The 144179-nt window shown below is 44.4% G+C and overlaps 2 protein-coding genes and 2 pseudogenes across 10 annotated transcripts; 2 read left to right on the top strand and 2 right to left on the bottom strand.

Annotated features, from left to right (window-relative positions):
• Positions 1 to 9378: 9378 nt before the first annotated feature.
• NOCT (nocturnin) lies at positions 9379 to 27023 on the top strand (the record flags this gene model as incomplete). Its single annotated transcript, XM_080697090.1, has 3 exons — positions 9379 to 9565; positions 24723 to 24992; positions 26188 to 27023. The coding sequence occupies 3 exons, from the start codon at positions 9379 to 9381 to the stop codon at positions 27021 to 27023; spliced, it is 1293 nt and encodes a 430-aa protein (XP_080553216.1).
• An 11859-nt stretch (positions 27024 to 38882) lies between these two features.
• On the bottom strand, positions 38883 to 100481 carry ELF2 (E74 like ETS transcription factor 2; the record flags this gene model as incomplete). 7 transcript variants are annotated; one of them, XM_080696974.1, is made up of 8 exons in its annotated part: positions 38883 to 39507; positions 40187 to 40537; positions 41461 to 41653; positions 46654 to 46740; positions 49264 to 49401; positions 50791 to 50904; positions 94102 to 94267; positions 100410 to 100481. In XM_080696974.1, the coding sequence occupies 8 exons, from the start codon at positions 100479 to 100481 to the stop codon at positions 38883 to 38885; spliced, it is 1746 nt and encodes a 581-aa protein (XP_080553100.1). The 7 variants fall into 7 exon arrangements, with proteins under 7 accessions (XP_080553100.1, XP_080553099.1, XP_080553101.1 ...); XM_080696973.1 differs by having other exon boundaries at positions 49264 to 49437; XM_080696975.1 differs by lacking the exon at positions 46654 to 46740 and having other exon boundaries at positions 49264 to 49437.
• On the bottom strand, positions 86578 to 87472 carry LOC308264324 (small ribosomal subunit protein uS2-like; annotated as a pseudogene). Its single transcript has one exon. The product of its transcript is annotated as a small ribosomal subunit protein uS2-like (transcript).
• A 31122-nt stretch (positions 100482 to 131603) lies between the features above and the next one.
• On the top strand, positions 131604 to 132043 carry LOC308264697 (small ribosomal subunit protein uS10-like; annotated as a pseudogene). Its single transcript has one exon. The product of its transcript is annotated as a small ribosomal subunit protein uS10-like (transcript).
• The last annotated feature ends 12136 nt before the right edge of the window (positions 132044 to 144179 follow it).

The following is a 144179-nucleotide window of genomic DNA, read 5'->3' on the forward strand; positions in this document are numbered from 1 at the left end:
ATTGTTTTGAGTTAATATTTGTATATGGTGTTAAGTAAAGGTCCAATTTTATTTTTTTAAATAATTAAATAAATAAAAAAGACTTAAAAATTAGGACTAGGGGTGTAGCTTGGAGGCGCAATGCCCCTGGGATCCATCCCCGGTACCAAAAAAAATAGGGATGGGTTGTATCTTGGAGGTAGATGCCCCTGGGTTCCGTTACCGTGGTTCAGCAAAACTGTACCAGTGTGAGATGTAGCCACAAGTTCTTATTCTTAGCTATCTTAGAAAAGAATAGCCAGAACTCTTTTTTTTCTGTAATCTTAATCAATTTTATTATTACAAAGGCAGAAAGAAAGATAGGACAAGAAGCACTACACTCGAAGAGGTGGTGTAATAGGGTAACTTGAAAATAAGTTCCTGAAGTTTTTAGATATAGAACAATTTTTATAAAGAATTTTATCTCGCATCTTTGCTTAACCAATCATCTTTTTTACCCTACTAGATCCACCCCTTTTCTCAGGGCAATTCTTTTGATGTGGAGATTCACTATCTCACATCTTGTGTGACCAAAAGTCTTCTTTCTATAGGTGTAAGCTCAAATCTTTAAGACCTCAAAATGTTTTACTTCAATGATCAGGGATTATCAAAGTAAGGAATCTCTTGAAGGCTTGTGCCATCTGGGAGTATAGCCCGGAGGTAGAAAGCCCCTGGGTTCCACCTCTATACCACCAAATAAATAAATAAATAAATAAATAAAGCCGGGCGTGGTGGCGCACGCTTGTAATCCCCGCGCTTGGGAGGTGGAGACAGGAGGATTGCGCTGGTTCCCAGCCAGCCTCGCTGGCTTAAGAGACCCTGTTTCCACATAAAAAAAAAAGTTAAAAAAATAGGTCTGGGAGTGTAGCCCGTGGGAGTGTATCCCAGAGGTAGAAGGGCTTCCAGGAATCCCAGTACCACCAATAAATAAATAAACAAACAAACAAACAAACAATAAAATATAGGGCAGGGGATGTAGCTCGGAAGTTAAATGCCCCTGGGTTCCATCCCCAGACCTGCCCCAAAAAAAAAAAAAATTAGTTCATAAAATGATGGTGACTGTTCCTACCTCATAGGATAGCTATAGTAGTTGAGTGAGTTAATGAGAACAATCCTTGGCACCTTATGAATTCTCTGTAAATGCTGCTATTACCACAGCAACCAAAGACTGTATTTTTCTCTTTAATGTCACCTGAAGGAGAAAACCAAGGTCAGCAACACTGCCCCAAGGCCCAGCAGCTGAGCATTCCCACCCTGTGGCTGCCAGCCCAAAGCCTTGAACTTTCCTCTATAGTCTGTTTCCTGGGAGGCTAGAACTGGTTCTCAAGTGTTAAAACAGTAAACAAAACCTTAGGAGATGGTTATTGGGCAGGTTCCAAGGCATAGTTGACTCTAACTTGTTCCTCTACAATCTACAATCATCAGACTCTAAATTACACAAATGAGTTCTAGAACCATTTTTGTTCAGGATCAAATTAGGGCCCAATTCATGATAACTGAACCTTGTAACCACCAGGCAGCCACAAGACAGCCTCAAACTGCAAGCGACATCACTGCCTCAGGAAGCAGGAGGAAAGGCATTGTTGCTGACTGAGGGCCGCTACTGCGGGCTGAGCGCTATATTGTGTTATTTATTCTCCCAGCAAGGGAGGTACTGGCTGCCCCATTTTTCAGATGAGAAAAAGATCAGACAGGTTATGTGATTCCTCCAAAGGTCAGACAGATAGTCGGTGTCAGAAACAGCACAGAACACAGATCTGTCTGGCTCCAGGCCTTAATGAATTGAATCCATAAACACTTGGCACCTCCCCATGACATCCTCTCAAACCCTTTGCTTGAATACTAGCTCAGAGCCCAGCTTCGTGGCACACGCTTGTAATCCCAGCACTGGGGAGGCTACGACAGGAGGATCATACAGGTTCAAAGCCAGCCTCAGCTACTTAGTGAGGCTCTCAGCAACTTAGTGAGAGAACCTGGTTCCAAATAAAGTATTAAATAGGTCTTGGAGTATAGCCCAGAAGTAGAAAAGCCCCTGGGTTCCACCCCCAGTACCACAAAAAAAAAAAAAAAAAAAAAAAAAAATATATATATATATATATATATATATATATATATATATATATATATATATATATATATACTAGCTCAGAGTCTGGTGTAATCTGGTGTAATGGTGCCCACCTTTTATCCCACTTTAGGAGTCTGAGACAGGAGGGTCACAGGTTCAAGGCCAGCCTCAGGTTCTGTTTCCAGATAAAAGAATAAAATAGGACTGGGCATCGTGGCACACGCTTGTAATCCCAGCCAAAATAACAATAATAATAATGAATATAAAATAGGGTTGAGGGTATAGCTTGGAGATAAAAATGCTCCTGGGTTCAGCTCTCAGCACCAAAATAAATAAAAATACCAGCCCAAGCTTAGTGTCTATAGAGCAGCAAGGGGTTGGCTTCCTTCAGAGTTTTAGGGGAAAAATAGAGAGGACTCTTGTACCAATACTGGGAATGGCCTAGGAAGATTTGAGAAAGCTATGATTATTAATATATTTCAAAAATTGGGTGAGGGGCAAATCTGTGCAAGGACTTGGTTTCTACCTAAAAGCAGGCAACTATTCCAATGTAAATTAACCTAGCTAAAGGTGATTAACAAGTCCATAGGAGAGGAGAACTAGGCCTTTCTCTATCTAAAGACAGATCAAAATTATTGTTACGAATTGGGAGAATATGGTTTGGGGAAACTGTTCCCCAGGGACCCCTGCGAGGGTCCCGGATACACTTTCCCCCAACCCATAACAAAAGCCAAAAACGACCAAAATAGAAAATTACCGCGGGTTCTTGTCCTAAGCTAAGAATAAATATGCATAGCTTGGAAAGTTGCTGAAGATTTAAAGAAGTTTATTAGAAAGATAGAAATACAGAAAATAGAAATACAGCCCCATGCCAAAATGGCATGAGGTGGTGATTCGAAATGAATACACCAAAGGAATTACACGTGGACCGGACTTTTTATACCCATGACCTCCATCTTGTTTACGTAATTCTGATGTAGTGAACGTCCCTGTAAGGTACCTCCCCTTACCCTGTAAGGTACCTCCCTCAATAAGGTGTGGCGAGGTGTCTACTTTCATGAAGGTCGACCCCTCCTACCATCCTAGCTGGCTTATCATGTAGATCTGTCTTTAGATAAAGGCCTAGTTCTCCTCTCCTATTGACTTGCTAATTACATGTAGCTAAATCAATCTAAGTTTCAGTAGCTGTTTGCTTCCTGACCAAAGCCAAGCCTTTCTCTCTCCAGGTCTGCCGCCATTTTGACACAATTATTTTTGAAATATATTAATAATCAGAGCTTTTGAAACCAACACCTTATGCAAAACTAGCCAGAGAATGGGAGCCACCCAATACCTTTCTTAGAAGACAGCTTGTGTGGGACTTGGTAATAGTCATGAGAAAATAAGACAATTCTGTAAGGATCTTCACTGGCATGGCAGAAAAGAATTGCAGCACACACCTGTCAGAGAAAAAGACAGAGGTTTTATTTAGGAAAGTGAGAAATATGAGGGGAAGGCAGGATATCTTAAGAGGTGGAGAGCTTCCCAGCAAGAGGGCCTTTGGGGCTTTTTCAATTCTTTTATAGAACCCCTATAAGGGGTTGGGGTTACACACTGAAGGTCTGACTTTTTTGTTTGTTTGTTTTTTTGGTGGTGGTACTGGGGATTGAACCCAGGAGTGTTCTACCTCTGAGCTACACCCCCAGACCTATTTTTTTTTTTTTTTTTTGTGGGTCTGGGGGTGGAACCCAGGGGCATTTGACCTCCGAGCTACACCACCTGTCCTATTTTTTATTCTTTATTTTGAAACCTGGTTTCACTGAGTTGCGGAGGGCCTCACTAAGTAGCTGAGGCTGTCTGCACACCGTGATCCTCTTGAGGAGATAGAAAGGAAATAGGCAGATAGGGAAAAGGCCTTGGTAGAAAAAAGCTAATTTCCTGAGTTTCCTGAGGGGCGACAAATGCCTGAAACTCCAAAGGCTCAGAGATAAGAAGGCCAGAGCTTCACAAAGCCATCCTGAGTTTCCTAATCAACAAACCCACCCAGCAAGTCTGGCATTCCTGAAAGGAGACCCTACAAAGAACTTGCAAATGTCCTATGCAAATTCTCCTTGGAGTCACCACAACCACAAACGGACTTGCAAGCAGTCAGGCATCAGCCAGTCAGATGGCAAAAGCGGGTCACTTTCCCGCTCAGGACTCCCTCCCCTTTTGGGGAGCTGTTCTCTCTCTCGCAGGTCGTGTAGGCCCTGAGAGAAGGCAGAGTGCATCTGAGGGCACGTGGCTCGGGCGACTCTCGAGTAGTGACCTGAAGGCCTCTGCTGGACATCATGGCTGACCAGGCCCCTAGGGGTGACCTGTACCTCTTTTCTGGCAGATTGCGTGGACTCTGGGAGAAAGTAGTTTGCAACTGATGGGCACTTGGCTCGGGCGACACTCGGGTAGTGACCCTGAAGGCAGCTACTGGACCCCGGAGTTCCGACCGCCCCTATGGGGTGTTCGGCCACTTTTCTCTATTCCCTTCTGGCAGATCGTGCGGACTCCGGAAGAAAGCAGCCTGTACCTGAAGGCAATTGGCTTGGGCTACTCTCAAGTATTGTCCTGAAGGCAGCTGCTGGACCCAGAGTTCCAGACCCTTTGGGGGTGTTCAGCCACCCTTGCCCCATTCCCTGCTGCTTCCAATAAACCTTTTACTCCCCTTCCTGAGGTCTGCGGGTGTCATTCTTCGCTCTCAGTAGACAAGAACTCGCCGGGGTTTTCTCGCAAGAAAACCCCCGTTTCACTCTCAGCCTCACAAATGCTGGGATTACAAGCGTGTGCCACCATGCCCGGCTCCCAGCCCTGGGATGGAACCCAGGGACATTCTACCTCCGAGCTACACTACATCCTCGGCCTTATTTTTAATTCTTTATTTTGAAATAGGGTCTCATGAGTTGCAAAGGGCCTAAGTAGCTGAGGCTGTCAGTGAACTGCGATCCTACTGTCTCAGCCTCCAAAATCCTGGGCCAGCCCTATATTTTATCCTTTATTTTGAAACAAGGCCTCACTATGTACCTGAGGTTGTCCTGGAACCTGTGACCCTCCTGTCTTACCCTCTCAAGTATGGGGATTATAAGGATGCGCCACCACGCCCATCTCCCAACTCTATTTTTTATTCTTATTTATTTATTTATTTATTTTACTTTTTTGTGGGTCTGGGGATGGAACCCAGGGGCATTTGACCTCCGAGCTACACCCCCTGCCCTATTTTTTATTCTTTATTTTGAAACCGGGTCTCACTGAGTTGCAGAGGGCCTCACTAAGTAGCTGAGGCTGTCCCCTCAAACCACAACAAAACCCAAAAAAAACCCAGAAAAACCGTGGGTTCTTATCCTAAGCTAAGGGTAAATATACATTAGCCAGGATTCTTGCTGAAGATTTAAAGAAGTTTATTAAAAAGATAGAAATACAGCCGGGCGTGGTGGCGCACGCTTGTCATCCCCGCACTTGGGAGGCAGAGACAGGAGGATCGCGCAGGTTCGAAGCCAGCCGCACGCTGGCTTAGGAGACCCTGTTTCCAAACAAAAATGTAAAAGTAGGTCTGGGAGTGTAGCCCAGAGGAAGAAGGGCTTCCAGGAACCCCAGTACCACCAAAAAAAAAAAAAAAAAGATAGAAATACAGAAGATAGTTACAGCCCCATGCCATTGGCATGAGGGGGGGCTCCATTGAATGCCCCACCAAAGATACAAGTGGGCAGACTCCCATGAGCTCCGTCTTGTTTATGTAATTCTGCCGTAGTCCCCTTATTTCCCTGCCAAGGTGGAGCCCAGGTGTCCTTTCAGCCTAGGTCTCTTTTCACTAAGGTCATGATCAAAGGCCTTGCGACCCCCCCCCATCCTAGCTAGATTATCTAATCATGTAGATCTGCATTTAGTAAGAGGAAACCCTAGCTCCCCTCTCCTATGACTTGTTAATTACTTTAATCTAAGTCAGTTTACATTGGAATAATTGCCTGCTTTTAGGCAGAAACCAAGTCCTTTCACAGATTTTTGAAATATAATAATCAGAGCTTTCTCAAATCTTCCTAGGCCATTCCCAATAATGGTACACAAATAAAATATAAAATAGGTCTGGGAGTGTAGCCTGGAGGTAGAAAAGCCCCTGGGTTCCAAGCCCAGTACCACAAAAAAAAAAAAAAAAAAAGAAAGAAAAGAAGCCAGGCGTGGTGGCGCACGCTTGTAATCCCAGCATTCGGGAGGCTGAGACTGGAGGATCTCGGTTTGCGGACAGCCTCAGCTACTTAGTGAGGCCCTCTGCAACTCAGTGAGACCCGGTTTCAAAATAAAGAATAAAAAATAGGGCAGAGGGTGTAGCTCGGAGGTAGAATGCCCCTGGGTTCCATCCCCAAACCCACAAAAAAAAAAAAAAAAAAGAAAAGGCGCGCGCGCGTGTGTGTGTGTGTGTGTGTGTGTGTGTGTGTGTGTGCGCACGCGTGTTGGTGGCGAATGGACCCGGGGCCCAGGTGCACGCTCAGAACTCTACAACTACCCACTCAACCTTGTGTGGTAGGACCACCAGAGAAGACCACCCAGACTCTCTTTAAGCCAAATAGAAAGTCTTTATTAGTCATCCCGCAACTACACTATCCTGAGTGCGGCCCCAGACCAGTTTCTCAGGGCTTTATTTATTTATTTACTGCAGTACTGGGGATTGAGCCCAAGGGCATTTTACCTCTGAGGTCACCCCCAGCCCTATTTTTTTATTCTTTTTTTATTTTTTATTTTATTTTTTATTTTTGCAGGTCGGGGGGTGGAACCCATGGCATTCATCCTCAGAGCTACACTCCCTGCCCTATTTTTTATTCTTTATTTTGAGACAGGGTCTCACTGAATTGCAAAGAGCCTCACTAAATTGCTGAGGCTGTCCTTGAACCTCGATCCTCCTTTCTCAGCCTCCCAAATGCTGGGGTTATAAGCTGGTGCCACCACACCCGTCTCAGAGCTCTTTTTATACAACAAAATCACAAGCTCAGGAGTGTAAGAGTTTAGGTTCCCACAAAATGGACAATCCACATTTTTTTTTCAGAGGGTGTGCAAGTCAAGTGGAAAATACAGAAGCCAGGAGCAGCACGTGCAGGAGCTCAACACCCATGCCTGTCCCTTCTATTGTCCACCGTTTGATTGTTTAAGGGTAGAAAGTTCCTAGCAGCCTTTGGTTTTCTGCAGGTGCAAACTAGGCGGGAGGTACAGAAGCCAAACAGGCAGTTATGCGTGACTAGCCAGGTACCTGGTGACAAACATTTGCGTCTTGGGTCACCTAGGGTAACATCTTGGGTCACCTAGGGTAACATCTTGGGTCACCTAGGGTAACATCGCGGCAGTACTGAAGCTAAGGCCTAGGCTCACTTTATCATTTTATCACACTTGAATGAATTTTGTTTTGTTTTGTGGTACTGGAGATGGAACTCAGGGACGTTCTACCTCTGACTACACCCCCAGCCTGACTTTTTTTGGGGGGGGTTCTAGGGATGGAACTCAGGGTCCATCCATTCTTTTCCTATCCCATCAACCTAGTACAAGCTTACAAAATCTCTCTCTCTCTCTCTCTCTCTCTCTCTCTCTCTCTCTCTCTCTCTCTCTCTCTGTTTTCTTTTGGCAGTCCTGGGGATGGAACCCAGGAACATTCTACCTCCAAGCTACACCCTAGCCCGATTTTTTTGTGGGGGTCTATGGATGGAACTCAGGGGCATTCGACCTCCGAGCTACACGATACATGCCCTATTTTTTATTCTTTATTTTGAAGCAGGGTCTCACTGAGTTGCAGAGGGCATCACTAAGTAACTGAGGCTGTCCCAAACCGCAATCCTCAGGTCTCAGCCTCCCAAATGCTGGGATTACCAGCGAGCGCCACCAGGCCCGGCTTCCCCAGCACGATTTTTATTTCTTTCTTTTTTTTTTTTTTTTAAAAAAAAAACAGGATCTCACTGAGCTGCAAAGGGCCTCACTAAGTAGTAGCTGAGGCTGGCCGGGAACCGTGATCCTCCTGTCTCAGCCTCCCAAATGCTGGGATTACAAGCGTGGGCTACCAGGGCCGGCTCAGAAGTGAGATCTAATTCCTAAGGCATTGGGAGAGCGAAGCAGTCCTCCCCCTCACTCTCCTCTGGTCCTGGTTAGTCATTTCCTGCCCATCCACCTGAGATACTTTTCCATCCATTGTCTTCCTGTCCCAACAACCTAGTACAAGCGTAAATATCTCTTATCTAGTCTCTGTTCTCCTGCCTTTTCACGGACCAAAAAAACGTGAGATCCAAAGAAAAACTCCCTTGGCTGTTCACAAAGCCAGCGCTCACCACCGACTACTAAATTAAGTCTAGTTAGTATAATCTCTGTCTGCCCCCCCCCCCAAAAAAATCAGGTCCTTTGCTTCCATCTAACGAACCTGGGGTGTTTTCCAAATAGACCTAGGGCTTTTCTATTTCTTTGCTCTCTTCTTGTACAATTTACCCCCCTACACATACACACACACGTAATTCCAGACCTCCACTTCACCGCCCATCTGTAATATCAACCCTTGTACAGATCGCGAGGCTGCTGCGGCCTCTAGCACCAATCTCCTACACTGATTTTAAGCTATTTGTCCTGCTTTGGGGTCTAATTTCTCTTATCCCTTCAGCCTCCATTGCCCGAGTAGGACACCCTGGAGGAAAAGGAAACTGTCGCAGTTGCCGACGCCCTCGCCTGCACTCGGGTAAAGTTTAATTTGGTCTCTTAACATGAACACAGCCGGAGAAACCTCCTCCTGCACGCGCGGAGGTGCCTTCCACCGGGACACACACGTGTCCTGAGCCGGCCCGGCGCCTCCTCGGGAGCCCCGCCCTCTCGGGGGCCACGCCCCTCTCGGAGCCACGCCTCCGGACGCTTCCATTGCAGCCCGGAGGGGGGGCGGTGGTTTACTTAAAAGCGTTCCCGCGGGTGCCGGCTACTCCGGCGCTCCTTGGCCACAGCCTGCACCCCGCTTGGCAGTGCAAGTCCCCGAGTCCAGGTGCGGCAGGGTGCCCCGGCCTGGCCGCCGCGGAGCCATCGCGCCCGGCCCGCGCCCCCTCCGCTCCCGCGTGGTCGCGCCCGCTTTGTGGGCGCCCGGGCCTCCGGCTCTCGCCGGCTCCCGGCAGCCAGTGTCGCCTCCGCCGCCGCCGGCCTCGCGCCGCTGCCGCCGCCGCCCGGCCTCCCCAGGCCCCGGTCCTCCGCCCGGCCCCGGCCCCGGCCCCCAGCCGCGGCCTCCCCCGCCGCTCTCCCCGCGCGCAGCGGCCGCGGCCGAGGTGGCGGCGGCGCCCGGCATGTTGCAGAGCCCGCGGCGGCTCTGCTCCGCCCTGCTGCACAGGGACGCCCCCGGCCTGCGCCCCCGGCCCGCGCCCGCCCCGCGGCCCCCGGCCCGCGCGCCCCCGAGCCCCGCCGGCCCCCGGCCCGCGCGCCCCCGCCTGCTGGCGGCCGCCCCGGGCGCGGCGAGAGCGGGCCCCCCGACAGGTGAGTGCCCGGAGGGGGGGGCTGCCACACTTTATGGTGTGTGTGTGTGTGTGTGTGTGTGCGTGCGTGCGTGTGTGTGTGTGTGTGTGTGTGTGTGTGTGTGTGTGTGTGTGCTGGAGAGGGAGCCCAGAGCCGTTTTATACACTGTTGATCGCAATATTTAATGGGCATTTTCATCCTTAAGAGAATCTAAAATGACCCCTGGTGTAATCATGTGGCTTGCATAGCCTAGATGTTCTGAATATTCTTAGAGTCGTGTTAATAGTAGCACGTTGGCTTGTTTGACATTTATTGGATTTATTTTATTTATTTATTTTGCCTTACTGGGGATGATACCCAGGGGCATTTTACCTCCAAGCCATACACCCAGTCCTACTTTTATTATTCTTTATTTTGAAACAAAGTCTCACTGATTGGAGAGAGGCTCACTAAGTAGCTGAGGCTGTCCGCGAACCGCAGTCCTCCGGTCTCAGCCTCCCAAATGCTGGGATTACTAGCGTGCGCCACCACACCCGAGCTCCCAGCCCGATTTTTTTATTCTTTCTTTTTTGCGGTACTGAAGATGGAACCCAGGAGCATTCTACCTCCGAGCTACACCCCCAGCCCTATTTTTTATTCTTTATTTTGAAACAGGGTCTCACTGAGTTACAAAGGGCATTACTAAGTAGTAGCCGAGGCTGTCGGAGAACTGAGATCCTTCTGTCTCCCTCCATCTCCCGAATACTGATTACAATCCTGAGCCATCACCCCGGCTCTGGATTTATATTTTGTGTGTGAGCCTTCCAATCTTTTTTTTTTCTTTTTTGGTGGCACTGGGGATGGAACCCTAGGGTGATCTGCTTCCAAGCTACACCTACAATCGTTTTTGTTTGAAACAAGGTCTTCCAGAATTGCCTGAGGAGTTGCTTGAGATGCTCCTGTCCCAGCCTCCCAAGTAACTGGGATTTTAGGCCTGCACCACCAGGTTGGGCTGGAGCCTTCCACTCAAACATTTTATCATTTTTTGTGCTGGATACCTGGGTCAGGATCTTGTAAAACTGATGTCTTCCATTCACTAGAGCATCCTCCGTCCCCACTACTGTTAAACCTAGGGATGATCCCCCACGGAGCATCCCCAGCCCTTATTTTGAGCTGGTTGCACCAAGCTGCCCAGGTTGGTCTTGTACTTGTGATCCTCCTGGCTTAGCCTCCCAAGTACTCGCATTGTGGCTTTCTGTAAAAGAAGTAATCTGAATGTGTTTGAAGCCAAGACTTTATTTTATTTTATTTATTTATTTTTTATTTTTTATTTTTTATTTTTTGGTACTGGGGGTAGAACCCAGGGGCTTTCTTCCTTCAGGCTATACTCCCAGACCTATTTTCTATTTTATTTGGAAACAGGGTCTCACTGAGTTACTGAGAGCCTCACTAAATAGCTGAGGCTGGCTTCGAACCTGTGCGATCCTCCTGTCTCAGCCTCCCAAGTGCAGGGATTACAAGCGTGCGCCACCACGCCCGGCTTCAAGACTTTAAATTCTAATCACATCATTGATGTGTACAGACCAGATGGTTATATTTCAAAGTTAGAGTGTTAACTTGGTTACTGGAAACTCTCAACACAAAATTCTTGCCGGTTGCCCTCCAAAGTGTGTGGGGGGGCACTGGGGGTTAGACCCAGGAGCGTTCTTCTCTGAGCTATACCCCAGCCCAGCCCTATTTTATTTCTTATTGAGAAGTAGGGTCTCACTAAGTTGCTGAGGCTGGTTGTGACCTGGGGTCCTCCTGTCTCTGCCTCCAACCACACACTACAAGTGAGGGCCACCACACCAGCTGTATTCTTTAGAAAGCGTGGATTCCCAAAAGTCGAACATGGTTGTTTTTTTTCCCCTCCTCCAAGTCTTAAAAATTTAGCACACGTAAAATAACTGTTAGGGTCTGTACCACCTAATACTGTGTTTCCGAAATTTTCAAGAACGTAGTTAGGTTTGACGTTGAGAAATTAGAAGAAAACCAGCTGGTATCTCAAGTTCCTGCCCATATTGACCAATTTCCTCAAAAGTCCTTCGGAGGAGCAGCGTTGGTCTAGTGGGTACGTTTTCGGATTGCAGGTACCTTGTAAACACAACTGTGTTAACAGGAGTACCCGATTAGACTGGATGGAGCTTTTGGAATGCGAGGCTTCCGACACAGGATTATGAACTTTGAAGAGGTTGATTGAAACCCCTTGGTTTTTACAAATGAATAAATTGAAACACTTGGAACAGGGTAGCCCAGTGGTTAGGGCATAGATTTAAACATTCAAAGCAAACTGTGTTTGGTCCCCAGCAGCAAGAATTAAAAAAAGAATAAAGGATTTTTCTAGCACTGTTGTTGTTAAGTATTGTAGAAAGTTACTACAAAGTCTAGGCAGTTTTCTTGTTTCCCCCAGTTTTAGCCTTGGCAAGGTGTGTTGTCCTAAATACTGGGATTATAAATACTAAGATTACAAATTTGTACACCCACACCCGGCCCTAGTCTTTCATAAAGGATTTTTATTGGCCAGAGAGAGATGAGATTTGCAAAAGGAAGGACTGTGTAATGAATTTAAGCGCACATTTTGTTACAGCTAAGAATTTGCAGATGGCCCAGGGGTGCTGGAGACGGGGAAGTCCCTTTCAGCTGTGGGGATCCTGTTTTTCAGGCTTCAGGAAGCAGGTGGCTTTTGAGCAGGGCCTTGTAGGCTGTTTAGGATGGGAAGAGAATATAAAACCTTTTACCCTTGGAAAGGTGTGAGGTATGGTTGAGGGTGGGTGAGAATTAGAACATTAGAGTTTTTCTGTTTTGTTTTGTTTGCGATAACTGGGGATGGAACCCAGGGGCATCCTATCTCCGAGCTACAGCCCCATTTTTTATTTTTTATTCTTTTTTTGGAAACAGAGTTTTAGGCTGTCTGAGAACCAGTCTCCTGTCTCAGCCTCCCAAATGCTGGGATTACAAGTGTGTGATCGCTCGGTCCTTAGAGTACATTTAAAAAATGCAAATCCTAGCCAGACGTGGTGGTGCGTGCTTGTAATCCTAGTACTTGGGAAACTGAGACAGGAGGATCACAGGTTGGTAGACAGCCTCAGCTACTTAGTGAGGCCCTCCGTAACTTAGTGAGACCCTGTTTCAAAATAAAGAATAAAAAATTGAGCAGGGGGTGTAGCTTGGAGGTAGAATGCCCCTGGGTTCCATCCCAAGTACAAATAAATAAATAAAATACAGATTCTAGCATTCCCCTGTAGATCTATTAAATCAAAACTGTGACTGGTGGGCTCCAGATAACACATTACTAAACCAATTAACAGTAATAAAGCTCCAGATGATTCTTTCTCTTCATGGTGCTGGCGGTTGAACCCAGCACTACATGGGCTTAATCGCCATTGAACCTCCTGTAAGCTTGAGCAGGTGATTAAGTGCCCCAAAGCTGGGACATCTGTTCCATCTGCAAGATGGGCCTTAAAGAGCAAAGATAACACCCCCTAAAGAGGCAGCGGTTGCCATGGCCAGGAGTCCTGTTGGCTACAAATGCTGTCGTCCAGGTCTGTCCGCAGATAACGAGGAAGCTGGATCCCTGCTCTTCACCACTGGAACATGATGCTTATTTTTCTTGGTACAATTTTAAACGCAAATACCAGCTGGGTTGAGGAGGTGGCTTTATTTGGGGAGGACCATTAGCTGTGTGAGTAAGCTGCTTATGAGAGAGGAGGAATGGAGAAGCCTGTAATCATCCCCTCCACGGCGTTCACTGCTGTCCTCGGAGCGCGGAGGTACCATTTCCCTGTGGCATTCACGGGTAACAGTCGAGCCACAGTGGAGTGTAGGGGTGTTCTGAGTTAACAGCCATGGCCAGAATCCTGTTCAACCTGCAACTTTACTTCTTTTTTTTTTTTTTTTTTTTTTTGCGGGTTTGGGGTGGAACCCAGGGACGTTGGATCTCCAACCTATATCCCCTGCCCTATTTTCACTAAGTTACGGAGGACCTAAGTGGCTGAGGCTGTCTGCAAAGCGTGATCCTCCAGTCTCAGCCTCCAAGCGTGCGCCACCATGCCTGGCAACCCTCAACATTCACAAAGCATTGCACTCTGCTTGCTCTATTTTTTTGTACTGGGAATGTAACCCAGGGGCCTTCTACGTCAGGGCTACACTCCCAGACCCATTTTATATTTTATTTGGAAACAGGGTCTCAAACCAGCTGAGGCTGGCTTCAAACCTGCGCGATCCTCCTGTCTCAGCCTCCCAAGCACAGGGATTACAAACGTGCGCCACCACGCCCGGCTTCTGCTTCCTTTTAATAACCAGACTTTACCTAGAAAAAATAAATTAGACCGTTGATAGCTGTGTAGCCACAAATTTTTTGAACAGCAGCACACTTTCTGAAAGGCCAAATAATACACTGTACCACGTAAGTAATTAATTGTAGCAGGAATTAAGAATTTGTCAGGGAAAAAAAAAACCTTTGAGTGGGTGGAAGGAGTACACTTTGGAGAAGAGGGTGCCTGGAAGGTGATAGATGTGGGAGCGGTGGAGAATGTCCTGGGAAGAGAGGTTCTTCCAGAATCATCAGGATGTTCACGATTGCGGTCCGGCCAACCTCAGCTACTTAGCGAGGCCCTTTGCGACTCAGTGAGACCCTGTTTCATAAAGAATAAAAAAATAGGACTAGGGGTATAGCTCGGAGGTAAAAGGCCCCAAGGTTCCATTCCCAGTACTGCAAAAAACAAAATCCAGATTTCTGAGCCAGGCATGATGGTGCCTACCTGTAACCTTAGTACTGGGCAGGCTGAGAAAGGAGGACCACAAGGCCAGCCTGCGAAACTCAGTGAGAACCCCCAGTACCGCGCACACAACACTTTTGTTTTTTTTCAACTGTGCTTTCTGCTAATTTCTTGAAGTCTGGTAAATTGTTTAAGAAGCACCTCTAAGCCGGGCGTGGTGGCGCACGCTTGTAATCCCAGCATTCGGGAGGCTGAGACCTGGAGGATCACGGTTCGCGGACAGCCTCAGCTACTTAGTGAGGCCCTCTGCAACTCAGTGAGACCCGGTTTCAAAATAAAGAATAAAAAATAGGGCAGGGGGTGTAGCCCGTAGGTCAAATGCCCCTGGGTTTCATCCCCAGACCCGCAAAAAAAAAAAAAAAAAAAAAAAAAAAAAGAAGCACCTCTAACGATTCTGGCAAGTCTGAGAATCTGTGGAGAGGATTCTACAAAAGTGCTAAGAGCTTTGAGCTTGAGGTTCAAGGCAATTCAGGGGACACCTGAGCAAGAACAAAAGCAGGGGTGTCTGGTGCTAGGGATTGAGCCCGGGGGAGTCTGCCTATGAGCCTTACCCTCAGCCCTGTTTTTATTAATTAATTAATTTGTTTATTTATTTATTTTGAGGTATTGGACTGGAACCCAGGGGCATTCTACCTCCAGGCTACACCCCTGGCCCTATTTTTATTTATTCTGATACAGGGTCTCACTGAGTTGCAAAGGGCCTCACTCACTAAGTAGCTGAGGCTGCCCTCAAACCTGCAGTCCTCCTGCCTCAGTCTCCCAGGTACTGGTATTACAGGCACGAGCCACCACACCTGGCTACAAAAGCAGATTTTAAGAAAGGAGAGGAATTGGCTTATTTAGGAAAGTTCACTGAGGCAGCTAGCCAGCATTGCCACGGAAGTTATCTGATTTTACAGTGTGGAGGGTGGGCGGGCGGGCGGATGAATAAAACTGGGGGAGTTTTGACGTTCACCAAAAGAAGCCAGGCCGTTCTCTTCTTGTGTCTTGGAGGCGACTCACCGGATGGGTATGTGTTGGTAGGAGTCACTGCTGACTGATCGGGATTTACTCTTGATAGCAACTTACGCAGCGGCTGTCATAGTGGAGGGTGGTGTGTATTGGTGTCGGGACCCTGGGAAACCTACTAGCACTTTTGGGAGGAGCTAAGGTATTTTGGATTTTTGGTTCCTGGAATGGGAAGCTGGGGGGATGAGCCTCTTCCCACAGACAGAAGGAACAGGCCAAGCGAAAACACTGGCTGTCTCGCCTGGCTCTGGTGAGCTCAGAAGGCAGGGGTTCCCTGGGGAACACTAGGGGCATCTGATACTGAGTGCCTCTAACCATTTCCCCCTCCTTCCGCTTATCAGCATGCCAAGGCCCCACTCTGGCCTTCTGAATTTTATATTTCCCAAGTGGAGCTGAGGCGTGCGATTCTGCCACTCAGCCCACGTAGGGACTGGAGAGGGCACAGCCTGCTATGCGTGGACAGCTGCTATAGCTTGTCGATGCGCTGAGTATCATACTTCTGAAAGGTAGAGCTGGTATTGGATTGTGCCGTGTTGTACAAAATGAAATTTTAAAATTTTTTTAGTTTGAGTTTTTGGGCTTGGTGATTGAACCCAGGGGTTTCTATCTAGAAGCTACATCCAGGGTCTCACAGACCTGCAGAGGGCCTCACTAAGGAGCTGAGGCTGTCTGCGAACCGCGATCCCTCCTGTCTCAGCCCCCCAAATGCTGGGGTTACAAGCGTGCGCCACCACACCCAGGTCCCTAGTCCTTTTTCTTTTGAAACAGTCTAAGTTACTGTGTGCTATCCTTGAACCTGCTATCCTCCTGTCTCAACCTCCCAAGTAAGGGGATTGCAGGTTTGCTCCACTCTTAGAATTTAAGTAGTATGAGAAGTCCATGAAAATAAATGCCTAAACCTACAGCAAGAATTGTCCCGGTGTGATGTCTGGGAAACCTGCTAGTCTTCGGTCGTGGTGCAGCCTTTGTGTGTATGGTGCTGGGGATTGAGCCAGAGGCATTCTGCCGTCACGCTAGATTTTATTTCTTGTTTGATTGTATTTCTCATTTGGAAACAGGGTCTCACTAGGTTGCCGAGAGTCTCACTACTGGCTGAGTTTGTCTTCAAACCCGTGGTCCTCCTGTCTCCGCCTCCCAAGTTCAGGGCTTACTGCGTGCGACACCACGCCTGGCTGATGCGTCCTTAGCTGGTGTCTTCCCAGCCTTCCTTCAAATCAGTTTTTCTCTCTCTCTTTCAGAGCCTTGAGCATGCCCTTTTAATTTGGAGACACCGGGCCTTGCTAAGTTGCCCAGGTTGGCCTTGAACTTGCTATTCCTCCTCTCCCGGTCTCCTGGGAGTAGCAGGGGCTACAGACCCACACCACCTTGATCAGTGACTCCTGTTTGTTTAGGGAGGGAAGCAGGATTGGGCAGAGCGTTCTTTGAGCTTCCAGTATTTGGGCACGTCTGTCTCTTTGGCAGATTTCTAGCAATACCTTGGATATCATCTTTTTCTTTTCTCCTGTCTGTTTTGCTTTTGAATGTTCACGATCATTCAGAATCTGCTGAAGGCAAAAATGTCTTTCAGATCTTGTAGGCCAACTCGATTTGCTGAAATTTATTTCCAGAACTAATTTCTTTCAGATGGTGTTGGAATTATTTGGAAATACTTTTGAATTTTATTTGGAAATAAGTTAGTAACTTTATGTCTTTTTTTTCCCCTTCAAAGCATACACATTCCCATAATGAAAATCTTTTCCTCCAAACTTTAAGTATTGTATGGATTGTCTTTAGAAGCTTGCAACATTTTCTTACCTTTGGTGTCCAAAGTTTCATGGGGAGCTGAGCACGGTGGTCCATGCTTGTAATCCCAGTACTTGGGAGGCTGAGACTGGAGGATCACAGGTTCGAGGACAGCCTCAGCAGGTAATAAGACTCACCACCTAGTGAGACCCTCTTTCAAAATAAAAGAAATAGGGCTGGCTGTGTAGCTCAAAGGTAGAATGCTTCTGGGCTCAATCCCAGTGCCCCCACACTCACACACAAAGTTTCCTGGAGAACTGGGCATGGCAATGCCACATGCTTGTAGTACTTGGGAGGCTGAGACTGGAGGATTGCAGGTTCGAGTACAGTCTCAACAAGTAGTGAGACTCATTAACCGTCAGGAAACGTATCAGTCCTTGGATGGTTTTAGCTATAATATTGTCTCTTGTTATGTTCTGTAACTCCTATTTGTTAGCTAACTTATGGGTTCAATCCCAATATCTCTTTTAATGTCTTTCTATTTCACAAGATTTTCCGTCATTTTAAGTTCTAGTCATTACCTAGTTCTCCCATTGCCCCATTTTCCCTAGAAACCGAGGTTTGTGACTGTAGTAGTGGCTCGACTGTAAGTAGATGTCTGCCTGTTCCTCCTTCCGCCCGCTGTATAGAGGAGAGGCTGGTGGAGGGTGGGCAGCCGGGCCCCCTTGCAGAACGCAGGGGGCGCATCCTGGAGACGCGGCCTTTGCCAGAGGAAGGAGGGCTTGCTTCTGTGCTCTCCAGTGTAGCCTCTCCCCTCCCTGTTTACAAATCCTTGGGAGCCTGCCTCTCCGGGCCCGCCACCCGCTCCTGGAGCCAGCTCTGGCTCCACCGGCAGGCGAGAGCCACCTTCCCACTGTGTCTGGGAGGGGAAGGCCCTGACCTCGGCTGTTTCGAGGAACAGACTGGCCCAACAGTGGCCCGGCCTCGCCTGCCTTTCTCCCGCAGACTCTGCTTGCGGTTTCCCCAGGTCACCCTTGCAAAGACCCGCCATTTACCTTTGGCTTGAACCGCATCTTCGTCCATCTGGTGCCTCTGAGGATTCAAACCCGCTTCTGTCTTCCTGCAATTCCTCCGAGTTGTTGCCTCCTTCATAGCATCCTTTGTTTTCTTTTTTTTTTTTTTTTTTTTTTCTTTTTTGGGTGGTGGCTTTGGGGTTCCTGGAAGCCCTTCTACCTCTGGGCTACACTCCCAGACCTATTTTATAATTTTTTTTAAATTTGGAAACGGGGTCTCTTAAGCCAGCGAGTCTGGCTCCGAATCAGCACGATCTTCCTGTCGCTGCCTCACAAGCGTAGGGATTACAAACGTGCGCTACCACGCCCGGCTTAACTCGACTTAACTCTTTACTTTGAAAGAAGGCCTCACTCACAAAGTAGCTGAGGCTGGCAGAGAATCCATGATCCTCCTGTCTCAGCCTCCCATAGAGTGTGCTGCCATGTCTGGCTACTTTTTGTGTGTGTGTGTGTGTGTGTGGTACTGGGGATGAAACCCAGGGGCATTTTACCTCAGAGCTACACTCCCAGCCCAATTTTTTAGTCTTTTTATTTTTGAAACAGGGTCTCACTAAGTAGCTGAGGCTGTCCACGAACTGAGATCCTCTGGTCTCGGCCTCCTGAATGCTGGGATTACAAGCATGCGCCATCATGCCCAGCTTGGCTACTTTTTTATTTTGAAAAAAGATCTCACTTAAGTTGTTGAGACTTGCTGAGTTGCTGGGGCTGGCCTTAAACCTGGTACTTACTGTTCCAGCCTCCCAAGTACCAGAGCTGTGTGCTGCACCAGGATTCTTTTTCTTTAGAAATACTTGTTTTTGTTTTTGTTTTTGTTGGTGCTGGGGTTTGAACCCAGGGGAGTTATACCTCTGAGCCACACCTCCAGCCCTATTTTGTTTAATTTTTTTTAGTTTGAAACAGTATCTCACTATGTTGCTGCATTGTCAAGCTGTCCTGGAACCATCCTGTCTCAGCATGCTGGGACTACAAGCATGCGCCACTATGCCCAGCTAGAGGTATTTTCTAAATAAGACCATTGTGACTGAAGGTACAGCTCATCTTTTCTGGAAAACACGTTGGCGTTCTTGTCCAGTCCCGCCACTGTTGCCTGGCAGAGAAAGGTCTCTGGCTGTGTCTAGGTGCTCGTATTTTTAGAGCCCCGCTAGGTTGGGAGTCGCGACCTTCACTTGATAGCCCTGGTAAGGGCGCGGCGTGACACTGCCTCGTACACTGTGTGCTGTACCAGTGTGCCCGCTGTAATAGCGTGACGTAGTCAGCAGATGGAGGGAGGAGGTGGAACTTGACCTCTGTTCCCAGCGTGCAGAATGGGCTGCTGCCTGTGCCCCGCCGCCCCTCCCGCGCAGATGCCAGCCCTGCTGTGGATGCTGACCAAGCAGCCAACCAAGGTGCAGGCAGTGTTCTGCAGGGTCGGAGCTGTGCAGTCTCTTACCTTCAGCCTCCAGGTGTGTAAACAGTGAATAGAACCCTGGTTTGCAGGGTTGTTAGAAAGAATAGTGAGACACAGATGTTAATAGGTTGGCACATCCAGAAAGCAAGTGGTATCATTAAACAGAACGGAGCCAGGTGTGGTGGCCACACACTTGTCGTCCCAGCATCTGGGAGGCTGAGACAGGAGGATCGCAGCTCACAGACAGCCTTAGCTACTACTTACTTAGTGAGGCCCTGTGCAACTCAGTGAGACCCTGTTTCAAAATAAAAAATGAAAAATAGGGCTGGGAGTGCAGCTCGGAGGTAGAATGCCTCTGGGGTCCATCCCCAGTACTGCCAACAAAAGACATAATAGAGGGACAGACATGGCACTTAGGGCATGCTGGCCCGTCTAGCTTAACTCAGTCTTCACACTAACCAAACGAAGTAAGTGTAGGTTACAGTTAGCCCCAAACAAAACTGAAGCCAGAAAGTTGTCTAAGATCCTGTCAGTACAAGGGAAGGCAGGGATTTGAAACGGGGCAGCCTCACTGGCGACCATGCACTTAAGGTCCGCTGGCCTCTGGACACATGCGGCCCAGTGCACGGCTCCTCGCTCCCGCTGTCTGTCACTGACAGTGACGCAGTAGCGGCTCAGGCTCAGGCCCAGGCCCGGGACTTGAGGCTGAAACGGGAATCCAGGGTTTGAAGCCAGCCGGGGCAGCTTACCAAGACCCTGTTTCCAAATAAAAAAATAAAATTGGTCTGGAGGTGTAGTTTGGAGGTATAATGCACCGGGCTTCAATCCCCAGCAAAACACACACACACACACACACACACACACACACACACACACACACACAGAGATTTTGAAACTAGTTCAGGCCTTGCACCAGAAATAGCTTAATGCTGGCACAAAGTGCACAGTGTCTAGGTCTGGAGTCGCGTCCTACAAGCCCAGGCTCATCCTGGTGCTCACTTACTGGGTCAGACTGCACTGTTTGAGATTTTTCTAGCTGATAGGTGCACACCCCAGCGTCCCCAAACTACAGGAAAACAGGGTTGTGTTTAATGGAAGGCACATCGTTAAAACTTCTGAGACTCCGTGTCCTCATCTGTGAAGCGTGTTCACAGTCTCTGGAAGTTTCTGAGAGGTGACTCCAGCCAGTGAAAGGCTGGCTATGGCGGGAAGGAGCCAGCCGGCGAGCAGCGATCCCCTCCAGTGTCTGACAGGTTTCCGGGGCACTCTTCCATCATTGGCCACCCTTTTGAAATTGTTTTTAAAAATTAATAGGAATCTTATTTTATTTATTTTGCTGTGCTGGTGAAGGAGCCCCGAGCCACTGAGCCGCATCCCCACCCCTGTTACCATTTTGTAATGCACCAGAGAGGGTCCTAGGGAACACTGCAAGTGGGGAGGTCCAGGCCCTGCCCCGGCGAAACGTATTCCTGAGTGTTATTACTCAAGACACCCACTAGAATGTCAATCGGCTGCCTAGACGAGCCGTCTCGCTCCTGAGGTGGTTCAACATACGGCCAGCAGAGGGCAGCCGCGGCCCGCCGTCCAGGGTCGGTGTCGGGTATTGGTTCTTGGGGTTGCTGAGCCAAGGTCGATCAGCTTCCGCTTGTGTTCCCAAGAGCCTGGCCTTTGCTTATTTGGCTTCTGGTGGTTGTTTTGCTGAGTCACCTTTTCAGGCCCCTGAGCCCAAACTAATTCTGAGAAAAATTATTCACATCACAGGCTAAATGGTTTGGACAAAGCCTAGAACAAGCAGTTCTTGGTACCTAGAGAAGTATTATGTGGACAGATGTTTCCATGCTTACTTCACGCTGTGAGGACTGCTTGGTGGGAGGCTCGGTCAGTTTGGGTCTGGGCATCGTGATTAATGATGTGCAAAGGTTTCATTGAATCCAATCATTTCCTCATGGTCTGCACGCAGGTGAATTTGTTATCTTAGATGATTGAGAGCTGTGTAGTAAATAGTTGGGGTTTTTTTTGTTTTGTTTTGCGGTACTAGGGACAGAACGCAGGGGCATTCTACCCACAGCCTTTTTTTTTTAAGTTCTTTATTTTAAAACAGGATCTCACTGGGCTGCAGAGGGCCTAAGTAGCTGAGGCTGGCCACAAACTGCAATCCTCCTGTCTCAGCCTCCCAATGCTGGGATTACAAGTGTGTGCCACCACACTCATCTCTATTTAGATGTCTCTATTTAGTCCTTTAGAGGGTACACCTTTATTCAAATAGTTTATCGCACATAGGCTTGTTATTGTGGTGCTAGGGATTGAACCCAGGGTGCTCTACCTCCAAGCTACACACAACCCCATTTTATTTATTTATTTATTTATTTATTTATTTATTTATTTTTTGCAACAGCGTCTGGCTAGGTTGCTGGGTCTTGCTATGTAGCTAAGGTTGGCCTCAAACCCGTGATTGTCCTGTCTCCGTCTCACACGTACTAGACTTACAGGCATGATGCTCAGCTGGTCTTCTGTCTTCAAGGGTGGATAACACTGAACTCTTAGGGGCATATAGTGCAGTGAGAAGCAGAGACACCCGTGCGTACAAAGCACTAGGGAGAACCAGGCACAGAGGCTGGACGGGCTGAAGCCCAAGCCCCAGAGATGAAGGGGAGGCTTCAGGAGGCTCCTGGACCAGGTGGCAGTCCAGGCCAGACCAGGAGCACAGTGGTGACAGTGGCGCCGGCGGGGAGGGGTCAGCAAGGCTGGGGAGAACCAGGAGACTGAGAGCCACTCTGCCCCCCGCCCCCCGCTGCATCCCGGGGTCCTGCTGCTGAGAAGGGTCTGCCCTGTACACGGTTCTCCTGCTCCCAGGGCAGCCACCTCAAGGAGAGGAAACTACCCCAACTGTGCTTACCCCAAATAAAAGCCAGCACTGCTTCAGATTGGTAGAGTAACCCAGCATGCTTCGCCCTTTTCTGACCCACTGAAAAATATCTACTCTGTAATGCTCCAGAAGGAAGAATTACAGTCGTCCAGGTAGTTGAGTCTTAAAGCGAAGCATATTTATGTATTTTTCTACAGCATCATGAATGGGTAATTATCATTAAAAGGCCTCCAGCCTGACTGTAATCCTAGTGCTGAAGAGGCTAGGTGGAAGGATCACAGGTTTGAGGACAGCCTCAACAACTGAGACTCAGCAACTTAGCAAGACCTTGTTTCAAATTAAAAAAAAAAAAAATTTAAGGCTTGGGAGTATAATTCAGGTAGAATACCCCTAGGTTCAATCCTCAGCACGAAACACACATCCACACGCACGCCCACAACCAAACTCCTTTTCTCCTGATATTCAGACTATTGTAATTTTTTCCCCTTAGAACAGACTTACAACTTTTGAAACACAGAGATGAAGTCATACAAACATTTTTATAGACAAGGAAAAGAAACCTCGAAACAATTTCTGTCATCACCCTAACAGTCTAAATTTAGCTAAAAACAAATCTTACTTGGTTTACCAAGAGCTGTAGGCATTTTCTAAAGTACTCAAGAACAGCTCAAATATATAAACTTAGGAGGGAACATAAAACTAACATCAGCTCATTCTCCAGCACAGAGCTCTTCTAAAATGCCATGTCTGCAGGGAAAGATGTTTGTTGGAACTGTCTGGGGCCACCTCACTGGCCAGGCGGCTCTCAGTCTGCCTCCGAGGGGGCCGGGGTGTTGGTAGGAGCGCCCGGCTAGGCCGAGAAGCCCTGAGGGGTCCCGGCCAGCTCCTGTCCTCCTGAACCTTGAACCTGCTGGTGTTAAGTGCTTCGGGAGCAGCTCGTCTTTCTGCTAAAGTTCATCCCTTACTTCCTTTGTTTTTTTTGGGTGCTGGAGATTGAACCCGAGTCCTATTTTATTTTGAAGCAGGGTCTTGCTCTGTTGATGTGAATCTCACTACTTTTTGAGCCTGTCCTATTTTTTATTTTTTTGTGGGTCTAGGGATGGAACCCAGGGGCATTTGACCTCCAAGCTACACCCCCTACCCTACACCCCCTACCCTATTTTTATTTATTTATTTATTTATTTTGGTGGTACTGGGGTTCCTGGAAGCCCCTCTACCTCCGGGTTACACTCCCAGACCTATTTTATATTTTTGGAAACAGGGTCTCTTAAGCCTGCGCTGCTGGCTTCAAACCTGTGCGATCCTCCTGTCTCCACCTCCCAAGCGCGGGGATTACAAGCGTGCACCACGCCCGGCATTCTTTATTTTTTAAACAGGGTCTCACTAAGTTGCAGAAGGCCTCACTAAGTAAAGTAGCTGAGGCTGTACGCGAACCACGACCTTACCGGCTCAGCCTCCTGAATGCTGGGATTACAAGTGTGCGCCACCACACCCAGTTTATTCTTTATTTTGAAATAGGGTCTCACTGAGTTGCGGAGGGCCTCACTAAGTAGCTGAGGCTGTTCGCGAACCGCGATCCTCCTGTCTCAGCCTCCCAGGTACTGAGATTGGAATTACAAGCATGAGCCACACGCCTGGCTGTACTTTGCTTTCTTTAAATCCTTTTAGACCTGATTTTCTGCTCTGAGGCCTGTGCTGTTTCAGGGATAGTAAAATCTTTCTGAAAAGGACTAGATAGTAAATAACTAGGTGTTATGGATCCAACGTGTCGCTGTTACGTATTTGCACGTTTAACAACTCTTTAAAAATGTAAAAGCCACCGAGTACGATGATGCACACAGCTACACAGGAGGCTGAGGCAGGAGGACTGGAAGTTATTTTTTATTTTTTAAATTTTGAAACAAGGTCTTACTAAGTTGCTGTGTCTGGCCTTGAACCTGCAGCCTCCCAACTACTGGGATTATAGGCGTGCTTCTTAAACTGCCCTCTGAAGCTGAGCTTGGTGGCACAGACCTGTAATACCAGTGCTTGGGAGGCTGAGACAGAAGGATTGCAGGTTTGAGGCCAGCTTAAGCAAATTCAGCAAGACCTTGTTTCAAAATGGGGAATAAAAAAGGTTGGAGGCATAGCTTGGAGATTGAATGCTCCTGAGTTCAATCCCCAGTATCACCGAAAAAAAAAGAAAGCCTCTGGAGAACGAGTTTTGCGGTGCTTTGATACACTGCCCCGGGCTGCGCTGGGTTTCTGTGGGCGGCACAGCTCCTTCCTCCTGCGGTTGAGGCAGCAGCCAGAGCTGAACCTGTAACTGTGCTTTCCTTTCCTGCAGCGTGTTCCATGGGAACCGGGACGAGCAGGCTCTATAGTGCTCTCGCCAAGACCGTGAACAGCAGCTCTGCCTCTGCGCACGCAGAGTACTTGGTCTCACCTGACCTGGACCATCTGGAGCCCATCGATCCCAAAGATCTTCTCGAGGAATGCAGGGCTGTCCTGCAGACCCGGCCTCCCCGCTACCAGAGGGATTTTGTGGATCTGAGGACGGATTGTCCCAGCAGCCACCCTCCCATCAGGGTCATGCAGTGGAACATCCTCGCCCAAGGTACGCCCCACGCCTCTGCGCCTGCGCAGTTCCGTTTCCCGAGACTGCCGGTGTGTGTGCGCCTGCACAGTAAATTTCCTGTGACTTCCTTTCTGCTGCTCTGCCTGCGAGCCCTGGGTGTTACACGCAGGAAGGAAAGGATGTGAGCGAGAGAAATGTGGAAGGATGGGTGACTGCTTTAGTAGACAGTTCTATAGAACGGCCTCAAGCCCCAGCTCTCAGTCCACAGCTCTAAGTTAATCCATGCAGGCGATCCTAGAGAACTCCCTGAAGGGAGTGGAAACTCTGGGAACCCCAGAGGGGAAGGGGAGTCTAGATATTCTTGTGGCTAGGTTCTCATCCACACCCATCAATTTAACTGGAGACCATAAAGAAATTGCTTCATCAAAATACTATTTTATAGGCTGGCATGGTGGCACACCCTTATAATCCCCGTGCTTGGGAGGCAGAGACAGGAGGATTTCACAGGTTCAAAGCCAGATACGCTGGTTTAAGAGACCCTGTTTCCAAATAAAAACATAAAAAATAGGTCTGGGAATGTAGCCTGGAGGTAGAAGGGTTCCATCCCCAGTAACCCCCCGCCACACACACACACACAAAATACTATTTTATAGCCAGGCATGGTGGCGCAGGCTTGAAATCCCAGTACTTCCGGAGGCTGAGACCAGGTTCAAGGGCAGCATCGGTTACTTAGACCCTGTTTCAGCGTGAGGAATAGGGCTGGGGGGTGTAGGTTGGAGCTAGAACGCCACTGGACAGGACCCAGTACCGCCAAAAACAACAACAACAAAAAAAAACAGGGTCTCACTAGGCTGCTGAGGCTGGCCATGAATCTGCTATCTTCTTGTCTCAACTTCACAAGTGCTGGGATTGTAGGTGTGTGCCACAATGCCTGACTTAGTTAAAACATTATTTTTACTTGATGTAGTTTAGATACCTACAGAGAATAGTTCTATTATGAGGGCCAAGCCAAAGATCTTATTCTAGAATATAGATATGTAAAATTGCTTGTTTGGCCCAGATGTAAGTGGTTACTTGATTTGGGCGTGTAGCTGCTCAAGCACTAGAGAAGAGTCGCCCGGGCTCGTCGGGCAGAGGAAGCATCCCAAGCGCCCAGGAGGAGGCCAGATGGCGGGAGACTCCTGGGGACTTAAGTCGCCCTTCTGCGCTAGCTAACCGCTGACTGTCTTTGCAGCTCTTGGAGAAGGCAAAGACAACTTTGTTCAATGCCCGGTTGAAGCACTCAAGTGGGAAGAAAGGAAATGTCTCATCCTAGAAGAAATCCTGGCCTACCAGCCCGATATATTGTGCCTCCAGGAGGTGGACCACTATTTCGACACCTTCCACCCGCTCCTCAGTAGACTGGGCTACCAAGGTACCTTTTTCCCCAAGCCCTGGTCACCGTGTCTAGACGTGGAACACAACAACGGGCCCGACGGCTGCGCCTTGTTCTTCCTGCAAAACCGATTCAAGCTCATCAACAGTGCCAATATTAGGCTGACGGCCATGACCTTGAAGACCAACCAGGTGGCCATCGCGCAGATCCTGGAGTGCAAGGAGTTGGGTCGCCAGTTCTGCATCGCTGTCACCCACTTGAAAGCACGCACTGGCTGGGAGCGGTTTCGCTCGGCTCAGGGCTGCGATCTCCTCCACAACCTGCAGAACATCACCCAGGGAGCCAAGATCCCCCTGATCGTGTGCGGGGACTTCAACGCGGAGCCCACCGAGGAGGTCTACAAACACTTTGCCTCCTCCAGCCTGAATCTGAGCAGCGCCTACAAGCTGCTGAGCGCGGATGGGCAGTCGGAGCCCCCGTACACCACCTGGAAGATCCGGACCTCGGGAGAGTGCAGGCACACCCTGGACTACATCTGGTATTCCAAACACGCCCTGAGCGTGAGGGCCGCTCTGGACTTACTCACCGAGGAGCAGATTGGACCCAACCGGCTTCCGTCCTTCAATTATCCTTCCGACCACCTCTCTCTGGTGTGTGACTTCAGCTTTAATGAGGAGCCCGATGGGCTTCTGTAAGAGCTGCTTGCTTCTTTTTAATCACGAGAGTCTTAACCAGGGATGATTCAGGAAACTGTAAGCAGCGTGAGAAGTTGCTGAGGAAGGAACCCCAGTCTTTTCTGCTTCCAGCATGCCCTTGGGGGAAGAATCCATTTGCTCACAGACCTTTTCAACTGAATCCTTTAGTGACAGGCGTTTGCACTCCAGTTTGGGCTCGTGTTTCCCTTCCCCTAGCATCGTTACAGTTTCCACCATCCTTTCAGGGCATTCAGTTGAGCTTGTTTTGAAGCTTTTTCAGTTTGAGGATGGTGTGAAAACTCACTTGCTCAGTCCTCCATCGTTAAGTATATAGGAACGATTTCTTTAGACAGCATTTCAAGTTATTTATTTGTGGGGTTTTTTAAATGTCAATAAGATATGCATGGCAATATTTATTTTTATATCTTCATGTAAAATTAAGTAAATTATAGCATTATGAACATTTTAGAACCATGCAGAAATGCAAGTAATAAAGTAACTTACAGTCATTTTCTTCAAGCTTTAAAATGTTTTCATCTGGTGGTCTAACTACCCAAAGAACCTAGCAGGGAGGGGATTTTGTCAAGTACCAGGTCTCTTTGATACATTTTCATAAATAAACCTGGCTGTGCCTCCTTGGTCCCCATTGCTGTGATTCTCGAAGAGGTTCTGATTCCTTTTCCATTATTTAATCACTCTTCTATTTGTACTTTTTCTGTTGGAGTATTTTACACATGTGAAGGTTATTCAGTGGCATCTGTACTGGAATGTGCTTTTCGCGGGCGTTGGGAGCTGCTGTGTGGCAGCGGCTGAGAGTCAGTGGGATCTTCCTTTTGTAAACGGGTTGTCATTGGAATCACCTAGGGTAGCCAGATGGCGCTCAGCATCTAGGAAGAAGAATGTAAAGCGAAGACGTGGGATTCTCTGCTGTCGGAAACACAATGTTAAGCTAACAGGTGATGGCTCTTCCAAATAGAAAAACCCATTGATACTCAACTGGTAAATATTTTATTGTATAAGTTGTAAATATTTAAGATTAATAAATGGCCTTTTAAAGCTATTGCTTTTAATGTCTTTGCCTTTTTTCTTTGGGTACTGGGGATTGAACCCAGGTACATTCTACCTCCGAGCTACACCTCCAGCCTAATTTTTTTTTTTGGGGTGGTACTGGGGGTGGAACCCAGAGGCTTTCTACTTCTGGGCTAGACTCCCAGACCTTTTTTATATTTTATTTGGAAACAGGGTCTCACTAAGTTGCTGAGAGCCTGAGTATCTGAGGCTGGCTTCGAACCCGTACAATCCTCTTGTCTCAGCCTCCCAAGCGCGGAGATTACAAGCGTGCGCCACCATGCCTGGCTATTTTCTATTCTTTATTTTGAAAGGTCTCACTAAGTTGCAGAGAGCCTCACTGAGTAGCTGAGGCTGGCCTAGAACCATGATCATCCTATCTCAGCCTCCCAAGTGCTGGGACTGGGATTATAACCATGCGTCACATGCCCGGATTTACTTTTCATTTTTAATTTTGAAACAAGGTATTGCTAAATTGCTGAGGCTGCCTTGAGTCTGGAATCTTCCATCTCTGCCTCAAGTATGGGATTACAGGTATGCCACCACGCCTGGCTAATGTCTCTGTGTGTGTGTGTGGTATGTGTGGTACTGGGGGTGGAACCTAGGGGCTTTCTACCTCTAGGCTATTACTTCCAGACCTATTTTATATTTGGAAACAAGGTCTCACTAAGTCACTGAGAGCCTCAGTAGCTGAGGCTGGCTTTGAACCTGTGCGATCCTCCTGTCTCAGCCTCCCAAGCACAGGATTACAAGCGTGCACGCACGGGTAGACTGCATCTTCTAACACTGTACATTTATACATAGAACCGTCCTTTTCGCAGTGGACACAGGAGGTGCTTCTGCAGTGGCCCGCTGAAAGCGTCTGTGTTTTGTTCTGTGGAATCAGCACCAAGGTTGGCGTTCCCCAGTGTGGCTCATCCAAGCTGGACTGAGACCACTTTGGAGACCGAGGTTTTCGGTAGCATTGGCTATACAAAAAAATCTTGGCTACCTGGAAAGAACAGCAAGCAGGGAGGAGCATCAGCACCAAGTTATTGGTTCAAATCTTAGCATGACTGATGGTAATCCTAGGTTGTTGAAAAACAATACAGCTTAGAATATTTAATAGTAGCCGGGCATGGTCATCCCAGCGCTTGGGAGGCTGAGACGGGAGGTTCGAAGCCAGCCTTGGCTACTTAGTGAGGCTCTCGGCAACTTAGTGAAACCCTGTTTCCAAATAACGTATAGGTCTGGGAATGTAACCCAGAGATAAAGTCCCTAGGTTCCATCCCAGTACCACCAAAAAGAGAATATTTAATAGTGCAGGCACTGAATATTGTTTGCCTACCCTAAGATATACCAGCGTGAAAGAGACCGTATGACAGCCTTAAGCAGACAAATCTAGAGAAGCGTGAGAGCCACAATTGCTTATGTATAGTGTGATACTAGGATTGGATGGAACCCAGGGGCATTCTACCTCCGAGCTACACCCTCAGCCTGTTTTTCATTAAGTTGCAGAAGTAGCCGTGGCTGGCCACAATCCTGCAATCTTTCCGTCTCAGCCCCCCCAAGCACTGGGACTGCAAGCATGCCCCACCACCGCACCCGGCTGTCAAATTCATCCCGCAGAACTAAATATTGATTCTACACTTTGAAGGAAGTTCTGCAGTTTACTCTCCTCCATCTGTCTGCTCTTTTTGGTTCTGTTTTTTTCCTTTCATATCTTGTATAGTTTGATTGTCTTTAAAGGAGGAGTCTTGGTGCCTTAGGCAGCTTTGGGCTGAGACCCCGTGGCATGGCGTGGCTCTCAGCTTCCTCCTGCAATTCACTAGCTACTGTTTTACAAGACAGTAGTAATGAGCACTTCATTCACGTAAATAATGCATTAAAATGTGGACATAGGAGGAAACAAAATTTGCATTCTTGCTTGGCTCCAAGCACTTTACTGTGATCTTAGAATTACTTTTAACTAGCCAGGCATGGTGGCGCACCCTTGGGAGGCTAAGACAGGAGGATCGCAGGTTTGAGGACAATCCCAGCAAGTAGTGAGACTGAAGGTAGAATTCCCTGTTTAATCCCAGCCCTTTTTGGGGGGAATGGAACCCATACACATCCTACCTTTGAGCTACATCCCCAGCCCTATTTTCTATTTTGATATAAGGTCTGAGTTGCAGAGGGCCTCACTTAGTTGAGGCTGTCCACGAACTGCAATCCTCCCAAATGCTTTGGTTTGTAAAGAAATACCAGCCTTTGAATGAGTACTCACAACTACGGCCCTTGTTCCAAAGAATGAAAACATTAATGTAAACCGAGAGGTGCAGGCAGAGCCACGCTTTGAACGGAATGCTAAGGGAAGCATTGCTACGCCTGAGCATCTGGTCAATCTGGACTAGTCTCATTTTTTTTTTTTTTTTTTTTTGCTTTGGCTGCCAAGGCATTTGAAACCAAAGTAAGTTGGTAGCTGAATTTTAATTACTGTATAACTTTCCAGCATGTATTCTATGTGTAATTTTCTTCTGCCGCCCTATCATTTGCTTCTATATGTTTGCTATTGGCTCATTTATATTATTTGCATGCTGGGGATTGAACCTAGGGACATTCTACCTCTGAGCTACACCTCTAACCCTATTTAGTTTTTTGGTGGTACTGGGGTTCCTGGAAACCCTTCTACCTCCGGGCTACACTCCCAGACCTATTTTTATATTTTTATTTGGAAACAGGGTCTCTTAAACCAGCGTCTCCGCCTCCCAAGCATGGGGATTACAAGTGTGTGCCACCACACCCGGCCCTATTAGTTTTTAATTTGAAGACGGAGTCTCACTAAGTTGTTCAGGCTGAATTTGTTTTCTTTTGTTGTGTTGTGGTACTGGGGATTGAACCGAGGGGCAGTCTGCCTTTGAACTATGACCCCAGCCAGCTTTTATGAAACAGGGTCTAAGTTGCTGAGGCTGGCCACGAACCTGCAATCTTCCTATCTCAGTCTCCCAGGTACTGGGTTCACAAACACCACCATGCTCAGCCACATTTACTTTTTTTTTTTTTTTTTATAGTACTGAGGATGAAACCCAGGGCCATTCTTCCTCTGAGCTACACCTCCAGCCCTATTTTTTAGTATTTTTAATTTTTGAACGGGGTCTTACTGAGTTGCAAAGGGCCTAAGTAGCTGAGGCTGTCGGTGAACCATGATCCTTCGGTCTCAGCCTCCCGAATTTTGGGATTACAAGCATGTGCCACCTTTGTGTATGTGTGTGTTACTGGGGAATGAACCCAGGAAGCATACTACCTTTGAGGTACGCCCCCAGCCCTATTTTATTTTGAAACGGCCTCATTACTTGCTGAGGCTGTCAAACCTGAGCTCTTCCTGTCTCAGCCTCCCTAGTACTAGAAATACAAGTGTGTGCCACCATGCCAGGCTATCTTGCCACTTACAGACTCAGGCCTTAAGATTTAGACAACTCACAAGAATGTAGAGCTGACTAGAGCCCTGTATGTGGGGGTTTTTTTGTGGTACTTGGAATTGAACCCACTTTGCCTGGCAAAGTAGAGTTATTCCTTCCCCAAAGCGATTATGCCCTCAGTATCCTCATATAGTCAGAGAGGAGAATTAAGATCATAGGATACCCTTTATAACTCCAAGGCTAAAATTTTCTCTAGAAACTCTATCTGGTAACTGATAATTACACATGGCTTGTTTACATAAAGTGATAAAGTCAGGCTTGGCTCCTGAATGAAGCATGGAGTGTCAGAAGCAAAGCCATCTTACACTGACTGGCCTGCCCCGTCACCGTATCAGCACTCAGCAGCCACCACATCAGCGTGTGCTTCTGGTGCACTCATGTGTCCTGTTTATTCTCTATAAATAGTCCTTGGCTTTTTTTAAAAAATTGGTGTATTGTAGTCATACAGCTTAATGGGATAAATGATGGTAGAGGCAAACATGCACACATCTCCCAATTAGCCCTTAGCCAGTTCCCACCCCTTCCCCCCTCCTTCCCACGCTTAGCTCAGTGATTGCCTTTAAAGTACATCCTGTGCTTTAGTTTCCCTCCTCCCCCTCCCATTTGCTCCTCTCTAGGATCTCCAGCTTCTAGAGTTCCTGTTACCCTTTTCTCCTTAGCTTTCGCCTACTAGGGAGAGCATCTGATTTCTTACTTTTTGTGACTAATCTCACTTTGCATAATGCCCTCCAGTTTCCTCCACTTCCCTGTAAATGACATAATTGTGTTTTTCTTTATGGCTGAGTAAAATTCCATTGCATACATATCCCAGTTTTGTAATCCATTCATCTGTTAATGGAAATCTTGGCTTCTATCACTCATTTCTTTCCTTAGTGTGTCTTAGTATACCTTTTCTTCCCCCACTTTGGTGGTAACTGGGGTTCCTGGAAACCCTTCTACCTTATATTTTTATTTGTTAATAGGGTCTATTAAGTCAGCGCGGCTGGCTTCAAACCTGCGCGATCCTCTGGTCTCCGCCTCCCAAGCGCAGTGATTAGATGCGTGTACCACCACGCCCGCCTATACCTTACTCTTTCCACCCTTCATATTCAAGCGCTAACTAAGATCACTACCCACCCAGAATGGATTCCAGGACCTTCACAGGAATTTTTCTCTGCCACCTCTGACACAGACAGTAAAATAAATTTAAGTGGAAGAATTAAGTTGTCCAAAGAGATGCCATAACAGCCGCATGGGGAATGGGTACCCAGGATTACTGGAAAAGTGAAATATTGCAGTCTGCCCTACAGGCCAGGTGTCATCTTGGGAGCTGGTTAGTGGTGTACACTGTGATCCCAGCACCTGGAAGGCTGGGACTGGCTGATCCCAGCTTCACACCAATGTGGCAACTTGGGAGACTCCTCAGAATTAAAAAATGGGTTGTAGCTGAGGTGAACACCCCTGGATCCAATCCCCAAAACTACACGCACGTGCAAACACACACACACACAGACACGGCTTGGGAATGGAGAGATAAGCAAAAGCTAGATTAAGGGTATGTGTGTGTGTGAGGGGGGGGGGGGTAACTGGGGATTGAACCCAGGAGCATTTTACCTCTGAGCCACACCCCCAGCCCTAAATTTTATTCTTTATTTTGAAACAGTCAAACTAAATCACAGAAGGCCTCAGTAGTTGAGGCTGGCTGCAAACCTGTGATCCTCTGGCCTCAGCCCTCCAAGTCCTGAGATTACAAGAGTGTACCATCATGCTCAGCTTGAAGGGTCATTATTTGGGTACTGGCACATCAAGGGACTTTTACATTTGATGTTGTAGACTTTTACCTTTTCAGCGAGATGCCACTGAACTTAAAGAAACTGCAATACTGTGGAGTGATGAGATGTGCATTTTACAAAGTTCTCAGCTGGTATGTAAGAAAGATTGTGCCAGGTGCAGTGGCCCATACCTGTAATCTCTAGTTGGGAGGCTGAGACAGGAGAATCACAAGTTCAAAGCCAGCCTCAGCAACTAGGTGATACTTTGTTTCAAAAACAAAAATAAGATCATAAAAAGGGCTAGGGGAGCCAGGTGTGGGGGTGCACACTTGTAATCCCAGTACTTGGGAAGCTAGAGACTTGACTATCACAGGCTCAAGGACAACCTCGGCAAATAGCGATACTGTCATTAACCTAAAAAGACCTTATTACAAAATAAAAATAGGGCTGGTGGTGTAGCTTGGAAGTAGAATGTCCCTGGCCTCAATCCCCAGTATCCAGCCCCCCTCCCCAAAAGTGGGCGGTTTGTGGAGATATAGCAACAAGGACAGGGACAGTAGAAAAGCAAAGTACCATCAACTGAACCTGTCCATCTACACCATCATCATCATTTGCAGTACCATGGATGGAACCCAGGGGCATTCTACCTCCCAGCTACACCTCCTAATTTTTATTATTCTGAAACAGGTTCTCACTGAATTTGGAAGGGCCTAAGTAGCCAAGGCTGTGCGTGAACCACGATCCTCCTGTCTCAGCCTCCCAAATGCTGGGATTACAAGCATGCGCCACCACGCCCATCTGAACCTGGTACATTAAGTGTGAGGTAAGGCATCCAGAATGGCTCTCAGGTTTCCTCTCCCTTAATAGCGAGGGTTGTTGGTAATGTCATTTAGACGAACAGGCTTTGGAGGAGGAAACAGCCAGACCACAATAAGACGAACCCATCTAAGAGTACTGGGACAATAGACTTGGTAGTAAAAACCATATGTAGGTATAAATACGATTAACAATAATCTAAGTGAAATCCTAATAGCAAATACTTAGTAGTATCAACTGTGCGCCAGGTACTGGTTTTATTTATTTATTCTTTGGTGATACTGGGGTGGAACCCAGAGGCTTTCTACTTCCGGGCTATACTCCCAGACTCATTTTTTATACTTTATTTGGAAACAGAGTATCAGTAAGTTGCTGAGAGCCTCACTAAGTAGCTGAGGCTGGCTTTGAACCTGCGCGATCATCCTGTCTCAGCCTCCCAAGTGCGGGGATTACAAGCGTGCGCCACCACGCCCAGCCACCACTGGTTTTAAATCCTTAATGTTCTTTAATCCTTACAACTCTCAGAAGAGCCCCATAAAACCTCCTGGAAGGCCCAAGGAAAATAGGCTAAGAGGAGTTTTGCTTAGGCATCTCATGGAGATGCTTCTTTTTATTTTTTGGTGGTACTGGGATGGACCCAGGAGCATTTGACCTCTGAGCTACACCCCCAGCCCTATTTTCTATTCTTTATTTTGAAACAGGGTCTCACTGAGTTACAAAGTACTAAGTAGCTAAGGCTCTTTGTGAACCCCGATCCTTCTGTCCCAACCTCTCAAATGGTGGGATTACCAGGCCCAAATGAGGGCATGTGTGGGGGGTGGGGTACTGGGGATGGAACCTAGGGGGGTTCTACTTCTGGGTTATATTTCCATACCTATTTTATATTTTATTTGGAAACAGAGTCTCACTAAGCTGCTGAGAGCCTCACTAAATAGCTGAGGCCGATTTCAAACCTGCGCAACCCTCCTGTCTCAGCCTCCCAAGTACTGGGATTTCAAGTGTGCACCACTTGCCCAGCCCCAAATGATTATTAAGATGTCAACTTAAGTATGGGATAACATGGGGGGGAAAAAAAGTGTCTATATAACTTGAAAATGGAGTTGCTGGAGCCCTCCATGGTAACTCTTTCTACAGAATTCAGACTGCAAGCTATTAGTTGAAAAAAGGGAGACAGAAGGACGGGCTACTGACTGTTGGAACAAGGTCAGTGTGGCATGAAGGGAAAGATGCTGAGGATGAGGAAGGCCTGGCACACATGCTAGAAATGGAGCAGCCCTGCAGGCAGCTCAGGACTGCGCTCTTCACGATGGACAGTGGTCACCAGGTGAGAACAGTGGCTGAAGGCTGGAAACGTTTCTGGAAAGTGCCCTAAGGAATAAAGGGAGCGCTGATCACAGTTCCAAGGTCTGGTGAGGCTGGAAAATACGTCCTGGTGTCAAGCTATGGTTATGTGGCTTTTCTCACATATGCTGGACATTAAAAGCAAATGAAGTTACACTCATTTATAGTTTGAAGGGACTGAGGTTAAAAGCCACAGTTAAGAGAACAAGGGGGCATACCACTGATAATACTCTGATCAGTAGGTATTATGCTTCCAATTCCAGACTTTAAATAAATAAATTTATTCTAAAAGAGATCCAGAAAGTTTCTGAGGTGCGGTAGAGAATACAACACAGGAGCAAAGTACTCATATTTAGTGTCTACTTACCTTCCACAGTTGCTAAAATCTGTAAGTAACCGATTATTTTGGGGGGGGGGGGCTTGGGGGTGGAACCCAGGAGCATTCGACCTCCGAGCTACACCCCCTGCCCTATATTTTATTCTTTATTTTGAAACAGGGTCTCACTAAATTGCAGAGGGCCTAAGTAGCTGAGGATGCCCAAGAACCACAATCCTCTGGTCTCAGCCTCCTAAACACTGGGATTACAAGTGTGAACCACCACATCCAGTTTACAACTTTTTCTTTGTAGCAGGAAAAAATATTAAGATATAGAGTAATAGATCCTAGTTTTATATAAAATTAGGTAATTCAAATAATCCTTCTGAAGTTCCAGGTGTGGTGGCGCACACTTGTAATCCCAGTACTTAGGAGGCTGAGACAGGAGGATCGCATAGGTTCAAAGCCAGCCTCAGCTTAGTGAGGCTCTCAGAAACTTAGCAAGACCCTGTTTCCAAATAAAGTATAAAATAGGGCTGGGAGAGCTAGGCGTGGTGGCGCACGTTTGTTATCCCAGCATTTGGGAGGCTGAGACTGGAGGATTGTGGTTCATGGACAGCCTCAGCTACTTAGTGAGGTCCTCCGCAATTTATTGAGACGCTCTTTCAAAATAAAGAATAAAAAACAGGGCAGGAGGTGTAGTTCGGAGATCAAATGCCCTGGGTTCCATCCCCAGACCCACACACACAAAAAAAAGTCTGGGAGTATAGCCGGAGGTAGAAAAGCCCCTGGGTTCCACCCCCAGTACTACCAAAATAATAATAAAAGAATCATCATCATCATCATCATCCTTCTGGTACCTGAAGTTCTTAATTTGTAAAAGAGCTAGCATATTACTTGTTTCTTATTTTCAAAAGACCTGAATGAGAAGTGATTTGAAAGTTCCGGGTTTTTTTCTTTCTGTGGTGCAGGGGATGAAACCCAGAACAATTCCACCTCCAAGCTAAATCCCCAGCCCATTTTCTCCTTCTTCTTCTTCTGTGTGTGTGTGTGCCCGCGGGTGTGGGTGGTACTGGGCATAGAACCCAGAGGCAGTCTACATCCGAACTGCACCCTCAGTCCTATTTATTCTTTATTTAGAATATCTCATTGAGTTGCAGCCTCACTAGGTAGTAGCTGAAGCTGTCCACCACGTGATTCTCCTGTCTCAACCTCCCAAATGCTGGGATTACAAGCATGTGCCAGCACACCCAGCCCTTATTGTTTCTTTGCGGGTCTGGGGATAGAACCCAGGGGCATTCGACCTCCAAACTATACCCCCTGCCCTATTTTTTTATTCTTTATTTTTTGAAACAGGGTCTCACCCAAGTAGCTGAGGCTGTCTGTGAACCATGATCCTCTGGTCTCAGCCTCCCAAATGCTGGGACTTACAAGTGTGCACCACCATACCTGGCTCCAGCCCTATACTTTATTTTATTTTATTTATTTATTTATTGGGTGGTACTGGGGTTCCTGGAAGCCCTTCTACCTCTGGGCTACACTCCCAGACCTATTTTTTATATTTTTATTTGGAAACAGGGTCTCTTAGGCCAGCGCGGCTGACTTCGAACCTGCACGATCCTCCTGTCTCCGCCTCCCAAGTGCGGGGATTACAGGCGTGCGCCACCAGGCCCGGCCCTACACTTTATTTTAAAACAGGGTCTCACACTAAGTCATGGAAGGGCCTCACTAGGTAGCTGAGGCTGACCGAGAATCCAGATCCTCCTGTCTCAGCCTCCCAAGGACGGGATTACAAGCGTATGCCATCACACCCAGCTGATCTGAAAGTTTTCTACATGTCAATTCTTTTAAGCGTGCCCAACTAAAATACTTATGTTATGGAAAAAGACCCATGTTAATGATAAAAATCAGAACAAAGGTAGCAACATGCAGATATTTGCCAAATATAATGGGACAAAAAAGAAATAGCATTTCTTCACACAGGAGTTGGGAAAGAGAAATAGGACTTCTTTGGCTTCTTACGGAAACCATGTCTAAAAAAATATCACCAGAGACAAAAGCACAAGATAAATTTCATTTCTATATTTCAGAAAACCTACTTGAATACACTTTGAAACAAGAGTACAACAAAATAGAATATACTTCAAATGTTGAATATACAAACTATTATAGTTCAAATTTGAACACTGGTACTTTCCCTCTTAAACATCAACTAAAAAGGAAGAAAAAGTAAAAGAAAAAAGAAAGAAAACAAATGCCAGGTATTAGAGCTACCTGACAAAACTTCATGCTGCGCCTGAACTTCCAAGTGACAGGATTGCTGAGACCGACGCGTCTGCGCAGGTGCCGAGGTCCATGAGCGACGCCGGCGGCTACAGCAGGGGCCAGGGCCAACGGCTAATCGTCCACAATTAAGAAACTGACAGACTTACACTACCATAGAAAATGTTACATGTAAATCTATAACAATACTGTGCTAGGTACAAGATTTTTAAAATTTTTCTTTTAATAAAAAAGCTTTACACAAACAAGCCATTAGCTTATTTCAAGAAAGAAAACCGAAAATTAGTCTAAGGCCTTTGTTTTAAATCAGCTTAAGCTATATGATATAAAAAAACTCGCACTAGATCTTTTTTGCTATCCTCTTTCTGAAGCTTTTGGATCCATTCAATTCACATTCTATAATACCTATATTAGCAGAGTCTTCACATAGCACCAGTTAAGTGAGTACTGTGCGGACACAGTAATAATTGCTGGTATGCATATAAAATGCATCAAAAATTGCTATATGTAACAATGAGATCACCCTCCCCAACCCTCCCCACTGAAAAAGACATGGCCTCTTACAGGTGTTAGTGTTCCAAGTCTTAGTGTGGCTGGATAGTGTAGTGAGCTGCTTGGTCCCTTCTGATCCTCACTGGCGGGTTCAGCTGCTTCTACTGTAAGAGGCAGTTTTCTGTCAGCATCTCAATGTGTAGTTCATTTCCCACTGAAACATGGGACCGGTAATTTACTTCCAGTAAGTTTGATTGTTTTCTTATATGCATTAAAACGTTTTAAAGTCTTCCTTTGACTTTTCTTGATGGCTTCCCTTACCACTAGCAAGTGTGAAGTCCAGGTGTAGCCGCTCTCATTTCTCGCACGCCACAAGTCCCTCGGTTTTCATAGTTACAGGAAGGGCGATGGCTGAAGGCGCACTGACAACCACGACGTGGGTCACGGTCTTACTGCTGTCTGCGGGCTTGTCTTCCACCAGCTGCAGCGTCTTCACATCATGTTCCTGCTTTTTGGCCACTGCTTCTGATTTAACCTCTGGCCCTTTGATGACCGCACTGATAACTCGAGGAGGAGTCTGGCTAGCCGCCTGCTGAGCAGGCACTGATAGTCTCATGACAGGTGCGCCGTGGGCTATTGAAACAGGGGTAAGTGCTCTCACAGCCAGTGGGGTTCCAACAATGTTAATGCTTCCTGACCCAGTCAAATTGGACTTTGCCTGCAGTTGACACTGTGCAAGTTGTGTGGCTGGGATGGTGATAATTTTGGCAGGCTGCATGGTGATTTTGTCTCCGTTTTCAGCAGAGGCTGGCATCACAGTAGGGATTGTCTGAATAACTACCTTTGGAGAGGTCGCTGTTGTTGGACTAGTGCTGGTTATTAATGGTGCACCTGCATTAACTGACTGCACTGCCACAGTGGAAATCTTCTGGCCCAGTGACGTCATTACAACAGGTACTTGCATTGCAACACGAACTGTCCTAGTAGATTAAAAAACTGGTTATATTTGATGTTAATTTAGAAAATCAATCTTTTGTACAAAAATATAAAATATTCTGCAAAGTATAAAAAACAGCACACCCAGTTTTTATAGATAAATATGCAATCCATATGAAAATCCCATGAAACAAACATTAAAAAAAAAAAAAAAAAAAAAAAACCTGGGAGCTGGCACAGTGGTACACGCTTGTAATCCCACCCTTTGAAGGCTGAGACAGGAGGACTGCGGTTCATGGCCAGCCTCACCTACTTAGTAAGGACCTCTGCAACTCAGGGAGACCCTGTTTCAAAAAAAAAAGAATAAAAAATAGGGCTGGTGGTGTAGTTTGGAAGTAGATGCCCCTGGGTTCCATCCCCAGTACCACACACACACACACACACACACACACACACACACACACACACACAAAAAGCCCACATTAAGGTCCATTTATAGACCCATAAAAACCAATTCAGGTTAGCTAACATCTACCGTAACAACAAAAAAATAAATTTTAAATGTTGGACAATTTTCAAAGTCCTGACAGTGGGTAGAAGACTAGTAGCTACTAGTAGTACTAGTAGTAGTAGACTAGTAGGCAGTAAACAAAGGGGCATTTCATTTTTACCAAGGAACCTTTCAATAGGAAGTCAACACACTGTAACTGACAGTTTACTCACCTCGGAGCTGCTGTTGCTGACACCGATGCCGTGCTGGTAGGAGACCTAGACGAAGCATCGGGGCCAGGGGAGGTGATATTCACAACTCGAGCTACACCCTTCTCTCCTCTGGAGCAATTTATAGGAGAAGAGTTTTTCCCACCACGAACAGAAGTTGCTGCTTTCAGGAGACTTTCCGCAGACAGCGACACTCGCTCTAATGATTTTTCATCAGTAGCGGGTCCTAAATCTTCATTACAGGGTTCACTTTTATCGTCATCTATGACCACTATGTTTTTGGGCATATCCTTAAACTGATACACAAGCCTTTGTCCTTCAACTTTTGCAAGAATTCCCCTTTGGTAGTAGTATCTGTAAGGGAAATAATTGCTAAATGAATCAAATGTAATACTGCTCCCCCTCTTAAAAATAAAAAAGAAACCCTATACACAGTGAATATTAACAAATAAGTTCACTTTTTCCTTTAAGAGATGAGAAAAAAATGCTCTTTCTGCTTGGACTGCTCCAAAGGCTACCGATTTGAAGTAGGGAGTTGGAACATAGTGCTACATGCCCTATGATCTTAAGATTATAAAGTACCCAAAGCTATTTTTCTTTCTCTTTAATTTAACTGAAATACAGAATATTTTACAAACACTGATAAGAATTCTATTCTGATTTATATAGGTTATAAAAACCAATCTGATGTTAATATGAAAAAAAATCACTCACCGTACACTTATACATCTATGGAATGTGTGTCTATTGTCTACAAATGTGTTCATTAATCTTCACACCTTGTCCACTACAGTGTAAGTTTTATGAATTTCTTAAAAGTGATAAAACTTTTGAAAAAATAAGATAAATTCATTTATTTTTGTGGTATTAGGGATTGAGCCCAGAGGCATTCTACTCCCAGCTCTTTTTATTTTGAAACAGGGTCTTGCTAGATTGCTGAAGCTGGTCTCAAACCTGCAATCCTATCTCAACCTCCCAAGTACTGGGATTACAAGTGTGTGCCACCATGCCCAGCTCGACTTAACAATTTCTGTTAAGAAACAGTTCCATGATAAAAGCATACTTCCTGCAAAAACATTATTTTCCAATTATGTTAAAATTGTAGGCATGCAGAGACCAAACCCCTCATTCCCCACTTACTTTCAAATCTAAGACACTCCTCAAGATTACTTCCTGAAGTTAAGAGTAGGGATTCTGCGCTTCTCTTTAAGCTAAACAGCTAACAGACAACATAGAGACTAAGCTGTGTTTGGGAACTAACTAGCTGGTGCTTGTACCTCAGGGCCCGGCCCATTGTTTCATAGTTCATGTCTGGTTTGTTCTTGTGCTTCCCCCAAAGCTTGGAGACAGCCTTTGAATCGACAAGCTTGAAGATGCCCTTTTCCCTCTGCGTCCACTTAATATACCGAGGACATGTGTTTTTATCTTGAAGTAGATCCAAAAGAAACTCCCACAAATAGGTTGTGTTTCCTTTAAAAACAAAGCAAAAATGAGACATTAAATTCATTAACATAAAGAAATGCAAATAAGCTATACATTTTATAACAAAAATTCTAAATATTCTTACTTGCTGGGCTCTGTGTGTCTGTGTGTGTGTGTGTGTGCGTGCACACGCATGCTACTAGGGACTGAACCTAGGGGAATTCTACTTCCAAGATACATCCCCAGACCTATTTTGTTTTTTATTTGGAAACAGGGTCTCACTAAGATACTAACAGCTTAAGTTACTGAAGCTGGCTTCGTACCTGCAATCCTCCCGTCTCAGCCTCCCAAATACTGGGATTACAAGCATGTACCACCAGACCCAGCTTTGTTTTTTCATTTGAAACAGGGACTCGCTAAATTGCAGAGGGCATAAGTAACTAAGGCTGGCCATGAACCTGCGATCCTCCTGTCTCAGCCTCCCAACTACTTGCTGGTTTTTAAAGACAAATGTTTTAGTTATCATACTAAAATAATAAAAATTGCTGGGCATGGTGGCACATGCTTGTAATCCCAGCATTTGGGAGGCTGAGACTAGAGAATCGCAGTTTGCAGACAACCTCAGCTACTTAGTGAGGCCCTCCACAACTTAGTGAGACCCTGTTTCAAAATAAAGAATAAAAATCGGGGTAGGGGGTATAGCTGGGAGGTCAAATGCCCCTGGGTTTCATCCCCAGACCCACAAAAAAATAATGGTCCTGGATTTTGTACTATCAGATAATCACTGTGTCCTGAATTTTAAGTTAAGCAAAAACAAACTGTTGAGCACAAAGTTAAACAAATTCAATATAGTCAAGTTTATTATTAATTTAATTTACACAGATTTAAACTTGGTAAGTTAATGTACACCTATGTGATTTTTTTTTTTTTTTTGGCAGTACTGGAGATTGAATCCAGGGGCACTCTACCTCAAAGCTATACCCCAGCCCCCCTTTTTCTGTAATACTGGGGATGGAACCTAGAGGCATTCTATCTCAGAGTTACACCACAAGCCCTATTTTTGATTATTTTAAAACAGGGTCTCACAGGTTGTAAAGGGCCTCACTAAGTAGCTGAGGCTGGGCACGAACCGCGAGCCTTTCTCAGCCTCCCGAATGCTGGGATTACAAGCGTGCGCCACCACGCCCAGCTCCTATTCTTTATTTTGAAACAGGGTCTCACCAAGTTGCATATGGCCTCACTAATAAGTACCTGCAACTGGCTGAGACCCTGTGATCCTCCTGTCTCAGCCTTCCAAGTACGGGAATTACAAGTATGCCACCACACCCAGCCACGTATGTGTATTTCCAGCCCAAACTTTATATCAAAATTCATGAAAAGGCACTATTAACTTTATTAAAGGCAAACAACAGGTAATAATGTGCAAAATTTTGGCATTAGTTGTGTGTATTAAGTGTATGTACTTGGGATGGAACCCAGGGGCATTGTGCCTCCAAACTACACCCCCCAGCCCTATTTTTTAGCCTTTTTTATTTCTGAAACAAGGTTTCCGTGAGTTGCAAAAGGCCTCCCTAATAGCTGAGGCCGTCTGCGAACTGTGATCCTCTTGTCTCAGCCTCCCGAATGCTGAGATTACAAGCATGAGCCACCATGCCTGGCTCAGTCTTATAGAATCTTTTTGTAAGAAATATACTTTCTTTAATTCACAGAGATATGAATTCTTTTATTATATTTTAGTGGTACTGGGGATTGAACCCAGAGGCATTCTACCTCTAAGCTATACCCCAGACCTATTTTATCTTGAAACAGGGTCTCACTAAGTTGCTGAGAATCTCAGTACTTGCTGAGGCTGTCCACAAACTTGTGATCCTCCTGTCTCAGCCTCCCAAGTACTGGGATTACAAACATGCACCACCATGACCAGCTGAGATATATAATCTGAAGTGCATGTTTTGTACAGTATAAAACCCTCAACTGTTTAAGCAATTCTCTGACCATTTTCTTCTGGACTGCTAGTCAATTTAGACTTGATATCAATAAAATTTACTGCCTTTTTTTTTGGGGGGGGGGGTTCTGGAGATTGAACCAAGGAGCGCTCTATCTTTGAGAGCTACATCCCCAGTTCTCTTTATTTTGAAACAAGGTCTTGCTAAATTGTCCAGGCTGACATTGAACCTGCAATCTTCTTGTCTCAACCAATCTTCTTGTCTCAACCATACCTGGCTACTACTAAATTGTTACTTCTAAAGTTCCCAATAACAAGCCAGGAGTGGTGGTGCACGCTTGTAATCCCCGCACTTGGGAGGCTGAGACAAAAGGATCGCACGGGTTCGAAACCAGCCTCAGCTACTTTAGTGAGGCTCTCAGCAACTTAGTGAGACCCTGTTTTCAAATAAAAATAAGTCTGGGAGTACAGCCAGGACGTAGAAAAGCCCATGGATTCCACTCCCAGTACAAAATAAAATAAAATAAAATAAATAAATAAATTTCTCAATATAGAAAAAAGGGGGGGGGCTGGAAATTTAGTGGTCTTTTGCCTGGCATATGCAAAGCCCTGGTTTGATCCCCAGCACTCAAAAAAAAAAAAAAAGATAAAACATAAGATGTAAGAAATGTGAAATGATCAAAGGAAGTAAGAGAAGTAACCAAAATCTATTCCAAAATTATCAGTCTTGAAATGTTCAGTGTAAACAAACTTTATTATTACCATTATTATTTTTGATCTAACTAAATACCAGTGTTTTTGTAAAAGGTTTCCTAGAGACTTATGTTGTTATTACTGTACACTATAGATCACCTACTAAGGATGGAATAAACTTAAACATATGAATGCTAAGTTTTATCTATTATTGAATATTTGCCAGAAAATATTAATGAAAGCGACTAAATTTTCGTTATCAAGCTGGGTATGGTGACACATGCTTGTAATTCCAGTACTTAAAAAGCTGAGACAGGAAGATGGGGGTTCTCAGCCAGCCTCAGCTACTTAGGCCCTTTAGAACTTAATGAGACCCTGTTTCTTTTTTCATTCTTTTTTTTGGTGGTCCTGGGAATGAAACCCAGAGGCTTTCTACCTCCGGGCTATACTCCCAGACCTATTTTATATATTATTTGGAAACAGGGTCTCACTGAGTTGCCGAGAGCCTCACTAAGTAGCTGAGGCTGGCTTCGAACCCATGCGATCCTCCTGTCTCAGCCTCCCAAGCGCTGGGATCACAAGCGTGCGCCACCACGCCCAGCTCCCTGTTTCAAAATAATGAATAAAAAAAAGAGGTAGAATGCTCCTGGGTTCAATCCCCAGAACCACAGGGGGAAAAAAAAAAAAAAAAAATTCAAAAGCACAGAATGGGGGAGACTTTTTGTAGTTTTTATTTTTAATGAGGGTATATACGTTTTCAAGCAAAAATATCCTGTTTACTCATGGCTGAAATGTTAACTAAAAAATTAAATTCAGCTATCTTAAATTCTTATATTACTTCCTACCAGTTAAAAAATTACATTTCAGTGACCAAAGTGTCTGTCAACAGATGAATGAATAAAGAAAATGAGGTGCCAGGCATGGTGGGAGACACTTGTAATACCAGTACTTGAAAGGCCGAGACAAGAAGATCGCAGGTTTGCAGCCAGCCTCAGCAACTTCTGAGGCTCTCCATAACTTAGTGAGACCCTGTTTCAAAATAAAGAATAACCGGGCTGGGCGTGGTGGTGCATGCTTGTAATCCCCACTGGGGAGGCTGAGACAGAAGGGTTACAGTTTGTGGACAGCCTTAGCTACTTAGTAAGGTCTTTTGCAACTCAGTAAGAACCTGTTTCAAAATAAATAATAATAAAAAAAAAAAAAAGCTGGGGGGTGTAACTCAAAGGTAGAATGTCCTCCGGTTCCATCCCCGGTGCCATACCAAAAAAAAAAAAAAAAAAAAAAGAATAACTGGTAGTGGAGCCCAGAGGCAGAATACCCCTGGGTCTATCCCTGGCACCACAGAAAAAAGGGGAAGAAAAAAAGAAAATGGGATATATATATATACACACACAATATAGAATTTTACAAAATTACATCATTTGCAGGAAAACTAATGGAAATAGAGAATAGTATGCTAAATGATATCAGCCAGTCTCAGAACGTCAAGTGTCATATGTTTTCTGTCATGTTGTGGAAGCTAGAGAAAATAGGAAACAAAAACCACAAGGGGCTTCAGATCCATGAGGGGACCGTAGAATAAGGAAGGCGGTGGGAGAGGGAGACTGGGAGGGGAACGCAGGGTTTGAGGAAGGGAACAATTCACACGATACTATGTTCACTGCCAATCACACTATCATGCAGAGGGGGGGAGGAGCTGCGAGTGGGGCAGAACAAAGTGGGAAAGAAAATACACCAACTGACACGGTTTATGTATGAATGTATCACTGAATCTCACTATGATGTATAATCACAATACACCAATAAATGCATGTTAAAAATTGTTTCAGGACCGAGTATTAGCTGTAAACCTTTCAAGTAGCTCTGTGGGGAAGAGTGCTTATCCACACACACAACATGCCTGAAGACAATGCCCCTAAGGATGTGGGTCAGATTGCCCTATGGGTGGCAGTAAGTACAAATGCCCGTGTCTCTCTCTCTCTTTTGTGGTACTGGGGATGGAATGCCCCCTGGGGGCATTCTATCTCCAAGCTACACCCCAGCCCTATTTTTATTCTTTATTCTGAAACAGGGTTTCACTGAGTTGCAAAGGGCCTCACTATGTAGCTGAGGCTGTCTGTGAACCACGATCCTCCTGTCTCAGCTTCCTGAAAGCTGGGATTATGAGCGTGCGCCACCACGCCCGGCTGCCTGTCTCTTTATACTCCCCACAGTGTTGTTAAGGCTATAGAATCTTTGGAGTAGGGATCTTGCACAAACATTTTTCTAAAGTGCCCCAAGTAACGATCTATTCCTGAGTAAGAAATACTATCAAAGAGAGTACTGCAATATGCACATACTAGAAATAATTTTCTTACAAATGCAAAAATGTCACCTGACGAAGATTCCAAAATAACGCTACCCAAATTACCTTTTCCTTCTCTGGGTTTCTTCTTGATACCTAACTCAGGAGACCCATTGGAAATTGGTGATTGCTGGGTCTTTGGTTTACGGCCAACTAAAAAAATAAGATATTGAAATCATATACTAAGAATAAGAGAAGCATGATTAGCAAACTTTTTGATAACTGATTATTCATCTAACTACACATTAATATATGAATTAAAGTACTCAATATACACAAAAATTGCTTCTAAAAGCAACATTAAAATCTTATCCAATTTTATTTATGCTGTGGTGCTGGAGATTAAACCCAGGGGCATTCTACACCCCCCCCCAGGTACCCCCAGCAACCCCCTCTTTTAATTCTTTATTTTGAAATAGGGTGTTACTGTTGCAGAGAACTCACTAAGTAGCTGGCTTCAATTTCAGATAAAGCAGTTCAAGCCGGGATGGTGGTGCACATTTGTAATCCCAGTACTTGGGAGGCTGAGACAGGAGGATTGCAGGTTCATGGCCAGCCTAAACTATTTAGTGAAGCCCTCTGAAACTCAAACCCTGTTTCAAAATTTTAAAAAATAGAGCTGTAGGGTATAGTTGAGGTAGAATGCCCGTATATTCAATCCCCAGGATCAAAAACAAACAAAACAGTTCATTGGTAGTAATTTCAATGTATATGGCAGGTTAGACATTACTAATCTATTATTTTACATGGTCAGAGTCTCAATTTGCTAAACTTTTACATTAGCAACAGAAACAAATCCTGGTATTAAGCTTTTGTTTTCTGTTCTATGGGAATTTTAGAAATAGCTCTACCTGGCCGGGCATGCTGGTGCATGCTTATAATACCAGTACTTAGGAGGCTGAGACAGGAGAATTGCAGGTTCATGGCCAGCCTCAAGCTATGTAGTGAGGTCCTTTCCCATTCCGTGAGACCTTGTTTCAAAATAAAGAATAAAAGCCTGGCTTGGTGGCACCTGCTTGTAATACCAGCACTTGGGAGGTTGAGACATGAGGATCACACAGGTTCGAAGCCAGCCTCACCTATTTAGTAAGGCTGTCAACAACTTAGTAGGACCCTGTTTCCAAATAAAGTATAAAATAGGTCTGGGAGTATAGCCCAGAGGTAGAAAAGCCCCTGGGGTTCTACCCCCAGTAACACACACATACACACAAAATAGGGCTGGGGATATAACTCGGAGGTAAAATGTACTTGAGTTTTATCCCCAGTACTGCAAAGATAAATGGAGACAGAGAAATAGCTCTACCTCTCTACCTATTTACTGCAGAGAATATAATCATCTGGGAAGCCCTTTGAGCCCAAATGAGGAAAAGTAAAAAATATTAAATACTCCCTATTGCAGTAAACGAGAACTTAAGCAAAGTATTTAAATTGGACCATGTCAGCCGGGCTTGGTGGCACACACTTGTAATCACAGAGCTTGGGAGGCTAAGACAGAAGGATTGCACAGGTTCGAAGCCAGCCTCAGCTATTAGTGAGACGCTGTTTCCCAATAAAATATAAAATAAAGGTCTGAGAGGATAGGCCGGAGGTAGAAAAGCCCCTGGGTTCCACCCCCAGTACCACAAAATAAATTAATTAATTAAATTGCAATATGTCATCAGCAACTTAGTGAGACCCCATTTCAAAATAAAGTAGGGCTGGGGATATAGCTAAGAGGCAGAAGGCCCGTAGGCGCAATACACAGTGCCCCAAAAAAAGCACCATATCAATTTGTAAATATATTATAAAGATTTAAAAAAAAAAATTCCAAGTGATTATCTCGGGTAATGTCTGTGCCCTTCCCGTTTGAGTATCCCCTTTCTGCTGCAAGGCTCTCTCATACGCACCAGCATCCATGATGAACAAGTGCTATGCTCCTCTAAACTGCTTTGAGACAAGGGCCTACTAAGATGTGCAGAGTGGCCTCAGACTTGGGGTCTCCCTGTCTCAGCCTCCATTAGATGGGAATACATGGGTGTGCCACCATGTCTCACTTAAAAGTCCAATTTTAAGCTGGGTGTGGTGGCACATTCTTATAATCCCAGCATTCGGGAGGCTGAGACCGGAGGATGGCGATTTGCGGCCAGCCTCAGATACTTACTGGGGCCCTCTGCAACTTCATGAGACCCTGTTTCAAAATAAACAATAAAAAATAGAGCAGGGGGTGTAGCTCAGAGGTCAAATGCCCCTGAGTTCTGTCCCAAGGGCGGGCGGGCGGGGGGGGGGGGGTCAATTTTGGGCAAGTATTTCTAGGATTAAATACAAATTCCTTTAAACAGTATAAATATATTGAAGTACAAAATTGGTATCTCAATTTGTAGTTTCTCTGAGGCTAGTTAAGATAATATAAAATTTTTTTTAGTAATATTGGAAATGAAACCCAGAGGCTTTCTACCTCAGAATTACACCCTCAGCCCCATTTTTAATTCTTTAATTTGAAACAGGGTCTCACTAAGTAGCTGAGGCTGCCCAAGAACCTTGATCCTCCTGTCTCAGCCTTCCGAATGCCGAGATTACAAGCATGTGCCACCATGCCAAGCTGATAATATAAATCTTAACCTATAGCATATATTATTTTCTGTGTCCCTGATGGGAAAAAAGATTTGTCTGCCTTGTCAGCGATGTATACTCTCTTACCTTTTTTCTTTTTCATTGGTTCATGGCTATCTGGTGACGTAGGAATAGGAGAGGTGTCCATTGGTTCAGACTCTTCAGTTGACACCTCCACTACAGTTTCTGTAATGACATCTGGCCTCATAGCAGCATGGATAAATTCTGGAGTTGATACACAAGGAGGAACAAACACTTCCACTATAAAAAAAAGTTGAAAAATTAAAATTTCCCACCCCTATTAACATTTTTCATGTAGATAGTTCATATGTTCAGAACGGCTTACTAAGAATTAAAAAAGGATAAAAACTAAATACTAAAGAAATTAATTTGCTGAGTACAAAATGATCTAATGTATGCAAAAAATTAAATGTAAAGAAAATCATCTTAAAAATCATGAGTAGTCAACACTCTGCTCACAGTTGAATGCTGGGATTACGACCATGTGCCACCACACCTGCCACACTTAAAGTCTTAAGCACACTATAGAAAAACTCTGAATTAATTTTAACATTTGAAAAGAAAACAATGGCATAGCAAGTTGTTTTGGGTTTTTGGTTTTTTTTTTGGGTGGTACTGGGGGTGGAAGCCAGAGGCTTTTCTACCTCTGGGCTGTACTCCCAGACCTATTTTATACTTTATTTGGAAACAGGGTCTCACTAAGTTGCCAAGAGCCTCACTAAGTAGCTGAGAGTGGCTTTCAACCTGTGCAATCCTCCTGTCTCAGCCTCCCAAGTGCGGGGATTACAAGCGTGCGCCACCACGCCCGGCAGCATAATAGTTCTTAAATCATTATTTTCTTTTCACATATCCATCATTATTCTTTTTTTCTTTTAATTTTTTTTCCTGCAGTACTAGGGATGGAACCCAGGGGCATTCTACCTCCAAGCAATACCCCCTGCCCTCTTTTTTATTCTTTACTTTGAAACAGGGTCTCACTAAGTTGCAGAGGGCCTAAGTAGCTGAGGCTGGCCGCGAACACAGATCCTCCTGTCTCAAACTCACAAATGCTGGGATTACAAGCGTGCGCCACCACGCCCAGCTCTTATCAGCTTTATATATTTTTTGGGAGGAGTGGGTGGGGGTACTGGGGTTCCTGGAAACCCTTCTACCTCCAGGCTACACTCTCAGACCTATTTTATGCTTTTATTTGAAAACAGGGTCTCTTAAACCAGAGAAGCTGGCTTTGAACCTGCGTGATCCTCCAGTCTCCACCTCCCAAGCATGGGGATTACAAGTATGTGCCACCACGCCACGCTTTAGCCATATTCTTAAGGACTCCAAAAGCCTACAATTTACCAAGCATTAAGGAAGTCGACATACTAGCATAAAAGCTATTTAATAATTTGTGTGCCTATTATGGGCAATTTCTGTATCATTCATTATAAAATTATTATTAGGATTCTGAAACCTTGATAAAGATCAATTATCTGCCAGCTATTCATATGTAGCAGACCTTTCAGGATTCCAACAGTACCCTGGGCATTATAAATGTCTTCATTCCAAAATAAAGTAACATGACCCGCTTAATATAAAAACCAAGAGTTCACATACCAGGACTTCTTGAATCCCTCAGGCAGGTAGGAGATTCCATATGAAGCAAGGCTTCAGCAGCTTCAATGGTCTTATCTGTACAGTGCGCATTACTGCTATGAACCGATGCTTCCACTGGGGGGGAAATAAGTTCTATTCAATTAAAATGAATTAAACGCATTACTAAACCAGAAAATACTACTAAGAAACACATAAGCTGGGAATGGGGCACACGCCTAAAATCCCAGCACCTTAAAGGCTGAGGCATGAGGATCACAGGTTCGAGATCGGCTTCAGCAACCTAGTGAGGCCCTCTGCAACTTAATAAGACCCTATTTCAAAACAAAAAATAAAATTGGGCTGGGGAGGGGGGAATAGTTCAGAGGCAAAATGTCCTTGGGTTCAATCCTCAGTACAAAAAGAGAAAGAGGGCTCGCATAGCTGAGTGTGGTGACTGACACATGCCTATAATACCAATACTTTGAAGACTGAGACATGAGGAAGCCAAGTTCAAAGCCAGCCTACAAGCAACTTAGCAAGGCCCTGTCTCAAAAACAGGGGGTGGAGGGGGGTGTAGTTTAAATGCCCTAGGTTCAAACCTCTGTTACAACAGAAAAAAGAAAAAAAATTTAACTTTTTTTTTTTTTGGTATAACTGGAGATGGAACCCAGGGGCATTCTACCTCCGAGCTACATCACCAGCCCTATTTTTAGTCTTTACTTTGAAACAGGGTCTCACTGAGTTGTAAAGGGCCTCACTAAGTAGCTGAGGCTGGCCTCAAACCACCTCTAAATCCTAGGATTACAAGCATGCACCACCACGCCCGGCTATAGTTTCTAATAAGATTTTTCAGACAGTAGACACACAGGTACTTCTTTTACATATTGAATTAAGGACAACTTCCTGACCTTCCAGAAAATTTGGCAAGCTATCCTAACATTTTATTAATTTCACATAAAATATTAATTCTGACATAAAATACTAAAAATTTTACTTGGTAAAAAGGCTCTGAAACATAGCCAGGTGTGGTGGTGCAACTCAGTGAGACCTATTTTCCTTTGCAACTCAGTGAGACCCTGTTTCAAAATAAAGAATCAAAATTAGGGCTGGGGGTGGGTGCAGCTTAGAGTTAGAATGCCCCTAGGTTCTATCCCCAATACCAAAAAAAAAAGTGAACGAAGAGTAAATGTTTATACAAATTTCATAAAATTGTACTATAAAGTCATGCACTGAAAAAATAAATAAATATATATATATATATATATATATTTTTTTTTTTTTGGTGGTGGTACTGGGGTTCCTGGAAGCCCTTCTACTTCCGGGCTACACTCCCAGACCTATTTTTACATTTTTATTTGGAAACAGGGTCTCCTAAGCCAGCGCGCGCGGCTGGCTTCGAACCTGCGCGATCCTCCTGTCTCTGCCTCCCAAGCGCAGGGATTACAAGCATGCGCCACCACGCTTGGCCATTGAAAATATTTTTTAAAACATTTTTTTTTGCGGCACTGGGGATGGAACCCAGGACATTCTACCTCAGTTGCAGATGGCCTCACTAAGTAGCTGTGGCTGGCCGTGAACTGTGATCCTCCTGTCTCAGCCTCCTCAATGCTGGGATTGCAAGGGTGCACCACCACACCCGGCTCTAGATATGAATCTTTTAAAACCATTTTCAGGAAACTTCATTGGAGGACAGGGGGATCCACTTAAGTCTCAGAGGTCACCCATGCTAGCGCCTGGCCTTAAACACCAGTCACTTGGACAGCATTATCTGAACAATCCGAAGCTTGCTTTACCACCTGTTGCACATCACCCACACTCTCACTAAGGTGCTAGGTCTCTCCAGTTGCTCTTTCCATTTATGGAAACCTGCTCCAAGCTAAATGGTTCCAGGGAGGCAGCCAAACCTCTGAGTAAATCTATCTTTAGGTGACCCTGCTTACTCTTATCTGCAGCTTCACCGAGGCAAAGGATTCAATCAGCTCTTCTAGCTCAACTTTAAGAAACTTAGCGGCAAATATAAAATATATCACTTCTCTAATGTATTTTTCTTTCTGAAGTACTTCCCTCCAACACACTAGTGAATCTTGGAAAGCCAAAATCTCAGATTTTTAAAGTTTAATCTAGGAACCATTCTCTTTAAAGTCTGCTTGGTGTTGCAATTTAGCTGTTGTCTTAGGTACTATTAATAAACCATCCCGGGGTAAACTAATTCCTTATGTAATTGTATTAAGACGCACCCTAAGAATTCTTAGATATTAAAATCAGAACTTCAAATATCAGTAACAGCAATAGAATTTTAAATATCTAACATGTTATGTGTTAACAAAATAAAACATGTCTAACACATTATGTGCCCTATGTTCTTAGATGGTTTGAGGTACATTCTCAAAATCATGATTTTGTGTTGTTTTTTTTCTTTCTTTCATTTTTTGTGGTACTGGGGATTAAACCCAGGGACATTCTACTTCCAAGCTATACACCCAGCCCTGGGTGGGTGGGTGGGTGGGTGGGTGGGTGTGGGTGTGTGTGTGTGTGTGTGTGTGTGTGTGTGTTTACTGGGAATTGAACCCAGAGGCATCCTACCTCAAAGTTATTCCCCCCAGCCTGATTTTATTTCTCATTTAGAAACACGGTCTCACTAGGTTGATGAAAGTCTCTCTATTGCTGAGGCTGTCCTCAAACCTGTGATTCTGTCTCAGTCTCCCAAGTACTGGAATTACAGGCATGCACCACCACACCAGGCCCTAAGCCTATTTTTTATTCTTTATTTGGGAACAGGGTCTCACTAAGTTGCAAAGGGCCTCACTAAGTAATAGCTGAGGCTTATCCTCAAATTGTGATCCTCCTGCCTCAGCCTCCCAAATGCTGGGATTACAAGCGTGCGGCACCACACCCAGCTAAAAATTATTTTTAAAACTTATTTTCTTGCTTATATTACCAATCTCAACATTCCCTTCCCTCCAAAACTCAACATATTATACACCAGAAATGTTATTTTTTATTCAGAGTGAAATCACTATATACAAAATTGGTAAGAAAATTTACTTTCTCACATTTTAATTTAGACTAAAGGCAGGCACGGTGGCACAAATTTGTAGTCTCAGTACTTGGAGGCTGAGACAGAAAGACTACAGGTTCACAGCCTGCCTCAGCTACTTAGTGACACCTTTAGCCATACTATAATAAAAAACAGGGCTGGAAGTGTAGCTTAGAGGCAGAACGTCCCTGGGTTCAATCACCAAAACCGCAAAAATATTAAAAATTTAGAATGAGAATATAAAATATGCACAAATTATCTATGAATTATCACCAGAAAACTAGTATAACTATAATCAACAAATGATTGGTTACCAGAGTTTATCATGTGTCAGGCCCTATGCTGTACACCAGAAATATTAAGTGCAGATAGGTTCTCTGGCTTCAGTCATAGTTCAGAGAGCCTCAAAAAACCTAAGTGGAAGTCAGGCGTGGTGGCACACGCTTATAATCAATCCTAGTGCTTGGGAGGCTAAGACAGGAGGATCGCACAGGTTTGAAGCCAGCCTCAACTACTTAGTGAGACCCTGTTTCCAAATAAAGTATAATATAGGTCTGGGCATGGTGGCGCACGCCTGTAATCCCAGCATTTGGGAGGCCGAGACCGGAGAATCACGGTTCACGGACATCCTCAGCTACTTAGTGAGTCACTCTGTAACTTAAGAGACCCTGTTTCAAAAATAAAGAATAAAAAACAAGGGCAGGGGGTGTAGCTCAGAGATCAAACGCCCCTGGGTTTCACACCCAGACCTGCAAAAAAAAAAAAAAAAGATAGATCTGGGAGTGTAGCCCGGAGGTAGAAAAGCCCCTGAGTTCCATCCCCAGTACCACCAAAAAAAAAAAAAAAAAAAAACCTAAGTGGAGCCAGGTCTGTTGGCATACTTGGGAGTGGCTGAGAGAGGAGCAGCACAGGTTTGGACAGCCTCAGCAAGTAGTGAGACTCTTAGCAAACTAGCAAGACCCTGTTTCACAATCCTGTGTGTGTCACACATACACACAAAACATAAATGGAAGTACAAAATAATGTAAAGTTACTCTGTAGCCAGGCCTGGAGGACACATCTATAATCCCAGTACCTAAGAGGTTGTGAAAGGAGGATGGCAGGTTTGAAGCCAGCCTCAGCAAACATAAAACAGGGCTGGGAGTGTAGCTGGCAAGTAGAAAGCTCCCGGCATTCAATCTCCAGAACCACAAAAAATAAACAAAATAAAATAAATTTACTTTTGTCAACAAACAGCTTGTTAAGTGCTGAGGACAGCACAGACTTCTTTGTTGATATTTACTACTTTTACTGGTCTTTTTCATCAAACTATTCAAATAATGCTAACACAAATTAAAATCTAGGTATGTACTCTCAGATCAATTTATAATAATGTACCATTGGCAGGACCCAAGAGTCCTTTACTCATTCTGTAAAATTAATCTTTATACTTTTGTTGACATTAAGCCAATAAATCATTGTGGGTTTTTTTCCTGTATTGGGGATTGAACCCAGGAGCGCTCTAGTCAGTACCCTCAGCTCTATTTTGAGTGAGGGTCTCACAAAGTTATGCAGGCTGTCCTCAAACAAGCAATCCTACTGTCTCAGCACCCCCAGCTTCTAAGAGTATGTGTCACCAGGCCCAACAAATAATTTTGGATGACAGAAATTTAAGACCTACCTCTTCCATTCAAGTTTCTGCAATCAAGAAAAATTTTTTTGGTGGTACTGGGGTTCCTGGAAGCCCTTCTACCTCCGGGCTATACTCCCAGACTTTTATATATATATATAAATTTTTTTTTTTTTTTAATTTGGGAACAGGGTCTCTTAAGCCAGCGAGGCTGGCTCTGAACCAGCACGATCCCCTTGTCTCCGCCTCCCAAGCTCCGGGATTACAAGCGTGCGCCACCATGCCCGGCCAAACAAAAATTTTTAATGCTATTTTGGTCATACATAAAATTTAAACTAAAGCTACACAATTTTAGAGTATAAACATGAATTTTATATTGTGCAAACAAAGCAAAAGCTGAAAAACAAAATTACTTATCTCTTTCTAGACCTGTATATGAAATTAATGGAAAGCGGAAAATAAGTGAAGCTCTTTAAAAACAGAAGTAATGTTAGCGAGGCTCTTTGCAACTCAGAGAGACCCTGTTTCCAAATAAAGAATAAAAAAGCCGGGCGTGGTGGCGCACGCTTGTAATCCCCGCGCTTGGGAGGCAGAGACAGGAGGATCGTGCAGGTTCGAAGCCAGCCGCGTGCCCTGGCTTGAGACCCTGTTTCCAAATATAAAAAAATGTAAAAATAGGTCTGGGAGTGTAGCCCGGAGGTAGAAGGGCTTCCAGGAACCCCAGTACCACCAAAAACAAAACAAAACAAAACAAATAAAGAATAAAAAAACAGGGCTGGGCCTGGCGTGGTGACACACACTTGTAATCCCCACCTTTGAGAGGCTGAGGCAGAAGGATCCCTCAGATTCAAAGCCAGCCTCAGCTGTTTAGTGAGGCTCTCAGCAACTTAGTGAGACCCTGTTTCCAAATAAAATATAAAACAGGTCTGGGATGATAGCCTGGAGTCGTAGAAATCCCCTGGGTTCCAGCCCTAGTACAGGGAGGAAAAATATATCTATGAAGCTAAAAGTAACCAGATATAATTTTTTTCTAGTAGTTGGTTTTGCTGGTCAATTCTCCTTGAAGAAATAAATGCATGAAATAAATGTCAAAAACTATTTTAATTACAGTGCCAAAAATAAGATTTGCTTACGCCTTCGTTTACTATTGGTAAAAATATTCTTGTTCCATTTCTATCTTTCTAATCAACTGGTGTTTTATGGTAGACTATTCCAGACTCACTCAACAGCTGTTACAAAATACCAAACTTGGTAATTAAGTCTGACAAGAGGCATACCTCTCAGCTCCTCCTAGAGAATGCTGGCAATGGATCTGGTTCATAACAATGTTCTCAAGTAAAAAATGCAATTTAGAAGCAATTTAGCTTGAGAACAATGGAGAAAAAGGAGAAAACATTCACTCAATATAGCAGTGCTCCCTAGAAGCAGCACCATAGACTAATATGCGGTCATCACTTAGCACAGCTTATCCTTAATGCCCCAAGGCTTTAACAGTAACAATGAGGAGCTCAATTATGCAATGAAAAGAGGAAAAGAAGTAAAAGTCTGGGGTATTCTACCTTTACCTTTGTTTTACTTGACCCAGTCAACAAGATATAAAAGGGGGAAAGAACTAAATTAGTTCTTCAACTGATGACACAGGAGGGTCACAGGTTTCAGGAGAGCCTTAGCAAGCAGTGAGGCTCTCATCAACTAGCCATGGGCTATAATCTCAGTACCTAGGAGGCGGAGACAGGAGGATCGCAGGTTCATGGACAGCCTCAGTAACTTGAAGCCCTCAGCAATTTGGTGAGACCTTATTTCAAAATAAAGAATAAAGCGGGTCATGGTGTTGTACGCTTTTAATCCCAGCATTCAGGAGGCTGAGGCAGGAGGATTTCGGTTCACAGACAGCCTCAGCTACTTAGTGAGGCCCTTTGCAACTCAGTGAGACCCTGTTTCAAAATAAAGACTAAAAGTAGGGCTAGGAGTGTAGCTTGAAAGTAGAATGCCCCTGGGTTCCATCCCCAGTACCACACACGAAAAGGATAAAATAAAATAAAAATAGGGCTGGTGGTGTGGCATGCCCCTGGGATGCACCACCAGTACCACAAAATGGAATACCTTTTGTTTTAACCCAGTATATCCAAACTATGGCCATTTCAACATGTAAGCAATACAAAAAAGTTTGAAACTCAGTTTCTTAACCACACCAAGCACTCAGCAGCCACACATGGCTAGTAACTACCATTCTAAACAGTGCCCTGGTAGAATCCAGTTATTCTCAAGCTTCTGTACACGGGAAAATTTTGATAATACAGGTCCTACTTATGGATGTTTATATTTAAAATTGAAACAAAGAAAACTTGGGCTTTCCTACCTCTGGGCTATATTCCCAGACTTATTTTATACTTTATTTGGAAACAGGGTCTCACTAAGTTGCTGAGAGCCTCACTAAGTAGCTGAGGCTGGCTTCAAACCTGTAGGATCTTGTCTCAGTCTCCCAAGCGCTTGGGATTACAAAAGCATATGCCACCACGTCCGGCTAAACTAATAATATTTTAATGAAACCATCAGTGGCTTTGTAAACTTTTGTGATTTTTCTGTTGTTGTTTTTCTTGGTGGTGCTGGAGATTGAATCCAGTGCCTCCTGCATGTTAAGCAGGTGCTCTACCACTGAGCTACATCCCCAGCCTTACAAATCTTTTTAATACCTGATTTAAGCATGCAGATGGATTTATCTAGCTCTTTCATTCCGTTATGTTGGAATATCTTGACACAAACCTCTAGAAAACACCTCTGTATACTTGCTAAAGTGAAAAGGAAAATAATGTTTTACTATTATTATGAAGTTTTAACATCCTTAGATCCTCCCTTGAAAAGGAGCTCTCAGAAGTCCCAGAATCCCCAGATTTGGTTTTTGAGAAGCACCACTGTAATTTGTCATCAGAAGAAATTAACAAATAAAATTCTATACTTATGTCTCTATAAATTTTAACCTCTAAACTTGTTGTGTGGGGGTCTGGGGATGGAACCCAGAAGCATTTGACCTCGGAGCCACATCCCCTGCCCTATTTTTTATTATTTATTTTGAAACAGGGTCTAAATTGGGAAGGGCCTCACTAAGTAGCTGAGGCTGTCTGCAAACCACTATCCTCCGGTTTCAGCCTCCCGAATGCTGGGATTGCAAGAGTGCGTCACCACGCCCAGCTCAAGTTCTAAACTTAACCATTAAGTATATAGATGAAATTATTCCATTCCTGTAAGTAAAATCCTATGTCTACTTATAAGTTTTTTTTTTCTTTTGCGGTACTGGGGATGCAACCCAGAGGCATTCTACCTCTGAGCTACACCTCTATTATCCCTATTTTTCATTCTTTATTTTGAAACAGGGTCTCACTAAGTTGCTAATGGGCTAAGTAGCTGAGGTTGGCTGACAACTTGTGATTCTCCTGTCTCAGCCTCCCAAGTACTGGGATTACAAGTGTGCAACCACCTCACCTGGTTATATATAAGATCTTTGAAAAGCTTTTCATAAGTACTTATTTGCATCTTTTTGAACATTCAAACTATAGATTACATTAGGAATTACTTTAATTAATGTCAAGAATATTTTGCTTGCCCCCCCCCCCAAAATTTGTTTCGAAAATCCTGATTGACATTTTGCACACTCGTGCCCCCAGCCTCCGTCTCTGTGGTCCTGGGAATGGAATCCAGGATCATTCTATCTCTGGGCTAGAAATAGAGTCTAAGTTGTGGAGGGTCTCACTAAGTAGCAGAGGCTGGCCACGAACCTGCGATAATCCTGTCTCAGCTTCCCAAGTACTGGGATTACAAGTATGCACTACCAGCCTGGCTCATGTTACTCTCATTTTTGTAATAATAATAATAATAACAATAATAATAATAATAATAATAATAATAATATTAATGCTGCAATGTATTCTGAAAAGTAGTAATACCTTTTCTTATATGTGTGTATGTGCGTGGTGTGGAGAATTGAACCCAAGGCCTCATGCACACTAGAAAGAGTTCTACCCCTGAATAACATCCTCAGTCCCCAATAAAGCTGGGCGTGGAGGCGCACACTTGTAATCCTAGCACTTGGGAGGCTAAAACGGGAAGATTGCAGTTCACGGACAGCCTCAGCTACTTACTGAGGGCCCTTTGCAACTCAGTGAGACCCTGTTCCGAAATACAGAATAAAAAATAGGGCTGGGGGTATAGCTTAGAGGTAGAATGTACCTGGGTCCCATCTCCAGTACCGAAAAAAAATAAAATAAATCTTTTTAAAGAAAATTAACGTCATTCTTCTATTTTTATTTCAACACAAGCTTCAAGTCTTTTTTATACACTTCTAAATATTTTTTACAATTTGATGGCCTTTCCAAAATGGATACAGGTTGAGCATCCTGTATAATGTAATTAGGCAAATATTCCAAAAATTTCTAAAAACTCTAAAATCCAAATGGTTCTGGTCCCAAGCACTTCAAATAAGGGATACTCAGCCTTTACCATATATTTTAATTTACAGTAAACCCTAAGTGAGATTTTCAATTTCAAATTTCCTAACAATACCAACAAAATACAGATTTAATTAGTCAAAATATTTAGGCTACCTTTCCAGAAAACTCTCCCCCTTCATTTAATAACTAAGGCAAAACTTCTGTTGACCTTATTTCTCATATTAGAACAAAAAGAAAAAAAAGTCAAAAGCCAAAAAATGTATACTTAGAGATAATAAGCAGCCAAAGCAACTTAAACCAAAAATCGTCTAGGAAATCCAACCCTAAACACACAGTAATAGAAGTATTAGGAAAATAATATTTCCTGTATAATCTATACTATAACTGATCTTAAATTACTAAATAGCCTGCATGACAGGTTTAATATATATGCAAAGACTCAAGTTCCAATTTGGTACATATTTATATTCTCGGACTAGCCAAAATAAATTAACCTAATCACAAAACAACCAAAAGAGACACATGGCACATATTTATAAGTGCACCCCCAAGAGAAGCCTTAACTTTTCATTAGGTAAATGAGCCAACTCATAATTTTATAACTTTAAAAACCTTAGAGAACCCTGCCCTCTTACAGAAACGAAGACCTGAAAGAGGTTAAGTTGCCAGTACACACAGCTAGTTTTAGTGATAGCTACAGTCCAGCAATTCCTGACCTCAAGGTCAAGGCTCACTCATACATCATGTCCCAGTGAAAGTTCTAAAGTATGTCACATCTTAACCACAAAAATATTTTACATGTTAGATAGTAATTTACCTAGGCTAATTTACTTCATCTTATTCACACTCCACTGACAGCAGAAACACTGGTAGCTAAACAAAGTACATACACCACAAACACACACACAACTTATGTTCTAAAGGGCTGAAATCTCTGGTGCCTTAATATGTAACGATAGTATCACTAATTTTACACTGGCCATCAACCTATTACTGTAATCACAACACCTAATTTTACATTTTTACAATACACGAATTTTCATTACGCTCAATTAGATTGTAAAATCTTTGTGAAGAATTCTCTTCATAATTGACTTTCCTCAAGGAGATAAAAAGTAGATGTAGCTGGGTGTGGTGGCGCACGCTTGTAATCCCCGCGTTTGGGGGGCTGAGACAGGAGGATCGCGCAGGTTCGAAGCCAGCCTCGCTGGTTTAAGAGACCCTGTTTCCAAAATAAAAAAAATATAGGTCTTGGGAGTATAGCCCAGAGATAGAAGGCCCCTGGGTTCCATCCCCAGCACCACCAAAAAAAAAAAAGTAGATGTGATTGTGTCCATTTTACAAATACAAAATTTGCAAACATTACTCTCCTAATGCAACTGGAAAGTGGCAGCCATAAAAATTTAGAGCCATGAATCTTAATTTTCTGAGCCATCTTTCTTCCCTAACTTTGAAGCTACTGAATAAACCTTGAGTAAATCAGCAAACCTGTCTCATGTTTCCTTCTAAAATAAAGCTGGTAAGGGAGCTTCAGATTACATGAACATGACTGAGGAAATAATCTGAAAACAATTACATGCAAACATATTCTTTATAAATCATGATTTTAAAACTTTCCATACAAAACCTGTATATGCAGTACCAAAGAAATTCAGTATAGCTAAAAAAAAAAAAAACAGCACTTAATTTAAAAAAAAAAAAAAAAAGCCCTTATGTGTGGGGGTGTAGTTCACCAGTGTGGAGGGATTGCTTAGCATTTGAGGAGTGGTCTTGGGTTCAGATTCCCAGCAACACAAAACCAACAGAATAGAGAGCGAGCTTTTTTATTTTCAAACCAAAGACTGTCTATGTAATATCCTCTCCAAAGCAAAGTATCTAGAGGTCACACTCAGTTTGCTGATAATTTCAAAAAGCTCATGGAAAAAAACACCCTCCACTGATAAAATCTTCTTTCTTTTTCAATAATTTTCTAAGTTCTCGGTGGCATGGGCCTATAATACTAGTACTTGGGAGGCTGAGCCACGTGGATGGTTGGTTTGAAGCCACCCTCAGCAGCCTAGTGAGACCCCGTTTCAAAATAAAATAGGGTTTGGGTGTAGCTTAGAGGTCAAACAACCCAATCCCCAGTACCGTATGTCACACACACACACACACACACACACACACACACACACACTCTCTCTCTCTCTCTCTCTCTCTCTCTCTCACACACACACACACGTTAAATTCTGATTGCAGGAGAGTCTAAGATTAATCTCGAACATATGACAACCACTGAAAATAATGTCCCTTGAAATGTACACACTCAACACTCACCAGTATCAGTGATCCACCAATTCTAATTACCAACAGTACCAGTAACACAAAGGTGAAGTTCATACTGATTCATATGGTACTGTTAAAGTGTTGAACATGTTCTCAATGTGCTCTGCTTCTCATTCACCAAAACTTAAAAAGCTTTATGCTGGTCATAAAACAACTGACCAAAATGCGCTTGAATCACTATTTAGCAAACTCAGGTTTTCTCTGAGACTTTTAGAATATGGAGTATTACGTTACAATAGAATAAAAGGCTGTTCACCATCATGGTTATACAATACATATGGTTACTGAATTCCAGATTTTATTGGAACTTAGAGGTACACGGAACACGTGTTCACCATTTTTCCTCAATAGAACCGAATGATAGTGTTTTGTTAACCAAACTAATTTCAAGACCCTGTCTAAAAACGACGGATAGAAAAACTGAAAGATCTTTCACCGCACTACTGTGCGGCGAACGTTTTCCGTCGTCCAACTCCCATGATGGCGATGGGAATCCAGAAAGAACCCGGAGAAAGGAACGTGCACGTTTATACTGTAAGCAAATCCCATTCATGTCCTGCTACATCGATCCCGGGCCCTCACAGGAGGCTAAGTAAAGCTGCTTTTTCGATGTAACTGAAGTCCATGCCCTTCCGCTGCAGCAGTGGCGTTGCACATCCCCCACCCCTACGGCCACTTCCGTGTTTACACTCCTCTTCCCTCCAATTCCATGCGTACATTGTCAGCTTCACTCCCGCCCAATCTTCATTGGCCCAGCGAGGGCCCGTAGTCCCGCCTCCAGAAATCAACGTTCTTATTTGGAGCATCTCGGGGAGCGGATTGGAACCGGAGGCCTGTCAATCCCGCGCGTTCTGTCCTCTCCGAGGCGCTTCCGCTATGGTGGGAGGTTTTGGGGGGAGGGGAGAGGGGCAATTCCGTGCTGAGACTTCCCGGGGCCGGGACTCCCGCCGCCCGCCCCGCTCCTTCACGTTCAGCCACTGTTTACAAAAATAAACGTTGCCCCCGGCCGGGCGCCCGGCGTGCGTGCCCTTCCCGCCGCGCCCTAACACGCAGCCCCGAGGCGGCGGGCGCCCGGCGGCGCGGGCGCCGGACCGTTACTCCGCCGAGCGGGCCCGGCGCGGGGCGAGGCGGCGGCGCCACCGGGCGCGGGTCCGGCGGCGTGGCAGCGCCGCGGGCGCCGAGCCGCCACTTCCTGGTTGGCGGCGGCTCCGGCCGCGCCGCCGCCGGGCGCCCGCCAAGGTGATCACTTCCTGACTCGCCGCCTCCATTGCGCCGCCACTCCCTCCGCCCTCGCCTCGGCGGCCGGGCCGGCACGGCGCCCCGCGCCCCGCCAACGCCGCCGCCGCCGCCGCCGCCGCGCACCCGCCCGCCGCCGCCGCGCACCGCCAGCTCGCGCGCTCACCGGCCCGGATGAGCAGGTCCAGCTGGTTGGTGGGCCCCTCATGCAGCGACGTCGCCATGTTTACCCGGGCTCGGGCTGGCGCTGCGCTCACATCGATCCCGCCGAGGGGCAGGAGGCGGCGCCGCCGGACACGCCGTGCGGCCGACACGCTCACGCACCGCCCGACGCCCGGATCCTTGCGCGCCCACAGGAAGCGGCGCGGCGGCGGCGGCTCCGCTAACGGCAGGGCGGCTCCGCGCCCGATCCTTCCGCCCGCGCCAGACAGGAAGTCCCGCCGCTCGGCCACCTGGCCGCCCACGCCGCGCCCGCAGCCCGCGTCCGCTCACCTGGCGGCGGCGCCCGCGGACGCTGGCGCCCGGGAAATATTCCAAAGCAGCACTTGGAAAGTAGCAACTTCCAACTACTTTCCGAGAGCGACTTCGCCCTTCAGCTGGGAGAAGCGAGAGGACACTGAGCAGGCACTAGGGAAGCGGAAGGAGCCCGCGGCCAGCGGGGCACCGGCCCCTTCATTTCTCTTTGCTTCGCTAGAGAGCCAGCGAGCGAATTTACAGTGGCATGAACTTCAACCACTGGAGACAGTAACCTTATTACAAATAAAGCGCATATTAAATACAATATAAGAGTGAAAGAAATGCCAGTTTGATGACTACGATTTATTGGTGACACAGGAAATCAAACCAGTGATGTGACCACAAACGGGACCTTATTAAAACAGGGAAATGCTTTCCTGGCCTTAAAATTTCTTAACAAAAAATGTTTGAAGTCTGGCATGGTGGCAGGACTTCAAGTTCAAGGTCAGCCTCAACAACCTAGTGGAACCCTGTTTCAAAACAAATAAAATGGGTCCGGAGGTACATACAGCTCAGAAATAAAATGCCTCTGGGTAGGGGGTGTTTCTGTCTCTGTCTGTCTGTCTGTCTGTCTGTCTGTCTGTCTCTCTCTCTCTCTCTCTCTCTCTCTCTCTCTGTGTGTGTGTGTGTGTCACACACACGTTTGCAACAAAATGTTACGCTACAGTTTTCCATAAAATTTACAGAGCTTTCTACAGAGTAAGTGATCAATAAGTATTTGTTGAATAAACACAAAAAGAGATTTGGCACAAATTTAAAATAACAAAGCAACATACATTTTACAATCTGAGCTGGGCGTGGTAGCACACACTTGTAATCCAGCATTTGGGAGGCTGACACCTAGGGCTAGTAGTTCTGACAGCCTCAGCCACTTAGGCCCTCTGCAACTCAGACCCTGTTTCAAAATAATAAAAAAAACAGGGCGGGGGGGGGGCACTTAGCTCAGAGGTCAAATGCCTTTGGTTTCTATCCCCAGACCCACAAAATTAATAATAATAATAATAATAATAATAATAATAGGACTAGGGATGTAGCTCAGAGGTAGAACGCCCCTGGGTTCCATCTCCACTACCACACACACAAAAAAAATTGCAATCTGAATTAACTATGCTTATCACCTAAAGAAAAAGGTTTTTTTTGGTGGTACTGGGGTTCCTGGAAGCCCTTCTACCTCCGGGCTACACTCCCAGACCTATTTTTTACATTTTCATTTTGGAAACAGGGTCTCCTAAACCAGCGCACGCGGCTGGCTTCGAACCTGCGCGATCCTCCTGTTTCTGCCTCCCAAGGGCGGGGATTACAAGCGTGCGCCACCACGCCCGGCAGAAAAAGATTTTCAACAGTAATATTACTATCATATTATTTTATACAAGTTTGCCCAATAGTGAAGTATCAGAATGAATTTACAAAGTCCATGGCTATTTCTTCTAATATTCATTCCACTAGCCCTAGCACCTTCACACACACAAAAAAAAAAAAAGAAAAGAAACATTTCCAAAGTACAACTCCCCATAAAGCAAATAAAGATCTCTTTACTGGATTAAGTAAACTTGCCATGTATGGGACAAAAGAAACTAGAGGACAGATAGCTTCCATTTTTCATTGCTAATCAATCTGAAATAAGGATCATACATTGATACGCAGCATCTTTAAGGGTTACCATGTGGGGCTGTTGATAATAGCTTTAGGCAACCCACCGAAATTGATAACAAACCTGAATTCCCACTTATGTCAGTTGGTATTATTCATGCATTCTGCTTAAAAGAGAAGAGAGTAGAGCCAGGCGTGGTGGCGCTCGCTTGTAATCCCAGTACTTGGGGAAGGCTGAGACAAGAGGATCACAATTCTCGGCCAGCCTCAGCTACCTAGTGTGGCCTTCCATAACTTAGTGAAACCCTGTTTCAAAATAAAAACTAAGCCAGGCGTGGTGGCGCACGCTTGTAATCCCCGCGCTTGGGAGGCTGAGACAGGAGGATCGTGCAGGTTCGAAGCCTCAGCTAGTTTAAGAGACCCTATTTCCAAATAAAATATAAAATAGGTCTGGGAGTGTAGCCCAGAGGTAGAAGGACCCTGGGTTCCATTCCCAGTACCACACACACACACAAAAAAAAAAAACTAAAAAAATAGTGCTGGAGGTGTAGCTTCGAGGTTGCCCCTGAGGTTCCATCCCCAATAACCACCAAGGAGGGGGAAGGGGGGGTAATGTAAACCAAGGATTTATTTTTTGTGGAGGCGACAAGTTAACGTGGCTCAAAAATAAGAATTAGTAGCCAGGCGCGGTGGCTCAGGCTTGTGATCCCAGCATCTGGGAGGTTGAGACCGGAGGATCGTGGTTTGTGGACAGCCTCAGCTACTTGGTGAGGCCCTTTGCAACTCAGTGAGACCCTGTTTAAAAATAAATTAAAAAATAGGGCAGGGAGTAAAGCTTGGAGGTCAAATGCCCCGGGTTCCATCGTCAGACCCGCAAAAAAAAAAAAAAAAATAGGGGCTGGGGATGTGGCTCAAAGGTAGAATGCCCCTGGGTTCCATCCCCACTACGGCAAAAGAGAAAAATTAGTCTTAATGTGTATATACATACATATGTATGTACATACATGTGTGGTTTACTGTCCTTATTACATGTGTGTCCATGCCCACCTTATGTTCTAACCTCCAAGAGAATAGAAACTGTCTGTACCACCCTTGCATAATATTTATTCTATTTATACACACGCATACAGATTCAGGAAGACTGGAATACTCTTGTATGCTTAAAGCTCTTGTAAAAACAAAATTCTTTGGGCTGTAATGCAGTTCTGCCTTGTACCATAACTAGGATTTTGAAAGCTACCCATGCTTTTTAGAGACCACTACTACTAACCTGGAAATAAGAAGTAAGGGTAGGCTGCTGCCAGAATGTGTATCAGTACAAAATCCCAGCAAAGCAATGTGGTACATTTCAACAGTCTACTGTTTTGTTTTGTTTTTTTGTGGGTAGGGATAAAAACCAAGGGCATTCGACCTCCGAGCTACACTCCCTGCCCTATTTTGCATTCTTTATTTTGAAACAGGGTCTAAGTTGCAGAAAGCCTAAGTAGCTGGGGCTGTCCACAAACCGCAATCCTCTGGTCTTAGCCTCCTGAATGCTGGAATCACAAATGTGCGCCGAAGTCCATGCTGGGTGTGATAGCACATGCTTGTCATCCCAGTACTTGGGAGGCTGAGACAGGAAGGTCGCAGGTATGTGGACAGCCTCGGCTACTTAGTGAGGTTCTCCGCAACTTAGTGAGACCCTGTTTCAAAAATTAAGAATAAAAATAAGTCTGGGGGTGCAGCTCAAAAAGGTAGAATGCCCCTGGGTTCAGCCTCCAATACCAAAATTGTAATTTTGGGGTTTTTTTTTTTCAGTACTAGGAATCGAGCCCAGGGCATTCTACCTCCAAGTTACAACCCCAACCCTATTTTTTACTCTTTTATTTTTTTGAAACAAGGTCTTACTAAGTTGCAGAGGGCCTAAGTAGCTGAGACTGGCTTCAAACTAGCGACCCTCCCGTTTCAGCCTCCCAAGTACAAGCATGAACCACCATTTTTGCCCAGCTAGATTTTATTTCTTATTTGGAAACAAGGTTATACTAGGTTGCTGAGACCCTCACTAAATTGCTGGGTCTGGCTTTAAACCTGTAATTCTCCTATTTCAGCATCCCAAGTATTGAAATTACAAATGTGTGACATCATGCCCAGCACGAGCACACACACCCCCCCTTTTCTTTGCAGTACCAGGGATGGAACCCAGGGGCATTCTACCTCTGAGCTAAACCACAGGCTATTCTTTGTTGGGGGGATCCTGGTGATGAAACCCAGGGGCCTTCTACCCCTGGCTACACTCCCAGACCTATTTTATGTTTTATTTGGAAACCGGGTCTCACTAAGTTGCTGAGAGCCTCTTTAAGTAACTGAGGCTGGCTTCGAACCTGTGCGATCCTCTGTCTCAGCCTCCCAAGCACTGGGATTACAAGCATGCGCCAAGACCGGACCCACCCAGGCTATTCTATTGGTTTTTTTGGGGGGTTTTTTTTGTTTTTTTTGTTTTTTTTTTTTTTTTGGTGGTACTGGGGTTCCTGGAAGCCCTTCTACCTCCGGGCTACATTCCCAGACCTATTTTTACATTTTCATTTTTGGAAACAGGGTCTCCTAAGCCAGCCCGCGCAGCTGGCTTCGAACCTGCGCGATCCTCCTGTCTCCGCCTCCCAAGCGCGGGGATTAAAAGCGTGCGCCACCACGCCAGGCGCTGTTTTTTTTTGTTTGTTTGTTTTTTAATGGTCTCACCAAAAGGCTGAGGCTGGTTTCAAACCTGTGATCCTCCTGTCCCAAGTACTGGGATTCTGGGTGTGTGCTGCCACTCCCAGCCTATTATGCTCATAGAGGAGGGATCTGAGGTTACAGGAGGCAGGGTAAAGATCTGAACCAAGCACTGACACCAGAACCTTCAGCCTCCCACATGCTGGGATTACAAACTTGCACCACCACGCCTGGCTTAAAATTTTCTATAGCTTTAGAAACGTGTGTGTGTGGGGGGGGGGGTCCTGGGGACCAAAAACCTAATCTCTGTACATGCTAATCACGTGATCCAGGATGGTGCTACACTCCCAGCCCAAAGATCACCCTTTATGATAGTAGGGCAAGTATATCGCACTTTATTCTTTTGTTTAGAATTGTTTAGACAATATTTGGACCTTTATCTGATTAAGTTTTTCTAATTCTACCCAAAACAAGTCTTCTTGGGATTCTGAGTTTTACTGAATTCATAGATTAACAGAAGAAATAATAGCTTTAGCATACTCCATCTGTGGCTAAAGATTAAAGGAACCAATGATTTTTTAATCTATTTCCTCTTAAGAAAATCACGTATTTCTTCATTTATTTATCTTCCTCAATAAAGTAAATAACTGTTATCATAAGGAGATTGCATGTTACTGTGTTTGCTCCTAGGTGTCTAATGAAGGGTTTGCTTTGTTCTGACTATGAATGGGATCTTGCTTCATTTTCTTAGTAATTACTGTTCTAGTATACAGCCACCGTAGAGACCCTTTATTTTTTGTGTCTGATAAACCCTCTTAACAATTTAAATACTATATCCATAAGTCCTTTAGATTTTTAGTGTTAAGTAAACAAACCATCTGCAAAAAATAACATTTTGTTTCTTCCAATCTTTATAACTTTTCTTCCTTTTCCTTGTCTTATTGCATTGGCTAGGGCCTCCAGTAATAATGCTAGTTAGTAAAGATGACAGCTGGCTCCATCCTTTTTCTCCAATAAAAATGATATTAATTATAGATTTTAATATACACCCACCACTCAGGTTCAAACCTAAATTAAGTATTTATCCTTAATGGATGCTTTTCTTTCTCTCTTTCCTTTTTTTTTTTTTTTTTTTTTTGGTGATACAAACATCTGCATTGTATTAAGTATCTTAAGTAATCTAGATAAGATTAAAGCAATAGGAGAATGTGCACAGGTTACACACAAACATTGTCTTTTGTTGTTGTTTGGTGGTACTGGGATAGAACCAGGGGCTTTTCTACCTCCAAGCTATCCTCCCAGACCTATTTTATACTCTGTTTGAAAACAGGGTCTAAGTTGCTGAGAGCCTCACTAAGTAGCTGAAGCTGGCTTTGAACCTATGTGATCCCTCCTGTCTCAGCCTCCCAAGAGCTGAGATTACAAGCATGCGCCACCACACCAGCAAACATTGTCATTTTATATGAAGGACTTAACCATGCATGATTTGGGTATGAGAGGACCAGGTCCTGTAACCAAACAACAGATGTCAAGGGATAACTGTAACTGGCTCCCATCCCCATCCTCAAGCAGGAGTCACAGGAACATGGAACTACCACCAGGTGGCACCAAACCACAGCCGGTCCTGGAGTTGATGTGGCTACCTCAGTGTGAATCCTGGAACATAGCCACTGCCCCCATCCCCAGAGCAAGCACCAGTGTACACAGCAGACCTCCTCTGACTCTGCAGATAGGATAAAATTCGGTTTTCTGTCAGGTGTGGTAGCACAAGCTTGTAATCACAGCATTCAGGAGCTGAGACTGGAGGATTGCAGTTCGCAGCCAGTCCCAGCTACTTAGTGAGGCCCTCCACAACTTAGTGAGACCCTGTTTCAAAATAAAGAATAAAAGATAGGGCAGGAGGTATAGCTCGAAGTTAGAATGCCCCTGGGTTCCATCCCCCCTGACCTGCCCAAAAAAAAAAAAAAAAAAAATCCATTTTCAACAGGGCCTTCAAGACACTGAAATTTTTAGCTTCTCTCATCTATCTAGAAACAATAATAGTATCCCCTTGAAAATTTAAATTATCTTATTAATTTTCACAGTAGTGAAAGATTTACTATACAACCCATTTTACAGATAAGAAAATTCACACTAAGATTTTTAGTAGCTCACTCAATGTCACACAAATATTAAAAGTAGAAGGGGGCCGGGCGTGGTGGCGCACGCTTGTAATCCCCGCACTTGGGAGGCAGAGACAGGAGGATCGCGCAGGTTCGAAGCCAGCCGCGCGCGCTGGCTTAGGAGACCCTGTTTCCAAATAAAAATGTAAAAATAGGTCTGGGAGTGTAGCCCGGAGGTAGAAGGGCTTCCAAGAACCCCAGTACCACCAAAAAAATAAATAAAAAGTAGAAGGGGGACACAATTTTTTTTTTTTTGCGGGTCTAGGGATGGAACCCAGGGGCATTCAACCTCCGAGCTACACCCCCTGCCCTGTTTTTTATTCTTTATTTTGAAACCGAGTCTCACTGAGTTGCAAAGGGCCTCACTAAGTAGCTGAGGCTTTCCGCGAAACACGATCCTCCAGGTCTCAGCCTCCCGAATGCTGGGATTACAAGCGTGCGCCACCACGCCCGGCTCACAATTCTGTTTAATATCTGATGGCAAAAAAATTCAAAGGAATTTATTAATAATTCTGTTTAATATCTGGTGGCAAAAAATTCACTGGAATTTATTAATAATTATTTTGTGGAAACCTACAGAAAAGCAAAGAAAATCTGGGTGTGGCAGCACATGCTTATAATCCCAGTACTTGGGAAGCTGAGACAGGAGGATCTCAGGTTACTCAGAAAAAGAAAAACAGAATAAAGAATCTCTCAGGCTGGGCATAGTGACACACACTTATAATCTTGGTTCTTGGGAGGCTGAGACAGAAAGATCACAGGTTCGTGGCCAGCTTCAGCTACATAGTGAGGCCCTCAGCGACTTAGCAAGTCTCTGTTTCAAAATAAAAAATAAAAAGACCTGGGGGTGTAGTTCAGAGGTAAAATGCCCCTGGGTTTGGTCCCCAGGGGGGGGGGGGGGTGACAGATGAAGGGAAAAGAGAGGAGAGAAGGAAGGGGAGGGAGGGGAGGAGGGAGGGAGGAAGAGACCCTTCAGGCCTCTAAGCAGTGATGTAGACCAGAAAGGTCTCTCCTGGAAATCAGGAGACCAGGGCTTTGGGAACAGCTCCACTGCTAACTAGCTCTGGGGTCTTTCAAGAGTTGAACTAGAGCCAGGCGTGGTGGTGCACACTTGTAATCCCAGTATTTGGGAGGCTAAAACAGGAGGATACGGATTCAAAGAACTGAAGAAATAGTTACTTAAGGAAAGTAAAGTGCCAGAACATTCACAAATGAGATAGAAATATTCATGCTTTCACATCTGAACTTTCTTTTTTTTCAGTACTGGGGATTGAATCCAGGGACATTTTGCCTCTGAGCTACTCACCCCAGCCTTTTTTTTTTTTTTTTGGGGGGGGGGTGGTACTGGGGATGGAACCTGGGGCTTTCTACCTCTGGGCTACACTCCCATACCTATTTTATATTTTTTTTTAATTTGGAAACAGGGTCTCTTAAGCCAGTGGCAGCCTTATCTTTATATTCTTTTATTTTGAAACAGGAAGCCAGGCACGGTAGTACATGCTTATAATCCCAGTACTTGGGAAGTTGAGACAGGGGTTCAAGAAGGTTTGAAGCCAGCCTCAGTTACTTAGTGAGATTCTCAGCAACTTAGACCCTGTTTCCAAAATAAAATATAAAATAGATCAAGGGTGTAGCCCAGAAGTAGAAGGCCCCTGGGGTTCCATCCCTAGTTCCACCAAAAAAAGAAAAGAAAAAAGAGAAAGAAACAGGTCTAAGTTGTGGAGGGCCTAAGTAGACAAGATTGGCTCCTGTCTCAGCGTCCCAAGTACTGGGATTACAAGCGTATGCCTCCACGCCTGGCTGTATCGGAACAACTTTTTTTTTTGGGGGGGGGTAGTTCTGGGGATGGAACCCGGGGTTGGGGGGCCTTCTACTTCCAGGCTACACTCCCAGACCTATTTTACATTTTATTTGGAAATAGGGTCTCTTAAGCCAGCTGAGGCTGGCTTCGAACCTGCACGATCCTCCTGTTTCAGCCTCCCAAGCACGGGGATTACAAACCTGCGCCACCACGCCTGGCTTATATCTGAACATTTTAACACATACAGTGAGCACGCTTCCTGCCCCACCTCACTGTGACTGTCACAGTAATGCTTAAGCAGTGGTCAAAAAAGGGAAGCACCGTAACAACTTTTTTTTATTTAGAGAAAAACAATGGTAAAAAGAAAAACTCCATCTGCCACAGACACTATGTGATCTCCCTGAAAAAGTCCACCCACACCTCAGAAGAGCAACATAAGCAAATAACCACCCTGGGCACAAGTTTTTACTTTTGTTTTGTTTTGTTTTTTTTTTGTTTTATTCCCAGGAAGATCCTTCAACAATTTCAAAAATAAAGCTAACTACATTAGTTTCTTCGTCCAAAACTTAATTTTGATTACAAATGTAAGACAACTTAGGGTCTGTCCAATATTAACTCACAGTACTTAACTCTCCCTCATTTACATAATAAAAACTTAAACCTAGGGGACAAATGTACTGCTAGGCATTGAGTGGAGCAAGATAAAAAAGTGGCCCGGGCGTGGTGGCGCACGCTTGTAATCCCCACATTGGGAGGCGGAGACAGGAGGATCTCACAGGTTCGAAGCCAGCCGCGCTGGCTTAAGAGACCCTGTTTCCAAATAAAAATATAAAATAGGTCTGGGAGTGTGGCCTGGAGGTAGAAGGGTTCCCAGGAACCCCAGTACTACCAAAATAAATAAATAAATAAAAATAAAAAAGTGGCAGAGGTAAAGAGGTAAGCAGCTAGATACAAAGAGTTCTTATAAAGGAGAACTGTCAGCCCTGGGGCTACTCATGACTGCCAAACTAGTACTGATAAGCTAGGTGCTACTATAGTAGTATGGAGGTCAGTGTGTAGAGATCCTCAGAAAACTGGAAATGGATCCACCATGTGATCCAGCTACAGCTCTCCTGGGTATCTTTCCAAAGGGACTGAAATCAGACTCTTCTAATAATACATGCATATCCATCTTTATAGCAGCTCAATTCACAATAGCCAAACTATGGAACCAATCCAGGTGTCCATCAAAAGATGATAGGATTACAAACATATTGAATAACTCATAGTGGAATTCTCCCCAGCAATAAAAAACAAAATTACGTCATATGCAGGAAAATAGACAGACCTGAGGAATGTTATGTTAAGTGAGATTAGCCATTCACAGAAAGTAAGAGTCAAATGTTTCTCTCATACGCAGAAGCTAGGGAGTCATCAGGATACAAGATGAGCTTTCAGGAGGTGGTCTAGGGGAGCTGTGGGGGTCAGGGAGAATCATGAATGAAATACATTGATGTTAAGTACATATGTGAAGTGATCGATGTCAGGCTCACATCATGTATGCAGAAGGGAGGAGGAGGGAGGGAGCCAGTGGACGCTCACCAAGTGCTGTGTGCATGTGTGTCCCTATCAGTCTGATGAAGTGAGACTACAGTGCACCAGTAAACGAATACTGAAATTAAAAAAGACTCCATGATGAAGACATCCACTTACATACGCACAGCTCTCCATACGTAATCATGTGTGTATCTGCGATGACACGTGAGGCCACAACAGTGACTATTTGCCTCATTTGTAAGTTAGTTCTCAAAAACAAGACCATCAAAAGAAATAGTTATGTTTCCTAGTCCACTTGATCTAAATAATGTTTTCATTACATACATGACTTAGAGGACATCAGCCTAGATAAATACATAACAAATTCAACAAACAGGCATGTATTCAATCAGGACTGATTACTGTAAATCTTATGCAGATCATGATAAAATCCACAACTTCCACAAATGGGCACAAAGAATAAAAAGGGACAATGATTCCTCCTTGAAATAGCTCCGTACCAGCACACCCAACTTCTTAATGCCAAAAAGAAAGAAAAACTGTGCAACTGTCTAGCTTTATTATTTTTATCTTAATATAAGCAATATTAATATAAAGAACTAATAGCCCAAATCTGCAGAGGCAGACAATTTAGTGAAAGGTGAATATGGATAGTTAACGTGGTAGCAGAAAACTATGAATAAGGAGGAGCTAAGGAGCTCAGGTAATTCTTTGTCTTACTTCTCTTTTCAAATATTTACTCATGACATTGTAAGCAACTAAATTTGTACTAAAAGGGAAAAGAAATTTTTTTTTGGGGGGGCGGGTTTGGGGATGGAACCCAGGGGCATTTGACCTCCAATCTAAGCCCTCTACACTATTTTTTATTCTTTATTTTGAAACCGGGTCTCACTGAGTTGCAGAGGGCATGCTGGGATTACAAGTGTGTACCACCACGCCCGGCTTTAAAAGAAATTAAATAAAGCTGATCGTGGTGGAGCCCACCTGTAATCTCTGTACCTGGGAGGCTGAGACAGGAGGATCACAGGTTCAAGGACAGCCTCAGCAAGTAGTGAGACTCTCATCAACCTAGCAAGACCCTGTTTCCAAGAAATAAAATCGGACTGGAGGAGTAGCTCAAAGGTAGAATGTCTCTGGGTTCAGTACCCAGTACTACCAAAAACAAACAAAAAGAAGTCACTTTAAAAAAAAAAGGCTACCTACCCTTGAATAAGGCCTAACCAACAGATGCAAAGCTCACAAAATCATCAGCAATACGATTTTTAAAACTTCTTTAGTCTAATTTTAATCCCCTTTCCTTCTCATAACCCGTATTTGAACCATACTGAATCTCTTTTCAGCAACTTAAGTCGGCCTCATTCTCGGTCCTGCAGACTTTCACCGGGCTATTTCTTGCCTGGCTGATTACTCCAAACCCTTTCCTTTCTCACGAAGTATTCTCTGACCTGCCTGTTTGCTCCCATAAACCTGTAACTGGCCCTGCCATAACACTCTTTATATTTACTACAATAACTTGTTAAATGTTCATCTTCTCCACAAAGATGTAAGCTCTGTGAAGGCGGAGGGGCTCTGGGTCATCACAAGAGAAGCCAGCTCTGAGCCTGCATGCCGCAGGTCCTCGGCAAGTGGTGACGGGTGGCTGAGTGAACGTGTCATCTGTCTGGAGATACATCCTGAAGCATTCCTATTTGTGTATTTGAGGAACCTGGGCTAGCTCGCTGGGCAGTACTTGTAAGAGTAGAGAATAAAAGAGGGACTGGGAGATGGTACAAATGGAAGGAAGATGCAGCTCAAAGAATGCGCTACATGGGGACTAATGGCAATAAAATACCTGTATTAGGGGGTTTGTTAAGCACGTTTAACAACTCTTATCGCAAAAAAAGTTAACTGTGTAGGATGGCAGAGCTGAGTCAGCTTTACACAGTAAGCACCGCAACAAAAGCATCCATATCATCACGCAAACCTCAACATACAGGGAATTTAATTATTCAGTCTAAATTAATAAAAATTATATTAGACAACACTGCTACACAGCAAAAATGAATGTGAACTAGTGTTAAAAATTCAGTCTCAGCAGGTGTGGTGGCACATGCTTGTAATCCCAGGATTTGGGAGGCTGAGACAGGAGGATCACAGGTTCCTGGCCAGCCTCAGCTACTTAGTGAGGCCCTCAGCAACTTGGTGAAACCCTGTTTCAAAATAAATAATTAAAAAAAAATAGCCGGGCGTGGTGGCGCACGCTTGTAATCCCCGCGCTTGGGAGGCGGAGACAGGAGGATCACGCAGGTTGGAAGCCAGCCGTGCTGGCGTAAGAGACCCTGTTTCAAAAATATAAAATAGGTCTGGGAGTGTAGCCCGGAGGAAGAAGGGCTTCCAGGAACCCCAGTACCACCAAAAAAATAAATAAATAAATAAAAATAAAAAAAATAAAAAAAATAGATTGGGGGGTACCTCTGAGGTAGAATGCCCCTGGGTTCCATCCCCAGTACTGAAAGAAAAAAAAAAATTCAAAATCTCTGAGCACAAAGAAATGAAGCTGCCAGTTTCTCAAACCAAACATCATGTAAGGATCTACTGTCCAGATATACTTTGCTTCTCCACACAAAATAACAGATGTTTAAAGAAAAGCATACAAATACCACTTAAAATCATTCCTTTTGAGGATCACGGTTCACGGACAGCCTCATCTACTTAGTGAGGTCCGATGTAACTCAGTAAGACCCTTTTTCTAAATAAAGACTGAAAAATAGGGCTGAGGGTATACCTTGAAGGTAGAATGCCCCTGAGTTCCATTCCCAGTACCACAAAAATAAATTAAAATAAAATCATACCTTTATTTCTACTTTACTAAATGACAGAACAGTTCTCTGCTTTTGGCTATTTGTGTGTGTGTGTGTGTGTGTGCGTGTGTGTGTGTGTGTGTGCGTGTGCGTGCGCGCGCGCGCGCGCGCGCGCGCTAGTGGTGGTGGTACTGGGAGTGGAACCCAGGGGCCTTCTACCCCCGGGCTACACCTCAAACTTTTTTTATGGAAACAGGGTCTCATTAAGTTGCCGAGAGCCTAAGTAGCTGAGGCTGGATCTGAACATGCGTGATTTTCCTGTCTTAGCCTCCCAAGTACTGGGATTATTAAGTATGCACTATAGCTGGGCGTGGTGGCGCACGCTTGTAATACCCGCGCTTGGGAGGCGGAGACAGGAGGATCGCGCTGGTTCGAAGCCAGCCTCGCTGGCTTAAGAGACTCTGTTTCCACATAAAAATGTTAAAAAATAGGTCTGGGAGTGTAGCCTGTGGGAGTGTATCCCGGAGGTAGAGGGCTTCCAGGAACCCCAGTACCACCAAAAAAAAAAAAAAAAAAAGTATGCACTATACATCACACCCGGCTTGCTTTCGACTACTATTTTTTCTTCACCTAATAATAATCTATAAGTCATACAGTTAAATTCAATAAAAATCAATGGTTAGCCAGGCATGGTAGCCCACACTTGTAATCCCAGCATTTCAGAGGCTGAGACCAGAGGATCACAGTTCGTGGACAGCCTCAGCTACTTAGTGAGGCCCTCTACAACTTTAGTGAGACCGTGTTTCAAAATAAAGAATAAAAAAAAAAAAAAAAAAAAAAAAAAATAGGCAGGGGCAGGGTGTGTAGCTCAGAGGTAGAATGCTCCTATGTTTCATCCCCAGTACCGAAAAAAAAAATTTTTTTTAATTAAGGAACTGTTTTAAAATGATAGAAGTCGAGACTTCCGGGAAGATGGCGACCGAGAAAAGCGGGGCTTAAGAGTCCCGCTAACAACCAATCTCCATTACCACAAAAAGAGCGCCTTTCATAGCCAGAAAACACCATCACCAGAAAAACAAAAAAACCCACCAGGCTCCAGAGAGAAAGCGGACTGAGAACAGAGCTCAGGGCCACAGAGGAGACACACGCGCCCGAGGACGCGGCAGCAGCGCCATACTGCCGGCGGCAGCGGCGAACTCAACGGACGGCTACAGCAAGCCAGGTGAGCCGCTGCGGAACAGCCAGGCAGGATCTTTCGGCGCAGACAGCATTTAAAGCTCCCAGTGGCTGAGCTCAGCACACGCTGCAGGGATTCAGAGTGGAAATCAAAACCAGAGAAGAAAAAATACGCCAGCCTCATGGCCGAGGGCGTGGCAGAGGCGCCATATTGCCACCAGCAGCGGCAGCAGCAGTGAATTCACCGAGTCCAGTACAGCTACATCTGCGTACTCAAGAACAGTGAGTCAAATTGCGGGCCACAGAGGAGAAATCGCAGTATTGTGCCTCCTGGGACTTGACCCAGTGAGGGAGTGGTGGTGGCAGAGATATCACACCATAGGAGAACGTGCAACCTGGCACTCCCCATAGTTTAAAGCAGCCTCTATCGACTCCCTGGGTCGGAGACTCTGTGATACAACCCAGTAAAGGAGTAGTGAGGTCTGAGATAATACAGACTCGAGATCCAGAGCACCTTAAGTGAAGCCATAGTGACCCAAGGGAAGAACCCAGAGAAGGCACAAACCTCCAAAATCATGGGAAAGAGGAATAACACTGGAGTAATGAATGTGCAAAACCCCACAACATCAGAACCTGATAAAACAGAAAATCAGAGATTTCTAGAAGATCAAATCAGGAAAATAACTGTAGAAATAATAGAGGTGCTTCGAAAAGAACTCAGAGAGAGCCAAAAAGAGATAAAGGATGCAATTAATGAAGTAAAGGCCTCAATTCAAAGCACAAACAACCGATTAGACCACATGGAGAACAGAATCTCGCTCTTAGAAGATGAGCAATCCAAAAATGAATGCATAGTTTCTAATCTAGAAAAAAATATCCAACAGCAGGAATCTGACATTGAAGAAATATGGGCCCATCTTAAGAGAGCTAACCTAAGAATAATTGGAATAGAGGAGGGAAAAGAAAGTGATACCAAAGGGATCAACAATCTCTTCAAGGAAGTAATAGCAGAAAATTTTCCAAATATAGAGCAAGAGGTTTATACACAGATCCAGGAAACTTATAGAACTCCCTTTAGACAGGATCGGAGAAGAGGATCCCCACGCCATATAATTGTCAAAATGACCAATGTGGAAGCCAAGCAGAGAATCTTAAAGGCAACAAAAACAAAGGGCCAACTGACATTCAGAGGCAAACCAATTAGAATCACTCCAGACTTCCCAAACCAAGTCATGAGAGCCAGAAGGGCTTGGAGTAACATATTTCAAACTCTGAAAGAAAACAACTTCCAGCCAAAAATTTCCTATCCAGCAAAACTTTCTATCAAATTAGATGGAGAAATAAGAAGCTTCCATGACAAACAGAAACTGAAGGAATTTATGTCTTCAAAACCAGCGCTAGAGAAAATACTCAAAGAGATTAACTACAAAGAAGAAATAGGTAACACTCACCAGGACCAGAGAAACAAGAGTTTCCATCCAACAGACAACTAAGATTGGTTATCTGTGGAGATTCATTATTTATGTTAGTCTTTTACCTATCTCTAAGTTGTATTGTTTGCCTTTATTGTTGTTAATTTTTAGGATTTCTAGTTGGAATATTAATATACCTTCAGATATAGCATTTGGAAATATTTTATCCAATTCTATTAGTAACTTTTAACTCTGTTTACATTGTCTTTGGATATACAATATTTTCTTTTATTTTTTAGGGAGTTTGTATATTCTTCTGTTGCCTGTGCCATTGAAATCATATCCAAGAAATCACTGCCAATTTCAATGTTGTGAGGTTTTATGACCCAGATTTTCTCCTAAAAGTTTATAGTCTTAAGATTTATATTTAGGTCTTTTATCTATTTTGAGTTAATACTTGTATATGGGATTAGGTAAAGGTCCAATTTTATTCTTTTCCATGTAATTATTATTTTTCAACAATATTTAGTTAAAAGATTATTATTTCCACCACCAAATGTTCGTGGAAACCTTGTCAAAAATAACTTGACAATATAGGGAAGAATTTAGCTCTAGGCTTGTATTTAACTCCAATGGTCTATATATCTGCCTTTAGAACAGTACTACACTGTCTCAATTATTGTAGCTTTATATGGTTTGAAATCAGAAAATATATATCTGCTAGCTTTGTTCTTTTTCAAGATCGTTTTGGGTATCTAGAATTCATATTCCATATTAGGATAGATTTTTTTTCTGAAAAATAAATATATAAATATATGATAGTTTCACCTAAAAAAAACAGAAAAAAATATGCTATAGTAAGAAAGAAAGCAAAAAGAAATATTGAAATGCTATCTTTAAATCATCAAACGCTTGGTATCAGACAAATGAAACTGTTATGTGAGATTATCATTTTTAATTTTGGATAAATTGCTATAATACTAGATGTCAACCACTAAGCCAAGCATGGGAAGGAGGGATGGGGAGAGAATGGGGTGCGGATCGGGTGGGGGCTGACTGGGCGATGTGTGCATGTATGTCTACAAAAGTTTGTATCCCACTATGATGTATGAATACAGTGCACCAATAAAATAAAATTAAAAAAAAAAAAATAAAAAAAAATAAAATAAAATGATAGAAGTCGGGCGTGCTAGCGCACACCTGAAATTCTAACACTTCAGAGGCTAAGACAAGAGGATCGCACAAGTTCAAAGCCAGCCTCAGCTACCGAGTGAGGCTCCCAGCAACTTAGTGAGACCCTGTTACCAAATAAAGTATAAAATAGGTTTGGGAGTACAGCCCGGAGGTAGGAAAGCCCCTGGGTACCACCCCCAGTACCACAAAATAAAGTAAAATGATAGAAGAAGCTTAATTTTTTCTTTTTAGATCACAAAATCTGATTCAAAAATGACAATCAACTAGTATAAAACCATACTGAATTATATGTATCATATTAAAATACTTTTTAACTCTCTCCACATAGTTGGTTTGAACACTTTCAAACAACATGGTTAAATTATTTTTTTAATTTAAATTATCCTCCTTTTATTATTTTTTTTGAGACAGAGACAGGAGAATTGCACAGGTTGGAAGCCAGCCGCAGCTACTTAGTGAGGCTCTCAGCAACTTAGTGAGACCCTGTTTCCAAATAAAGTATAAAATAGGTCTGGGAGTACAGCCCAGAGGTAGGAAAGCCCTGGGTTCCACCCAAGTACAAAAAAAAAAAAAAAAAAAAAAAAAAAAAAAAAAAAACTATCTTCCTTTTAAAAGACAGTAGAAGCCAGGCATGGTGGTGCACACTTATAATCCCAGTGATTGAGCCGGGCGTAGTGGTGCAAATTTGTAATCCCAGTGCTTGGGAGGCTGAGACAGGAGGATCGCGCAGGTCCAAAGCCAGCCTCAGCTACTTAGGCTCTCAGCAACTTAGTGAGACCCTGTTTCCAAATAAAATATAAAATAGGTCTGGGAGTATAGCCCAGAGGTAGAAAGCCTCTGGGTTCCACCCCCAGTACAAAAATAATAACAACAACAACAATCCCAATAATTGGGAGGCTGAGACAGGAGGATCTCATATTAATGGCCAGCTGCAGAAATTTAGTAAGGCCCTCAGCAACTTAGTGAGACCCTGTTTCAAAATTAAAAATAAAATAGAGCAGAAATTCTAGCTCAGAGATATAATGCCCAGTCCCACAGAAATAATTTCAAGCTTACTCAGCACACATAAGGACTTCTACACTACAATCACCCATTTTTTTTATAAACTGGACATTTTAATGTCTAATTCTAAGTCAATAGGGGTTTTATAAAGATTCACAATTATATAATACTGTATTTTATTAATTCTAAGATGTACTTTTTATATATGACATCTCTAAAATGAGAATGTATATTATAATTGATGATTTTTTTCCCCCCAGTACTGGGGAGGAATCCAGGGGCCTTCTACCTCCAGGCTACACTAGCAGTTTTTTTTTTTTTTTTTTTTTTTTTTTTTTTGGCAGTACTGGGGATGGAACCCAGGGGCAGTCTACCTCCGAGATACACCCAACAGCCCAGCCCTATTTTTTAGCCATTTATTTATTTATTTATTTATTTATTTATTTATTTATTTATGTTTGTTTGTTTATTTTTGTGGTGCTGGGGGTGGAACCCAGGGGCTTTCTACCTCCAGACTATACTCCCAGACCTATTTTATATTTTATTTGGAAACAGGGTCTCACTAAATTGCTGAGAGCCTCACTCAGTAGCTGAGGCTGGCTTTGAACCTGTGCTATCCTCCTGTCTCAGCCTCCCAAGCGCGGGGATTACAAGCGTGCACCACCACGCCCAGCTTGATGATCTTTTAAAATGTGTAACTGGCGGCATTTTTTTCCTTTTGTAGTATAAAATATATTTTTATCATTCATGAGATCTTAGGCTAAATAAACAAGGTTATTAAATATTAAAAATTAGCCGGGCATGGTGGTGAGTGCTTGGGAGGCTAACACAGGAAGCGCACAGATTCTTACCCAGTTTCAAATACTCAGTGAGGCTCTTCACAACATAGTGAGGCCCTGTTTCCAAATAAAGATTAAAACATAGGTCTGGGTGGGGGTAGCTTAAGAGACAGAAGGCCCCTGGGTTCACTCCCCAATAGTGAAAACAAAAAAATGTTAAAAAACATTCTTCACTAATGTTTTCTAAACTGATTTAAGTTACAATCGTAATGCAAACAATTTAGAATTTAAACTCAACACAATTAAGATTCACCTTCTGTCAATTTAGAAAATCTATGGCTAATCTCAAGAAAATAGATAACTGGAAGAAAACTTTTTTTAAAAAACTGGAACCCATTATTTAAAAAGAGGAAATAATATAAGTGAAAAGAAAAAAGATGCTCAGTTGGTAAGCAGCCTCTGAGGAAGCAGAGGAATAAAATACCCTGAAACTTGATCTACAAAAAGCAACAAGTACTAGGAACAAGTAAGGGAGAACTCAGAGCAAATTTTTAGGAGAAAAAATGCTATTATTATTATTATTATCCCTCCTTAAGGAGCTATCATTGTCACCCTTTAAACAAAAAGGTGTTACAGGTAGATAAAATAATTTTAATTAAATATAAAACTGTAAATACTCTTAATAAATTAAAACCAACCTACCAGCATTGTCTTCCTTGCAGCTCAATCTGTCTCGCCTTCGGGTAATCCTAGGTAGGGGCTCCTGTTCAGATCCCCAGTTTTTCATGCCGATCTTCTACCTCCCTGTGGCAACAATATTTTCTAATTAAAAGGGTCCTTTTGTGCCACAGGGAGGATTTCTGATGGTATAACAAATACAAAAGTTATCACAGCTTATTATGAAGTCAAATTAATCCTGAGATTCTTCAAGAAAGAAATCTGGCTTCTTATTTTTCAGCTGAGAAATCTGGTTTTACTTTTTAAAACCACTATTTTAAAAACCTAAACTTTCATTTGCTAAAAAATAATCTACTACCTTTTTTGAGTGTGGCACTGAGGGGCATTCTATCTCTAAGCTATACCCCTCTATCTATTTGATTTTAAACAGGGTCTCCCTAAGTTGCTGAGGTTAGGTCTAAGTCCTCCTGTTTCAGCCTTCCAGGTACTAGGAATACAGGCATGTGCCACCATGCCCAGCTAAGCACTGCTCTACTACTGAATTATATTCAAAGTCTTATTGCTCATCTAGCTTTTCAACTAACCTTTAAACAATCTTGGTGCCCATTAACAGAGAGGTTTTTTGCTTAGTTTTCTTATAATTAGCTATAAGAACAAAATTTGTTTTGATGCCTGGTTAAAAAAGGAAAGTCCTAGCAAGGTATGGTGGTGCCCATTTGTAATCCCAGTATTTGGGAGGATGAGACAAGAGGATCATAGGTTTGCAACCAGCCTCAGCTAACTTACTGAGATCCTCTACAACTCAGCAAGATCCTGTTTCAAAAAAAAGTATAAAAGCCGGGCGTGGTGGCACAAGCTTGTAATCCCAGCATTTGGGAGGCTGAAATAGGATCCCAATTCCCAGTCAGCCTCAGATACTTAGTGAGGCCCTTTGCAACTCAGTGAGACCCTCTTTCAAAATAAAGAATAAAAAATAAGGCTGTGAGTGTAGCTCACAGGTAGAATGTTACTGGGTTCAGCCCCCATTACTGCCCCCCCCAAAAAAAAGCCAAGTCCTACCGCCAACTAATCGGCAAAGCTAAAAGACCACTGAGCTAATGCTTACTAGAAAGATTAATAATTAAATCTATGTTAAGTGTACAACATGGGATAATTATACTTTAAATGTGTATTTAAAATAAGACCAGAAGGAAATATAAAAAAATTGTAAAAAAAAAAAAAATTATTATCTCCTTGCTGGTAAGATTATGGGTGATAATTTTTTGGTTTGTTTATTCTTTACAGTATTACCCACTTTTTTCCACTGAGTATATAATGCTTTTATTATAGAAAAAAATTAAAGTACAAGCCAGAACAATTAAAACTGTGATTATGAAACAAGACTGGCCTAATTTGGCTCATTATGGCTTTAATATACTTTTATTTCATTTTTTATTTTGAAACAGGGCTTCACTAAGTACCTGAGGCTGTCTGTGAACCGCGATCCTCCCAAGTGCAGGTACTACAAGGGAGTACCACCATGCCCAGCTCCGTATACGTGTTTTTTGTTTTTTGTTTTGTACTGGGGTTCCTGGAAGCCCTTCTACCTCCGGGCTACACTCCCAGAACCATTTTTATATTTTTATTTGGAAACAGGGTCTCTTAAGCCAGCGCAACTGGCTTCAAACCTGTGCCATCCTGTCTCCACCTCCCAAGCGCAGGGATTACAAGCATGCGCCACCACACCCGGTTCTCCATATACTTTAGATGACCATATGTGTATTTTTTGGATAACTACCTTTATATTTTAAATAACCTTAAGATATTTGATAGTTAGAATATTTACAAAAAAAGAAGTACTTATACACTCACTGGGAAAACAAAAGGATATATATATATATATATATATACACACACAAGAACATAAGTAAGTGCCTGAATCCAGATGACCTAACAATCAGAAGAGAATGTTTAATACAGGTAACAACAGTTGTGAAGTTTCATGAAGTTGAGCCCGAAGGAGTGGACAATACCTGAGCATATTATGGAGAGAGGAAACTGCTGAGCTAGAGCTAAGAAGGATAAGTAGCACGGCCCATGCACAGGACAGTACAGAGCGCAGAGACACAGCATTTCAGCAGGTAAGACGGCCAGACTGCAAAGGACCTACTTTTTGGATGATTCAGTGGCTCACAATCTGGCAGAGGAGCGACTGCTGAAATGCAGTAAGAGCTCCAGTACAGCAATAAATGTAGATGCCAGAGCATAATAAGCTAAGAAAGGAAGGACAAGAAAAAAACTACGTTTTCTTAAAAAAGTAAAAGCGAAAAAGAAAAAAGTTCAACAGAAACAAAGTTAAAGAAATGCTGTTTTAGTATATGAAAGACCTGTCTCTAAGGCACACAGAAAGAGCTTAATATAGAAATATATATATATATATGGTGTTTTGGGTTTTTTTGGTGGTACTGGGGTTCCTGCAAGCCCTTCTACCTCCGGGCTACACTCACAGACCTATTTTATACTTTTTTATTTAGAAACAGGGTCTCTTAAGCCAGGGCAGCTGGCTTCAAACCTGTACGATCCTCCTGTCTCCGCCTCCCAAGCGCAGGGATTACAAGCGTGTGCCACCAAACCCGGCAATATAGAAATATTTTAATGAAGTCAAAGGAACTGTATTTCAAGTGTTTATTTTATAGAATCCTCAAAACTCTGAATTTCTACTTTGCAACAATGGAAAAAACTCTAAAATTTGAAAACTGCCAAGTAAGTGGCAAAGGGGAAATCTGAAACCAGAACTAACCCAAGTCAATATTCCCCCCTTTTCTACTGAAGAAACTTACTTAAAAGGCTAGATGATGATGATGATGATGATAGTAGTAGTAGTAGTAATAATAAAAATGATAATAATCTCAGAAATAATCACTCAGGACTTCTATCACATTTGACTATTTTTTGGCTCTTCTACCTGTTCTCCAAAATATAAGCATTCCCTAGGTTAATTGCTTAATTCTATCTCCTCTTATTCTCTATCATAGAGAAACAAATATGGAATTTAAATACTTTCCCCCATAGGGAAATCTTCCAAATTCCTTTCCCCTTTGAGATCTTTTTTCCCTGCCTTCAAATGACCGTTCCTCAACCAGTCTCCCAGGCCCTTTTTTACCAAGCTGTAGTTGTACTGGCGGTCTCCCATTTGGCCCCCCAGGCCTCCTCACCAACCTCCATGCTGCCCTTTGTCTGGAAGATTTTCAACAGTGCTCACCTGGCTCCAGACCCCACTTGGTCAATGGAGCTCCTTGGCCAGGGATAAAAGAGGGAGAAGAATAAAAATGTGGAACTTAGTCCCTGGCCTCTCCTTTTTTGTGACACTGCGCTCTAACAGCTGTGTTCTTTGATTAAGGTCCCAGATTCTCCCAAGATGACCTCTGCCGAGCTGCTGCTTCTGTATTCTGGCAGCACCTCTCTCCCCTTTGGCCCTTGAGCCATAGGGCAGAGATAGCCGTGGCTGCTATCCTAGAGCTGTCCTCTCAATGCTCACCCTCTGCACACCATAGGCCGCTGTTAAAGAAGTCCATAAATTATCCTCATCTGAGAATGCCATCTCTTCTGTCATGGGACCCTGACCACACACTTGGTGCATCTTTTGTGTGTGTCTGTGTGTCTGGTACTGGGGATGGAACCTAGAGGCCTTCTACCAAAGGAAGGCCTCAGAACCTTGCTAAGTTGCTGACACTGTCCTTGGACCTATGATCCTCCTATCTCAGCCAAGTACTGAGATTACAAGCATGCAGCCACCACACCCAGCTTTGTGCATCTTTTTTTTTTTTTTTTTTTTTTTAAGAAACTGATGGTTTTTGTCAACCTCATTTCCACTTTACTGAAGTGTCTGCAGGGCAGCTTAAGATCACTCTGGTTGTTCTGACCCATTCTGTGGCCTAGGCCAAGTGGGAGCTGCAGACCAGTCTTCAGTGGCTGACTGGACGCTCTGGTCCTCAGCAGGGAACTGCCAAGTGGTAACAGAAGCCCCAGGACCAATCTGCGACATCGGGCTGAGTGGCTGTGAACTTGGGAGCTGGCACAGCCCTTTCGCCCTGGAATTCCTCCTGAGTCACCACCTTCTCCGCAGCAGCGTGCTCTTCCTTTTCAATCTCTTCAGGATCTCTGTAGAAGCAGAGATCAGGCCTGCTCTCCCGTGGGTGTTTCCAGGAGACCAAGCATGCACAGGACTTCCTGGGCCAGCATCTACCACATCAGCCCCACAGAACAAGCTCCCTTGTAGTTGTAGGGAATGGCGATGTCCACGCAGCAGAGATGAGTCTGTTGCATAGCACAATGGTGGGCAGGGTGATGTAAGACACCTCCGTAAGAGGATGGTGCTCAGCCCTGGGGTCAGTCACCACCAAGACGCGGATCCCGGAAGGCAGCCTGGGTGGCTGGTCAAGGTCCCAGGAGTAAAGTGGCCAGCTAGTTGGGTGGCTCCAGTGGCTGCAGCAAACCTGAGCACGGCCCACTGGCTAGTGTTCCTGGAGGATAGGACGCTGACGTCAGCAGGGTTTCCATGGTGACAAAGGACCAGCTTCCAGCAGACGCTTCTCCCCAGTCCTCTTCAGGTTTATGACGTAGATGCAAACACTTTTCCTTTTGTAGATATATTGTTCCATATGGAAATCCAGGTTGGTGCCACCTAAGTGGCTCCTGCTGCAAGGAATTTGAGGACATCCTTCTCCTCCATTTGCAGGATACCAGGGCTCCGGACATTGTGAGTTTCCCTTTAAGTTACGTGGGGAACACCGTATGGACCCCTCTCTGAGCAGTGCTTCCTTCCAGAAAGGCAGTTTTCTGCATCTTTAAGTATCTAACTTTTTTTTTTTTTTTTTTTTTTTTTTGGTGGTACTGGAAATGGAACCCTTCTACCTCCAGGCTACACTTCCAGACCTATTTTATATTTTTTTATTTGGAAACAGGGTCTCTTAAGCCAGCAAGGCTGGCTTACAACCTGTGCAATCCTCCTGTCTCCGCCTCCCAAGTACAGGGATTACAAGCATGCGCCACCACACCCGGCTAAATATTTCATCTTAGATGCTCTGCTTCAACTCAAAGTCAAAATGACTCTTACCAAACCTACCTGCTTCACAAAACATTCTTGCCTTCCTTGAATCCCTATGTGAATAACACCATCACTTATGGTTAAAAAAAAAAAAAAAAGATGTTTTTCCTAACTATGCCGCCACCTTCCGTTATCTGGTCTGTCAAATCCTACCAGATCTCATGTAGTAATGTTGTTTATACAAGCCCCATCTATTATTAACCACCTTGTTTTAGTATTTCTCAAGTCATATTCCTCAACTCTTAGGCAACAGCTAGTCTTCCTGCCGCACCATTTTCCCTATTAACATCCTATAACCACTCAGATACAAACCCCATTACATTGTCTACTTAAAACTTTCCAAGTCTTTCTGCTTTATTATGTGCTTAAATATTAATTTTTGAGATTCAATAAAATTTGTTTGCATATAACTTAAGTATGAACATAAAAACTGTACTTTCAAATCTCTGAGAGAATCCAAGAAACTCCTCTCCTCCCACCACGCACCACATGCATCTATGAACAGACCCCAGAACTAGTGGAAGAATCTACAGTCACTGGGAAAGTTATTTCAGAGCTGCCAGAGTAAGATCTCCCTTCATATTCACTACTGTTCCTTTTTTATTTTTTTTTTTTTTTTTTGTGTGTGTGTGTGGTGCTGGGGATGGAACCCAGAGGCTTTCTACCTCCAGGCTACACTCCCAGACCTATTTTCTATTTTATTTGGAAACAGGGCCTCACTAAGTTGCTGAGTGCCTCACTAAGTAACTGAGGCTGGCTTTGAACCTGTGCGATCCTCCTGTCTCAGCCTCCAAGTACTGGGATTACAAACGTGTGCCACCACACCTGGATACCACTGTTCCTTAAAAGCTCTTTATGATGGCTAATCTGAAATTATAAACACAAGTAATTTAAGTTTAGATGAATATGCCTATTTCATTTTATTTGGCACAAAAAAATTTAACCTTAGAGCATTCCATGTCCATCTACATCCCAGGCCTATTTTATTTTATTTTATTTTATTTTATTTCAGGTCTAGAGATGGAACCCAGGGGCATTCTACCTCCAAGCTATACCCCCTGCTCTATCTTTTATTCTTTATTTGGAAACAGGGTCTCAATGATTTGCGGAGGGCCTCAACTAAGTAGCTGAGGCTGGCCGTGAACAAGCGATTCTCAGGTCTCAGCCTCCCAAATGCTGAGATTACAAGCGTGCACCACCACACCCAGCTTTATTTTTTATTTTGAAACAGGGTCTTGCTAAGTTACTGATGGCCTAAGCTGCTCAGACCGGCCTTGACCCTGCAAACCTCCTGTCTCAGCCTCCCAAGAACTAGGAAAATAGGTGTATACCACCAATACTGATGCCTACTTTAAGTTTCAAAATATTCAACTTTTACTATAATATTTAAGAAAATACTGGAATTATATATAAGCTCTATGAGGAAATAAAAGTTTTCAGTCTATAAAAAGGTGAAGCAAAGCCGAGCGTGGTGGTGCACGCTTGTAATCCCAGCATTCAGGAGGCTAAGACCAGAGGATCGCAGTTTGCAGCCAGCCTCAGCTACTTAGCGAGGCCCTCTGCAACTCAGTGAGACCCTATTTCAAATTAAAGAATAAGAAATAGGGCAGGGGGTGTAGCTCAGAGGTAAAATGCCCCGGGTTACATCCCCAGTACCGAAAAAAAAGGTGAAGGAAGGAGGTGTATACTCAGCGGAAGAGGACTTACCTAGCATGCAAAAGCCCTAGGTGTGATCCGTAACACCAAAATTTAAAAAAAAAGAAAAAGAAAAATAGCCCATAAGTACTACTAACAGAATGAGAAATCCTTTCATACACAAAATAATGGAGAGGGCGAGATGCAAACCACACGATTTTAGTGCTCCTGCCTGGGTACAAATGAAGACACCATTTCTGGGTGTGTGTGTGTGTGTGTGCGCGCGCACATATGTATACATGTATATATGTATGAATATGAATAAAAGAAAAACATCACTATGAACATGCATAGAACTGACACAAAAGGTTGATAAATATAACTGTGAATACACTTAGATTGATATAATCTGAATTATAATACATTATAGGAGCATTCCAGGAAATGTTTCATAGATCTCAACAAGCAAATTTTATTCTACACAGTATCAATTTTTCCCAATTAGACAACTAAGCACTGCCATCCTATAAAGTCGGGCATGGTGGTACACCCTTGTTAATCCCAGTACTTGGGAGACTGAAACGGAAGGATTGCGCAGGTTCAAAGCCAGACTCAGCTACTTAGTGAGCCTCTCAGCAACTTAGTGAGACCCTGTTTCCAAATAAAATATAAAATAGGTCTGGGAGTGTGGCCCGGAGATTGAAGACCCCTGGGTTCCATCCTCAGTACTACCAAAAAAAGAAAAAAAGCTGCCATCCTATAAATATTCCTTTCCTTTTCTTCCCCAAAACCTTCATGTATTTTGAATTAAGTTTCAAATTTTCACTGTCACAAAAAATTATTTCCGATGCTAATCCACTACTTAAAGGCAACATACATTAGGGCAAATCATAACAACTTTTCTGTATCTGCATACAATTTAGATATCAAAAGGATAAAAATTTATTCCTATTTTAATTCATTTAAAATATGATTCTTCAGCTGAACGTGATGGCGCATACTTGTAATCCCAGCATTTGGGAGGCTAAGACTGAAGGATCACAATTCAAGGAAAGCCTCAGCTACTTAGTGAGACCCTGTTTTGAAATAAAGAATAAAAAATGAGGCAAGGGGTATAGATCAGAGTACAATGCCCCTGGGTTCCATCCCCAGAACCACGCACAAAAGATTCTTCAAAATAGAAATAAAATTAAACTCAGGTTTGCCAATCTAAAAACTAATTTTTGAACTGGATATTATAATATAAGCACAGGCTTGTGTCTAGTACATGGAAGGCGGAGACAGGATGATCTCAGGTTCATGGCCAGCCTCAGCTACTTGGTGAGCCTTCTGCAATTTAGTGAGACCCTGTTTCAAAATAAAAAATAAAAATAGGGCTGCAGGTATAGCTTGGAAGTAGAATACCCCTAGTCTTCACCCCCAGTACCACGAAAAAATAAAAACTAATCTATGACTATTAATAATCTTTATATGGTTACATTAAAACTTAACCAAAATGAAATTAAATATTTAAGATGAATTTGAGAGTTACTTTTTTTTTTTCTTTTGGCAATACTGGGGATGGAATTCAGGGGCATTCTATATCAAGCTACACCCCCAGCCCTATTTTTTATTCTTTATTTTGAAACACGGTACTACTAATTTGCAAAGGGCCTCCATCCTCCTACCTTAGCCTCCCAAGTGTGCCACCACAACCAGCTCCTCCTTTTATTGAACTTTATTTTTTTGTGTGGTAATGGAGATTGAACCCAGGGGCATTCTACCTCCAGGCTACACCCCCAGCTCTATTTTATTTTTATTTTGAAACAGGGTCTCTCTAGGTTGATGGGAGTCTCACTACTTGCTGAGGCTGTCCTCAAACCTATGATCCTCCAATATCAGCCTCCCAAATACTTGGATTACAGGCGTGCGCCACCACGACTGGCTCCCGTATCCTCTTTTTAAATATCACAATAAGCCAGGAGTGGTAGCACACGCTTGTAATCCCAGTATTTGGGAGGCTGAAATCGGATGATGGCGGTTCGCGGACAGCCTCAGCTACTTAGTGAGGCTCTCTGCAACTTATTGAGACCCTATTTCAAAATAAAGAATAAAAATAGGGCAGGGGGTGTGGCTCAGAGGTCAAATGCCCCTAGGTTCCATCCCCAGACCCGCAAAAAAATAAATAAATATCACAATAATATCACTGTCCTGAAATACTATCATAAATGACATCATGACTCTCAGAGTTCAAGAAACTAAGAAATAAACTCACTTATAGTTAAAAGAATGACGTTCATTTCTATTTGAAACGGCTTTTCCCTGAACTAATGTAAGTTGATGCAATGGCTGGTTACCTACACGACTAGCAGCAGCTCAAGCTGGACAGGGTGCAGGCCTCCTTGCCTCCTACGTAGCTGGCGTGTGTAGCACCAGTTGCTTGGGAGGCCGAGGTGGCTGGACCACTTGAGCCCAGGCGGTCACAGCCAGGCTGGGCAATAGGCTCCGCCCCAGAAACAAACAGCAACAACAAACCCCTCTGGCCTATCTGCTCTGATATTTTAATAAAGCAAATATTTATCTACTTATGCAAATTTGCCACTGAACTTTCTTTTAAGTTTCCAACTTGCTACCAAAATTAGACTTTATTTTTTTAATCAAAACATGCAGAAATTCCAGAAATTTCAAGCAGGTTCTACTTTTTTTTCTTCATCAACTTAACTATCACATTTGGTGATTGATATTACTGTTTTGTTTGGTTATGCTCCTTTAATAAAATGTTTTATTATACACTCTAAAATATCATCTAATATAAAACGTTAGCTGTTCTGCCTATCTTTTTTTCTGTGAATAGTCATGAATCCACATGAAGTGTTCCTCTCCATGTTGGTAAAATGATCTGATTAGTACTTCACCTGGGGTTTGCTGGACAGTCATCATCACTGCTCTGAATCAGAGCAAGGTAACTTTTTTTTTTTTTGGTGGGTCTGGGGATAGAACCCAGGGCCATTCTACCTCCAAGCTACACCCCCTGCCCTATTTTTTATTCTTTATTTTGAAACAGGGTCTCACTAGTTGAGAAGGGCCTCACTAAGTAGCTGAGGCTGTCCGTGAACCGCGATCCTCCAGTCTCAGCCTCTCGAATGCTGGGATGACAAGTGTGCGCCACCACACCGGCCTGGCAAGGTTAACTTCTAATCTCAATAATAATAACATCAGAGGAAGAGCAACACTAAACTGGAAGATGCTAGCAGTCCTAGAGAATGCTACTGGGCCTCAGAGCAAAAAAAGCATCAAATACTCAAAACTTCGGACCACCAGAGTTTGCTACATTTACAGAACTGTATCTGAATATTTAAGAATTTTCAGCTAGGCCAGGTAGTACATGCCTTTAAACCCAGTCCTTGGGAGGTCGAGACAAGAGGATCAAAGGTTTGAAGCCAGCCTCAACAACTTAGAGAGGCTCAGCAATTTAAAGAGACCCTGCTTCCGAATAAAAATGGGGCTGGCTGGTGGTTTACCTGGGAGGCAGAATTCCCCCTGGATTCAATTCCCAGACCCACACATACATTAAAAAAAAAAAAGAAGATGAATTTTCGTTAATGTTGTAAACAAAGAATAAGAATTATAAATAGCACTACAATACTTCTAGGAAAAAGACTCTTATTTTCTTTATGGTCATGGCAAAAATCAAAATATTTCTCTAAGAATTACACAAACTAATACCCAATTAAATATACAGCCATCTAACCACTAAAAAACAGGGACATAAGACTTCTTTTTTTGTGGTACTGGGGGTGGAACCCAGGGGCTTTCTACCTCTGGCCTATACTCCCAGACCTATTTTATATTTTATTTGGAAAATATTTTATATTTTATAAATATTTTATATTTTCTTTAAAACAGGGCCTCACTAAGTAGCTGAGGCTGTCCGTGAACCATGATCCTCCTGTCTCAGCCTCCCAAGCACAGGGATTACAAGTGTGTACCACAACGCCCGGCTGGGACAGAACACTTCTAAGAAGACAAAAGAAAAGAGGAATCTGACAGACCACGACAAAGATGCTGCCAAACTAAGGGGAAAAGGCATACTGTTTCATCAATAATGAGAATACATTTTTTTTGTGGTACTGGAACCCAGGGGCATTCTACCTCTGAGCTACATCCCCAGCCCTATTTTTTATTCTTTATTTGGAAACAGGGTCTCACTGAGTTGCAGAGGGCCTCGCTAAGTAGCTGAGGCTGTCTGTGAACCACGATCCTCCGGTCTCAGCCTCCCAAATGCTGGGATTTTAAGTGTAGGCCATGCCCAGCCATTACTTATTTTTTTTAATTAAAAACGTTCCTCATACACCTGCTGAGTTCTATAAGTAAATAACAACTAGTAAGCACTTACAGTACTAGAAAAAATAATAAAACAATGTCATCACTATGGAGCTACAATTTCGTCCGTAGTGTCCATGATGTGAGACTCTCACATTTCAAAGAATTCAATGGAAAACTCTATGGTACCTGTATGAATTCATTTAAACTGATGCTTCCTGGTTTCCAGGCTATCCTGTGTAGCACTAAAGAGGCTCTGCAGTGTAAGATCATCTGCCAACATACTGCTGAAGCTTACAAAGTGAGAACACTGTGAACAAGGAACACTCTGTGCGGTGTCTACCTGTCTCCACACTCTCCGTCTCCACTTCCTGCTCTTCTGCCACATCCTGCATCACATACGTCTCATCTCCATACACCAGCACCTGGGCTGCGTAGCCCTGCTCGAACCTGGCACTCGGAACTGGCTCCACGATCACTGCTGGGGACTCAGAAGCCTTCTCACTTTCCTACAAGAGCAAATAAAAAAAAAAATCAGCCTTTGTATTCAAATTCTGTACCCACTTATAAATTCTTGACTTCGTATAGTGCCAAACGGTCCATACGATGGACTTTATGTTTTACAAATATGAATACAAAAAAAACAAGAGATGAGAAGGACGAACCTTTTCAAATCTCGAGACACACACACACACACACACACATACATATATATTTTGTTTGTTTTTTTTGGTGGTCCTGGGAGTAGAATGGAACCCAAGGGCTTTTCTACCTCTGGGCTATGCTCCCAGACCTATTTTATATTTTTATTTTGGAAACAGGGTCTCACTAAATTGCTGAGAGCCTCACTCAGTAGCTGAGGCTGGCTTTGAACCGGTGCAATCCTCCTGTCTCAGCGTCCCAAGCACAGGGATTACAAGCATGCGCCACCACGCCCGGCGACATCAATATTTTAAATAGTGTGAAGAATAAAATGGCAGATTAAAAACATATACATAGCCAGGCATGCTGGCACATGCTTGTAATCCCCATAATCCCTGTGCTTGGGAGGCAGAGACAGGAGGATCACGCTGGTTCAAAGCCAGCCTCGCTGGCTTAAGAGACCGTATTTCCAAATAAAATATAAAATAGGTCTGGGAGTGTAGTCCCGAGGTAGAAGGGTTCCATCCCCAGTACCACACAAAAAAAAGACACATATATACAACTTCACTTTATCATTAAAATCCACTAAGGAAGGAAAAAAAGCTTTATTTTATGCCTAACCTCACAAGGCAAAGAGGTAAGAGCGCACTAGAGACTCCAGGACACCCGCCATGCACCAAGACTCTTTAAAGGGCAGCAGCACGATCGCCGAGATATCGCTGATACTACCCCCAGGACAGAATGCCCGGCACTCCTCACCTCTACCCACATCTGGCTTGTGTTGATCTACCTACTCATACCACCTTGCTCTGACACCTGGATCACCTGAGAACACTCATTTCACCCCAAAAGTGTGTTCTGCTTTAATCTACTCCTACCTAAGAAAGACCAGAAGCAAACAGACAAAAAAAAAAAAAAAAAAAAAAAAAAAAGAACAAAATCACATCACTGCTGAACGCAGACGCAACGCCCAGCTGTTGCTCCAGCACTGCCAGACACCTGAGCAGGATGCTGCCTCTGCCCCCAGACCAGCTCCTGCTATTGCCACAGACAAGCATGAACTGGGATACTAACCCCATCTTATAGCTTAGCTACATTTTATTTTAATATTTCAATAGTTCTTTTTCCTTGGCCATAAAAGGCTTTTTTTGTGGCTTTTTTTTTTTTTTTTTTTTTTTGCAGGTCTGAGAATGGAACCCAGGGGGCATTTGACCTTGAGCCACAGCCCCTGCCCTATTTTTTATTCTTAATTTTGATATCAGGTCTCACTGAGTTGCAGAGAGCCTCACTAAGTAGCTGAGGCTGTCCTCGAACCGTGATTCTCTGGTATCAGCGTCCTGAATGCTGGGATTACAAGCGTGCGCCACCACGCCCAGCCTATTTTTGTATTTAAAAAACCTCAACTCTTCCTTCTTTAAAATGAAATTTCAATTGATACTGACTTTTTAATACTTATATATCCTTCTCAAAAACACAGTGAAGCTGGGTGTGAAGGGACACACTTGTAATCCCAACATTTGTGAGGCTGAGACTAGAGGATCGTGGTTCGCGGACAGCCTCAGCTACTTAGCAAGGACCTTTGCAACTCATTGAGACCCTCTTTCAAAACAAAGAATAAAAGAATAGGGCCAGGCCGGGTGTGGTGGCGCAGGCTTGTAATCCCCGAGCTTCTCAGAGGCGGAGACAGTAGGATCACGCAGGTCTGAAGCCAGCCGTGCTGGCTTAAGAGACCCTGTTTCCAAATTTAAAAAAAGTAAAAAATAGGTCTAGGAACTTTAAGATAATAAATTGTTGCTATTGAAGCCACCAGTTGTTTGTGCTTTAATATGGCATCCCCAGGAAAGGAATAGGCCAACTTCACAATCTTATTTCCCCCCTGGCACTTCACAGAGCTGCTGTCCACGGGCCTGCCCTAATCCCTAAGTGTGAGCACTCCTTCCCGTCTGCTCCTGTCACCCTGGGACCTCCACATCTGTCACTGAAGGCTTTTCATCTACTCCAGACAGTCCTCTATAACACTCTGAATCCACCCAAAGTACTTCTACAAGGTGTTTGTCTAATATTCCCATTGTTCACTTGACTGTGTTTGAGGGGGGATACTGGGAATTGAACCAAGGGTGCTCTACCTCCAAGCTCACCCCCAGCCCTATTTTATTTATTTAATTCTTTTTTTTTTTTTAAACGGTATCACTTAGTTGCTGAGAGCCTCAGGAAGTAGCTGAGGCTGGCTTCCAACCTGCATGATCCTCCTGTCTCAGCCTCCCAAGTACTGGGATTACAAGTGTGCACCACTATGCCTGGCTTATATTTTATTTTGAAACAAGGTCTCACTAAGTTGTGGAGGGAGGGCCTCACTAAGGTGCTGAGGCTGGCTGCAAACCTCTGATCCTCTTGTCTCTGTCTCAGCCTCCCAAGTACTGGGATGACAAGCGTGTGCCACAATACCTGGCTACACTTGCCTATTAAATTGTGTATTTGCACATCCACCTCCTTGACCATATAGTGAGATGTGAGAGCCAAAGTTCTATCTTAGCCTTTTTTTTTTTTTTTTTTGGCTGTAATTTGAATGGAACCCAGGGGCATTCTACCTCTGAGCTATAACCCCAGCCCTATTTTGATTTTTTTTGTGTGTGTGTGTGTGGTACTGGGGTTCCTGGAAGCCCTTCTACCTCCAGGCTACGCTCCCAGACCTATTTTATACTTTTTTATATTTGGAAACAGGGTCTCTTAAGCCAGCACACTGGCTTAAACCTGCGTGATCCTCCTGTCTCTGCTTCCCAAGTGCAGGGGGGGGGGAGTGGGGGGGGATTACAAGCATACGCCACCACGCCCGGCTACCCCCAGCCCTATTTTTTATTCTTTATTTTAAAACAAGGTCTCACTAAGTTGCAGAGGGCCTCACTAAGTAGCTGAGACTGTTCATGAACTGAGATCCTCTTGTCTCAGCCTCTCAAGTACTAGGATTACAACCCAGCGCCACCACACTGCCTAAAATTTCATTAAATTGAAAAAGAATGGCCATTATTTCTTCAGCTATTTTATTGTTTCCTTCCTCTCCTCTCATTCTGAGATTCAACTTATATGTATCTTTAGCACAACCTGATATTGCCCCACAAGGCAAAAGACTCTCTGCCCCACCACCACCACCACTGGTGTGTGTGTGCTTTCTTAATGTAGTTTCAGTTGCTGTTCTCAAATTTATTGATCTCAAAGCCGGGATGTAGCTCAGAGGCAAAGCGCCTCCTTTGCAGGTGCAGCGCTCTGAGTTCAATCCTGGTCCCAAAAAGACAAAAAAAAAAAAAAAAAAAGACCCCCTTTAAAAAAATAACAAGCAGCTGGGCGTGGTGGCGCACGATTGTAAACCCAGCGCTTGGGCTGAGACAGGAGGATCGCACAGGTTCGAGGCCAGCCTCAGCTACTTAGTGAGGCTCTCGGCAACTTACTGAGACCCTGTCTTACCCAGCCACTGAGTGAGGATCTCAGCAACTTAGTGATACCCTGTTTCCAAATAAAGTACAAAATAGGTCTGGGAGTATAGCCTGGAGGTAGAAAAGCCCCTAGGCTCTACCCAGAGTACCACAAAAAAAAAAAAAAAAAAAAGCTAAGAACAAATTTACTGATCTCTTCTGTGATATTTATACTATATTTAATACAATTCAATATTGTTTTCTTTTTAGATATTTATCTCACCTCTAGAGTTTTATTTGGTTATTTTATGAAAATTCTATGTTGTTCAGTGACGCATTTTGTTATCTTGTGTTATGAACTTTTATATGGGGGATGGAACCCAGGGGGTACTGTACCTCTGAGCTACACTCCTAGCCCTATTTTTTATTCTTTATTTTGAAACAGGGTCTCACTGAGTTGCAAAGGGCCTAAGTAGTAGCTGAGGTTGTCCTCAAACCGTGATTCTTTCTCCTGTCTCAACACCTCTCAAATGCTGGGATTACAGGCATACGCTACCACACCCTGCTTCCAGGCCCCTTTTTTTTTTTTCCCAGTACTAGTGATAGAACCCAGGGACATTCTACCTCTGAGCTACACCCCAGCCCGATTTTTAATCCTTTATTTTGAAACAGGGTCTCACTAAGTTGCTGAGGCTGTCAACGAACCACGATCCTCCTGTCTCAGCCTCCCAAATGCTGGGGTACAACCATGCACCACCACACCCGGGTCCAGGCCTATTTTTAAACAAACATTTAAGGACAAATTTGGACTATCCTTAATTTTAGGACTAGGCCTTTCTACAATCTTTGTGTGTGTATGTTTAAGTGTGTGCTCACACATGCCAGTTACTAGAGATTGAACTCAGGGGCATTCTACCTTTGAGCTACACCCCCAGTCCCATTTTTTTTTTTTTTTTTTGGTGGTACTTGGGGTGGAACCCAGAGGCTTTCTACATCCGGGCTACACTCAGACCTTTTTTATATTTTATTTGGAAACAGGGTCTCACTAAGTTGCTGAAAGCCTCTCTAAGTAGCTGAGGCTGGCTTCGAACCCGTACGATCCTGTCTCAGCCTCCCAAGCACGGGGATTACAAGCGTGCGACACCACGCCCGGCTCCATTTTATTTTTTATTTGAAAGCAGAGTCTTGCTAAGTTGCTGAGGCTGTCCTTGAACCTGCGATCCTCCTGTCTCAGCCTCCCAAGTACTGGGATTACAAATGTATGCCACCACACCTGGCTTCCCTTCTGCAATTTTTAATACATGCCCTGAGTATATGACAAGGACTCTCCACTCTAGTGGAGAATGCCAGTTAGAATGCCAATATCTCCCAGCACTGAGAAGTCTAAATTTTTTAGTAAATTACTGAGTTTATACCTTTCTGGTCATTTCATTCCTTGCATGGCCTTAGAAGTTTCACACTACATACATACAGCTAAATAATAAGCCCAAAACTGAGGGGAACCCCAATGCAGTGTTCTGGTGATTTCTTTTTCTTTTTTTGGAGGGGCGGGGAAATTTCTACTCTTTAAAGGAGTAGCTTTAACTTCTCCAAATTCCAATCTGTCTTCTGAATTCAACGATACAGTTCCACTCTACTTGAGTCCTTTTCCCTACTCTGTGGCCCAGAAGGTGGCAGTGAGCCAGTCCGTCACAGAGGTGCCCTTCTCTCCTCTCGGGAAGCACAGGCCAGTACTGCCTGTTGCTCCATGTTCCCCAGCTGTGGTTTCATATGTTTTATCTGTTTTCCTAATTGTTTATACTTAGGGGTACGAATCAGGTCTCAGATATTCCATCACAATCTGAAAAAAGGAAAACTCCCAATTTGTTTCTCTGAAGCAGATGTCTTCTAGAACTAGTTAACATCTTTTTAAAATATTTTATTTAAATGCATTTTGAGGGCCAGAGGTGGTGGTGCATACCTGTACTCCCAATATTTGGGAGGCTGAGACAAGAGGATTGAAGATTCAAGGACAACCTCAGCAATGTAGCAAGACCCTGTTTCAAAACAAATATTTTAAAAAGGTACAGGAAGTCGGGCTTGGCAGCTCATGCTTGCAATCCCAGCATTTGGGTGGCTGGGACAGGAGGATCATGGTTCGAGGACAGTCCCAGCTACTACTTAGTGAGGCCCTTTGCAACTCAGTGAGACCCTATTTCAAAATAAAGAATAAGAAATAGGGCTGGGAGCCAGGCGTGGTGGCGTGCTCTTGTAATCCCAGCATTCAAGAGGCTGAGACCGGAGGATTGCGGTTCGAGGACAGTCCCAGCTACTACTTAGTGAGGCCCTTTGCAATTCAGTGAGACCGGGTTTCAAAATAATAAAAAAACAGGGCAGGGGGTGTAGCTCGGAGGTCAAATGCCCCTGGGTTCCATCCCCAGACCCACAAAAAAAAAAAAAAGAATATGCATGTTCCAAAAATCTGGGTAAACCCCACAATACCTTCCTCAACTTATGTATTGTACATTTCTACTCTCAAATATCTGATTTTTATTTACTTCAAAATTAGTGCATGCATTGATTTTTTATGAACAAAACAAAAATGTAATAGTGGAAGCCTAACCTCTTGATTTTTTACTCCATTGCTGGATAGCTCCAAAATAGAACCTCCACTGTCAGCCACTGCTGATGTCATTGTTTATTTCTTGAGGAAGCTTCAAATGTTGCGAATCAATGTAAACTGAGGTTCATAGATGACTGCAGGTGTTACAGGTTTGCCTTATCATGTTTTAAAGTCAATAGAGATGGAGTACGATAGATATCCAGAAATCCGGTCTTCTAAAGATGATTAACCAGAGAGCCTAAAAACAGGAAGAATTTGTAAAGTTACAAAAAAGACAAAGGAAATAAAATACAACTTAGTCTGCAAACTAATTTTTAGCATTGTTAGTAACACTAAAAAAAAGATAGGTTTGTATATCCTTGTGTCAAAAGAGGGCAGTGGTGAGCATTCTATCTGTAAGGGTTTAATAGTCACATTCAGGAACTTCACTGAATAAATTCTTACCAAGCTACTGTATATGGAGATATTATTCTACATTCTCACTGTTACATAAGGTAGTGACTATTTCAAAATCTCTCTCTAAACACACACCCACAAGCACACATACACAGTAATAGTAGAAAGAAACTTTACTTACAATTTGAATGGTAAGTAGTCTAAGCATCCTCTATTATATTCACAACTTGGCCAAGAGCTCAAATCTGAACCAGGAGTTCTTTGGAACTATTAGTAAGAAGGGGAAAAAGAGAGCATTAATATAATTCTACTGAAACATATTTTTCCCAAAACAGGCATGATTAAGAAAGTAGAAACATAAAAACAAATCATCTCCAAAGCCCAATAACACTTGTTTAAGTGAAAATAACAAAGAGAACATTTCTAAGTTATGCAGAAATCACAAACTTAAAATTTCAAGTCACCACTAAATAACAATTGAGTAAGGTCAGACCCAACACACATGTAGCCTACACCCCACAATATGAGCTCCATTTCAATCAACCAGCAGGTTTAGTAGTTGCAGGTATAATCCCTGCTACACTGAAGTATGACATCAAACTTAAAAAAGAAAACGAATTCCCCAAAGCTAGTGTACAGCAATGCGAATGACTGGCAATCCTAGCTTATCGCGTGCTCTTCCCACTGCCATCCTCAACACGTGCAGACACACATGTCCAGCTCCCTGCCTCCTCGGCGCCCCTTTCCTCTCAAAGGCTAACGTACTGGCTTGGCATGGAGATTTTAAGCCTTGCTCCATCTAATTATTCCCTTTTTCCTTAACCTCTTACTAACACTGGCTCCTTTCAATACTTTCTCAAAATTGAAAAATCTGCCAGGCGTGGTGGCACACACATGTAATCCCAGCATTCGGGAGGCTGAGACCGGAGGATCACGGTTCGCGAACAGCCTCAGCTACTTAGTGAGGCCCTCTGCAACTCAGTGAGACCCGGTTTCAAAACAAAGAGGAAGAGCCCGGCGTGGTGGCGCACGCTTGTAATCCCTGCGCTTGGGAGGCTGAGACAGGAGGATCGCACGGGTTCAAAGCCAGCCTCAGCTACTTAGTGAGGCTCTCAGCAACTTAGTGAGACCCTGTTTCCAAATAAAATATAAAAAAGGTCTGGGAGTATAGCCTGGAGGTAGAAAGCCTCTGGGTTCCACCCCCCAGTACCACCAAAAAAAAAAGAATAAAAATAGGGCAGGGGATGTAGCCCGGAGGTCAAATGCCTCTTGGGTTCTAACCCCTAGACCCGCCCCCAAAAAAAAAATTTTTTTTAAGCCTTAGCCAGGTGTGGTGGCACACACTTGTAATCCCCGCACTTGGCTGAGACGAAGATCGTACAGGTTTGAAGCCAGCCTCAATTACTAGTGAGGCTCTCAGCAACTTAGTGAGACCATTTCCAAATGAAATATACAAAACAGGTCTGGGAGTATAGCCCGGCGGTAGAAAGCCCCTGGGTTCCACCCCCAGTACCACACAATAAAAGTCTTCTTCCATGATCCTGCCTACCCTTTCAGCTACTTCTCAATTTCCTTCCACTCTCAGATCAAAGTTCTAGACAAGACATCTATACTCAGGTACTCTTCCTTCTACAGAAGTTTGGCATCCATCGGAACTTAACTACAATTTTTACCAAATTTGACTTATCAAGTCCAATGGATACATTCCTGTCTTCATAAACTTAATGCCTGTGAAGCACTGAACACCATTCCCTTCTTGAAACTTTATACTGAACTTACTTCTCCTAAGTACTCCTTTTCAATTCCCTTTTGCAGGCCCAACACTAATTTTCAAGGACCTGGAGCGAGCATTCATAAAGCCTGTATTTCACATGTCTCACATGTCTAAATATTTTAAAGTTATAAATCAGGCTAAGAAGCGGTTTCTTTCTATTCTTTCCTCCCATCTTGACAAATATACTTCATATTATATACTTTATATACCTAAATGGCAGAGTTCTAATTTTTTTTTCCTGTGGTGCTGGGAACTGAACCCAGGGGCACTGTACCTCCGAGCTATACCTCAGCCCTATTTTTTATTCTGTATTTTGAAACAGGGTCTCACTGAGTTGCACAGGGCCTCACTAAGGAGCTGTGGCTGGCAGCAAACCATAATCCTCCTATCTTGGCCTCCCAAATGCTGGGATTCCAAGCGTGCGCCACCATGTCCGGCTCTGAGAACCAGGTAGACTAGTTACCCTGGCCCCCCAACATCCATCATCTATGTATCTTTCTTTCTTTCTTTTTGAGGATTGAACCTAGAGCATTCTACATCTGAGTTACACACCCAACTCTATTTTATTTTTTATTTTGTAACAGGGTCTCACTAAGAGTGAGGTGCAGAGGGTCTAAGTTCCTGAGGCTGGTCATGAACCTTCAATCCTCCTACTTCAGCCTCCCAAGTAGTGGGATTACAGGCAGGCACCACCGTGCCCAGCTCCCAGCACCTTAGTATTTTGTTGCGGGATGTAGCTAATGAGGACTGATAAGAATCTCTCAAGTGAAGTTCCCACCGGTGAGGTCTAAAGACAGCGCGCTTTCTGCCGCCCTTACACCAAGGTGCTTCCAGAGCCCCACCCCTTGTTCTTTAGTCTTCTGACTCAACACTCCAAGATATGACACCTATGGCTTCCCTCAAATCTGCGGGCCAGCCAAAACTATTCTCAAGGACTCCAACTAGTCCAGCAGGTACTTTCTCATCTCCATTTCTTCATGAAATTAAATAGGGTATAAAGAAATATTAAGCATATATTCCAGGATAACCAAGACACTCTATTCATTAATTTAGTTTTTCAAAAAATATTAACTGAAGAGCTGGAGGTGTAGCTCAGAGGTACAATGCCCCTGAGTTCCATTCCCAGTCCCACAAAATAAATAAATAATTAACTGAGCAGCACCGTATACTAGCACAATTTTAGGTGCCAGGAGTACAGCAGTAAATAAAGGAAAGCATCATTGTTCTTATGGCTCTTACACTTCACTGCATCAGAGAAAAAGAGCAAAATACATAGAGCATATAGATGGCGATAAAGTTAATAAAGAAATAAATAAACCAAAGGGACTGGGAATGCTCAACGAGGAGGAAGCTGCGATTTCAAACTGAGTGGCAGAGAAAAGACACTGAAAAGTGGCATATGAGTCAAGACGTGAAGGTAATTTCCAGTTACCACATTATTAGATTCAAATGTCCAGTTTTAAACAAAAAGCCACAAGATACAGAAACAGAAAATGCAGACCATTCAAAGAAACAAAAATTAAATCAGCAGAAATTGTCCCTGAAAAAAAGCCATGAGGATTGGTTAATCTAACAAACAGACTTCAAAATAAATTGTCTTTAAAATGCTCAAAGAACTAAAAGAAGATGTGGAGAAAGTAAAGGAAAATGATTTAAGAACCAAGTGAAAATATCAATAAAGAGACAGAAACCCTAAAAAGAAACCTAACGTAAATTCTGGAGCTAAAAGATGTAATAACTGACATAGGACATTCGCTAGATAGAGTCAAAGGAGATTGGATCAGGCAGTGAACCTGAAGCTAGGACAATGGAAGCTACTGTCTGAGGAACAGAAACAAGAAACAAAGGAAGAGTGGCCAGAGTCTGATGACCTGTAGGATCCCATCAATGACCAGCGTAGACTGTGAAAGTCCCGGGAGAGGAGGGAGAGAAACAGAGCTCTAAAGAATAATGGCTGAAAACCTCGCAGATTATGTGGTAACAGGCATAAACAACAAAATCTGAGAAACTAAAATGAACTCGGACTAAGACATATCATAAGCAAACCTTCAAATGCCAAAGCCAGGAATCTTGAAAGCAGAAAGAAAGAATTTGTCAGATACAGGAGCTCCTCTATAGGACTGTAAGCAGATATCTCATCAGAAACTTCAAGTGCCTGAAGACAGTAGGCCAATATATTCAAAGAACTAAAGAATCAGCTACTTAGTGAGGCCCTCTGCAGCTTAGTGAGACCCTATTTCAAAATAAAGAAAAAATAAGGCTGGGGCCGGGCGTTGTGGTGCATGCTTGTAAACCCAGAATTTGGGAGGCTGAGACAGGAGGATCGAGGATCTTGGACAGTCTCAGCTACTTAGTGAAGCCCTTCACAACTCAGACCCTTTCAAAATTAAAAAGGACTAAAAAATAGAGCTGGGGGGTGTAGCTCAAAGGTACAATGCCCCTGGTTCCACCCCCAGTTCCAACAAAAAAAAATGGGGGGGGACTGGGAGTGTAGCTCAAAAGTAGAATGCCCCTGGGTTCAATCCCCAGTATGAAAAGAAAAAAAAACCTGAAGAAAAACTATCAACAAAGACTCTATATTCAGCAAAACTGTCTTTCAACAGTGAGGAATTGCTGGCCATGGTGGCACACACCTGTGATCCCAGCATTTGGGAGGATGAGACAGAAGAATCCATTTGTGAACAGCCTCATTTTTTTTTTCCAGTACTGGGAATGGAACCCAGGGGTGTTCTACCTCCAAGCTACACCCCCAGTCCTACTTTTTATTCTTTATCTTGAAACAGGATCTCACTGAGTTGCAAAGGGCCTCAATAAGTATCTGAAGCTGTCAGTGAACTGCAACACTCTAGTCTCAGCCTCCCAAATGCTGGGATTACAAGCGTGCGCCATCACGCCCAGCCAGCCTCAGCTTTTTAGTGAGGTCCTTTACAACACAGTGGGACCCTGTTTCAAAACAAAAAATAGCCGGGCTTGGTGGTGTATGCTTGTAATCTCAGTACTTGGGAGGCTGAAACAGGAGGATTGCATAGGTTCAAAGCCAGCCTCAGCTATTAAGTGAGGTTCTCAGCAATTTATTGAAACTGTTTCTAAATAAAGTATGTAATAAGTATGGGAGTGTAGCCTGGAGGTAAAATGCCCTGGGTTCCATCCCCAGTGCCTGCAAATAAATAAATAAATAAATAAATAAATAAATAAATAAATAAATAAGGCTGGGGAGCCAGGCATGGTGGTGCACACTTGCAATCCCCAGGATTTGGGAGGCTGAGACAGGAGGATATGAGTTCACGGCCAGCCTAGCTACTTAGTGAAGCCCACTGCAACTCAGTGAGACCCTATTCCAAAATAAAGAATAAAAATAGGGTTGGGGTGTAGCTTGGAGGTAGAATGCCCCTGGGTTTCATCCCCAGTACCACAAAAATAAATAAAATAGAGTGAGGGATGTAGCTTGGTGATAATATACTTGCCTAGTATGTACAAGGGCCAGAGTTCAAACCCCAGTACCACCAAGAGAGGGAGAAAGGGAAGAAAATAGAGAGGGAAGCTCAAATTCTGATGGCATCACTATGTGAATTTTATTAAAAATCACAAACGAAATAATAACAATAGCCAAGCAAGGTAGCGCATGCCCAGAATCCCAGTACTTGGGAGCCTGAGACAGGAGTATCACAAGTTTGAGGCCAGCTTCAGAATCTTAGAACAACTCTATTTCAAAATAAAAAATAGAAAGGGCTAGGGTGTACCTCAGAGGTAGAAGGTCCCTGGATTCAATCCCTAGTTATCACAAAAGGGAAAGGGGGCTGCAAATACAGCTTAGTGGTACTTGCCTAGCTTGTGTGAAAGCCTGGGTTTGTTTCCCAGTCCCTCCCTCCCTCTCCCCTCCCTCCCTCCCTCCCCCCCCTCTCTCTCACACACACACACACACACACACACACACACACACACACACACAGAATAAACATTCTCAAAAAAAAACAACAACAAAGGCTGAGCCAGGCGTTGCGCACACTTGTCATCCCAGCCAGCACTCAGGAGGCTGAGACAGGAGGGTCGTGGTTCGAGGACAGCCTCAGCTACTTAGTGAGGCCCTCTGCAACTCAGTGAGACACTGTTTCAAAATAAAGAATAAAAAATAGGGCTGGGGGTGTAGCTCAGAAGTAGAATGCCCCTGGGTTCCATCCCCAGATCTCAAAAAACACAAAAGCAAAAAGGAACAGAAATTGTTTTGTGGGCACTCTACCACTAACCTACACCTCAGCCCTTTTCGGTTTTATCTTGAGCAAGGTCTCACTAGTCGTCCAGGCTGGCCCTGAACTTGATCCTACTGTCCCAGCCTCCAAGAACTGGGTTTATAGGCATGTACCACCCAGGCCTGGCTGAACTACATATTTTTAAATAACTCATGGATCAAAGAAGAAATCACAAGGAATTAGTATTCTGAACTGGATGAAAATGTTTAAAAGTGTATCAGAATGTATGGGATACTACACTGTTTGGAGGGAAATTTTTAGCTTTAAGTGTCTATATGGGAAGGAAGATCTGAAATCAATAACCTCCGCTTCTATTATAAGAAACGAGAGAGGGAAAAGGCAAACTAAACACAGAGCAGGCAGAAGAAAGAAAATTACAGACTAAAATGAAAACTGGTGAAATTGAAACCAAAAACTTATAAAAAAAAATCAAGACTTTAACCAAAACTCTTTGAAAAAAACAACAAAACTGACAAAGCCACAATGACCAAGTAAAAAAGGAGGCATGCGACCAAATTAGAACTGAGGGAAACCACCACCACCCTAGCAAATCTAAAAGCACACACAGAATATTATCAACAGTGCATCAAAACTATGAAGCCGCTTAGATGAAATGACAAATCCCTAGAAAGATATAATTACCAAAACTAAGAAATTAGCAGAGAATCTGAATAGACCTGTAATAAGTAAAGAAATTCAAACAGGAACAAAAATTTCCTAAAGTTAAAAAAAACCCAAGCCCAGATATTTTCACTGGTAAATTCAATCAAATACATATTCATCAACAGATATATATTAGAAAGGTTTTTGGACCTGATGAAAATGTTTAAAAGTGTATCAGAATGTATGGGATACAACAGTGTTTGGAGGGAAGTTTATAGCTTTAAGTGCCTATATGGGAAGGAAGATCTGAAATCAATAACCTCCACTTCTATTATAAAAACCTAGAGGAAAAAAGGCAAACTAAACACAGAGCAATATTATACTTTTAAATATATATTTTTAAATAATATATGATTAAAATATATTGTCCCCTCCCCTGCCCAGTACTGGGCATGGAACCCAGGAGCATTCTATCTCCGAGCTACATCCCAGCCCTACTTTTTATTCTTTATTTTGAAACAGGGTCTCACAGAGTTGCAAAGGGCCTAAGTAGCTGAGGCTGTGGGTGAACCGCAATCCTCCTGTCTCAGCCTCCCAAATGCTGGGATTGATTACAAGCGTGCACCACCACGCCCTGCTTTCAATCAAATATACTCAAGAAATATATATCCTTCACAGGCAGGAATATGCCATTCATTCCATGAGACTATTGCTCTGATACCACATCCAAGAATTATTATCTTTTGTTTGTTTATGCGGTACTGGGAATGGAACCCATGGGCATTCTACCTTCCAAGCTACACACTGGCCCTATTTTTTGTGTGGGGAGGGGGGTACTGGGGATGGAACCCAGGGGCCTTCTACCTTTGGGCTACATTCTCAGCCCCATTTTATATTTTATTTGGAAACAAGGTCTCACTAAGCTTCTAAGAGCCTCACTGAGTAGCTGAGGCTGGCTTTGAACCTGGGTGATCCTATCTCAGCCTCCAAGCGCTGGGAATTACTAGCCTGCCTCACCACGCCCGGCTCCTATTTTTTATTCTTTATTTGGAAACAGGGTTTCACTAAGTTGTGAAGGGCCTCACTTCACTAAGCAGCTGAGGCTGGCCGCAAACCAGGATCCTCCTGTCTCAGTCCCCCCAAACGCTGGGATTACAAGCATGCACCACCACACCCAGCTAAAATCCAAGAATTATTGCAAGAAGAGAAATATGTAGAGCTGTGGGTGTAACCCAGTGATAAAAGCACTTGCATGGGTTCAATTCTCAGTACTGCAAAAAAGTAAAAAGGAGAAATATGCAATCAAATATCCCTTACAGACACAAAAATGTTCAACCAAGCATCAGCAACCCAAATCCTGAAACATGTAATTATAGACAATGACCAAAGTATTTCTCTCAAGAATACAGGGCTGGTTCAACACCTGAAACTCAAACATAATGCACCAGATTAAGAGAATATAGGACAAAATCACATGATCGTCTCAAACACTAGTGATCAACTATGCTGGTTTATCTAGGACTGAGGGTTTTCCCAAGATGCAAGTCTTTCAGTGCTAAGGCCAAGACAGTCCTGGGCAAATTCATAGCTGGTGATGCTAACAGAAGTCTTTGCTCCTCATAATGTGATACCTGCTCTCACCGCCTTTTTTCAGTGGTGCTGGGGGGTTGAACCCAGGAATGCTCTACCTCTTAGCTACACCCCAGCCTTTTTTATGTTTTATTTTGAAACATGATCTTGCTAAATTACCATTTACTGGCCTCAAATCTATGACTCCCCTGTCTCAGCCTCCCACATACTGGGATCACAGGCCAGTGCCACTGAGCTCTGCCGCTCTCCCCACTTATCTTCAGCCTTGTACTGGAGGTTCTCATCATGGAGGGAAGCGAGGGAAGGAGCAGCAAATGGATTCCCCTAAGTACAGAATTCACAGAAGCTTTAATATTATACATAGAAAATAACAGAGAGCCAGAAATGGTGGCGGATGCCTATTATCCCAGTACTTGGAAGGCTGAGACAGGAGGAATGTAGATTCAACTCAATGAGACTTTATCTCAAAAAATAAAACTGGATTAGGGATGTAGCTCAGAGGTAAACTACTCCTGGGTTCAATCCCCAATACCATACACACACCCACACACCAAAAAAAAAAAAAATCATAAGATTTGCTTGCTGAAAAATATAAAACATCACTATTGTTGATTAATGTTGAAGAATACCAATAAATGAGCCAGACATGGTGGCGCACACTCGTAATCCCAGCAATCAGGAGGCTGAATCAGGAGGATCACTGTTTGCGGACAGCCTCAGCTACTAAGTGAGGCTCTCTGCAACTTAGTGAGACCCGGTTTCAAAATAAAGAATAAAAAATAAGGCAGAGGATGTAGCCAGAGGTGAAATGCCTCTGGGTTCCATCCCTAGACCCACAAAAAGAAAGAAAGAAAGAAAGAAAAAAAGAAAGAAAGAAAGAAAGAAAGAAAGAGTAAAAGATAGGGCTGGGGGTGTAGTTTGGAGGCAGAATGTCCCTGACTTCCATCCCCAGTACTGCAAAAATAAATAATACATATAAAAAGTAAAATAAGAGTCAGGCGTGTGGCGCATGCTTGTAATCCCTGTGCTTGGGAGGCTGAGACAGGAGGATCGCACAGGCTCGAAGCCTCAGCTACTTAGTGAGGCTCTCAGCAACTTAGTGAGACCCTGTTTCCAAATAAAATATAAAATAGGTCTGGGAGTGTAGCCCGGAGGTAGAAAGCCTCTGGGTTCCACCCCCAGTACCACTAAAAAATAAATAAAATAAAATAAAATAAAATAAGATAAAATAAAATAAAATAGAGCTGGGTGGGAAAGAGGTATAGCTTGGAGATAGAATGCCTCTAGGTTCAATCCCCAGTACCAAAAAAGAAACTGACAGGCAAGCCCTAAAAATTTTTATATAGGAGCCAGGCATAGTGATGCACGCTTGTAATCCCGGTACTTGGGAGGCTGAGACAGAAGGATCATACAGGTTTGAAGCCAGCCTCAAGCTACTTAGGCTCTCAGCAACTTATTGAGACCCTGTTTCCAAATAAAATATAAAATAGGTCTGGGAGTGTAGCACAGAGGTAGAAGACCCCTGGGTTCCATCCGCAGGACCACAAACAAAACAAAAAAAAATTATATTAAGACCCAGAATAGTCAAAACAACTTCTAAAACAAAAAAATGGGGAGCTTATGCTATCTGCTTTCAACTTAGCCAAAAAGCAGTGAAAGCCGGGCGTGGTGGCACACGCTTGTAATCCCAGTACTTGGGAGGCTGAGACAGGAAGATCGCGCAGGTTCGAAGCCAGCCTCAGCTACTTAGTGAGGCTCTCAGCAACTTAGTGGGACCCTGATTCCAAATAAAATATTTAAAAAATAGGTCTAGGAATGTAGCCGGGAGGTAGAAAGCCCCTAAGTTCCACCCCAAAAACCACTAATAATAATAATAATAATAATAATAATAGTAAGGAGGAGGAGAAGGAGGCAGAGGCTGGAGATGTAGCTCAGAGGTAGAATGCCCCTGGGTTCTATCCCGAGTTCTACAAAAAAAAATAAACAAAATAAAATCCACAGTGAATCAGCGCAGATTGGTTAGTAAGGACAGGTACACACACAATGAAACAGAATTAGAGTCCAGAAGCAAATTTTTACATTTACAATCAGTGAGGACACCAATCTTTAGGCAACGTAATTTAGAACCTCGTTTCACACAGTACATAATAATCAACTCAAAACACACCAAAAAAATTAAATATAAGAGCTAAAACTATAAAGCGTTTAGAAAACAAAAGAAAAAATCCTGAAGACCCTGGATTAGTTCTTACCCAAGAAAACAAAAACATGATCTACAGAAGGACTTCATCAAAATTAATACTTCAAAAGGTGTCAGCACCCAATTAAAATATGAAATCAGCCACAGACTGGGAGAATATTTGCAAAACATATATCTAATAAAGAACTTATAGCCAAAATGAAAAACTCTTGCAACTCCATAACAGGTCAAACAACCTAATTTAAGTATAGGCAGATGTGAACAGCTGTATCACCAGAAAAGATACATAAATGCCTAGTAAGCACATGAGACATTGTTTAATACTGTTGAATCATAAGGAAAATTCAAATTAAAACGTCAAAAAGTTAACTACTTCATATCCACTGGAATGGCCATAATAAAATAGACAATAAGTGATGGCAAAACTGGAATTCTCATACTTTCCTGTTACAAATGTATGAGAGCCGGGCGTGGTGGCGCAAGCTTGTAATCCCAGCATTCGGGAGGCTGAGACAGGAGGATCGTGGTTCCCGGACAGCCTCGGGTACTTAGTGAGGCCCTCTGCAACTCAGTGAGACCCGATTTCAAAATAAACTTAAAAATAGGGCAGGGGACCGGGTGTGGTGGCGCACGCGTGTAATCCCCATGCTTGGGAAGCAGAGACAGGAAAGAGAACCTGTTTCCAAATTTTAAAAAAGTATAAAATAGGTCTGGGAGTGTAGCCTGGAGGTAGAAGGGCTTCCAAGAACCCCAGTACCACCCAAAAACAAAACAAAAAAAATAGGGCAGGGGCTGTAGCTTGGAGGTCGAACACCCTAGGTTCTATCCCCAGACCCATAAATAAATAAATAAATAAATAAATAAATAAATAAATAAATAAATAAATAAATAAATTTATAACGACATCGCTTTGGGAAACAGTTTGATATTTTCTTTAATAGTTAAACATCTAGCCAGGTACGGCGGCACAAGTCTGTAATACTAGTATTTGAAAGGCTGAGACAGGAAGACCACAGGTTCAAGTCCATCTCAGCAACTTAGCAAGACTCAGCAACCTAGTGAGACCCTGTTCCAAAATAAAAAGTAAAAGCCAGGCGTGGTGGTGCATGCTTGTAATGCCACCACTCTGGGAGGCTGAGGCAGGAGGATCTGGGTTTGCAGCCAGCCTCAGCTACTTAGTGAGGCCCTTTGCAACTCAGTGAGACCCTGTTTCAAAAAAAAAAAAAAAAAAAATAGGGCTGGGGGTGTAGCTTGGAGGTAGAGTGCCCCTGGGTTCCATCCCCAGTACCACAAAATAAATATAGAGTTACAGGTATAGCTTGGAGGTAGAATGCCCATGGGTTCAATCCCGTTATCACAAAAATAAAAAATAAAAATAAAAACGGCTGGGGTGTTAACTCTGAGGTAGAATGCTTAAGTTCAATCCCCAGTTCAAAACAAAACAAAAACCCTCATAAGCTAAATCAGGAAGTTAAGTTTTCTTTAAAGTGCACGCTCTCAAAAGAAACATAAACAGGTCCCCCAAAAAACATATACACAAATATTTATAGTATCTTTCATAATGGCAAAGAATGGAAACCCAAATGCCCTTGGCTGATGAATGGATAAATGTCGTAATAAAACACATTCAAACAATGGAATGCTATTCAGTAATTAAAAGAAATGAAGTACTGACACATGTGGATAAATTTGAAAACATTATTCCATGAAAGAATATAGTCTCAAAAAAATCTCCTATGCCGGGTGTGGTGGCGCACACGGGCATCCCAGGACTTGGGACGCTGAGACAGAGGATGGCAAGTTGGAGGAAAGCCTCAGCAAACAGCGAGACCATCCTGTTTCAAAATAAGAATAAAAACAGGGCTGGGGTATAGCTCTGAGGAAGAATGCCGGGCTCAATTCCCAGTATCCCCCCAGTAAAGGCCTACTGTACAGTTCCACTGATATGAAACGTCCAGAACAGACAAACCTACAGAGCTAGTAAGTAGAGGGGCCCGGGATGGGAGGAAGCGCTGGGGCAGCTCGGTGAGTGACTGCTAATGGGAATGGGGTTCTGCGAGGCGAACGCGGTGAACGATTATGAAGATGGCTGCACGACTCTATTAATATACATTTTTTTTTAAACGGGTCTTGGGATGGATCCCAGGGGCATTCTACCTCAGAGCCACAGCCCCAGCCCTATTTTTTATTCTTTATTTTGAAACTGGGTCTCACTAAATTGCGAAGGGCCTCACTAAGTAGCTGAAGCTGTCCTTGAACCACGATCCTCCTGTCTCAGCCTCCCAAATGCTGGGGTTACAAGCGTGCACCACCACGCCCGGCCTTTATTAATATACTTTTTAAGAATCCACTCAACATGTTTTTCTTTTGTTTTGTTTTGTTTTTGCAGTACCGGGAATGGAACCCAGTACCTCCAAGCTAAACCCTAGCCCTATTTTGAAACAAGGTCTAAGTTGCAGAGGGCCTCACTAAGTAGCTGAGGCTGTCCTCAAAGCATAATCCTCCTGTCTCAGCCTCCCAAGTGCTGAAATTACAAGCCTGTGCTACGATGCTCAGCGTCACTGAACACTTTAAATCAAACCTAATGGCATGTAAATTCTATCTTGACAAAGTTACCTCTACCCACCCCCAAAATGGGTATGTAACTCATGAGAGGGCAAAGCCATTAACTTTGGTAGGGCCTACCACAACTACTTACATTACTGAGGACAGACACACTCAAAGTTTTAAATTATTTTCAACCATATCCAGACTAATAATTTGTAGATTAACCCAAGTAATCGGCTAAGTTTAAAAACAGAATAGTATTAAAATATTCAAATGTCAAATGCCCAAAGTATTTCCGTTTTCTACTTCAAGTGTTTAACTGCTCGATGTCTCAATTACATCCATATGAACACCTCGTAAACAGTATTGCCCTATATAAATTTTTAATCTTAAACTCCTCTAAATATAGTTTCCAGTCTTTGGAAGAAACTCCAAAACATAGATACCCCATCTCAGGGAAGAGGACATTCTCCTAGGACTCTCGTACCATGGAATGCACAAACTGCCTCTGGACAAAAACAACTCGGCTCAAAAGAAAACAGGGTCTGATCACCAAACACACGATTCCCGTTCTCCTGGCACCGGATTAAAATGTAAACCAGACAGGTGAAGCCGGCGCTCGCGAACTCAAGAAAGGGGAGAAAGTCGGCTTTCCGGGGGAAGTGCCCCGCTGCTAAAGAACTTAAGGGTTATTTTGCAGACCCGATCCGGCTCCTGGAAAAACAGCCCAGGACGCCGGGGCACTCCGGACACCGAGCGATCTGCACCACTCCTGGTGATACGGGATATTTTTCTCTGTCCTTCATCGACAGCGCAACAACAACAAAAAGCCCCGGCGGCGGGCGGCGGGGTGCGGAGCCGCGTCCTCCCGCGCCCTGCCCGCGGGCATCCCGAGCGCGGCTCCGGGCGTGCGGGCGGGCGGCGCGGCCCGCGGCTGTTTTGTTAAAGAAAAAGAAAAAAAAAGGCAAGAAACAGATCCGAGCGGAGCCAAGCCCCCTCGCCCAGCCCGGGCACCGCCGGCGGGGCCGCACGGCCAGCGCGAGAATAAAGGAGGCCGGGCAACCTGTCGTCGCGGGGGCCGCGGCGGCCCGGCCCGCGTCCACGCCGCCCGCACCCGCCCCGGGCCGGCGTCGGTTCGGACCGCTGCCCGCCGCGGACGCGCGCCGGGGGTGAGCCGCGCGCCGGCCGTTGTCCCCGGGCGCCGGAGCGCGGGGCTCGGCGGGGCGGACCGGGCGCGGCCCGCCGCTCTTACCTGCCGTCCGCGCCGCCGCCGCCGCCGGCCCGTCCCTCCGCCCGCAGGGCCGCCGCGGGCCGGGCGCGGAGGGAGCGGCCTCCCGCCGCCGGGCCGCTCCGCGGGGAGAGCCGGGAACAAAACAGCGGCGCCCGCCCGCCCGCGCTGCGCCCCCCAACCGCCGCGGCGACACACAGCCGGCGCGGGGAGCTGCCGGCCGCCCCGCGCCCTCCGCCTCCTCACCCCGCCCCGGCTCCTCCCCTCGGCCGCCGCCGCCCGGACACTCGCGGCGCCTCCCCCACCGCCGGCCCGCGGCTCCTCCCCGCGCGGCGGGGGGCGGCAGCGCCAGTCGCCGCAGCGCCTGTCACCCGCGGGCCGGCTATTTATACCCCGCGGGGGCCCCGGCCAACCGAACCCGCCCCGCGCGCCCCGAGCGCTCCGCCGGCCGCCCAACTTCTCCCGAGCCCGCCTTCGCAGGTGGAGACGCGGGGCCCGGACGGCGGCGGGGCCGGCGCGGCGCGGGGCGAGCGCGTGGGGACGGCGGGGCCGCGCGTGCACCTGCAGCGCCCGGCCGGCCCGGACGGCGCGCGCCCGCCCCGCCGCCCCGCGCGGGCCCCCCTGCCGCCCCATCGCCCCCCGCGCCCGCGCGCCCCGGGCCAGGGGTATATAAAGTCCCCGCCCCGCGCCTCCGAGCGCCCGCACTCCTCCGCCCGGGGAGCGGCGGGGCGCGGGCGGGCCGAGCGCGACGCCGCCCCGCCCCGGCCGCTGACGCTCGTGGCGCCCCGCCCCGGCCGCGGACCCCGCCCCGTTCCCAGAAATTGCCAACGGCCCGGCGGCGCGGCGGTTGGCGCCCGCGGCGGCTCGGGGAGGGCGGCCGGCCGGCCCAGCGCGCAGCTGCGGAGCGCGCCGCCCGCCCCGCGCCTTTGTCGCCCCGCGCTCGGGCCGCGGCCGCCAAGTTACTCCGGCCCCGGGACTGTTGGGCGAGGCGGAGCAGCGCGCGGGGCCCGGCGCCGGCGGCTCCCAGACGCGGGCCGCCCGCACACAAAGGGCGCGGGGCGCTCGAGGGCACAAAGCCGCCGCCGCGGCGCCTCCGTCCTGCGCGACCGCGGCTCGGGGACGGCGCCCCGGGGCGCGCCGCTGTGGGGGGCTTGGGTTAACAAAGAGCGGCGGCCGCCCGGCCCGCGGCCCGGACCCGAGGCGGGAGCGCCCGCGCCTGGCCCCCGCTGCCCCCAGCCTCCCCGCCGCCCGCCCGGACGCGGGGGAAGCCCCGGCCAGTACGGGCGCGAGCTGTACTTGGACGCGGGAGCCCGGGAAGTGGCCCTGGGGCCAGGCCCAGAGGTCGGGGAGCGGAGGAGCCTGGCCCCTGGAGAGCGTTCGCGCTTGGTCATCTCTCTTTAAAGTTGTTACTGCCTCCCTGCGCACTTGGGGGTGATTCTTTGCCATCCTAAGAAGCACTTCTGAGCTGATGTGAGGGCGCACGCTTGTGCTCCCAGTACTGGGGAGGCAGGGAGCCGAGGATCGCGGGCCCCAGGCCTGCCTGGTCAGCTTGGTGGGACGTTATCTCAGCAAACAAAAATGGAGCTTGGCGGGCTGGCCATGCTTGTAAACCCAGTACTTGGGAGGCTGGGAAGGGAGGATTGCAGGTTTGCGGCCAGCCTCTGCTACTTAGTGAGACTCTTGTTTCCAAATAAAGAATAAATAAAAAATTGGACTAGGGGTGCAGCTTGAAGGTAGAAATGCCCTCTGGGTTCAGTCTATTCACATATACACGCTACACACACACACACACACACACACACACACACACTGGAATGAGCCCAGAGGCATTCATTCTACTTTTTTTTTTTTTTTTTTTTTTTTTTGGTGGATCTGGGTATGGGACCCAGGGACATTCGACCTCCCCCCCCCCGCCCTATTTTTTATTCTTTATTTTGAAACAGGGGCTCACTAAGTAGCTGAGGGTGTCTGCGAACCGCGATCCTCCAGGGTCAGCCTCCCGAATGCTGGGATTACAAGTGTGTGCCACAACACCCGGCTTCATTCTACTTCTAAACTACACCCCACATCACTTATTTTTCTTTTATTTTGAAGTACAGTCTCTCTGAGTCGCTGGGGGTCTCACTAAATGGCTGTGGCCGGCCTCCAACCTACGCTTCTCCTATCTCAACCTCTCAAGTACTGGCTCTACAGGCATGCCCCATCATGCCTGACTTGGAATCTCCTATTCTTATTTAAGAGATTGTCAGCCTGGCGTGGTGGCCTATGCTTGTAATCCCTGCATTTGGGAGGCTGAGACAGGAGTTCCCGGACAGCTTCTGCTACTTAGGTCCTTTGCAACTCCGTGAGACCCGGTTTAAAAATAAAGAATAAAAAATCGGGCTAGAGTTGTGTAGCTCGGAGGTAGAATGCCCCTGGGTTCCATCCCCAGTACCGCAAAAAAAAAAAAAAAAAAAAAAAAAAGAAAGAAAGAAAAGAAAAGAAAAAAAAGAACACATTGTTATACACCAAAATTCAGGGGAAACCCAGAAAGCATGAGAATTAATTAGAGATCCTCTTAGCTCTGACAGAAGTTTCGTGAATTGCTGAGTTCAAAGACATAGCAACTGCTGGCACAAGTTTCAACTACAGAATTTATGAAGCTTTGATAACATTGAAACCTTTAATACACCAAAAGCAGGGCGCTGCAAACAGCATCCTTTCTAGGGCACTGTTTTTGTCCCGGATTTCTTGTAAAATAGAGGAACCACTGCCAGCTTTGATATTTGTAAGTAATTAGTAATCAGTACGTAGCATGTTAAGGAGCGAGCACACAGCACACAGGGACAGAGTTTGACATCGTTTCCTATAGTTGAGGGCGGCTTTCATCTGCTGGATCATATTGTTCCTGTTAACCACCTTGAGAAGAAATGTCTCAGTGCTAATTGGAAGTACTGGAAAGTCCCGGCGGGTACCAGGAGTAGATAACATTATCTACCAGTTTTTCACTGCTCCAAACGCACTGGAACCGTGGGTTGGAAGTTCTTCAACAGAAGTGACAGTGTGATAGTTCTGAGCCCGGCTTCCAGAAGACCTGCGTGTTTCTGCTCGCCTTCCCAGCCCTCCTGCCTTTAACAAGGCAGAAAACGCTCCTGGGGGGATGGGGAGCGGGGAGCTGCCTGTCCAAGAAGGAGACACACATGGAACAGATTTGGAACCAATCCCTGCTTGAAACCAGCGACCTGGAGAATAAAGGTGGTTGTTTAAGGTGATTTGGGGGGAGGATGTACTTCCCAGAAGATGTTGCAATCAGTGACGGATAGAATGGCCGGAGCAGTCGGCTCCCTTGGTATTGGCCTCAATGGTGCCAAACCAGAGGTCTCCGAGACAGCTCCTGGGTAGTGGGTCTTAGAAGGACCTGCCTCTGGGGAAGCAGGCCGAATGAGAAGCCCAGAAAGTTTACAGGAACGCATTCTGAAGACCTCAGGGTCAGCAGGAGAGGCCTGCTGGGTGGCCAGAAGTCCCGGCAGCGTGATGATGGTCACGAAACAGACCTTCATGTTGTAATCGCCTGCTCTGCTTGGTTGGTTGGTTGGTTGGTTAGTTGATTGGTTAGTTGGTTGGTTAGTTGATTGGTTAGTTGGTTGGTTAGTTGGTTGGTTAGTTGGTTGGTTAGTTGGTTGAGTGGTTTTGTTTTTTACATGTATATTTCTTACATCATGATTTATTTCCTAATTATGTAAGTGATTTATTAATACTCATCAATTGTTTTTTGTTTTGTTTTGTTTTGTACTGGGGATTGAATCCAGGGGGCAGTCTACCTCTGAGCTACACCTTAGCCCTATTTTATTTATTTATTTATTTATTTATTTATTTATTTATGTATTTGGTGGTACTAGGGGTGGAACCCAGAGGCTTTCTACCTCCAGGCTATACTCCCAGACCTATTTTATATTTTATTTGGAAACAGGGTCTCACTAAGTAGCCGAGGCTGGCTTCGAACCTGTGCAATCCTCCTGTCTCAGCCTCCCAAGCGCAGGGATTATGAGCGTGCGCCACCACGCCCGGCAGCCCTATTTTATTTTTATTTTGAAATAGAGCCTTGTTTGGTTGATGATACCCTCAACACTTGCTGAAGCTTTCCTTGAACCTGCAATCCTCCTGTCTCAGCCTCTCAAATACTGGCTGTGTTTAAAGGTGTATACCATCCCATCCAGCTTCCTTTTTTTTTTTTCTTTTCTTTTTTTTTTTTTTAACCTATTTTATATTTTTATTTAGAAACAGGGTCTCTTAAACCAGCGAGGCTGACTTCAAACCTGCACGATCATCCTGTCTCCGCCTCCGAAGTGCAGGATTACAAGCCTGTGCCACCAGGCCTGGCAAGCTTCAATTTTTTTTTTTTTTTTTTTTTTTTGCGGGTCTGGGGATGGAACCCAGGGACATTTGACCTCCGAGCTACACCCCCTGCCCTATTTTTTTACTCTTTATTTTGAAACCGGGTCTCACCAAGTTGCAGAGGGCCTCACTAAGTAGCTGAGGCTGTCCGCGAACCGTGATCCTCCAGGTCTCAGCCTCCCAAATGCTGGGATTACAAGCGTGCACCACCATGCCCGGCTTAAGCTTCAATTTTTAAATAATACAAAATAAGTGTTTTACAAATCCAAGCCAGGGCGGGGAATGGTGGCGCATGCTTTTAATCCTCGCGCTTGGGAGGCTGAGACAGGAGGATCATGCAGGTTCAAAGTGAGCCTCAGCTACTTAGTGAGGATCTCAGCAACTTAGTGAGACCCTGCTTCCTAATAAATTATAAAATAGGCCTGGGAGTGTAGCCTAGAGCTAGAAAGCTCCTGGGTTCTATCCCCAGTACCACCAAACAAAATAAAGAATAAAAAATAGGGCTAGGGTTGTAGCTCAGAGGTCAAATGCCCCTGGTTTCCATCCCCAGACCCGCAAAAAAATAAAAAATAGACTAAAAAATAGGGCTGGGATTGTAGTTCAGACGTAGAATGCCCCTGGGGTGGTCCCCAGTACCTCAAAAACTATAAATAAATGGGATTACATAATATATGCATAAAGTAGACTGCGTTCATAGGTTTCTCTGTTTACATCCCTTTGTTCTAATTATATAGGAAAGTTCTAGCCTGTCTTCAGTATGACAGACTAACTAGGGGAAGGGCTTAGGGCCAGAGTGGGGATGGCAGGGGCACTCAGCCGGAGGAACACAGGAGAAAACGAAGTTCTCAGAGTGGTGAACAGAGACCCTCTCCCAACCTGGGAATTTGCTTTTGGGGGTGACTCTTCAGAGGCCTTGAGTCACACTGTATTATTATTATTATTATTATTATTATTATTATTATTTTATTAATTTGTGGTCCTATGTGTAGTCCTCTGAGCTACACCCCCGATCTATTTTATGTTTTTTTTTTTGTTTTTGCTTTCTTTTTTGTTTTGTTTTGTTTTTGGTGGTACTGGGGTTCCTGGAAGCCCTTCTACCTCCGGGCTACACTTCCAGACCTATTTTATACTTTTTATTTGGAAACAGGGTCTCTTAAGCCAGCGCGGCTGGCTTCGAACCTGCGCCATCCTCCCGTCTCAGCCTCCCAAGCGCGGGGATTACAAGCGTGCGCTACCACGCCTGGCCTATTTTATGTTTTTTGAAACAGGGTCTCACTACGTTGCTGAGAGCCTCACTCAGTAGCTGAGGCTGGCTTTGAACCTGTGTGATCCTCCCGTCTCAGCCTCCCAAGCGCAGGGATTACAAGCGTGCCCACCGCGCCCCGCTGAGTCACTGTATTAAAGGAGACAGTATTGCTTTACAACACATGAAGAAAGACAACCAAGAGAGCGCGAGGCAGCCGTGCCACCCGCTCTCCCCGGGCTCAGCCCTAAGTCAGCAGAGCTGGGAGGCCCCAAGGACATGGATTCCAGAAGATGGGGATGGGAGGAGAGCCTGCTAAAACCTCAGTGTCACAAGGGCATTCACAGTAGTGACTTTTTTGTGTTTTTTTCTTTTTTGTGGTACTGGGGATGGAACCCAGGGGCATTCTACCTCCCGAGTTATACCCCCAACCCTATTTTTTAATCTTTTTTTTTTTTTTTTTTTTTTGTACTGGGATTAGAATTCAGGGGAAATCTACCTCTGAGCTGCACCCTCAGCCCTGTCTTTATTCTTTATTTTGAAGCAGGGTCTTACTGAGTTGCAAAGGGCCTCACTAGGGTAGCTGAGGCTGGCTGCGAACCTGGATCCTCCTGTGTCAGCCTCCCAAATGCTGGAATCACAAGAGTGCACCGCCTCGCTCAGCCAGTAGTGACTTTTAAGTGACTGGAACACTTTTAAACTCACAGTTCCTCGTTGCCGGTTGGCAAATTCCCGGTTGCCAGTGATTATGACGACTTCTTGAGAACAGCCAGAAAAATCTCTTCTTTGGCCTCCCCTTAACGAACAAGTGGTTCTGGGCAACTATCCAGTTGTATTCTGGTGTTAGCCTCCCTTGTTTGTGAATCAGTGTATCCATCCCTCCTACCACCCCTTTCTGAGCTTCTTCAAAGGTTATCCATAATTCTATGCTGTGGGCCTACAAAAGAGCCCAGTCCCCAAACTCACTTTTTAGTTTAGATATGATACTGCCTTGCCATTTATGAATCAGAATTTTTAAAACATCTTATATTAAGCAAACTATAAGAGACCTAATAGAGTCACAAAACCAAAATAGTTTGGGAAGGGGACAACACCTTAAGTTTTCAGAATTTAATGAAGCAATTGTGTGTGTGTGTGTGTGTGTGTGTGTGTGTTTCTGGGGCTTGCGATCCACCTGTCTCACACACACACACACACCCAAATGTACAAGCATGTACTACCACACCTGGCTAAAAGAAAGAATTTCTAATATTTTCAGTGTTAAAAACAACTTTCAAGGCTGGGCATGGTGGCACATGCCATAATCCCAGTACTTGAGAAGCTGAGACAGGAGGATTGCAGGTTTGTGGGGAGCCTCAGCTACTTAGTGAGGCCCCCTGCAACTTAGACTCTGTTTCAAAATAAAGAATAAGCCGGGCGTGGTGGCACACGCTTGTAATCCCCGCACTTGGGAGGCAGAGACAGGAGGATCGAGCAGGTTCGAAGCCAGCCGCGCACGCTGGCTTAGGAGACCCTGTTTCCAAAAAGAAATGTAAAAATAGGTCTGGGAGTATAGCCCGGAGGTAGAAGGGCTTCCAGGAACCCCAGTACCACAATAAATAAATAAAAAATAAAGAATAAAATATAGGGCTGGAGATATAGCTCAGACGTAGAATGTCCCTCAGTTCAGTCCCCAGTACCGCAAAAAATAAACAACTTTTAGCCAGATATGGTGGCACACGCCTATAATACCAGTCTCTGGGAGGCTGAGACAGGAGGATCACAGGTTTAAAGCCAGCCTCAGAAACTTAACGAGACTTTCAACAACTGAGACCATTTCAAAATAAACAATAAAAAAGGACTGGAGAGCCAGATGTGGTGGCACACATTTGTAATCCCAGTACTTGGGAGGCTGAGACAAGGAGGATCACAGATTTGCAGCCAGCCTCAGCTTACACCCTCCACAAATTTAGTGAGACCCTGTTTCAAAATAAAGAATAAAAATGGGGCTAGGGGTATAAGGTCAGAAATAGAATTTCCTGAGTATAATTTCCCCCAAAAAAAAACTTTTAGCCAGATGTGGCAGCGCACACCTATAATCCCAGTACTCGGGAGGCTGAGACAGGAGGATATGAGGTGCAAGGCCAGACTCAATAACTTAGACCCTATTTTGAAAGGAAAAAAGGGACCTTTGGGAGTGTGACTTGAAGGTAGAACACCCCTGGGTTCAATTCCAAGTACCCTAGAAAACTCCAGCTCTAGCCAGGTCTGGTGGCGCAAGTTTGTAATCCCCGCGCTTGGGAGGCTGAGACAGGCAGATTGTGCAAGTTCAAAGCCAGCCTCAGCTACTTAGGCCCTCCACAACTTAGTGAGACCCTGTTTCCAAGTAAAGTATAAAATAGGTCTTGGAGTGTAGCCTAGAGGTAGAAACTCCTTGGGTTCCACCCTCAGTACCACAAATAAAATAAATAAAAATAAAGAATAAACCAGTTGTGGTGGTGCATGCTTGTAATCCCAGCATTCGGGAAGCTGAGTCTGGAGGTTCATGGACAGCCTCAGCTACTCAGTGAGAACGCTCCACAAGAAAGAATAAAAAATAGGGCTGGGGGTTTAGCTGGGAGGTAGAATGCCCTTGGGTTCCATCCTGAGTACTGAAAGAAAGAAAGAAAAAAAAAAAAAAAAGATGCATTTAAGACACGAACCTAAGAAGAAAACGTGTAAAATACTGAAGTAGTCTAAAATTATGCCTCCAGTAATTATGAAGGCAGCTCTCTTCACCTCCGACCTCCTGCCAAGAGAAAACTGGCGGGGTGCTTATACAGACTCCAGGAACAAGTGGGCAGAGAGCACGACCCACTGTGTTAAAATGTCTTGCTGTACGCGTTTTACAACGCACCTGCCTGTCTGCGCATACCGCTAGGGCCCATCCCAGATGCCCTCGCGCGGTCAGCTTCAGCAGAGCTCAGGTTTCTCAGCCCGAGGTCCATCTGCTCACCACCCCAAGGACCTGAATCACCGCCATTTCCTTGTAACAGTCTCCTTTCCTGCTTAGGCTACATCAAGTTGCTTTCTATTTTTTTCAAACCAAACTTTCATTCAAGGCCCTTTTGTGCTTTTTTTCTTTCTTCTTTCTTTTTTTCTTTTTTGGAGATCACTGCATTAGACCTGTCCTGGTCTGCTTAATGCTGTTTTCCATCCCAGTTGTTTTATACATTCCTGCCAGATTCATCTTCCTGAAACATGGGTCTGACAATGTCGATATTCACAACCCCAGAGTACAAACTCCTCATCCTCATCCAAGACCACTCTGAACTGGCCTGAGGACTCTCTCCAGGCTGCCTTTCCTCTGTGTTTCCTGCGGAGCCTCAGCACCCAGCCTTCACCAGTCCTGCGGCTAACCTCTGCTCAGGATCCTCCTCCTCCGCAGAATTCCCTTCTTGCTGGGTCAGAGAAACACATTCTTCAGGGTGCATCTCAAACGTCATCATCTTCTGGAAGCTTCTCTGATTTCCCAACACACTCCCATCCCCCCAGACTAAGGACGAGCTCTGCCCTCCTGGGACGACGCGACTCACCGCAGCTTTTGAGGATTTACTTTGCCCCCAACACTTGAGTTCATAATTACTGTATGCAGCAGCCTTACATCTTACGCAGGGGTTAGATTCTGCAGTCGGCAAGCCAGACACAATTTTAAAAGATGCAGTCAAAACAGTTCCTGAGAATCTCTTAGGAGGTGCCAATTTAGAGACCAGCTTATTACCCTCCTTAGATGAACCCCTCTCCCCCAGCATTGAAAGGCATCTCTCTTGCAGCCCAGAGAAAAGATCTGACCTGCACGAAAGGAACTATTATAACCAAGAATCTTCAAAGTGAAACTGACTCCCGGCATTTGGAGAGCCAAAGGGCAGGTTCCTCATCTCCACAACGCCCTCGCCCCAAGGCTCACGCACACCGAGAGGAGTGAGGAGAACCGCCCTGCCCACCTAGGCTTGTCTCCATCCCTCAGCACAAACAGCTGAATCCACGTGTGTGTGTGTGTGTGTGTGTGTGTGTGTGTGTGTGTGTGTGTGTGTTGCTGGGGACTGAGCCCAGGTGCATTTTACCACCTAGCTACACTCCAGCCTGATTTTTTTATTCTTTACTTTGAAACAGGTTCTCACTAAGTTGCAGAGGGCCTCACTAAGTGCCGGAGCCAGCCGGCAAGAGTACGGGTTCTGACATGAGGCGTGAGGATGGAGAATTGTAAATTCTAACGCGGGGGAGCCACCAGCCTACTATCTCTACTGGTCGACCCCTGCTCGTGGCTCAATATTTCCTACGGGTCGACGACTATGCCTGGGTCAGTATTCTCTATCGCACCGACACTCCTGGCCAACGCAGCTTCTGGGTCAATCTCATCTTTATTGCGCCAACGCTGGGTTTGTTTTTCCAGAGGTATTTATACTCAGCTGCAAGTCAATCAACATTCTCGTGCTATCACCACCGGAATACAATACAGACCAATACAAAACACACACATTACAGATAGGTCAATCAGTATCCTTGCGTCAGCACCACCTGATCCTCTCTCAGACCTCTTTGAACTTTCCATAACACCAAACCTTGTTGACTCTGGGCGAAGGACAGTCAGCTGAGTCAGACACCAATCTAGGGGAAGGCCTTAATGGCTCCCAACAACTAAATAGCTGAAGCTGGCCGCAAACTCAGGCCCTCCTCCTGTCTCAGCCTCCCAAGTACTGGGATTACAAGCATGCGCCACCACACCCCGCTCTGAGTCCACATATTCCCAAAGCATGTGTAATAAGATTTTATAGTAGAAAGAGTCGACTAATGCATGGTTAAGATCCAGACTGTAGCAATATGCTAGGTTTTCAATTCCTGGGTCTACCACTTACTAGATGTATAACCTTGGCCAAATTACTTAATCACCCTTTTCCCTCTTCATTTACTTATGTATTATTTATTTATTGTGGTGATGGGGATGGAACCCAGGGGCATTCTACTTCTGAGTTATATCCCCAGCCCTATTTTTTAATTCTTTATTTTATTTTTATTTTTATTTATTTATTTATTTGTGTGGTACTGGGGGTGGAACCCAGGGGCTTTCTACCTCCAGGCTATACTCCCAGACCTATATTATACTTTATTTGGAAACAGGGTCTGACTAAGTTGCTGAGAGCCGCACTCAGTAGCTGAGGCTGATTTTGAACCTGTGCAATCCTCCTGTCTCAGCCTCCCAAGTGCGGGGATTACAAGCGTGCGCCACCATGCCCGGTTTATTCTTTATTTTGAAAGAGGGTCTCACTGAGTTACAAGGCCTCACTAAGTAGCTGAGGCTGTTCTTAAACTGCAATCCTCCTGTCTCAGCCTCCCAAATGCTGGGATTACAAGCATGCGCCACCATGCCCGGTTTCTATCTCCATTTATGTTTACAAAAGAAAAAATAAGACCAAATAGTAAACCTGTTATAAAGATATATAATCAGCCACCGGGTGTGGTGGCGCATGCTTGTAATCCCAGTTTTCGGGAGGAGGAGACTGAATAATAGTGGTTCGGGGACAACTTCAGCTATCTAGTGAGGCTCTTTGCAACTCTGTGAGACCCTATTTCAAAGTAAAGAATTAAAAATAGGGCTGGGGGTGTAGCTCAGAGGTAGAATGCTCCTGGGTTCCATCCCCTGTATCACAAAATAAATAAATAAATAAATAAATAAATAAATCATTGTTTAGAGAAACAATGAAATGAACTCATCACACACACCGCGTTACTCTGGAACCTGCAACTATATTTTTATATTGCTTTTCTTGTCCGCAATTGGAGTTCACAGGAACATTTTTCATTTACTTTTAAATAAAATATGATCTTAAAAACATAAATAAATAAAAATTAAAGGCTCTCAAACAAAAATTTTGGTCAATGTGATGGTGCATGCTTAGAATCCCAGTACTTGGGAGGCTAAGACAGGAGGATCATAGGTTCCTGGCCAGCCTTGGCTACTGAATGAGGCCCTCTGCAACTTATTGAGAACCTCTTTCAAAATAAAAGAACAAATCAGGGCTGGGGATATAGCTCTCAGAAGTAGAATGCCCCTGGGTTCTATACACACACACACACACACACACACACACACACACACACACACACACACAATGAATTTTGTCCTTTATTTTCTGAAGACTTTATCTTTGTTTATTTTTATTTTTATTTTTTGTGGTACTAGAGATTGAACCTCCAAGCTACACCTCAAGCCCAATTTTTTTTTTTTTTTTTTTTTTGGTACTGAGAATAGAACCCAGGGACATTCTACCTCTGAGCTACACCCACAGCCCTATTTTTTTAATTCTTCTTCTTTATTTTGAAACAGGGGTTACTGAGTTGCAAAGGGCCACTGAGTAGCTGAGGATGTCCTTAAACATCGATCAGCCTGTCTCAGACTCCTAAAAGCTGGAGTTACAAGGGTGTACCACCACATCCAGCTTCTCTTCCTTTCTTTCTTTCCTTATTTATTTATTTATTTATTTATTTATTTATTTAGTGGTCTGGGAATTGAACCCAGTGACATTTTAACCTCTGAGCTATACTCCCAGCCTGATTTTTTTTTTTTTTTCTTTTGCAGGTCTGGGGATGGAGCCCAAGGGCAATCGACCTCTAAGCTACACCCCCTGCCCTATTTTCTCTTTCTTTCTTTTTTTTCTTTATTTATTTGTTTGTTTGTTTGTGGTATGGGGATTGAAACCAGGGGCATTCTACCTCCAAGCTACACTCTCAGCCCTATTTTTATTTTTATTTTATTTTATTTATTTATTTATTTATTTATTTATTTATTTTGCGGGCCTGGGGATGGAACCCAGGGGCACTCTACCTTTGAGCAACACTCCCAGCCCTACTTATTATTCTTTATTTTGAAACAGGGTCTCACTGAGTTGCAAAAGGCCTCACTTAAGTAGCTGAGGCTGTCCACAAACCTCAATCCTGCTGTCTCAGCCTCCCAAATGCTGAGATTACAAGCATGCACCACCATGCCCGGCTTTGTTTCTGTTTTTTACTAATTTTTAATGAATTGACCTACAAAACTTATTACTACTCATCACACATAATAAACTTTAACTGAACTTATCCTATCCTCTATCTAAACTACTAAATATTAGATTTACTATCTCTACTTCTAAAATCAACTGCTAATTTTATCTGCTATTTTGGCCACTAAGTATTCTATCAACTTATTCTGACCCAACCACCAAAACCCCACTGAACTTATTCTATTTCTCTAACATACAATGCCTACACCTAATTTTCTATAATACCTATTAAGTTTTTTACCAAGAGAACTCTTTTGTGTTTTAGTGAGCAGGCACCAAGGAGGTCCCTGCCTGCCCAACCCTCTGTAGGAATGGCAGAGTCCTGATGTCAAGCCACCTCCCCTTAACCCTTACTACCCATTCTCCATCCTTATTATTTCTATAAAGGGTGGTGAGGGCTATGTATTAATTAGCTCTGGCTCACTGAAGTGGCAACCATGAATGCACTTTAATCATATAAACGGGCCCAATTAATTCTGCAAGTATCATGTCAGAGTTTTCCTCAAAAGACACAGCATCAGCCAGGCATGGTGGCACATGCTTGAAATCCCAGCATTCAGGAGGCTGAATCGTGGTTTGTGGACAGCCTCAAATATTTAGTGAGGCCATCCGCAACTCAGTGAGACCCTGTTTCAAAATAAAGAATAAAAAATAGGGCAGGGTGTGTAGCTCAGAGGTCGAATGCCTCTGGGTTCCATTCCCAGACAGAAAATAAACAAACAAATAAATAAAGACTCAGCATCTAAAAAAAAGTGTAATTGTTTCAATTTCTACTAGTCAGATTCTTACTATTTGAGACTATGAATTTATGAGCAATTCCCAGGTTTCTTAATACCCTTTTTCCTGTAGCATCTTCATATGCAAAAAACAGTATGTCTCATTGAGACCACCCAGATCGTTTGGCTGGATTAATAATCCAATTAGAACACAGGATACAAAACAGGGTCAATGTGGGTGTAGCCGTCCTCCTCCTGCCTTGCAGAAGTCCTCCTCTTGCTGGGACCTTATCAGACAGCTCAAGGGACAGGGCCTCACCAGCGCACACCTCTAATCCTAGTACTTGGGAAGCTGAGACAGAAGGAGTACAGATTCAAGGACAGTCCCAGCAAGTAGTGAGACTCTCATCAACCTAGCGAGAACTTGTTTCCAAATAAGAAAATATCAGGCTGGAGCCGGGCGTGGTGGCGCACGCTTGTAATCCCTGCACTTGGAAGGCTGAGACAGGAGGATCACACGGGTTCGAAACCAGCCTCAGCTGCTTAGTGAGGTTCTCAGCAACTTAGTGAGACCCTGTTGCCAAATAAAATATAAAAAAGGTCTGGGAGTATAGCCCGGAGGTAGAAAGCCCCTGGGTTCCACCCCCAGTACCACCAAAAAAAAAAAAAAAAAAAAAAATCAGGCTGGGAGTGTAGATCAAAGGTAGAATGCCTTTGGGTTCAACCCCCAGTACCACTAAATAAATAAATAAATAAATAAATAAATAAATAATAAAATTAGAAAGTAAATGAATCTGTAGCCTCCCTAAATGCAGAGATCATTGACAGTATTATCCCCACTGTGAAGAGCATAAGTTAAGAAGGAATTAGTGGTAAAGGTTACAAAACTGTGATTGTACCTTTGAGGAGAAGAAAAGAGGAGGAGGGGGAGAAGGAGGAGGGAAAAGAAACAGAATTTTGTACTTTACCCATTGAATGACAGGATTATTCCCTCTGCACCCCCCATGCTGGGGGTCAGAGCCGGGCCTTGTGCTTGCTGGGCAAGCACTCTACCACTGAGTTCTCCCCCTGGTCTCATGTGTTATCAGGATTCATAACGGCTCGCAGCAAAAGCCAACCCGAGCCGTCTCAGTCAACGATGTGAATCTACTGCCTCCCATAAACTAACAGACTCAACTTGACCAAGTTTCACTAAGCTTCTGAACCTTCTTCTAGGCCCATCTGTGTACTTTCTTAGGGAATCCAGTTTAAGCAAGACCCCCTACGTCAGTTTAGCAAGCCCCCTCCTGTATTTCTGCTTTGTGCTCTATCTACTCGATCTCATCCTCCAGTATCGTCCAGATGTGTCCAGATGTCGCCTGGCACGCCAGCCTGTCCTCAAAAGAATGCTGCTGGTTCAGTGTGCCGGAATCCCCTGGCAACCCCGCTGTTTCCTGCTAGTAACTGTCCATCCACTCACCCATCCTCTTCCTCTTCAGTAAATTCCTACTTCCCCATGCTGTGTTGGAACTCGTTCAATCCTGTCCCCCACTGAGAAATCCCATTGCAATGCTCCCCACACCTATGGTGATGGTCCTACATAAAATAAAGTCGGCCTTACCGTCTTCAACTAGTGTTATTGAATGTATTCGTCTCTCACAAGCCAAACTGTTGCAAGAACAACTATAAGGAAATAAAGAAAACTCTCAACTGCCAGGAAGCACCCACTCGACTGCGCCCCGCGGCTCTCGGTCCTTCAGGTCAAGAACATACAGCTGGGCGTGGTGGCGCAGCTCGTCATCCCAGGACTTGGGAGGCTGAGACAGGAGGATCGCAGCTTCACGGCTAGCCTCGGCTGCTTAGTGAGGCCCTCCAGAACTTAGTGAGACCCTGTTTCAAAATAAAGAGTAAAAAATAGGGTTGGGGAGTGACTTATTTTCAAGTAGGTGTAGGGCTTTATTAACTCTGTCCCTATCTTTCTGTCTTTGTAATAAAATTGCTTAAGCTTACAGCAAAAAAATTGCTTAAACTTACAGCAAAAAAATAATAAAATAAAATAGGGTTGGGGGTTTAGCGTGAAGGTAGAATGCCTTTAGATTCCATCCTCAGAACTACAAAAATAAAAATAAATAATAAAATAAATAAATAAAAAGAGCTGGGGTGCAGCCCAGAGGTAGAATGCCTCTGGCTTCAATCCTCAGTACCACCCCCCAAAAAAAGAAAAATATGGTGTTGATTAATAAACAGTAAATATGAATGTCCTCAAGGCACTTAAACACACCATAATGGAGGAAAAATAAACATTCCTTAAAAAAAAGGTTCAAAGGAGAAAACTGGAAGAAGAACACTGAAAGCAAAGCATCCTTCTTCCTGCAGAAAGAAAGCAAATCTCGTAGACTTGAGCTCTCAGCCTTGAGAGAACTTTGTTCTAAAGTTTCTTATGGATAATGGTTGAATGCGTGTAATTCTGAATTTGTAGATAGACAGGTTAGAGTTTCCATAGGGTGACTTCCTTCCTTCCTTCCTCCCTCCCTCTCTCTCTCTCTTCTTGCAGTACTGGGGATGGAACCCAGGGGCATTTACCTCCAAGTGACACCCCCATTCCTATTTTTTATTCTTTATTTTTGAAACAGGGTATCACTGAGTTGCAAAGGGCCTCGCTAAGTAGCTAAGGCTGTCTGGGAACCAAGATCTTCCAGTCTCAGCCTCCCAAATGCTGGGATTACAAGTGTGTGCCCCCCGCCTGGCTCCATAGGGTGACTTTTTGAGTCTCAACTTTTGTAGTGGCTACTGGACCTTTATTCAACCCAGTGACATTTAAATTAAGTGGAGATGCCCAGTGTGGTGGCACATGCTTGTAATTCCAGCATTCAGAGGCTGAGACCAGAGGACAGCCTCAGCTACTTAGGCCCTTAGCAACACAGTGAGACCCTGTTTCAAAAAATAAAAAGACTAAAAAATAGGGCTGGGGTTGTAGCTCAGAGGTACAATGCCCCTGGGTTGTATCCCCAGTACCGTAAAAATAAATAAATAAATATTAATTAATGAATTAATTAAATGGAGATTAGAAAGCCGGGGGGGGGGCACACACTTGCAATCCCAGCGTTCAGGAGGCCGAGATAGAAGGATCTTGGTTCCTGGACAGCCTCAGCTACTTAGTGAGGCCCTTTGCAACTCAGTAAGACCCTATTTCAAAAATAAAGAATAGCTTTCTGAGGGTGTCGCGGCTGTGAGTGTGGCCGAGCTTCTGTCCGCCCTCCTGCTCCTGACTCACCGCTGTTTTTTCGCGCCGAGGAGCAAGTTGGTTAGGAAGCCGCGCAGCAGCCATGGCTTTTAAAGATACTGGAAAGACACCTGTTGAACCAGAGGTGGCGATTCACCGAATCAGAATTACCCTCACCGGCTGCAATGTGAAGTCGCTGGAAAAGGTGTGTGCTGATTTGATCAGAGGCGCCAAAGAAAAGAACCTCAAAGTGAAAGGACCTGTTCGCATGCCTGCCAAGACTCTGAGAATCAGGACGAGGAAAACGCCTTGTGGTGAAGGCTCTAAGACACGGGGTCGCTTCCAGATGAGAATCCACAACGACTAATTGACTTACAGCCCTTCTGAGATTGTTAAATTACTTCCATCAGTATTGAGCCAGGAGTGGAGGTTGAAGTTACCATTGAAGATGCCTAGGTCAGGAATTTTAATAAACTGGTTGCCACTTGTTAAAAAATAAAATAAAATAAAGAATAAAAATTAGCGCTTGGGGTGTCACTTGGAGGTAGAATGCCACTGGGTTCCATCCTCAGTACTGCCAAAGGTGGGGGGGGAATCAGGCTGGGGTGTAGCTTGGACATAGAATGCCTCTGGGTTCAATCCCTAGTATATAAGTATGTATGTATGTATGTATGTATGTATGTATGTTTGTATATGTATGTATAAATGAATAAATAAATACAGGGCTGGGGTATAACTCAGAGGTAGAATGTCCCTAGATTCAATCCCCAGTAACACAAAAAATAAATATAAATATAAAGGTCTGGGGGAACCTGGGTTTGATTCCTAGTACCCACTCCCGAAAAAAGTGATTTTTAAACCTCTGAAAAGCCAGGCGTGGTGGCGCACGCTAGTAATCCCCGCGCTTGGAAGGCTGAGACAGGAGGAGCGCATGCATTCGAAGCCAGCCTCAGCTACTAAGTAAGGCTTTCAGCAACTTAGTGAGACCCTGTTTCCAAATAAAATATAAAAAAAAGGTCTGGAAGTATAGCCCGGAGGTAGAAAGCCTCTGGATTCCACCCCCAGTACCACCAAAAAAAAAAAAAAAAAATTAAACCTCTGAAAATTGTACACGTGGTTGGTGTTATATTTTCACAGAAAAGTACCTCTCTGACTAAGCAACAGAAAGAACCTGGCCCTTCTCCAAATGTTTGGGGTGAGGGAGAATGTGGACAGTTCGTCCAGAAAAGGGAACTCTCAAATCTAAAGTCAAGAAATTATTCTACAATGGGATACTGAAATACTTGTGTTTTGATCCTAAACTCTGACCCAAACCCATCATTTTATCTGTGTGTGTGTGTGTGTGTGTGTGTGTGTGTGTGTGTGTGTGTGTGTGTGTGTTACTGGAGTTTGAATCCTGAGGCATTTTACACCCCAAGCCATTTTTATGTTTTGTTTGGAAACAGGATCTCTCAAAGTTACTGAGAGTCTCACTACATTGCTGAGACTGGTCTGGAACCTGTGATCCTCCTTTCTCAGCCTCCCAAATACTGGAATTACAAACCAGGCGTGGTGGCGCACCCTTGTAATCCCAGCGCTTGGGAGGCTGAGACAGGAGGATCTCACAGGTTTGAAGCCAGCCTCAGCTACTGAGTGAGGCTTTCAGCAACTTAGTGAGACCCTGTTTTTAAATAAAGTATAAAATAGGTCTGGGAGTATAGCCTGGAGGTAGAAAAGCCCCTGGGTTTCACCCCCAGTACCACAATAAATAAATTAATTAAATCCAAATACTGGGATTACAAGTGTGTGCCACCACATCTGACTATATAAAATATTTAAGAAGGAATTTTCTAATGTGGAAAAAGCCAAGGAACTATAATATTTTCCTTCTAGAATAAGATTTTATAAAATCTACTGACTTGCCGGGCGTGGTGTAGCACGCTTGTAATCCCAGCATTTGGGAGGCTGAGACGGGAGGATGATGACAGGAGGACAGCCTCAGCTACTTAATGAGGACCTTTGCAACTGAGACCCTGTTTCAAACTAAATAAAGGTGTACCTCGGAGGTAGAATGACCCTGGGTTCCATCCCCTGTATTGGGGGAAAAAAAATCTACTGACTTTCATATTTAAAAAAAAAAGTTTAAATGGAAAGATGTGTCCAAAAGTCCGAAGCTGTTGGCTCCGCCGTAGTCGAGGCTTGCCCGCTGGCTTAGGGAGGGGCGGCAGCAGGAGTCTGCAGCGGCTGCCTCCTCTCTAGGTCTCCCGGGCCAACCTCTTCCCAGCACGGCTCCAGTTCCCAACACTGATGCCTCGCGCTGAAACGCAGCTGCTTCCTAGCAAGGAAGAGAAATCACATGAATATACTTTCCCTTTCTTCCCGACTTGCGGCAGCTTCTCAAACTGAAAACGGGCTTGGTGACGAGCCCCACCCATCAGCAATCCGAGTCGTGGGTCCCTCGACTCCCGTTATCCACTCCCTCTGCCCCGCCTCCTCCGGTCTCTTCTCATCCCTCTGTCGTAGCGCCCTCTGCTGCTCAGCACCTCACTGCACACGCGCAGGCCCGACGCTCCAGCAGCTTGGTTTCATTGCCCTGACCAAGTAGGTCTCAAAGTTAGTCTTACTTCCCCGTCCAATAGTATAGCCAGTACCATATATTTGCTTATTTATTTATTCATCCATTTTTTTTTTTGCGGGACTAGTAAGAGGGTTGTTTGTTATAAAAGTATGGCTGCCATGTAACTAATATAATCATCCTCAAAGGTTTAGAGGTACTTTATAAACCACCATGACTGATATGCATACGGAGAAGGTTTCAGCACCAAATGGTCCTGGATGTAAAACACCAAGATACCTGATAAGAGCCGGGCGTGGTAATCCCAGCATTCGGGAGGCTGAGACCAGAGGATCGCGGTTCACAGACAGCCAGCCTCATAGTGAGGTACTCCACAGCTTCCTGAGACCCTGTTTCAAATTAAAAAATAATTAAAAAAAAAAAAAAAAAGGACAGGGGCGTAGCTCGGAGGTCGAATACCCCAGACCTGGAAAAAAAAAAAAAGAAAAGAAAAAAAAAAAGAACTGACAAGAACTCAGAGGAGGGAAGGTTTATTTGGCTGACAGTTTCAAAGGTTCAGCCTATGTTTGGCTCCACAGCAGAAACTGTGAAAGCGGGTGTGGTGAAAGAGAGCTGTTCAACTCCTGATGACTGAAAGTAAAGAGGGGGAGAGGAGGGAGCCAGCGCCACACCCCACAACCCACTGCCTGTAGTCATGGGAACCTTGCTGTATTGGGAACATGCTTTTATGTTTTTGTTTTGTTTTGTTTTGTTGTTTTTTATGGCACTGGGGATGGAACCCAGGAACATTCTACCTCCAAGCTACACCCCAGCCTGATTTTGTATTCTTTATTTTGAAACAGAGTCTCACTGAGTTGCAAAGGGCCTCACTAAATTGCTAAGGCTGTTTGCGAACCTGTAACCTGTGCTCCTCCTGTCCCAGCCTCCCAAATGCTGGGATTACAAGTGTGTGCCATAACACCCGGCTCTACAAGGTTGTGTGTGTGTGTGTGTGTGTGTGTGTGTGTGTGTGTGTGTTACTGGTGATGAAACTCAAGGGCATTCTACCGCCAAGCTACACCCCCAGCCTTATTTCTTTATTCTTTGTTTTGAACCGGTCTCACTGAGAGGCAAAGAGCCTCACTAAGTAGCTGAGGCTGTCTGTGAACCACATTTCCTCCTGTCTCAGCCTCCCAAGCACTGGGATTACAAGCGTGCGCCACCACGCCCGGCTTGAGATTGCATATATCATTGTGAATACAGACCAGTTTCCTGGGGTCAGAAGCATGCTCTAAGGGTTCCAAAGTTCCCAAACTTATTTGGCTTACTGCCTCCTTTTCAGGAAAAAGAAAAAAAAAATGCTTCATGCCTCCTGGAAATCTACATCTTTAAAGGGAATGAAGAGAAAGATGTAGCAGCAATTTGCTTTTTTATAAATCAATCTTTTATTCCAGTGTCCCCCATAACTGGGGGTATTGCCCGCTTTGGGAACCTATGCGTGTAACCAAAAATTTGGTTTCTGGTGAGGGTTCTCTTTCCGCTTTATAGATGATCACTTGGCTCTTCCCTGTGTGCAGAGGAGGAAGAGGGAGAGGGAGAGAGAGAGGAAGAGATGGGGAGGGAGGGAGGGAGAGAGAGAGAGAAAAGAGATGAGATGAGAGAGAAAAAAAGAATGAGAATAAACTCTAATATTGCTTCTACTCTTCCTCTTCTTCCTCCTCTTACTTCTTCTTCTGGATTGAAGCCGGAGGGATTCTTCCTCAAGGATACACCTCCAGCCTGATTTATTTAGAAACAGGGTCCCACTAGGTTGATGAGAACCTCCTTAAGTTGCTTAGGCTAACCTCAGACTTGCCATCCTCCTTTCTCAGCATCCCAAGTACTGAGATTACAAGAGTGTGCCACCACCCCCCGGCTCTTTATCCTCTTATAAAAACACCAGCCCCCTCTGATTAGGGCCCTATCTTATGACCAAATTTAAATGTAATTATCTCCCTAAAAATGTTTTCTCTAGGGGCCGGGATGTAGCTCAGTGGCAAAGTGCCTGCTTTGCAGGTGTAGCGCTCTGGGTTCGATCCCCGGTTCCAAAAAAGACAAAAAAAAAAAGAACCCCTTTAAAAAAAAATAAGCTAAGAACAAAAAAAAAAAAAAAAAATGTTTTCTCTAAGCTGGGTGTGGTGGCGCACGTTTGTAATCCCAGCATTTGGGAGGCTGAGAAAGGAAGATCGTGGTTTAGGGCCAGCCTCAGCTACTCAGCAAGGTCCTTTGCAATTCATTGAGACCCTGTTTCAAAGTAAAGAATAAAAGCCGAGCGTGGTGGTGAAATGGGTTTTTTTTTTCTGAGCCCCCAAGATGAAGCGGGGGTTTCTTGAGATGAAACCCGGAGTTTCATCATAGATGAAACTGAGTTTCTTGAGAAGAAACTCAGCGTTTCCTTACCGGGTTCTTGTCTACGGTGAGCGAAGAATGACACCCGCAGACCGCAGGAAGGGGAGTAAATGGTTTATTGGAAGCAGCAGGGAATAAGAAAAGGTGGCTGAACACCCCAAAGGGGCTGTCGGAACTTTGGGGTCCAGCAGCTGCCTTCAGGACATTTCTTGAGAGTAGCCCAAGCCGAATACCTTCAATTACAGGCTGCTTTCTTCCAGAGCCCACACGATCTGCCAGAAAGGAATAGGGGAAGTGGCAGAACACCTTTCTGGCTGTCAGGTGTCTAGTATCCAGCTGCTGCCTTCGATTACAGGCGGCTTTCTTCTAGAGTCCACGCAATCTGCCAGAAAAGAGAAGCAGGTCACCCCAGAGGCCCTGGTCAGCCTTGATGTCTGGCAGAGGCCTTCAGGTCACTACCTGAGAGTAGCCCAGGCCACGTGCCGTTGGCTACACTCCACCTTCTCTCAAGGCTAACACGACCTGCAAGAGAGATAAAAGCTCCCCAAAGGGGAGGGGGTCCCTGAGAGAGAAAAACCCAATTTGGTGGCCGGCCTGAGGTTTTGCCAGATGTCTGCGGGTCCTCTTTTGGTTGTGGTGAGTTTGGGATTTTGGGAATTCTGAAAAGCAGCTCTCAGAATTTGCATGTCCTTTGAAGAATCTCCTCTCAGTAAAGTGTCAGACTTGCTCTGGTGATGGCTCCTGGGTTTGTTGATTAGTAAACCAATGGCTTTGTGAAGCTTTGGTCCTTCTTATCTCTGAACATTGGCCCCTCGCCCCTCAGGAAATTAAGTTTTTTCTACTGAGGCCTTTTCCCTATCTGCCTATTTCCTTTCTACCTCCTCATCGGTGCATGCTTGTAATCCCCTTGCTTGGGAGGCTGAGACAGGAGGATCGCCCAGGTTCGAAGCCAGCCTCAGCTGGTTTAAGAGACCCTGTTTCCAAATAAAATATAAAATAGGTCTGGGAGTTTAGCCCAGAGGTCAGCGAGGCCCTTTGCAACTCAGTGAGACCCTGTTACAAAAATTAAAAAAATAAGTAAAAAAATAGGGCTGGGGATGTATAGCTCAGAGGTAGAATGCCCTTGGGGTTCCATCCCCAGTACCTTAAAATAAATAAATAAATAAATAAATAAATAAATAAATAAATATTTTTTTAAAAAGGGAGCCATCTTGAATACTGGGACTGAGAGTTCTTTGCAATGGAGTTACATAGCCTTGGGGTACTTTTTTTTTGTGTGTGGTACTGGGGGTGGAACCCAGGGGATTTATACCTCCAGGCTATACTCCCAGACCTATTTTATATTTTTTACTTGGAAACAGGGTCTCACTAAGTTGCTGAGAGGCTCACTCAGTAGCTGAGGCTGGCTTTGAACCTTTGCGATCCTCAGGTCCCAAGCCTCCCAAGCCTCCCAAGCGCGGGGATTAAAAGCGTGCACCACCACGCCCGGCTTCCTTGGGGTACTTACGCCGCCATATTTGCTTTCTAATCCCCAGTGGCAGCTGAGCCTCCCTCACACACACACTGCAATGCACCAGGGAAACGATGACACTTTTCCCGTGTATCTCCTTGACAGGCAGGAATAGGTCACACAGTCAAGACTTTCAGAGATGACAATCCAATCGCCCTTTCTTCCATCCACTAAAGCCCTACTAGGACTGCAGCTACTAGCCAGAGGCAATCAGGCCGCTGTGCTCTGGACTTTGCTGGCTTGCTTGGGGCCTCTAGCTGCAGGGGTTGCACCGGCTTCTTTGCTAATGGATGGAGCCCTGATGGAACCGGAAAGAGCAAAGCGTACTTTGAATTAAGCATGGTATTTATATTGAAGAATGGCTTTCATCTTTTTACTTTTTAGGAAACAATGCCCATCGCAGCAAATTCAAATCAGAAAAGAAGAAAGTACTTTTTTTTTTTTTTTTCAAAAAAAAATCTGAATGAAGATGATCTGGAGTCTTATTGCCTAGAGACAACTTTAGTCGTAATCAGGGATATATGAAAATGATTTTATCTAAATAAGTGTATATTTGAGCTGGGCGAGGTGGCTCACGCTTATAATCCCAGTACTTGGGAGGCTGAGACGGGAGAATCTGGATTCGTGGCCAGCCTCAGCTACTTAGTGAAGCCCTCTGCAATTTAGTGAGACTCTGTTTTAAAATAAAAAATAGCTGGGGATGGTGGTCCAGGCTTGTAATCCCAGCACTGGGGAGGCTGAGACAGGACGACCACACAGGTTTGAAGTTAGACTCGACTACTTAGTGAGGCTCTTCACAACTCAGTGAGACCCTGTTTCAAAATAAAGAATAAAAAAACAGGGCTGGAAGTGTAGCTTGAAGGTAGAATGCCCCTCGAGTTCCATTCCCAGTACTGAAAAAAAAAAAAAAAGGCTGGTAGAATACCCCTGGGTCCATTCTGAATCTTAAAAAAAAAAAAGCAAAAAAACTATCTTGTTAGCAATTTTGTTTTCGCCACTAGGGGGAAGAGTAGAATGTCGAAAAATCTAGATGTTGTCCATGGATTCTCAGTGGCTAATAGGAATTCGTTCCTTTCCTAACATTCACAGAATATAAAAGTTCTTTAGGGTTTTTTTTTTGTAGTCATTTTCAAATAATTTCTTAATCATCTATCAACATTTCTCTTCCTTTCTAAAAATAAACGTATTATATTGAGGGAAAAAAGGTAGACACAAGGGATCACACGCTGTATGATTTCATTTATTTGAAATGTTCAGAAAAGACAAAGCTATACAGACACAATGTAGGCCTGGGGCAGGGGCTCAAGGGAGCTGAGGTTAACAGAAAATGTACTTGGGGGATCCTACTGAGTGAAGAAAATGGTCTAAAACTGATGTATGGTGATAATTACGCATGTAAGAGTGAAATAAAATGTGAATAGTGAAATAAAATTCAATACTGTGCAAACATTTTTGAATTGTCCACTTGAAATGAGCAAACTATATGATATGTGTAATAAGCCTCAATGAAGCAGTTGAAAAAAAGAAATGTGGCATTTTCTAAAACCAAGACAATGAGTTATTAAATTTTTTTTTTTTAAGTCTGGCATGGTGGTTCACGCTTGTAATCCCTGTACTTGGAATGTTGGGACAGGAGGATTGCGCAGGTTCGAAGCCAACCTCAGCTACTTAGTAGCCTCTCAGAGACTGAGTGAGATCGTATTTCCAAACCAAAATATTTTTTAAAAAAAGGTCTGGGAGTGTAGCTCAGAGGGAGAAGGCCACTGGGTTCCATCCCCAGTGACAAAAAAAAAAAAAAAGTTTTTTTTTTTTTTTTTTTTTTAGCACTAAGCCAAACATGAGAAGGAGGGAGGAGGGAAGGAATGGGGTAAAATATGGGTAAGGGCTAATTGAATGGTGTGTGCACGTATGTCTCCACCATCTTGTACTCCATTAAGATGTATGACTACAATGCACCAATAAAAAAAATTTTTTTTAAAGTTACACAGGAAGCTGGGTGTGGTGGCGCACGCTTGTAATCCCAACATTCGGAAGGCTGAGACAGGAGGATCGCCGTTCGTGGACAGCTTCAGCTACTTAGTGAGGTCCTCCGTAACTTAGTGAGACCCTGCTTCAAAATAAAGAATAAAAAATTGGGCAGGGGGTGTAGCTCGGAGGTCGAATGCCTCTAGATTCCATCCCCAGACCCACACACAAAAAAACAGTTACACAGGAAGAATCACGGTTAGGTTCGTGGACAGCCTCAGCTAATACTTAGTAAGGACAAAAGAAAAAAGCTTTCTTTAGGGTGAGTACTGGGAAGCTCTATCACTGAGCTACATCCCCAGCCTTTTTTTTTTTTTTTTTGTGGTACTGGGAACGGAATCCAGGGACATTCTACCTCCGAGCGACACCCCCAGCCCTATTATTTATTTATTTATTTATTTATTTATTTATTTATTTATTTATTTATTTATTTATTTATTTATTGCAGGTCTGGGATGGAACCCAGAGGCATTTGACATCTGATCTACAACCCCTGCTCGATTTTTTTTATTCTTTATTTTGAAACAGGGTCTCACTGAGTTGCAGAGGGCCTCACTAAGCAGCTGAGGCTGACTTCAAACCTGCACAATCCTCCTGTTTCAGCCTCCCAAGTGCTGGAATTACAAGCGTGTGCCACCATGCCCAGCCCCAGCCCTTTTTTTTAATTAAAAAAAATTGGGCATGATGGCACACATTTGTAATCCCAGTACTTGGGAGGCTGAGACAGGAGGATTGCAGGTTCATGGACAGCCTCAGCTACTTAGTAAGGCTTCCCCACAATTTAGTGAGACCCTGTTTTAAAATAAAGAATAAAGCCAGGCGTGGTGGTGCATGCTTGTAATCCTTGTGCTTGGGAGGCTGAGACAGGGGGATTGCACAGGTTTGAAGCCAGCCTCAGCTACTTAGTGAGGCTCTCAGCTACTTAATGAGACTGTTTCGAAATAAAATATAAAATAGGTCTGGGAGTAGGTACAAGGCCCCTGGGTTCTACCCCAGTACTACTACTACTACTACTACTACTACTACTACTAATAATAATAATAATAATAATAATAGTTTGTATACTGTATTAAATATAATACATCAATAAAGTATATATTTTTTGGTGGTACTGGGGGTGGAACCCAGAGGCTTTCTACCTCCAGGCTATACTCCCAGACCTTTTTTTTTTTTTTTTGGAAACAGGGTCTCACTAAGTTGCTAAAAGCCTCACTAAGTAGCTGAGGCTGGCTTCGAACCCATGCGATCCTCCTGTCTCAGCCTCCCAAGCGTGGGGTTTTACAAGCGTGCGCCACCACGCCCGGCAATAAAGTATATTTTTTAAAAAAGTATATTTAAAAAATAAATAATGCCAGGCGTAGTGGCACACTCTTGTAATCCCCGCGTTTGGGAGGCTGAGACAGGAGGATTGCGCAGGTTCGAAGCCAGCCTCACTGGCTTAAGAGACCCTGTTTCCAAATAAATATATAAAATAGGTCTGGGAGTGTAGCCTGGGGGTAGAAGGCCTCTGGGTTCCATCCCCAGTACTACCTAAATAAATAAATAAGTAAATAAATAAATAAGAAGGTAAAGCTTGGCTGTATCTCAGTGATAGAGCACTCTGGTAGACACCACAAAGTCCCCAGTACCGCAAAATAAAATTAAAAAAAAAATACTTGATTTATGGCACAAGAGTTGCCTCCAGCTACTGGCGTTCTGATTACATAATATCCATATTTAGAAAAAAAAAAAAGTCTAGTTCATGTGAAAGTATGAAAATGATTTGGGCTGGAAAGCAGCAGGCACCGCACCGTGGAGTGGGGAGAGGGCGAGGGTCGGCTCAGCGGCCCTGCTCTGTGGCCCTGAGTCCGGCTCAGCGGCCCTGCTCTGTGGCCCTGGTGGCTCTTGTCCAGTAGTATGCAGCCAGTGGCACTGGAGACTCAGCAGGGACTCTCCAGGAAGCGGTGACACGCACTCCAGTGGAAATAGTGGGGTCTTTACTAGAATCCCTTGTGAACAGACCCCAAACAAAGCCCTGTGGTCCCCTTCTCGGGGACCCTTCCTCACCTGGCTAACTCCACTCATCCGCCAAACTCAGAGGAGACTTTCTTTTCCCCAGAAGCCCTCTGTAGCCACAATTCACCTCCCCACTCCTCCTGCACGTTCCTGTTACTATTTATATTTTATTTTATTTTATTTTTGCGGGTCTAGGGATGGAACCCAGGGGCATTCAACCTCTGAGCTACACCCCCTGCCCTATTGTTAATTCTTTATTTTGAAACAGCGTCTCACTAAGTTGCAGAGGGCCTCACTGAGTAACTGAGGCTGTCTGAGGACCATGATCCTCCGGTCTCAGCCTCCCGAATGCTGGGATGACAAGCGTGCGCCACCATGCCTGGCTTTCCTGTTACTCTTGACACATTTCTGTGTAATTAATACATTACCTGGCAATGTAGTCTCTCTACATTGCTATGCTTTGTCTCTCTTTCCAACTAAAATGTAAGCTTCGTAGTCTATTCAGGCACCTACTAAAATGCAAATGCCATAATAGGCAGTTTAACAAGTGTTCATTAATAAATGTTCTTTGGAGCCAGGCGTGGTGTCGCACACTTGTAATCCCAGCATTCGGGAGGCTGAGACAGGAGGATCGGGGTTTGTGGACAACCTCAGCTACTTTAGTGAGGCCCTCTGCAACTCAGTGAGACCCTGTTTCAAAATAAAGAATAAAAAACAGGGCTGGGGGTGTAGCTTGAAGGTAGAATGCCCCTGGGTTCCATCCCCAGTCCCCCCCCCCAAAAAAAAAGTTATTTGCCACGCATGGTGGCTCATGCCTATAATCCCCATACTGGGGAGGCTGAGACAGGAGGATTGCAAGTTCAAGTCCAGTCTCAACAGTTCAGCGAGGTCCTCAGCAACTTAGTGAGGCCCTGTTTCAAAATAAAAATAAAATAAGACTGGGGGTATAGCTCAGAGGTAGAATGCCCCTGATTTCAATCTCAAGTACCAAATAATAATAATAATGTTTTTACTTTTTTTTTTCAGTACTAAGTATTGAACCCAAGGGCATTCTACCTTTTAACTATACCCCCAGTCTTATTTTATTTTTATTTTGAAACAGGGTTTCACTAAGTTGCTGAATTGTTGAGACTGAACTTGAACCTGCAATCTAAGCTATAACCCCAACCCTATTTTTTTTTTTTTTTTTTTTTGACAGTACAAGGGATGGAACCCAGGGGCATTCTACCTCCAAGCTACACCCCCCAGTCCTATATATACATACATATATATATATATATATATATATATATATATATATATATATATATATATATATTTTTTTTTTTTTTTTTAGTCTTTTATATTTTTTGGAGACAGGGTCTCACTGAGTTGCGATGGGCCTTGCAAAGTAGCTGAGGCAGTCCCCAAACTACGATCTCTGCCTCCCAAATGCTGGGATTACAAGCCTGTGCCACCATGCCCGGCCCAACCCTATTTATTTATTAATTTATTAATTTATTTATTTTGTGGCACTAGAAATGGAAGCCAAGGGCATTCCACCTCCAAGCTACATCCCAGTCCAATTATTTTTTTTTCTTTTGGTGGTACTGGGGATGGAACTCAGGGGCATTCTACCTCTGAGCTACACCTCCAATCCTATATTTTATTCTTTAGTTCTTTTTGCAAGGGCCTCACTAAGTAGCTGAGGCTGGCCTTGAGACACAATCCTCCTGTCTCAGCCTCCCAAATGCTGGGATTACAAGTATGCACCACCATGCCCAGCTTAGATATGTTTTTCACTAGGGCCTTATAAAAGTATTTGTCCTGAAGTCAGGTAGATCCTTCTTTTATCCCCATTTCATTTTTTACATTTCTGAAAATAAAGCAGGAAATTACTTTGAGAAAATACCTGGCAAAAAATAGAATATTTTTAAACCATTGACAAGACTGGAATTTTTTTTAAATCAAAGTTTGCCAAAGGGGGGAGAAAAAAGTAAATAATGTCTGATTCTTAAAACCTCAAAGAAGATAACCAGGCATGGCGACACACACCTGTAATTCTAGTAGTTGAAGGATAAGACTGAAGGATCGCAGGTTTGCAGCCAGCCTCAGCTACTTAATGAGGCCCTTTGCAACTCAGTGAGACCCTGTTCCAAAAT

This window comes from Muscardinus avellanarius, assembly GCF_963383645.1.
Source record: "Muscardinus avellanarius genome assembly, chromosome: 6".
Taxonomy (NCBI): Eukaryota; Metazoa; Chordata; class Mammalia; order Rodentia; family Gliridae; genus Muscardinus; species Muscardinus avellanarius.